This window comes from Xenopus laevis, chromosome 1L (assembly GCF_017654675.1).
Source record: "Xenopus laevis strain J_2021 chromosome 1L, Xenopus_laevis_v10.1, whole genome shotgun sequence".
Lineage (NCBI taxonomy): Eukaryota > Metazoa > Chordata > Amphibia > Anura > Pipidae > Xenopus > Xenopus laevis.
Genome location: NC_054371.1, coordinates 191,490,716 through 191,634,894, shown reverse-complemented (window position 1 = coordinate 191,634,894; position 144,179 = coordinate 191,490,716). Strand labels below are relative to the sequence as shown.

The window sequence follows — 144,179 nt, the reverse complement described above, 5'->3', positions numbered from 1 at the left end:
ATTAGTAAAAGTTAATGTTTTTGATGACAGCAGTTAAGGTTTACTTTCTATGTAGTGAAATTTGACATTTATAATATATCCATTTGTTGCAGGAAAGTGTAGTTTATACTTTAAAGCATGAAAAAGAACTTATGGAGGCCTATTTATCAAAGATTATAGTTGTTTTAGAGGTTTTTGAAACTTCCACTAAACTCACAAACTTTATTACTCCGATGTCATGACATTTATTTAAAGTTGAGAATAAAAAAAGTACAAACGGAAAATTACACTGAATGTTGCGCTTTTCTGGCAATTCCTAGCAAAAAAATCCAAAACCTTCTAGAAGTCTGAATTGATTTAAAACAGTCCAATAGGATCAGTGCTGCTCCCAAAGACTTCTAAAGAACCTTGACTTTTACCTGGAGAAGTTTTGTATTATTGGTTTTTGTGTTTTTTTTACACTTACTAAATCTTTTTTTTTTTTAAATAAGAGACCAACTAATTTTTCGAGAGTTGTGGAAAAAAACTAAATTCGATTTATCAGTTTTTTATTTTTTAACTTTCTTTAACTCAATCGTGAAAAACATATAAGATTCAACTTTATCAATCAATTTTTTTCTCGGCTATCATATTTACAAAGGTGCTGTCATCGTTGAAATACATTCGGTCACAATGGAAATACCATTGTTCCTTTCCTTATTACATATTTGGGTTATATTTAAAATAGCTTACATGTTGAAAATACAGTTAACTTAGAAGACCGCCAGGTTTTAGTTGCCAAATTTTTAAGACTTTTTTTTTATTAATAAACTTTAATCTGAAACAATTCAAACATTCAACAGTATTTTTTTAATACATTTGCCCCTTAATGAAGTTTTCTCCTTTATTATAATTAGCTATAAACTGCTCTGTTTTGCTTCATGGAAAAATTTGGGAGACTGCTTAAAAATTTGCAAAATTTTGCTGAAATGTTGGCAAATGCATTCGAGTCAATGAGCATTTTTTTTGCCACTTTTTTGTCACACCAAATGCATTAGAGCCAATGGGTCTTTTTTTCTAGCAATTTGTTTGTTCGTGAAAATACACAATTTTTTCAGACAAAACAAAAAATATGGCAAAATTGTAGCCCAGATTTGTGAAAATGTTTATTACTCAGGCTAAAACATTGGCTCATCCCTACAGTATATGTGAGCTGTAAGATGAGGTATACACTGGGCGCTCTTGCAAACTATAAAATATTTCTTCCACTGTCTGGTAGAGGTACATTCACTCAAATGAAAAACTGTTCACACAAATGATTCATTTTTCGCATCACAATTTTTTTTATTGACAAATGGTTTAGTCTAATGTATAACTTTGGGCAGTATTTTGCTTCTAAACATATTTACCTATCACACTGTTTGCAAAACATTCTTTATTCCAGGGCATGGAAAACCAAATGGTTCAAGGGAGGTTATTTATTAAAGTCCGAATTTATCTCAATATTTTCCACTACAAACTCGATCAAATCCGTTCGGGTTTTTTAGGCTTATTTATTATTACATTTTCGTGAAAATTTGCTTTGCCGAAAAAAATCAGATTTTCAAGATTTTTTTCGGGTTTTTCATCCGATTTCACATTTTTTTCGGATTTTTCACCTGAAGATTTTTGCCCAAAAACTATTGCACGAAACCCACATAACAAAATTATTGGGACTTTTCCCATTGACTTATATGCAACCTCAACAGGTTGGGGTTTAATAAATTCCGAAAAATGTGTGATTTTTTAAATGTCAGATTTTATAAAAAAAAATCAAACATTTTTCGTGATTTCTGCATTTGGAGTTTAGTAAATAACCCCCCAAATGTATAAAAGAGCTCTTTTATTAGAATTATACTTGACACTCTTCACAGAATCACATTTGATGCTTTATGACTGCATGTTACATTCTTGATTTCACTGCCTTGTTTGGAACTTTTCGGCACCAATGGCACCTGTTTTGGTAACTTTTCTGCTTGAGTTCTTGTGATCTTCTTCTGGTTCATTACACATTTTAGGGCTTCCTGACATTCCCAATACTTTGCTTGTTTCTACAGGATATTAATGTCCAAGTATAAAGTTTCTCTCTTGCAGGTTCTTAGACCAAACAAAGTTACATTTGTTAAGTAGTGTCACAGTGTAGCACGTATCAGATGAACAAGCGATTGTGACTTCAGCTAAAAGATATGCAAACCAGTGATTAAACAACAGAAAGTGCCCTTTAACTATATTCACACAGATGGCCGGAGTGAAAAGGATTCTTGTATTGGATAAAGACAATACAAAAACACCCTGTGTTTTAACTATTTTACCATATTAGCATAGCATTTGATACTCTGAGCCATTGTGGGATGCCTCTATCTCCTTAATTAATCTGTGCTTCCAAGAAAGCCAGCTTTACTTGTTTTCACTGAGATGCTGTTTCAAAAGAGAGATAATAGATCTTCCTTCTCCTCTTGCTTGTGTGTAATTGGCTTCATGCAACAGCAATCAAAGATAATCTTTATGCAATTGATTACAGGTTTTGTGTCTCCTCAATGACATGTTGTTACGCAGTGATATGGTTACAAGATAGAAACAGAGTTAGGCCTTCTATCAGCAATAAAATGTTCATTTGTTGCATGATTAATTAAAAATGGCACATTAGAACATAGAGCATTCACATCTGCTTTTATAAACTTCTATACATATTTATTTAGCAAGCAACTAAGCATGTGTCCTGTAACTGGAAAAAGGTGTGTGTATATATAAAAATATATATATATATGTATAAAATATAGATATAGATGTGTGTTTTTAGTGAACTTTCTTCAAATGCAATAAAGAGCTCTTTGTTAGTTGTCCAAACAGAGTCAAGTCATACTCTCCTGGATCTGTTGAAATGCATCTAATGAGCAGCTCCAGACTTACATCTGCTGAATTACAGGATAATTTCATTGCGCAAAGGGCCAGCGAAATGTCCTCGTTTTATACCAAACAAATATTTGAGAACCTTAATTGACGCTGAATCGCTTGCATAAAAATAAGAGGCAGAAAAATTACACACATCCATTTTTGCAGGGGGCCAAGGGGGAAATTCGCAAAATCTTATTAATCTAAAACTGGACTAAGATTGGTGTTACTAATGCCAGAATATACTGGTTTCTCAAAGGGGTATATTTTGAAAGAATTATCATTTTTGTTTACATAGTAGCACTTCGTGTTTTTATTTCAATGAAATATAAGTGATTCACTATATCACAGTCTGTTTCAGAAGTAGTCAACTGGAGATGTGATTTATTGCTCTCAAACAAGTCCATGTTTAGGAAACAAATATAGGATTATGGGGGGGGGGATGTGTGGCATCTGCATGTCCAGAGATAAAGGGGGTTATTTATCAAGCTCCGAATATCCGAACCTCGAATAAATGGTAGTTTTCGGAGCAAAAAAAAATGTATTTATTACAGTCCGATGGTCTAAAAACTCTGAATCCGAAACCCTGGCATCTAAAAGTTCTCGAGGTCCTGTATAAGTCAATGGGGAAGGTCCCAATGTCTGCGCTGATGTCCGTACCGATATCTGAGGATTTTGGGGTTTCGGCACAAAAAACTACGAAAAAAATCTTATTTTTTTCCGAACAATCTGGAGTTTTCGGGGAAAGCTCTGAAGTTTTTGTAGTTTTGCCCGACCCTATTTTTATCTGGCTCTTTTCTTCATAAATAAGGTCCATTCTGGGAATTCGGAGTTGCTCGGAGTTGGATATTAGAAATACTGAGATAAATTCAGACCTTGATAAATAACCCCCAAAGTGTACTGGTGTACTGGGGTGAGTAAATTCAAGAGGGATTCAAGTTTTATTTATGAAGGGAGAAGACAATGGATGCTGAAGATGTGTGTGTAAACAAAAGAATGTGTGTGTAACGTTTGTTCCTGAGGAAACAAACAAAACTGCAATAGTGTTACAGGGTCACTTTAAAATAAATAAGAATATAATTAAATGAAACAACAACATATACAGATGCCGCCACTTTGGTTTGTGTGTTTGACACAGAATAACTAAACACAGATATCCCATTTATCTAATTTAACACAGAAAACGGTGTCACAACATCCAATCTAATTAAAGCATTCACCATTGTGAACAATGGTGCTTTGGTATGCTAATAAAAAGGTTAAATGCATTAAATGAGTTAAGATGACTTTAGATAACACAGTTTCTTCAATTATCCCTGAGTCATGACGCATTTAACAAATCCAAGTGGCTTCATCTGTAGTTTTCACCACAAGCCATAAGCACGCTATTTTAGGCAAATGTGCTAAAATAATGATAGCGGTACTGATCCAGTTCCTTAGAAGTTCCCCAGTCCCATGAACACTAAATAGTACCTCTACATGGTTTTGTCTTTCTATCTCTGTCGGAGTAAGGCAGTCAGGCTGAATGATAATGATGTAATTAACAGAAATTAAGTCAGCAAATACAAAGGCTCACTCACAGGAGTGTGTCCATGCCTGGAACAGTTATGCCAAGGGGAGGCCAATTTATCAACATTCTCATTTTAGTGATTCACAGAAGCTTTTGAAACTTCAAATAAACAAATTTTCTCTAAAACCATGAATGGCATGTAATTTATTAAAAGATCTGAATATAGCAAGTAGAACAGGAAAAAATGCCGAATGGTATTCTAAAAACGATAAAAACTCTCTGAGTTTTTCAGACAATTACTACAGAAAAAAAATCAGAGAACCTCAAAAAGTCCAATAGAATCAGCACCGCTCCCATTTACTTATATGGGACCTCGACTGCTTTTACTTGGCAAAGATTCATATTAGAGTTTTTTCTTATTTTTTAAACTTTATAAATCTAAGTTTTGAGTTATAGAGAAAAAAATAATTTTTAGAGAAAGGGTTGAATTTCAAGTTTATGGGAGTTTCTATAAACTCCCATAAACTCGAAATTCGGGGGGAAAAAACAGCGAAATTTATTTTAAAAAAAAAAATCGAATTTTTCGATTTGCACACTCATAAAAATTGTTATAGAAGCTTTTTATTCTCAGTATCACTTTAATAGAAGCACAGAAGGCTTGCATCTTTTATTCAAAACTGTTATTGTATATAAAAATGAATTCCATGATCTACAATCAATCTACTACCAGCTTTTAGTTTTTATTAGCAATGGGTTTTGTATGAGAAGATGAAAGCATAGACAGCAGCAAATACTGACAGAATTATACAGTATATAATAACCTACATTTCTTACGTATGCTAATTAAAGTATAACCAGAGCTACTCTCCAGTCACCCCTACCACTGGAATTACACATATAATGATAAATGAATTGTATCATGATCATCTGGAATGAAAAAGATCACAGGACATATAAATAATGACATCAATAAACACATATGTGCAAGGCTTTAATAATGACTTATTGATTTGACTGATCTAATTTCCGCTCATCCTGTCACTGAGACCTGCATGGAAATGGAACTCCCCACATTTTACATGGACTAAGATGTATTCCTTTACATTATAATATAAAATGTGTTTTTTTATGTTACACACTAATTTACCTTCAAATAACAAATCTGAAGTGCACTCGACCATTTGCAGTTAGTCTTCATTTTGATGTGAAATATTTATGTTGGGCTTGGAAGTTAGATTGCTATTTGGTTTCTAGGCCTTAATTACAGTAGCAACCAGACGACAATTTGGAAGTCAGTATGGAAGAAGAATAAGCAAGAATATAACTAACACTAAACACAGTCAATCAGTTGTTTGGTTGGTGGGGTCAGTGCCCCAGACAAACAGATATGAGTAGCACTTTCAGTATGGAAAAAAAGCAGAATGGGAGTATCAACGTAGAGAAAAATGAAAAACAACTGAAAAAGTTGTTTAGACCTAGTATATCTATACCATAATAATTGATCATCTACAGGAGAACTTTTAAGGACAATTATACAACAGTATCGCAAGATGGAGGGTCAAAACTGCCCCTCAACCTGACAGCAACTGTATTCCAATTCTAGTTTTCTTTTTTCAACTTGCTCCGATTAGATCACGTTTACTCTGGATTTCCAAGTTTGTTCACCTTGATCAAGTCAGTACCAGCTCATTCATTTTATATCTAGTGGTCAGTTCCCATTTCCCCTCCATGTCATTATTTTTCTTGTGCCATTGTTTGTCCTGTTTGACCCCCCCCCCTTCATTGACACATTCTATTTTCTCAATCTTATCTTGGTCTTCTTTTTTGTCTTGGTCGTCAATGCCTGTGCATTGTTCCTTTTTATCACCCTTTAAATTGCCCTCACATGCTTTCTGTTTGAATTCCCAGGGGTCTGCAAGTTTCCACAAACCCAGTTTAAAAAAAAAAAAATGTAAATGTCACCAAAATATTTATGGCTTGCCCTTTTCTCTCCACTATGAGTGACTGTCTCTTTCAATACAGTATTATAGTATTTGATTCAATCTGTTTTCTTCTTCTTCTTCTACTTCTTCTTCTTCTTCTTCTTCTATTCTAATGGTGCACTACATGCCTACTTTATTATAAGCAGTATTTTATGTTTTTCAGTATATAGTTTATATATCTGCAACTATCATTTGACCGATAGATTGATAATCTTACTCATTAGGCTGTCTTAAATCAGATCATAATCTATATCGATATAAATCAAAATAAATACCTTAATTTGAGGGCCAATGAAAACATGTGGCAGATAAAACCTGGAGAGGTCAATAGGAGGTGTATATTCAATATTTCAGCTATTTCATTCTTTTGATTTTATTTTTAAGTCAAATGTGTAAAAGTGAATGGATCAATGAGATTTTCGACTTAACGTAATTGAGTTTTCCAGTTCAAGCCTTTTGTAAGTATACTTGTGCATGTCAAAAATTCATAAATCTGCCCCCCCCCCTAAAAAATGTCCAAGAATTTAACTTACTATTATCTAATCCTTTAAAATGGGTGGTTGTGTGTTTGCTACTTTGTTCAATATTAGTAAATTTAAGCTCTAGATATTCACAAATGGCATGACACTTCTGTTCTTGATGAAGTAGGTAAGTCAAGTTCAGACAATTCATCAGAACCAGGTATGAGATCTATTATACTGAAACATATTATGCAGAAATCTCTGAAATATTGAAATGTAATTTCCTCTTCATAATCCCTGATGGCAAATTAAATCAACTTGGTCAAGCCGGCAGAGATTTTTAAGATCTTAATTAAATGTGTTACCTAAATCACTACACGTTGCAGTTTCTTTTCTCCCTTTAAATCATGTCGCCGGGAAAAGTTGAAAGTCTTTTCTGCTTGGGGTTCTGCAACACAGGTAAGAATCTAATGCTCTTAATGACTGGGCATCTGCATTTTTCTCCAAGCAGCAGTTATTTTAGGAATATTTTCAAATCTCAAAAAGAATTTAGGGGTTGCCTGCAAGGGAAACTGCATTAGGGCTATCACAGAACAAATAAGGTTGGTAATAGAAAAAGTGGAAAAACATTCAAATTATTCTGCAGTTTGGGAATAATTCTACAAATATTTTTCAGAGGCTGATTTATAAATAAAACATACCTCTTTTTATAATGTGTAAGAACAGTTCTTGGAAACATTGATTTTAATTATATGTGTTATTGCATTTGATCATATTTCTCCTACTTTATTTACTACTGTTATAATAAGAAGACGGTTCACTAATGCTTACCAAGGGAACACACCCTTTTTGAGCTTAATAAATAAATTAACTCTGTAGAGAAATAAAAAGCAGTCATGAAGGAGAAATGATATCTGACATGGGATTTTCTCTTAGTCCTTTTATACTTATAACAAAAAAAACTTGTTTTTTTTAACACAGTATAAACAAATCTTTAAAAAACCACAAGTAACCCCGTGGCTATTTCATCTACAGTATCAGTCTGATTTCCTATGGGTCTACAGGGAGCAGGTGGAAATGTACTCAATATTATTGAGTTAAGCATTTTGAGATTCCAAAGCTCAGCTACAATTCTTTAATAAAAGCATTGTTTTATAGAGAAACCAGGTAAATGATCCTGCTAACTAGTTCTGCCTGAAAACATTTCGCATTAGGGATCAGCAAAAGTCATCATAGCATCTAATTTCATCAAGCAAAAGTGATGTTCATTTGAACAAGAAAAGAGCAATACAACTAAACACATTGGAGCAGATTTACAAAACTTTTGGGTTTGGGAAACAATTGTAGAAACTGTGAGTTCCTGAACTAACTCATATTTTCTGCCATTGATTGTTTAGCTTGCTACCAAATAGGTTTAGAAAAATGTTGTCAATCAACTGCAGAAAACACGAGTGAGTTGAGGAACTCACAGTTTCTATAAATGTTTGTCCAAACATAAATCTGCCCCATTGTGTTCATGTTGTTATGCTCACTTGTGTGTTTGTTTAAAGATACTAACATGCGAAGATGTACATGAGAAGTAAATAGAGGTATGGGACCTGTTATCCAGAATACTCAAGACCTGGGGTTTTATGGAAAATGGAAAATGGTTCTTTCCCCTTACGTCAGGGGTCCTTTTTTGCCTGTGAGTCAAATTCAAATGTAAATTCAAATGTAAAATATAAAAAAGTTGGAGAGCAACATAAACATGCAAAAAGTTCTTGGGGATGTCAAATATGGGTTCTGATTGGCTATGAGGATCTATGATGACCTGAACCCTACATTGTGCTCTATTTGGCAGTACCTAGAATTTTTATGCAACCAAAACTTGCCTCCAAGCCATTTCATTACTACAGAGAAAAAGAAAATCATTTTAAAATGTTTTAATTATTTGTTTATAATGGAATCTATGGGTGACAGCCATTCCATAATTTGGAGCTTTCGGGATAATGGTTTTCCGGATAATGGATTCCATACCAGTACCTAAGTGTTTGTGAAATTATAAACAGAAATCAATCTCGCAGTATCCACAACCACAACTCCCTAGCGCTCTTTTTAAATTCTATCATGCTGTACTTACACCACAGGTGTGTATATTGGCAATTATAGATGATGTAATAACTACTGGCCATGCCAGAACTAGATATAGAACCCTCTTATATTATGCCAGGAAAATCATTTCAATGATGTGGATGGGCCCTAAACCCCCTACAGTGCAAACCTGGATTACACTAGTGAATCAAAATCTGCCAATCATTAAGCTCACCTTGCTGGCTAGAGGCTTTTGATAAAATATGGAGTCCGTGGTGGGAGGCAGGGCTGGGAGGTTGTGGTTCTCTTACATAACTTATGATTTGTGGAAAAGGTGATATACATACCCAAGAGAACCGAAGTCTATGACAATGTAACCCTAATTTTTGGGTCTCAATGAGTAATTACTTCTGATTTAGAGACAATAAAGTATCAGCCAAAGTACTGGGATGTAAAGTCAATACGATGTTGAATGCTTAAATACTTGTCATGGAAATTGTTCCTAATACCATTTAATCGATGTGGCATGTTTTGTTTTGTTTTAGGTTTGTTTTATTTTGTGAAAATAATAAAAAGTTTCCTCTATAAAAAAAAAAAATTCTGTCATGCTGGACTTTATTAAGAAGTGGGAGTACAGGGACTTATAGAGACACAGATAACTGACTTAAGCTTAGACAGACACAAACCCTCCCCAAGTTGTTCTACCCTACAAGTTTCAGGCCGGTTCCTCCAAGGGAATAAATGTCGGCATCTACGTTTGCCGCGACAGGAGGCAGTAACTGGTTTTGTAACACAAACCTCACTGGCTATCGTGCACCTGTGTAACCTATGGCCTCACAAATGTTGCTAAACATAAACACAGACAAAAGGGGTGTGAGCAACAGAGAAGTCAGGGGTGGATTTATTGCATCTGACACAATATGGAGAATTTCTGCCTGGTTTGAAAAACAGACAAAAGATTTTGACCCCGACAGCCCATTGAAAAACTGGACAGTTGGCAAACCTAAGAACCAATGATTTAGGTGCAAAAGATCCAAAGTAACATTGAAAAGGAAAGTGTTGTAAAGAAATGTAAATATAATGTACTGTCTTGCACTGGTAAAACTGGTGTGTTTGCTTTATAACCACTATTATAGTTAAACAGTAGAATATAAATAAGCTGCTGTGTAGCCTTGGGGTCTGTCATTCAAGTTGAAATAGGGCTAAATGGCACAGGGTAAATAGTGGATAACTCTGTAGGATACAATAGCAGCAGTTCTTACTCAGGAATCTCAACCCAATGTATGCTATTGAGCTTATCTGCTACCTACTATGTTTTATCTGCCATTTTCTTCTGTATCCAGATCAAGGGGGTTATTTATCAAGGTCCAAATTTATCTTAGTATTTCTAATATCACACTTCAAACAACTCCAAATTCCCGAATCGACCTTATTTATGAAGAAAAAAGCCAGAAAAAATAGGGTCGGGCAAACTTCGGAGCTTTCCCCGAATACTCAGAATTGTTCTGAGTTTTCCGCATAAACTAAGGGGCAGATTTACTAAGCTTGAGTGAATAATTCGAATGCAAAAATATTCAAATTTCAAAGTATTTTTTTGGGTACTTCGACCATCGAATTGGTCAAATTCGATTGATTTCGATAGAATTGAATGATTTGAACGATTCGAAGTAAAAATCGTTCGACTATTCGACCATTCGATAATCAAAGTACTGTCTCTTAAAAAAAACTTCGACTTCATACTTCACCACTTTAAACCTACCAAAGTGCAATGTTAGCCTATGGGGACCTTCCAGAGCACTTTTCTAAGTTTTTTTTGATTGAATAAAAATCATTCGATCGATCGCTTTCGATTTCATTGTTCGAGCAATTTTTATTAGATCGTTCAATCAAAGCTTTTGCGCTAAAATCCTTCGAATTCGATCTTCTAATTCAAAGGATTTTAATTTGAGGGTCAAAATTCGACCCTTGATAAATCTGCCCCTAAGAGTTTTCGGAGTTTTTTACACCAAAACCCCGAAATCATCAGATATCAGTACAGACATCAGAGCAGACACTGGAACCTTCCCCATTGGCTTATACAGGACCTCGAGAGCTTTTAGATGCTGGGTTTCGAATTCTGAGTTTTTAGACCATCGGTCTTTCATAAATCTCGAAAAATTCTTATTTTTTTGCTCTGAAAACTACGAATTATTCGAGGTTTGGATATTCAGAGCTTGATAAATAACCCCCTAAATGTTTACCCCCATGGCTACACAGCAACATATTTATATAAACTATAGTAGTCTTTCTGAACTTTAATTACTTTAATCAAAATTAGGGGGATGCTTAACATACCCCCCCCCCAAATTGGCCTTTCCTCGTCCTTTAAACCTACTGACACAATAAGCAGGTTTAAAGTTTAACTCCACCCCATTAGTACAAAATGCAGAATTAAATACAGGCAGTCCCCGGGTTATCTGCAAGGTAGGGTCTGTAGGTTTGTTCTTAAGTTGAATTTGTATGTAAGTCGAAACATATACATTTACTTATTAAATGCATCTTAGACTTAGGGGCACATTTACTTAGCTCGAGTGAAGGAATAGAATAAAAAATATTTTGAATTTCGAATGTTTTTTTTGCCTACTCCGACCATCGAATTGGCTACTTCGACCCTCGACTACGACTTTGAATCGAACGGTTCGAACTAAAAATTGTTCGACTAATCGACCGTTCGATAGTCGAAGTACTGTCTCTTTAAAAAAAACTTCGACCCCCTACCCCACCACCTAAAACCTACCGAACCTCAATGTTAGCCTGTGGGGAAGGTCCCCATAGGCTTTCTAGCAAATTTGTGATTGAAGGAAAATCGTTCGATCGATGGATTAAAATCCTTTGCATCGTTCGATCGAAGGAATATCGCTAAATCCTTTGACTTCAATATTCGATTGATACTCTATAAATTAAATCTCATTTGCAATTTCTATGCCTATTCTACCCTACGTCTTTTTCGTGTAAGCAATGCTAATCCTACTGCTTATTTGAGGTATCTGAAATACATTTGACCATTACCTGTATTTAGTTAAACCCACTAATGACCAGAAAAACAGTAATAATCTATAGCAGATGTAGCCCCTGACGCCCACAAGCCTACAAAAATAAATGAGGCAATTTTTAGAAGTGTTTATACCCGTGTATCAGTTTCAAAAATATTTACAATGACAATGTTTAATTCACGGCTGGTAATATCTAGTGATCAAAGCCTGGTACTTCAAGCTCTTATTATCATTATGATTTTGTCATCAAATAAACTCTGCCCGGTAGGTGGTTAGTGTAATACATCACATCACTGATTTTGTATAACACATAGGAGTAAATTGTTCCAGACAAACAGATAATAATTTTCAGCTAAGGTTTAACATGTTTACCTAAAAAGATAATTGTTAGCAGATTAAATTGAAGGAGTTGCCTGTTTATCTTCCATGTGATTTCACTGAAAGCATAGGGGATAAATACTGTACATATTTTAAAATCCGCTCAATTTTAGTTTCCAGTTAGGTGCATCATTTTCCAACTTACTCAATGGCACATCTTGCAAAGACTCTATTGCAGTTTATAGTTCGTTATTAGGAAGATAAGGGGCCTACTTGACTGCTCGTTTTTCTGAACTGAAATGTTCACTAAAATAAACAGTATACATTTATACTAGTACAGATATGGGATCCGTTCTCCGCAAACCCATTATCCAGAAAGCTCGAAATTACAGAAAGGCCGTCTCCCATAGACTCCATTTTATCAAAATAATCAAATTTTTAAAAATGATTTCCTTTTTCTCTGTAATAATAAAACAGCATATTGTACTTGATCTAAACTAAGATATAATCAATCCTTATTGGAAGAAAAGCCAGCTTATTGGGTTGATTTAATGTTCGCATGATTTTCTAGTAGACGTAAGATATGAAGATCCAAATTATGGAAAGATCTGTTATAAACTAAATTAATTTACATATTTCTATTATTGGCCCATTGACTTATGACCACTTCATGCCACTGTTAGGGGCGGATCTTTCTCTTTGGCCTACATCTGTTGAACCAGGTGGATACTACCACTGAGTCTGGGTTCAATAAGGCCCCAGTAAAGCTGTGCTGCCCTAGAGGGACCTGTACCTCTAGTGAAAGTTGGGAAGCAGGCACCCTGCAAATGTGGCTTAGCCAGTCATATCTCCAGTTAACTCATGTCATAGCATTTTTAAGGAAAGTGAGACAGAGAGGTTAAAGAGAACGGGCAGCCTTTGCTCCAACAAGGATTGTTGTAGTGAGTAGCTCTCCCCTAGGCTGCAGGTCTGCTTAAAGTGAAGTGACCACAATTTGAGAGATTCTGGCATAGTCTTCTCCCTGATCCATTTCACTGTATGGGATCCAGTCCACGATGGGGCATTCCAACCTGGGGATGTACCTTAAAGGGGTTGTTCACCTTCAAACAACTAGTTGTTATCAGATAGATCACCAGAAATAACGACTTTTTCCAATGACTTTCTATTTTCTATGTGTCACGGTTTTTCTAATATTGAAGTATAAAGTGTCATTTCTCTCCTTCTGAAGCAGCTCTGGGAGGGGGGGTCGCCGATCCTGTAAACTGTTCTAAATGGATACATTTAGTTGATACATTTCTTATCTTTGTCCCTGCTGAGCAGAATCTCTGGGTTTCATTACAGGCAGCTGTTAGAATTGATACAATTGTTGCTAATACTCCAGAGATGCTGCTGAGAAATGTATCAACTAAATGTTGCAAAATTGTAACAGTTCAGAATCTGCACCTGGATTACTGAGCTGTCAGACTCAAACACCAGAGACAGGAACATTCAACTTTAAACTTAGATTTTGGAAAAAACGTATAAAATAAATAATGGAAAGTAATTGGAAAAAGTCATTATTTCTAGGGAACAATCTAAAAACAACTAAATTGAAAAAAGTGTTTGGAAGGTGAACAACCCCTTTAAACTTCCCTAGCTGCTTCCACATGGTATCACAGTGTGCAGCATTAGCTTTTACTAACTTGTGCTACTTTTCTTCTGCGGATTTGAGAGTATTTAACCTATGGATCATGCCGTTTTTTAATAAACTTGTTCTGTTTGTTTGCTGCAAGAACCTCCTGGCGTCCTTATTACTTTATTTTAATACAGAAACCTATGTTAGTTGTAGGGCAACTACACCTCTCCTTCATAGCTTCCAAATAGCAAAGGCCCAGCATGTTGTGTTAAAATCAAGTGTAACCCATGCTCTTCTGCTTATGGGAGATTTTATTTTTTTCAAAATGAATCAGTTAATAGTGCTGCTCCAGCAGAATTCTGCACTGAAATCCATTTCTCAAAAGAGCCAACAGAATTTTTTATATTCAATTTTGAAATCTAACATGGGGCTAGACATATTGTCAATTTCCCAGCTGCCCCAAGTCATGTGACTTGTGCTCTGATAAACTTCAATCACTCTTTACTACTGTACTGCAAGTTGGAGTGATATCACCCCCTCCCTTTCCCCCCAGCAGCCTAACAACAGAGCAATGGTAAGGTAACCAGATAACAGCTCCCTAACACAAGATAACAGCTGCCTGGTAGATCAAAGAACAACACTCAATAGTAAAAACCCATGTCCCACTGAGACACATTCAGTTACATTGAGAAGGAAAAACAGCAGCCTGCCAGAAAGCGTTTCTCTCCTAAAGTGCAGGCACAAGTCACATGACCAGGGGCAGCTGGGAAATTGACAAAATGTCTAGCCCCATGTCAGATTTCAAAATTGAATATAAAAAAATCTGTTTGCTCTTTTGAAAAATGGATTTCAGTGCATAAGTCTGCTGGAGTAGCACTATTAACTGGTGTGTTTTGAAAAAAAACATGTTTTCCGATGAAAACATAGCCTATTTTATCTAAAAATATCCCAAATAGAGTTACAATGATATCTTTTTATATTAATATTGTAATTTCTAGAAAACAATGATATGATCACTTAAAGTTATATTATTTATTAGTTGTTTTTGTAGCATTATCTTCCATTTTATAGCACTTATTTTTTGTCATTCTGCCCAAAATGTTTTAGTCATTCTCATTTACAATTCTCATTAATGTATGGAATCCGTTATATTTATGATCATGTTTGTATAGCAAAAACACCTGCTTAAAGTGTATAGCGCATTCAAGAAAAAGCATTTACAAGTTGCCATGATTGCCAGCCTTAAGAAACGAAAGGCCCTTATTGAAAAAAAAAATTGCATAATAATAATAATAATGGAGTAAAACATTGCCGATAAGTACAGGTATCAATGACAAATGATCTCTGAAGACAAGGAAACTAAAGCACTTTATTTGAACTGATGTGCAAATCATATTAACTGTCATTTATATAATTACTGTCATAATTCTAATGGCACAGTATAATATTTCTTTAGATCTTTCGTGTGCAAATAAAGAAATGCAGCTCATTCAATGCATCAAAGATTAAGTCTGTTATAAAACGCCACAGGATTTGAAAGTTATGGAGCAGATGGCAAAACATCAAATGTGAGGCACTTGCTTGCCAGCAGACATGAAGCTTCCATAATGAGCAAAAGCAGCAGCAATCATAATAGCGTTTTCTTCCATCTGCAGGAATGAGCCTAGCTTCTCGCTCTCATAATTCATTCCCGTGCCTTTATATTACATATTTATGCTGCTTTCTATGGAATGGAATAACAGCTTGCCTCTCCGGCTCCAGCAATAGCATGCAGTTTGATCAACTAAAGATGTGTCTTGACTTGGCTATTCTTAACATAAGCAAAGCGGGAGATATAACATTTCCATTTTAACGAGGACACACATATAAATGGAGTTATTTTATAGCTTCATCTTGTTATAACAAGCTTACTTTAAAATATATTTTTGATGTATCCCGAGGACTGATTGAAAGCGCTTCTCTGGTGAAAAGCATAGCATATCCTCCAGAAGAGATAAAAGGAAATTGCCTTGGTAGTTTTAATAAGAAATTGTTGGGTTAATGTTTAGGATGATATTTTTTAATGAGACAACAAATTATACATTAAAGGAGAAAGTCACCTTTGCATTAACCTTTACTGTGATGTAGAAAACGGTAATTTGCAATTAGTTGTGAATATATATAAGAATTACAATAAAATTGAGCCATTGTGGTTGATGTGGTTTTGCCCAACAACCATACAGCATTTTCAGCTATAGGTTGGAAATAGAATAGAAAAGAAATCCACGCAAAGTAAATCCACGCAAAGTAAATAATTTAATTTAATATAAATGTGGACATTGACTTTTACTTAAAGCAAAAACGAAGGTGATGTGAAAACACCCAGGCAAAAGCTATCTACATGCAATAGAGAGGGTCAAATCAAGACTGTGATACTAGAGAGAGAGAAATAGTTAGGAAGAAGACATTGAAGAATTTCAATGACACCATAAAGCTGTTGATATTATTGCAATTCTGCATATGTCTTGACACTAGAAACCACAAGAGTGTATCTCTGCTGGGTTCTGTTTTTCTATGGACTGTTTTGCAAACCACATTCAGCAGACTGAGCCCCCAAGCTCCCAAACCTCCTTTTGGCAAGGGGACCCCTTAAGCTATTGGCATGTCTAGAGTGGCATTTAAAAGCTTAGGCTAGATGAGTGAATTGGGGACCCCTACAAGTAGCCTTCTGATACTCTGGACCACATTTAATTATTTCACAAAACATAGCTGCTAAAGAGAAACCTGAAATCCATTTCTCAAAAGAGCAAACAGATTTTTCTTATTTTTTATATTCAATTTTGAAATCTGACATGGGGCTAGACATTTTGTCAATTTCCCAGCTGCCCCTGGTCATGTGACTTGTGTCTGCACTTTAGGAGAGAAATGCTTTCTGGCTGGCTGCTGTTTTTCCTTCTCAATGTAACTGAATGTGTCTCAGTGGGACATGGGTTTTTACTATTGAGTGCTGTTCTTAGATCTACCAGGCAGCTGTTATCTTGTGTTAGGGAGCTGTTATCTGGTTACCTTACCATTGTTCTTTTGTTTGGCTGCTAGGGAAGGAAATGGAGGAGGTGATATCACTCCAACTTGCAGTACAGCAGTAAAGAGTGATTGAAGTTTATAAGAGCACAAGTCACATGACTTGGGGCAGCTGGGAAATTGAAAATATGTCTAGCCCCATGTCAGATTTCAAAATTGAATATAAAAAAATCTGTTTGCTCTTTAGAGCAATGGATTTCAGTGCAGAATTCTGCTGGAGCAGCACTTTTAACTGATTCATTTTGAAAAACATTTTATTTCCCATGACAGTGTCCCTTTAAAGGAAAAAAGCCCCCATTTCCCCCTTGAATATAATTTGACCTCTTTTTCTAACATTTGGAGTCCCATAAGCATATCTATATAGAAAACAAAATCACTTAAATTATTTGCCACTATATTTGCTCTATTACAGAAACAGGATCAGTTATTTATGCATACTTAATAATAAATATTAAGCCTTAAATACACCCATTCCTTCCAGATTGCAAGTCTTGCTATTGATGACTTTAAGCTGCGGTTTAATGCTGCCTACCAATTAACTTCTAATGGATCTCTAACAATTCAAAGGCATGAATACATATAATTTAGCTCATGTTAATGTGATTGTTCTTTGGAGAGTTATCATATCCAATGAATGTAATTAACCAGGCAGTTCTCAATTAATATTTACACAAATCCATCGTACCATGCATGACCACGCTAGCAATTAAAAACGTATTTAAAGAATGTAGAGAGCTTATTAAAGATAAATATGAGAAAATGAATTTGCACTGAAGTAACATTAAAGCAATACAATGTACCATTGTGTTTAAGAAACATGTCAGCAACACAATAAAATATTCCTACTGGTTAATTTAAAATTAGTCAAATTCGAATTCTTGCTGAACCAACTGGGCTTAGGCAGTCCCTGATGCACCACATAACTGGTGAACAATGAATACCTCTTTAAGAAAACAAAAGTAATGCTAAAGTACTGGTATATATATATTTGAATTTTTACAAATGTCTGTTACATTTACAGCATATATACTCTATATACATTTTTTTGTTTAAGAAAACCCATTTGCTCGGCTTCTAATGTATCAATCTAGCTGCTAAAATGGAAGAAGTATTAAAAAACATTTATATCTGTTGTTCTCAATAAATTAGGCTTTATTTGCTTACATTTTCATTACAAATACTACTTTTCATGGCAATAACAGCAACGTTTACATTTTAGAAATTAAGAACATGGGTATTGCTGAAACACTTAAAGTGGACCTGTCACCCAGACTCAAAAATCTTTATAATAAGTCATTTTCAAATTAAACATGAAATCCAATTTATATTTTTTATTAAAGCATTCATAGCTGTTGTAAGCTCATTTAAAAATCTCAGCTGTCAATCAAATATTGTCTGCCCCTCCTCTATGCCTTAGGCATAGAGGCAGGACAGACAATTATTTTCACTTTCCATTCAGCACTTCCTAGATGTCACTGCTTTCCACACATTCCCCCATTCTCTTTACCATTTAATTGTGTAGCCAGGACATGAGGATGGACACCAGCTTCCCCATTCTGGTGCACAAACAAGATTCTGAGATTATACAAGGCTTGTCTTAATAACAGTGTCCACAAAATGGCTCCTGCCTGCTTGCTATAATTATGAATTCCCAGACTGAAGGAAACAAGATTCAAATAACTGATATTGTGTAATTAAAGTTAATTTTGCTTGACTAATATGATGAAATAGGATTTTTAACAATTTTTTGACGGGTCCCCTTTAAATGACATCACATGCTTTTTAGTTTTCTCTTAGTCACCTCTACTGTTTTTATGCATTTGCATTTTAAAGGTTTAATGGCCTGAGCTTGCAATAGAATGCTTGAGAGAAAGCGGCATTGGGGCTTTATTCTCAGTTTCAGTGGAATGCAGTTATGTCGGCTTCCAAAGAGAATTTAAAGCACCGCTATAGAACTCCCTGAAAGACAGGATGCTGAGGATTTTATTGAAAACAAATTGTTTGCATAATCCCTTTCTTTTAACAATCGGAAAATGCTGACAATGTCATGTTCCCATCGTTTGCAGTAGCAGAGAGGGTAATAATTTATTTGAGGAACTTTGAACGAGCATTTTTATAAATCCAGTTACAAAACATTTGTTTAGACATGAAAGATGCCTTGTGGTTAAATCTCAGATGTAGGCAAAGGCTCAAATAAAAACAATGTGAATAATGTGAGCCGTTAGCTAGTGAAACGGAGGCGGGGTCACTACAAATAATATTATATTAGTCAATATCTCCAATACATTGAAAACAAAAGTGTTAATGCTTCTTACTTCAAACTACCAAAGGCCTGCATTTGTGTGTGTGATAAATAGAAAATACTGGGAGCTATAGAATTCTGTAAACATGACATATATATATATGGACAAACAACCCCTGTTTTGTTTAAAGGGTAAGGCATTTTTCAGTAGCAGTATGCACAAAATGTCTCTGTCTTAAATATATTGATAATGGGTTGAGTGCAGAGGAATCTTGTATTTGTCTATGTGAATTTTGTGGTCACACCCTCATTGCACCCCCGCCTAATGATTTTAAAAACTAGTGGTGAGCACAACTTTCCCTTGTTTGTTATAGTTCTACAGGAGCAGTGACCAGCTCCATGTTGTAGCTCCCACCCTTCCCAGCTATAGTCAGGTGATCCCACTGGTGTCTAATAAAAGGGCAGCCAAGTTTGGGAGTTTTACTTTGAAAGCAGCAAGTAAGTTGCAGGTAAAACATTTTCGTCCCTTTTATAAAATGTATAATTAAACCATAGAATTCCTAATGAATCAGATGAAAATTGAGCATAGGACTGGCCAGATATGGGATGACTTTGACGTAGTTGGCCATCTTAAATATATTGCAATATATGGACAAACAATCCCTGTTTTGTTTAAAGGGTAAGGGATTTTTTAGTAGCAGTATGCACAAAATGTCTCTGTCTTAAATATATTGATAATGGGTTGAGTGCAGAGGAATCTTGTATTTGTCTATATATATATATATATATATATATATATATATATATATATATATATATATATATATATATATATATATATATATATATATATATATATATATGTATATATATATATAGACAAAACCATCTTTTTAAAGAGCCAATAAATCCATAAAGTAAAAACACTGTTTACATTTGACAGTTTTGTTAGCCTAGTGATCCTTAACCAGTGGGTAAGGACTCAAAATGAGGTATGCATGCTGGTTAAAGTGAGTGTTAGTGACTCCATGTCCTGCTACAGCAGACAATAGTAAAAAAATTAATACAGCTGATTTTAAAATAATCTCTGAAGCTGGCCATACACGGGCCGAATTAAGCTGCTGACAGACTGAGTCGGCAGCTTATTGGCCCATGTGTGGGGCCCACTGACGGGCTTCCCCGATCGATATCTGGCTGAAGGTCAACCAGATGTTGATCAGGCAAGGGTAAAAATCCCATCAGATTGCGGACTGCATCTATTCGTTGATGCGGTTCCGCGATCCGACCGCTCTTATGCCATACATTATGGTCCGATCGTTGGGCCCTAGGGCCCACGATCGGATCAGCCCGATATTGCCCACCTCAAGGCAAGAGATCGCCCACTCAAGCCCACTCATGCTTGTCTGTTAGCCCCATAGAGAGCAAGACTGTCCACATCTATGTATGCTCTTGTTGTCGCAGGTGCACATGAGTTTGTTTGCGATCATGTCAGGTGCAGGGAGGTGACACGACCATCTAGGTTGCCTAGGGCAACCGACCGGTATGGCCCTGTCTACCCCACACCCCTACAGGTCAATGGCAGCTACCAGTGGTACATAGTAGCTTATTTAGAAAAACTATGTAGGAGTTTCTGAAGCATTGCATTAATGGCAAAACAAGAGATCAGGGCAGGTGGCAGAGAACTGAAGGTCCATGGCCAAAGGTCAGAGCAGTCAACAACAAGACTAAGAGAAAGGCCAGGGGTCTGAACCAGTTAACTGATGAAAATGGAAAAACAGAATAGGAACTTTACTACTAAAATAAGTCAACCCCAAGATTCCATAATTTTAACTAGATTAATTTGAGGAAAGTATAGACAACGCTGGTTATAAAAGGAGAAATATAAATGTACAATAATTAAACAATGTAAATCCCACAGATTTTTGCAGACCCTTTGAGGTAGATTTGAACATTAACTGGCAATTATAGTCACAGCCCTCTCTCTCCAATTCAAAACATATTTCTGGGCTTGCTTAAATATTCCCAACTACTCCTAATTCAACTATAATTAGGTGCTTAATGGATCCTGTCATCGGAAAACATGTTTTTTTCAAAACGCATCAGTTAGTAGTGCTACTCCAGCAGAATTCTGCACTGAAATCCATTTCTCAAAAGAGCAAACAGATTTTTTTATATTCAATTTTGAAATCTGACATGGGGCTAGACATTTTGTCAATTTCCCAGCTGCCCCTGGTCATGTGACTTGTGCCTGCACTTCAGGAGAGAGATGCTTTCTGGCAGGCTGCTATTTTTCCTTCTCAATGTAACTGAATGTGTCTCAGTGGGACATGGGTTTTTACTATTGAGTGTTGTTCTTAGATCTACCAGGCGGCTGTTATCTTGTGTTAGGGAGCTGTTATCTGGTTACCTTCCCATTGTTCTTTTGTTTGGCTGCTGGGGGGAAAAAGGGAGGGGGGGTGATATCACTCCAACTTGCAGTACAGCAGTAAAGAGTGATTGAAGTTTATCAGAGCACAAGTCACATGACTTGGGGCAGCTGGGAAATTGACAATATGTCTAGCCCCATGTCAGATTTCAAAATTGAATATAAAAAAATCTGTTTGCTCTTTTGAGAAATGGATTTCAGTGCAGAATTCTGCTGGAGCAGCACTATTAACTGATTCATTTTGAAAAAAAATTTCCCCATGACAGTATCCCTTTAACTTCATCAACATAAGGAATAACTAGTGCCCGAATTTTAAATTGCTAAAGTGCTATATTGTGTTAGCCAATTTATTAAATATAATTCACGTTTGTCACTTCTAGATTAGTGGAATCAAGTTGACATGCTCATTCATCAAATCTTAATGATAAAGTGCCAGCACTGTTAAATTAATTTTACTATAAAAGTAGTGCCAATAACCAAAAAAAGATTAAGAAATAGAGCTTCCATTCCTTAAACTGATGCTTGCAAAATCATTTATATTTTAAAATAATATATAGTTGGAAAACTGGAATTGATAGGAAGAGATGTTCCCACTTTTTGCTATATAGCTCCTGGGAACACCACAAAGAGGGAGAAAGCAGAAACCAGGGGCCATGGTTACAATTTTTACCTTGCTAATGTTTATATAAAGAGACTATATAACATACAGTGCATGGCTGCAAACCCCAAGGACCATAGAGAGAAAACAGATTCAGTGAAAAAAATCAAGGGAAATATGTAAAATAAATGAAAAGTAATGATAAGGCTTACCTGAAACAGATACCTCATTGTTTGCACTTGTCATATAAAAAAGCTTAGAGTTTTGTCTCCATAATTGCCCTGGGGTCAGAACTAGATCAAGAGTTCTAGTATCAGGACAATGAAGCAACATACTCACAAACAGAAGCTCGGGCCTCAGGGGCTAGATCAAAGGAAAAGGTTTCAAAAAGATCCAGAACAGGAAGGAGAAGAGGAAGCCTTAAATAGCTTCTCAAATGAGGAATTACCTGCAACTGCAAGAAAAGGCAGGGAGAGAGAAATAAAACCACATGCTTGAGCCCACAAAGCCTCCTGTGGCTCAGACAGTAGGGGCACAAGCCTGTCATCATAAGGTTCTTGGTTCTAGATATAGCATGTTTTCATATGATTGATCATGCATTCTGCAAAACCTGCCTAAGAACGATTTAGCATTAATTCCAAAGTGCCATTCCCTTCTCCTATAGTGATAGCATGGAAGAAATCTCACAATGATGACCCATTTAATTATGTAGGGAGGAACCACCAACATTCACTGACCTATGCGTCCCAATATTGTTAATGTGTGGATGGTCTTAATTTCCACGATAAAAATCTGTCATTTAACCATTATCTGTTGTGTCTGTGATAGTAGAGCCACCTAGTGACACTCCCCCAGATCCCACTCAGTTGGGGGCTCCATGATAAATCATACCAGGTACCCATGGGTCCGTTTACTAAAGTTCGGTAAATCTGACTTTAAGGGGCAAATTTACTTAAGGTCGAATATCGAGGGTTAATTAACCCTCGATATTCGACTGTCGAAGTTAAATCCTTCGACTTCGGATATCAAAGTCGAAGGATTTAGCGATATTCTTTATCGTTCGATTCGAAGGATTTTAATCCATCGATCAAACGATTTTTCTTCGACCTAAAAAAAGCTAGCTAAGCCTATGGGGTCCTTCCTCATAAGCTAACATTGACTTCGGTAACAACATTACCAGAGTAACACCAATCAAACATGTATACATCATATAAACCCTTCTGCCAATAGAATCATATGAACAAGAAATCATACCAGTCAATCTCTTTGCTTCATAGAAATGCACAGTTTAATGTAGCCAATCACAATGAAACCAAAAAAGCGTAGATGCTGACGAATCCTTGGACTGTGATGCCCGCTGCCAATAATACGCCTCTGAGGTGAAATTGCTGCAGCAGATAGAGAAGCAGAAGCCAAAACATCCTGTCAGCAATAGCTACAAAGAATGATGGGTAAAAAAAAAAGTATTATGGGATATTTCCTTCCCCTTGAGAATTTTCTGGCGAAAAAATACTTTTACCGCAGGTTAGTAAACTGGCGAAAACATATGGCGACAAATTTGTCTATATTTTGCGCAAATATTTTTATTGCGCTTTTCTAAACGGACCCTCCAGTCGAGGGTCGGACTGGGGGGCCCTGGGCTCACCGGGACCTCTGTCCAGGGCCCCCATCTGGCCCCCCTACTGTGAGGTGCCGATCGGGCCACGCATGAATGCGCACACAGCGCGCATGCGCGGCGCTGAAAAGAAAGCTTTTTTTTTTTTAGAATTCCTATATCAGAAGAGGGGTCTGGCCCGGCGGGGGCCCATGAGGGTCGGGGCCCACCGGGTTTTTTCCCGGTTTCCCGCCGGGCCAGTCCGACACTGCCCCAGTCTCTTAACAAAGCACAGGGGAGATGCTGGGGGCAGGGTCGGGCCACGCCGCACAGGCGCCCAAGGCAAGCCGGCGGACGCGTCGCCGGCTTAGCCCAAGTGCGCATGCGCAAGGTGGCGCTCGCGTGCGCATGCGCAAGAAAAGCGGTAGTTTTTACTTCTTTTGCGCTTCTGTGCATACGCAAATGTGCGCATGTGCAAATTGCCGACAAATACATTCGGGCGCATGCGCATGAGCGCAAGAAGAAGTAAAGACCACACAGAGTCGGGCACCGGACTGGGGGTAGGCGACAGAGGAGGTGCGTGCCTGGCGCCATCCCAGCTTTGCGCCCTAGGCACGTGCCTACTCTGCCTACCCCTAGTTCCGGCCCTGGCTGGGAGTTCTCCTGTATAGTAGAAATATAAAGCCAGGAGATATAAAAGGTCAGGTCCGTCATTGCATTACACTTCTGTCACATATTGCACAATGCATCAGCCAGGGCTTTTGAGCTTTACAAAAGGAATGCATTGAGGGCAATGCTGGGATTGGATCAGGAAAACATTTAAGTGACCAAATGTGTAGGATCCCCCTGTTAGAGCCCAGATTAAGGATTAGCTACAAAAGGTGCAGGGGTAACAGGTATTACAAATGTATTCATTTTTGCTTTATTATCCACTATTTAAGTTAATATGGGGGTTATTTATCAAATGTTGAGTGTTAGAGTTTTTTATACCTCGAATGAACTACAATCCATGTAGATAAACCAATTCCATAGCCCTACCTAACGCTAGAAACTCAGGTATTAATCACTATATTTATCAAGGTAGCCTGCTTCAAAATTAAACATGGAAAATCAGACACGGAAAAGGAGTGATATGAATAGTACTGAAGATTATTAATTTGTGATAGATAATTTGTTAAAAGTCATTGGGTAAACCAATGTATCTGTAATCCCCTTTCCCCCGAGGACCTACTTTCCTGGTGGGGTAATGATTGCGCATACACTGAGGGGCATATTTATCAAGGGTCGAATTTCGAATTGAAAAAACATTGAAATTTCAATTGAAAAAACTTTGAAATTCTATTTCAAAAAGACCAACCAAAAATACGTTTTTTTTGGTCGAATAGGTCAGTTTTCGATCTAATGGGTCCGTATTCGGCCGAATTCAAAATATATGAATCTAAATAAGAGCGCATTCGATCAAATTCGATTCAACGTTTTTCTAAAAAAAAACTTTGATTTTTTTAAAGTCCACCAATTGACTCCAAATTGTTTCTAGGAGGTCCCCCATAGGCTAAAACAGCAATTCGGCAGGTTTTAGATGGCGAATGGTCGAAGTCGAATTTTTAAAGAGACAATACATGATTAATTTAGATATTCGAATTTTCTAATTTTTTTTTCAAATTCGATTCAAATTTGGACTATTCCCTAGTCGAAGTACATAAAAAAAATAGCTAGAAATTTGAATTTTTTTCATTTGAAAATTCACCTCGACCTTTGATAGAGCTGCCCCTGAATGACACAATACCCCTGTGCTTGTATTATATCACAGGGGAATCCATCCCAACAATTTCACTTAGTGGGCTATTTATCAAAGGTCGAGTTCTCTATTTCCCTAAAAATTTCGAGAGTAGTTTCAGTAAAAAGTAAAAAAAACAAAAAAATTTCGAGATTTATTATGCCCTGAAGCTGCAAAAAGCTTAAATCTGAAAAAAATTCCAGCTGAAACCTGTCGAGGTCATGTAGAAGTCACTGGCAGAGGTCCCTTGAACCATTTGAAGATGTTTTTAGCCTTCATGATTTTGGGTTTTTTTTGGTGGTTTGCGCTCAAAAACTTTTTTTTTTTGCCGATAACTCGATCAATTTAAATATTCAAGTTTTCCCCATGTCATGTACATTAGTATTAACTATACATACTCTTTCATAATTTTACAGCTACCAGCTGTTTATTTCATATTATGGGGGCTATTTATTATGGTTTGAGTTGTGTTAAGAAGTCAATGAGCGTCAAAATAATTTTTTAATGCCCGTGACAATTTTTTTACGCGCGCCTATTTCGGCCAACTGCATTAAAGTCAGCAGCAGCCCGAATAATTTTGACGCGCAACTATTCTGAATTTATTTGCTGGCAGCAAAACGCAGAAATTCGCCGCAAATTTGCGCCTGCCGAATTTATTCTGTAATCATGATCTACACGATTGTATTTTGGTTTATTTACAACTCTATAAAATGAATGGAGAGTTCTATTTCGGGTACTTCGAGGCAAGTAGGACTATTATTTATGGATTAAGAGCATGTCTGCTTTGATGATTAGGCTGTTTGTTTGTTTTTTCTAAGACCTGAAGATATTTCTTTCTGTATATTTTAAAACTGTGTTAGATGTATTAGTGATATGGAGTTTGCTTTGTGATTGTTTCTACAAAGTTCAACTGGAATCCCCAATATAACAATTCTGCATTTTCCTGTGAGGATCCCACTAACTACAAAGATTTTTGGCTGAGTTTTCTCCCAGCATGTTCAGTATCAAGGAGTGAAAAGAAAGAATAATGATTTTCAAGTCACCATAGAAAGATTTTATGTTTTGGAATGCAGACCGTCGAGATAGGCCAGCCTTAGCCGTACACCTGTATTTGTGTCATTTATCACTGACAGATTGCTCAGACTATACAGGATCAACACATTCTTACCTTGTTTTTTTCTTTCTTTAAGTCACTTTGTATTGCATGCCCTTTTTGACACTCAAAGGAAATTCTTCATTTTATTCAAGTGTCTGTCATGTTTTCAACACCTCCGCAGCTCAATGGTTCGTCTGTATAGAGTTCATAGCTGGATTTTTTGGCAGCATCAAATGTTCTAAAATTCCAAAGCTGGATCAGACTATAGTATTTTGAATAAAAATGTGTTTATTCAAGTGGATCAAAAAAGTAACAAAGGGCTTACTAATATAAAAAGAATAAAATAAATGTTCTGGACGCTTCTTTTCTAATGATGACATGCTATAATTTATATGTTTAGACTTTCTGTTCCTGCTTCTTTTATCTTCATACATTTGTTTGACAACACATTTAGAAATATTGATCAACCTTGCACTATTGTTTTTGCTTTAGGGGAAAGTAGCTACAACTCAAATCTCCATTGGTCCCCTTCTTATTCTTTTCTTTTGAGCAACAGCTGGAGGCAGCGGTCTTCTCCTGGTACTTACCTTTATAGACAGGGAGAGCAGACTGCTGGTACTTTGATTGAGATTATAAACACATATCATGCGCCATTGTTTTTATAGCAAACAACAAAAATGAGCATGTTAAACCACAACTCAGGTCAGGGTCGTTCTGGGGGGCCCGGGGCCCAACGGGACCTCCAAACTTCCCTGGTGCGTGCCCCGCCACTTAGCATGTGCGCTTGTGCGCAGGGGTACACTTGCACTTCATTTTCCGTGCGGTCATGGCAAGAAGCCTTCTGAAGATCAGGGATCTGGGTCGGCGGCGCCCACAAGGCACGGGAACCCACCAGGTTTTTTACCGGTGTCCTGCCGGCCCAGTCCAACCCTGAATTTGATCAAACTCGGTGAATGTTCTTTAAAAGGCCAGGACATGGAAATACCTGAAAAACATTTTGAAACACTTTCATCATTTCTAAAAGAAGTTACAATGTATTTATTTGAAAATAGAGTACTTGTACATTATTTTGGAGAAGTTCATGATTATGAATTCTGTATCATTCCATTAAACACAATAGACCAGGTAAAAGATGGTTAAACACAGGCAAGCTGATAAAACATGCTGCAATAGAAATAGGACATCTACTTCTAAGCAGTGGCATAACTATAGAGGAAGCAAAACCTGCGGTTGTGATAGGGTGTGTAGATAGGGGGGCCCAGGCCACAGGGTCTACTTCATCTATGGCTGTAAGAAATCCCCCCTATCCAGTTGCCTGGCACCTGCAAAGATTTTTTGCAGGGGGTCAGCACACCATTGTTACATCACTGCTTCTAAGAAAGGAATTTTAAATGTACAGGATAGAAAAATAGTATTTTGGGTATTCAAGATAATAATGGTCATTTTGATCATACTGGTAGTGAGCAAATTCTTTAAGGAGGCATGGATTTGCAGCAAAATTCCTTGTTTCGCAATTCACTGAAAAAAACGCTGTAACAAAATATTTTAATTGCTATTGCTAGACAGCCAATCTTATACTGTCTAGCAAATAAAACTCACATTTACTTATAGACAGTACTACATTTCACCAGTCAAGTAGCCTATGGCCACACATCTGATTTTTGCTTTAAAGGAACAGTAACACCAAAATATGAAAGTGTTTTAAAGTAATGAAAACATAATGTGCTATTGTTCTGTACTGGTGCAACTGGTATGTTTGCTTCAAAAACTCTAATATAGTTTATATAAACAAGCTGCTATGTAGTCATGGGGGCAGCCATTCAAAGCTGAAAAATGAGAAAAGGCACAGGTTTCACAGTAGATAACGGATAAGCTCTCTAGTATGCAATGGGATTCTTCAGAACTTATCTGTTATCTACTGTGTATCTTGTCCTTGAATGGCTGCCCCCACAGTTCACGTATCTTCTGGTCCATAAATTGTAATTGTTTAGCACAATCTGGTTTTTTTTCATTGATACAGTCATATATTATTTCAAATAAGATTTTTTTTCAAATGAGATTTTGAGATTTTTTTTCAAATAAAAGATTCCTGAACTATTTGCAGTAAATTGTCTACAGCAAACCAAGAGCTGATGTTCTAATTGTTTGTTTTGTATGCCCTTCATGATCCTCCTCAAAAATTTTCCTGTAATTGTCTTTTTCTAAATACATTGATAAATCGCTGCTGTAATGGAAGCTCCTGGCATTACTTTTCTACCAGGAGTTAGTCAGTGATAACATCTGCAACCCAATAGGCTATATATTGTAATATAGTATATAGTAAATAAACACAAATTCTGTGCAACACATTTTTTGACACTTACCCACATGCTTAGCACATATGCAAAACAGACGGTAAACTGACTGTGTAAATCAGACACAATTTCATATCAAATGATCAAATCAATGAGGCCAGTGTCAATATTACTAATTTATTTTTTAATTGAAAAATGTTGTAATTTGGGGGAACTATTTCTACTACAAAATTACCCTGAATCTAGTATTATTCCCATAGGACTCAGGTGTTTGATAGCTGCTTAACCTTACTGATTAGGTTTTTAATTAGGTAGAGAGATAGAGGAAATGAGAAGGATTCCATTAAGGATAGCCTTAAGAAACAAATAGATAATCGATTATGTAAAGGGAAAGTTGAACTGATCTGAGATGAGATTAACCTTACTGTGAGAAAAAAAGGATATTTGTAAATAAGGTATATTATTTTGCAAAGGTAAATTAAGCAAGTAGCAGAAATGAAATAAAAATGATAACACAATAGAGAAATAAAAAAAGTAATCAGTAATCTACCCCCAACCTTAATATTTTGGATGTGCCATTGGGGCTCCTGCATCATAAAAAACAAAAACCTGCTTTGGGGTATCTTTGTTTCTGTGAATTCCATAAAGTAGAACAAGCAGCAACCTAATTTCCATTGCTCTTCGGCACTGTGTAAGTGTAATCCCTACATACTGGGAACTGGATCTGGATAAAGCACTACTAAAATACTGAGATGGCCAGAATTCCTATCAGTATGTAGGAACTGATGTGAATGATGAATCTGCCCTTACATCTGAACCACTAATGTAACACAGTACAAAATAGCACAGTGTTATTAATCCTGTATTTAAAAAATGCATAAAATTATAAGTATTATTATGTGTTAACAGTATTGTAGTTTGTTTAATGTTTTATTTAGGGATGCACCGAATCCAGGATTCTGCCTTTTTCAGCAGGATTCGGATTTGGCCAAATCCTTCTGCCCGGCCAACCCAAATCTGAATCCTAATTTGCAAATGCAAATTAGGGCCTGGGAGGGAAATTGCATGACTTTTTGTCACAAAACAATGAAGTAAAAAATGTTTTCCCCTTCCCACCCCTAATTTGCATATGCAAATTAGGATTCGGTTCGGTATTCGGCCGAATCTTTTGCGAAAATCCAAATCCAAAATAGTGGATTTGGTGCATACCTAGTTTTATTATATATAATAAAAGGGATTTGGATAAATAGTTATAGAAACTATTCTTAGCTACTGAATTCTAAACTGGATAGTAGCTGAACAAAAAGCTCAATAATTTAAAAAAATCACAAAAAATAAAATAAAAAATAAAAATCAATTGCAAATTGTCTCTGAATATCACTCACTATATCAGGGGTGCCCAAAAGGTAGATCAGAAGACCTTTAGCTGGTGATCAGTAGATCTCAAGACACTTTAGGTTACATAGAATTAGTTGTTTGTTAAATATATAGTGAATAAAGTACCCCCTCTTGTAAAATATAAGGATATTATAAGTTACCGAGGAGTTTCCTGACCATATTTTTATACAGGTCATGGAACTCCGAGGTAACTTCTAATATCCTCATATTTTGCAACTGGGGGTACTTTATTTATTATAATACACAAATTTCAGTGAGTCATGTGACAGAAATTACATCACAACTCACCGTTTATAACTGATGACATCAGAACTCACCGTTTATAAGGATATAATTTACAGGATATTCATGGCTTTTGTGTATTATAACAATATACATTCTCTCAAATCAATATAATATTTAAGTAATATTTCCCATGGAACAGAATGCTAACAATGCTTTCATGGATGTAGATCATAATGGGACAAAAGTAGACCTCGCATTAGTAAGGTATGGGCACTCCTGCTCTAAATCATACTGAAATTAATTTAAAGTTGGACTAACCCTTTACCCTGGATAATTAATTTATTTCAGCGAATGCTAAAATGATTAAAAGAACTAAGGGGCACATTTACTAAGGGTCGAATATCGAGGGTTAATTAACCCTCGATATTCGACCAGGAACTAAAATCGTTCGACTTCGAATATCGAAGTCGAACGATTTAGCGCTAATACTTCGATCGAACGATCGAACGATTCGAAGGATTTTAATTCATCGATCGAACGAATATCCTTCGATCCAAAAAACATAGGCAAGCCTATGGGGACCTTCCCCATAGGCTAACATTGAGTTCGGTAGCTTTTAGCTGCCGAACTAGGGGGTCGAAGTTTATATTAAAGAGACAGTACTTCGATTATCGAACGATCGAATAGTCGAACGATTTTTAGTTCGAATCGTTCGATTCGAAGTCGAAGTCGTAGTCGAAGGTCGAACTAGCCCATTCGATGGTCGAAGTAGCCAAAAAAACACTTCGAAATTCGAAGTTTTTTTTATTCGAACCCTTCACTCGAGCTTTGTAAATGTGCCCCCAAGTATCTTTAAACATTTTGTTTATATTTGACCTTGGTATTTTACTGTTTCTGACAAGAAGTCCTACTGAATTGTGATACTTGAATTTATACTATGCCAATTTAGCACAGGTTTGAAGATTATTACTAGAATCTCAATTCTCTTCCTCTTTGTTTCTTGTCTTACTCGTTTTATATTCTCTTTTCACAGGTCAGAATAATAAAAGTTTAATAGACCAGAGGTCTACATACATTTTGAGTTCTTCCTTTATTGCCCATTAATTGTTTCGGCCTCACTTACAGTTACAGGTTAAAGATATATTGAAATATGATCACGATAATAGTCATTCTCCAATATTTTCACAAGCCAATATTAGCCTAGACAGAAAATTAGCATTCACTCTCAAAGTTTGAGAAACATTGCTCCATATATTTATAGGCAGGAAATTATTTGAGTGGTCTTCATTGAGTAATTATTTTGTTCCATTTTGTGCAGTAACATGCAGCACTGATAGAAAGCAACTGGTTCCACTTCAGTCTTAAAACATATATAGAAATTAGGCAACAAACTGTTTAGAAATAAATAAAAAGTAATACTGACTATAGACTGCCATTTGACAATGGCAGCAATACAACTATAAATATGTTAAGGGCAAAGGCTACATCCAGACTGATCTCCTGCCCAGATCCGCAAGAGCCTTAATGCCACGACCTCCCTTTGTCGGGCGGCCACAGCTAAAATTCTGCACACACTAGTCGTTGTGCACTGGAGCAGCAGGGGGGCCAAAGGGGGGCCCTAGGGCAGGAGCCCCAAAGGGCCCCGGGCCCCCAGTCTGACTTTTTATTGAAGTTTTATTGAAATTTAATAGTATTGTTCCATCCAGCTTCACACAAAAAGTTTGTCATATATAATTGCATTTTTTCTCAGTAGGACTGCACATATCCGTAATGTAAATGCTATAGCATTTAGGTATTGTCCTAAATTTGTTATCCAGATAAATAGAATAGTAGTGTCAAGCAATATCAATATTCCTTTTCACTTCTGTTATGTGAGTGGATTCAGTGCTGTAGTCTGGTATGTAAGGGGCATGCATCAGCTGAGTTGGAACTTATTTATGGGGAGAGGGGGGGGAAGATTCCAGGCTTAAATTTTGTTATTGTGAAGATAAGTTTGTGTAAGTAGAGAGTTAGAACTTAGAGTGTTGTGTCAATAGTTAATTTGAGTTTATCATTGCATATTGTCAAGATCTCAGTGCAAAATTTCTGTATATCTGCACATTCCCAGAGAACATGTAGTAGCGTGCCCCGTCCATTTCCACAGCGGCAGCATTTGTCTGATACTCCCTGATAGTTTTTACTCAATGTGGTAGGCGTGTTATACCATCTTGTTAAGATTTTGTAGTTATTTTTAAGGCTGCGACAGCTCCTTGGCTCAGTAAGGGACTTAAGGACAATGTCTTCTTGTTCCTCTTCTGAGAATGTTCGATTCAAGGCTTCACTCCATTTTATAAGATGTGGTTGAGGAGGCAGCTGTGTATCTGGGTATGTTAGGAGTATCTGGAATATAGATGACATATTGAGTCTGGGGGGCTTTAAATGTCGGCATAGATGTTAAAATTCTGTAAATGTGGGAACGTCTGCAGTCGGTGGAAGCTTGGTGCGAATGAAACTCGCCATTTGTTGGTATTGAAAGGGCTTTACAGATGGCAATTGCAAATTCTCCTTCATGTGTTCCCATTGAGGGAGAGTTCCTTTAGGGCATAGCTGAAAAAATTGTGTAACTAAACCTTTTATCATCTGTCCTAACAAGGGGGACAGGATGACCCCCTTCTACAGATGCTTTTCTTGTACCCTAACTGTGCTTTATTACTGAGCTAATACTCTCAAAGTATGTTTTCAATCCTTAAACATCCTCATCTTCTTTGGGGGACTTGCAGCATTACCCACAACCATCCAACAGACAAAAACAAAGGAAGCAAACCCAGGACCCCCCCCCTTGCAAATTTAGCCGAATACTATACTATCTATACTATACTATATGTGTACTTCTACAGGAATTTTGCTGTCACAGTAAACACATTTTCAAATCATTAATGTGTCCATACTAAATGCTTTGCTTATTACCGAGATACCTCATACCAGGGCTGAGTGGTTGATTTTTCTCCTTTAAGAAAACATGTAGAAAACATAAACAGCTGCTACCTGAAAGCATCTGGGCAAAGAAGATAATTGCTAAGGCCAAAGAAAAAATTAAACTAAAGACAATAAAGACTATAGATTTCTTAATAATACATTTAGGTGGCGATTTATTATTGATCAACCAAATTTTACCATGCAGTAATGATGGTTACAGATTCATACAAGATTAAACTTTATTTAGAATTTCTTTTTAGCTACCATTGCTGCTAAAATGGAAAAACCATTAATTTATATTTTTAAAGGTTTACTTTAGATATGCTAGATAATTTTAGAGAGCCCTGGTTGCAAATGAGACTAAATATGATTAGGCAGATATTGTTGCCTAGTGAGATTTTCTTCCATTTTGTGCTTTGCCTTTTTCTGTTTGTCCAAGTGATTAAATCAGTAACATTTAAATTCATTCTGTTTGTTTCATCCCCTTTGGAATTAACTGCTGCCAAAACCTGGATCAAATTCCCTTTTCTTTGCAGGTATTTTGTTTGCTGCCAAAGTAATGAAGGATGTGCTGCTCTGATTTTACAAGCTGTGATATCCTCTGCTGAGCTGATATTTTAGCTGATGGATATGGCCGATCTGTGCAAGCAATTTAACAATAAATGTATGATTTTTGCATGTGGTTTTTAACATGAATCACTTCACTGAAACTGTATATAAGGTTATTCTGTAGTTAAAATATGTGTTTATTGTCAATGTACCAGTCTTTCAGGGTGTAACTGTAAATTAATTTTCTTATTGCCCTTAGATCCCAGGTTACTCATATGACTAGGTCTGTAAGTCTTACATTTGTCTACCTTATAGCTAGGGCCTGGCTGCATATATTGTTTTAACCAGTACAGAGATGTGGTTTGAGCTACTGGCACAAGTAAACACCAACTAAACAATAATGCAGATTGTGCCATTTTATCTGACAGATGTGACAGCTGAGCTGTGATTGCTTTTAGAAAATCCCAGCGTGTTCTTCCTCAAGAGTCATCAAAAGAAATGAAGCATGGGGTATGAACAGGAGATATATTAGATGGGAGAATGACTAGCCACTGGCAGGGCGTCTGTGCAAAGCTTTGAAACATGTGGACTGCAGCCCCAGGAGATGATTCTGTTAACCAACTGGTCTTTAGGCAAAGGGATTATTCAAAGTACATCTTTGTAACTGGATAGTTTATTCTTACGGCCCCCATATCACAGTGCTTACAAATGTTTCGCCTTATGTTTATCTCTAAACAGTATGAGATGCTTGTGCAGTCGTCTCATATATCTGTTTCAGATATGTCTTATGGGTCTTTTATGGCTGCTTAATTTATAAATGAGTTGTCATTTTAGTGGCATATATATTCACTGCTCATGTTTTGCATGTTTTCCACATGGTAATGACTTTTCAAGGATTTATAGAGAACAAAAGCTGTGCTTGCTGAAAGGCTCATCATTTCCATGGTATACACATACCCTTGAGTATCCTGAAACGAGCACTTAAACCCCTCTTAAAGAGAGTCCCCATCTACTAACCCACATTCGCCCCCCTCCCGCTTCCTCTCACATAGTCCACTAGAAAAGTGTCACTGAATGTCACACAGACCACTCCATGCAGAGTAGCTCAAGACCAACATCTTCGGTATTTTCGGATACATTTGCTAAAGGACTGCCGACACTAAGTTTTATCGCGCAGTTGGAGCTGTTTGGTATACACATCTACTGTGCTGTGCTGGAACACTCCGTAAATAACCTTAGGGAAGAAAAGGATCCAAAGATACCAAAGATGGAGCCCATGAGCTCCGCTGTGCTCTTCTGCATGGAGAGGTTTGTGCGACAGTCCGTGACATTTTTCTAAATAGTGGACTATGTGGGGAGGAAGCGGGAGGGGGGCGAATGTGGGTTAGTAGATGGGGACTCTCTCTAGGAGGGGGGTTTAGTTCTCCTTTAACCGCATAATGACCCGTTTCTTGGAGCCATAAACAATAACATCATCAAGGTGTAATGCTCTCTTGTAAATGTATGTTAATACAATCTGCAGTGTGGTTGTGTTGTCTATATTATGTTTCTATTAATACATACAGATGTTCAAAATATTGAGGATTTTGGTGACCAAATTATCAGGGGTGTAAATAGAGTTCTGGGGAGCCCCGTGCAAAGGAACATCTGGGACTGGTTATTTGGCACAGGGTCTTCATTTACCTTATTTATGCAATTAAAGCACAATGGGAACTCTATCATTTAAACAAAATCATGTGCTTCACTTACATAAGGGCAGCAGTGCAAATAAGAAGAAATACAAGAAAAACAGGAGGCAGAAACACTGCAGATCTAGCTACTAGTTAATACCCAAGAGCTGACCCAAGGGCTGTTCATTATTGCCATTTGCCGTTAGGAAGAAATTTTTCCCCCTCTGAAATTGAAAATTGGAGAGGCTTCAGAATGTTTTGGGTTTTTTGCCTTCCTGCGGATCAGCTAACAGTTAGGCAGGTTTTATATAAAAGGTTGAATCAATAGATGGGTGTCTTTTTTCAACCTAAGAAACAATGTTATTATTTTACAGGTATGGAATACATAATCCGGGAAGCCTAATATCAAGAAAGATCTGAATTTCAGGAAGGCTATCTCCCATAGAATCCATTTTAATGAAATAATTAAAATGTATAAAAAAATATTTCCTTTTCCTCTGTAATAATCAAACAGTATATTATGCTTGGTCCTAAGTTAGATATAATTAATCCTTATTGAAGGCAAAACCAGCCTTTTGGGTTTATTAAATATTTAATTTTTTTAGTAGATAAGATATGGAGATCCAAATTACAAAACAGTCCAGAGAACCCAGGTCTCAATCATTCTGGATAACAGCTCCTATACCTGTATTAAATTACTATGTACTGTATGTTCTAGCATGTTTCATGCTTTGAGAAGACAGGGGGAGTTTTGCTCCACTTACAGTATATCTGGTTGTTGTGAAGGGATACTAGAAAAAAAATCTCTTTCAAAATATGAAATTTGACCAGAGGTCACACAGATAAGCTTAGTGATTATACTTGTGACTCAAGGCTAATTTATCAAAAATTTTTAAAGGAGTAGTTCAACTTTACATTAAATTTTAGTAAGACAATGATATTTTGAGAAAGTCTTTATTTTGTATCTTTTTTCACAATTATTTATCTTTTTGTTCAATGCTTTCCAGTTTGGAATTCGACAGCTATTTTAGCATCCAATTTACCCTAGCAAACATGCGGCAATTTGAATGAGAGACTGGAAGATGAATAGGAAAGAGCATGAACAAACAGATAAGTAATAAAATGTAACAATAACAGTAAAATAGTTTTTCGGCCAGTGAATCCCATTTACAAGTTGGTGTAAGGGCCCGAAGGCACAGTTGGAGTGCGGACCAAGGAGGAGGCAGGTAGTTTTGGTATCAGAAGGGAAAGGCAAGAGAGTTGTCAAAAGTCCAGGCAATAGTTCAATCCAAGCAGAGAAGGGTCAATCCGAATAACAGGCAAGGTTGGTACACAGGAATCAATCAGTAATAACACACCCAGGAATACACAAAGTTAAACCTATACTTGGGCAATGTCTGCAATGTCCAGAAGGCTTTATATAGGCCAGGATTGGCGCCAAAGTTTGAGCGCAATGGCGTCATGACGCTGACGCTGGTGTCCTGACACTGGCATGTAGATGCGGGCGCATGTTCTGACGCCGGCTACCATTCCGTCGCCGGCGACCAATCGGCAGGTGGGAAGACGCTGGCGTCATAGCGCTGCGACCAGCAAGATCCACATGGAGAGGCAGGGAGTCGCCATTTTGGTTGCCGTCGCCATCTTGGATGCCATCGCCATCTTGGATGTGATTAATGACTTCCATTTCCATTACAGTTGGAAAGAAGTAGAAGGGGAAGGCAAATAATTAAAAAAATTAAAAAATGAAGACTAAAAAAAAAGTTGCTATTGCATATTGAAAGTTAACCTGAAGGTAAAGCACCAGATTATTTTGGACCTTTATGAACCAGATTACCATGACTACTAATATTGCTTGTGAACTCTTTTTTTTTTCATTGTTGATTTTGCTTTACGCTCCCAAATGTAATTCTACATGTTATGAGCTAATGGTTCAAAATGTGATAAAAAAGCTGAGGGTTTCAATATCAGTATAGGATTTCCTTCACCATTCACTGGTTACAACATAAATACATCAAGATGTAAGAAAATTATTTCAGTAACCCAGATGTTTTCGGATGTGAGGTTGTGTTATAAATTAGCCATTGACCTTTGTTTACAATCTTGATTAGCTATTCTGTAAAGATATAACAATCCTTCATGGGCCACTCAGACACAGCAAGTCAATAAGCTATTAGTGCTATCATCTCATTTATGTCAAAACAATCGGCTGCATGTTGCAGTTTGTCCTATTGTCAAAAACAAGTGGATAATGTTTTAGCTGGTATCCCAATACATTTTTAAATCAAATAAGAAACTATATAAGGCACTTATAACACATAGGCTGTACATGAGATACAATTGTGCAAAATCTGATATTTGATGTAGAACATGAGTGCAGACCCTCAAGAATTAAAGAGTGCCAAAATTCCCCCAAGGGGCTGAGGAGAAGTTCAGAGCTTCTGTGATTTCTGAATGATGTCATACAGCTAGAGGCATGTGTGTCGGGGCAGCAATCAATGCCATTATGTTTCTTTCTTTTTTCTTTTTAAGAAGACTGATGACCTTGAACATGACATGAAAAGAAAGTAGAATTCACATTTGTTCGAAAAAAAAGATGCCACAACTGACATGGAGCTTTTGCAGTGTAATTGAATGGCCTGCTATAGAGCAAAAACAAAATATGAGTATCAAATAAAGAACATCATAAGGAGTTGTACTATAACTATAAAAATAGTATGACTTATGTACATCTAAATTAAAGGAAAATTATCGCAAAAATTTTAATTTAATATAAGCTTAATCACACTGAAATAAAAAAAAACTTTCTAAATATAATCAATGAAAAATTCTGTGCCGTTTCTGAAATAATCAAGTTTACCTTCACCATCCCTCTCTCAGCATCTGTTTCTATTCATTCTCTCTTCATGCTGGAGTTGAGTGTCAGATTCTCATTGACAGTATCCAATATATCTTTTAGGGTGGACTCCCTTTCCTAGAAGATGTATTAGAACTCCCTCAAATAATGGATTTCAGTATAATCAAAATCTAACAAAATAACTGACTTTGGCATAAATTCGGCATGTAGAGAGACACGATTTCTGGTGATTTTAAAGAGTGAGCACTGATACATCTTCTATTTGTTTTTGACGCCAGCGCCCGTTTTTGATGCAGGCGCCCTTTTTTGACGCCAGCGCCCGTTTTTGACGCTGGCGGCGAATCGCGCAAATTCACCGCGAATTAGCGCCTGGCGAATAAATTCGCCCATCACTAATCTTCTAGGCAAAAGGGGCCCCCCTAATAGATGTATTGGATCTAACTGCCTTTCAAAATCAGACTCCCAGACAAATGCTGAGAGAGGGGAGTGAAGAATAACTTGATGAATTTCAGATCATTTTTATTTGATTAAATTTAGAAAATGTCTCATTTCAGTATGATTTAGCTTATATTATATTTTCACGTTTGCAATAGTTCCCCCTTTATCGTATGAATTCTGAAATCTGATTTGTAAACTTTTCCCCTTTGCTAAAAGCAAAACTGATGCATTTGAGACTATGAACTGTAGCACTCTATTATAGTAATTGGGCTCTCAGTGCTATTTCTAAAAACTGCTTTGTGCATTATAGAAAATGTTCTTCTAAACACTTGCCTGTCATTGTTATAGTTATGATATAAATTGATGAGGCAAGTGTGTTTTATGGAATCAATTACCAGCAAAGAACACTTACAACTCAGTAGGAAATGTTGATTTTTTTAATGTATCTACTTTTTGCTTTCTTTTCAGCATATTTATTTTATATTATTATTATTTTTTTAATCTTTGTATTTAACGTCCAAAATGATTTAGCTAGTGTCATGGTAAAATATACACCTGGGATAACAAAGGCAGTTATTGCCTGGATATGACTGGGTTCATGGATAGTATTTTTTCTTTTTTTCATTTGCATGTTTCAAAGTTGATGTCAATGGCTATTGTTTTAAGTGTTTTGGCAGGTGTGAGTGTTGAAATGGTTTGAGCTACATCACAAATGGTTTGGGCCAAGTTTGTTGTTGGCACACAGCAGCAATAGTTTAACGCAGAGTGGAACTATTAAGACAGGATTACACATTTTAAAAGAAATGAGAAAAGAATACTTCATGAAGGAAAAATCCATTTGTAATCTTACTGGCAATAAATGTAAGCCATCTTGCACAAGGCTGGAAAGCTACTTACTGAAGTTTTGATGATCAAATGTGATAAGCATGTGTTAAGTGCTTCATTTTTTTTGGAGGTGAAATGAATATCTGGGCATCTACTGATTGTACATAGTCCTGCTTACTATACTATCTACCTATAGAAAATCTGAAGTATGCCATTTCCTTGATTAACTTTCTCTGGGAGGTCAAAAATATCTAGGTGTGTTTGAGACAAAGGAATATTTGTATGCTGTTTCTTGGTAGCTAAATGGCTATAAACCACTTGTTATGCTCCTCTACTGACCTGCTCCTCAAGTCCTCTAATATTACTTCCTCCATACTCACAGTCATGACTTTGCAACGACTGCACTCCTTTTCTGAAATTTTCCGTCCAACTTTATCCCACTCTTTCTGCCTTCAAAAGGTCACTTGAAACACATTTATCTAGACAAACATACTGTTATCTGATTTAGCATTACTTCAGTGTGCACTACATGCTGCTAAATGAATACTCAAAGCCCCAATCTCTGACCTTGATAACTCCCAATCATTTTAATCCCCCACAAATTGTGTATTATATCCCTTATACTTTTGCATTGCAAGCTCTTTTATGCAGGTCCTTCTTTACCTCTTGTGTTAATTATTGGTTGTTTTGTATATAAAGCTGCATGGGTTCCACCACTTTCTACAAATGTTTTTTATGTATTGAAAAACCTCTCTCATGTGAGAAGTGAAAACTTATAAAGACCTACAGCAGACTTCCTGTGCCCAGGAGCCCTGCAAATCTGTTAGGAGGATGCCATTCTACTTACATGGGCACTGCTATGTATGGCTGCCATCTGGATTACAATCTTGTACTTTAAGCAACCAGCAGGTTTATAAATATAAAACACATTTTTAAAACTTGCATCACTGCTAAAAATCTAGGCTTTTTACTGGTTAAATATTTATGTATTTTTCCTTTCCAATTACAACTTCTTTATCTCCTGTATCAGTCAGTGTTTGTATGTAATCTGTATTTTTGATGTACAGTATAAAAACCCTATTATAATACAGTTTTGTGGAATTTGTTTGGGCTTAATACATTTGTCATAATAATATCGTTACCCGTTTATTGCGGGCAGTCCCCTATGGTTTTTGGACAGCTGTGTGCAATTTGAAAATAATTTATTCCTGGCAGTTTAGTAACTGTCCAGGTGGTGCCACAGCTTTGAAAGGGTAAACCAACATGTGCTTGGATCGCACCTATTGAAGGAGGTGGATGGTACTCAGAACCTGTGCAGAAGTTGGCCCAGTTGTTAAAGACAGTGTGAGAATAGCTCTGCAAAAGCTCACTCTAACAGTGAGAATTAGGATCAGGGTTGGTACTAATTAGCCTGATGCTCTGGCAAGGAAAGTAGAAGGATTACAAATGCCACCTGGCAAAGTAGGGACTCAAGTTTTCAGACTTAGTGATAGAGGTATTTCCATGAAGGTTCCACTTGGAGGGTCTGTAATGAGGGTTAGATACTTTTGAGTTAGACAAATCCACAGGCTGTCACTGATCCTTCATTTGTGCTAATACTGCTTTGTTCATTATTAATTGCTGAATAATAAATATTACCCTCTGCCTGGGACACACAGCACACTGCACTCATTTAACTTTAGGCTTACAATAGTAAATACTATATACCCTAATAAAACCTAGAAACATGAAAAAGTAGCAATAAAAACACAACAGGGGTTTACTATACAATAATATTTAATTCTATATCAACAAGGATGTTAGTTCTTGCTTAATATTGCACACAGACTGATCTTTTAGATACCTGTACAAGCTTTTGCATATTCATTTTTTAATGGAACAAATGAGCATGAGTTATAGTTTTGTTCAATTTGTTAACTGGTCCCCAGGGACTGTTTGATGGTGGCCTTGCAAACAGCTGTAAGTGCTACACGCATAACCTTTTTTTAAACTTGTGTTTAAAAGAAATAGTGCTGAGAATGTGGCTCTAATTAAATGGCAGATAAAAGGTGATGAGATATGAAGAACTGGTGCTCAGGGATACTGGCTATTTTCTACCTGTTATAGAAATACTGCCTATTTACTCCTATAACTTAAAATTCAATGTTTTGGGTAATCAGTAAAGAATAGTTCATTAAGAAAATGGATAACTATACATATAGTAAGTACTATATTATTTTTAGAATTTGTCAGTCATTATAGATGGGCTGCAAAAGGGTGGTATTACAACATTTACAATATAAGTATGACGTCAAAGTGAGACTTCTCAATTTGAGGAATATTATATATATTATAAAGTTAATTGAGCACATAATTGTTTCTGTATTACAGCTGTTCTGTAGCTCGTAACTACTCCTATTTGCTCCTCCCACCTGATGCTCCTCCTCTCTTCTGTAGCTGAGAGTCCTTCCTTCAGCGCAGTTGTGCTTTAGCCCGGCATTGTTGTGCTCCCCTCCAGCCAGGGGAAACAAGTTTTCTGCAATAGGTACCCTTTAAAATATCACTACAGGTTAAGGCAAATGATCTATTTTTGTCTGTGTATGTTTGTAAAGATTTGTCTCCTCTCTACTTCAGTACCAAGAGTAATATGTGCCTAATGAGAAATTCTTTTCGAGTCGCATCTTTCATTACTATTAAATACTATTAAATGATATATTAACTTCTGCAAATACTGTTGAAAATAAATAATTATTATTTGCTCAAAGTATCCAGCTTTTTAAATTAGCCAGAGTATTGATGCAATTTCTGAATCTTTATTTCTGAATCTTTTTTACTTTATGATTCTTTTTAATTAATACCAGTAACACTTTATTTTAGAGAAAAATCTTTGTTTGTATTACCGGTTATTAATTTAATAAATTCAATAAAATGTATGTAAATTCAACATAAAGAAGCATGGGAGTTCTTTGTGATCTCATTCAAACCTTGTTATTTGTACATTTGTTAGTAATTATTAGGCTGTGTAATCATGTGTAGCGTCTGAGGATATTCTAGACAGTCATCAGCTTTGTTCTGGTTTCCGTATAGGGAAATCCCTGGAGAAGGGTTGCAGCTGTAGAGAGAGCAGACCAGAATCCATCGCCTAGTCATCTCCTACTTACAAGGTCAGCCTGCACACCTGCTACATACCCTGGGCACTTAATTGGAACCAGTTTATCTTTTACCAATAATTGTGATAGAGGAATGGAAGGGAGGTCATTGTCCATTGCTTTGCTGTTAAATAAATTGATTATGCCTCAAGGAATATGAAAGAACAGAAAACACAGCTGTATCTTTAAATCTGGGTCATTTTTCCCCATTAAAGAGAGCAAAACTATAAAATAATAGTATTATAAAGAAATATCTGTTTTTGTTCTTGTTACAATCTCATTATCTTTGGTTTCATAAGTATTTGTACACTTAGGAGGTTATTTACTAAGCTCCGAAAACCCGAAATTCCCCGAAATCCAAAAAATTAGTGATTTTTATTTTTATAAAATCTGACTTTTAAAAAAATCACGAATTTTTCGGAATTTATTAAACCTCGAGGGCTAAAAAGCATAAACGTCAATGGGAACAGTCCCATTGATTTTTGGTTGTGTCATGGGTTTTGGGCAATTTCCCCAAGTTTTCAGAGCTTTCTGGTGAAAACTCTGAAAAATTTGGAGATTTCGGGAAAAAATAGTGAAAATCTGAGCTTTTCCCGCAAAGCAAATTTTCGGGAAAATGTAATAATAAATAAGGGGGTTATTTATCAAGGTCCGATTTTATCTCAATATCGGCTGCTACAAACTCCCATCTAACCCGCTCGGGTTTTTAACATTTATTATTAAATTTTCCCGAAAATTTGCTTTGCGGGAAAAGCTCAGATTTTCACGTTTTTTTCGTGTAGTTTCCCCGAAATCTCCGAATTTTTCAGAGTTTTGACCCGAAAGCTCCGAAAACATTGTAAAATCGCCCGAAACCCCCAACACAACCAAAAATCAATGGGACTGTTCCCATTGAGTTTTATGCAACCTCGACAGGTTTGAGATGCCGTGTTTTTATATTCTGGCTTTTTAGCCCTCAGGGTTTAATAAATTCTGAAAAATTCGTAATTTTTTTTAAAGTCCGATTTAAAAAAAAAAAAAAATCACGAATTTGTCGGATTTTAGGTATTCAGAGCTTAGTAAATAACCCCCTAAGCGTTAAAAACCTGAGCAGGTTAGATCGGAGTTTGTAGCAGCTGATATTGAGATAAATTCAGACCTTGATAAATAACCCCCTAGGTGTATGTGACAGGAGATCCCTTGTAGAGTTATTGTTGCAATTTTAGGAGGTGCATCTTACTTTAGATTGTTTGTTTGTTTTGGCCTGTGCCTGTGGCGCTGGCTTCTATTATAGGCATTACGGTTTGGACTTGAGGGGATACAAGTGAAAGCCGGCAAAAGGACCGTGAATCCAATTGAACTTTGGGACATTATATTTTCTTGGACCTTACTTTAGATTAAGTCATTTAGACCTGTCATATGATTATACATCCCAAGAAGATTTGCATTAGTTTTGGGAAATAGTTGAGTCGTCTTGTTGGCTTGAATGATACAAAATGGTTGAGCAATGATCCCAATTGCCACTTCTTTGTTGCAGTTTTCTGTTACTTGAAATATCCAGTTTTCATTGCATTGTATATTTGGTTTTCTCATTCTTTTGTTGAATTTTTTATTTCCACAACTAAACAGCAATTTTGATGTCATAAATGTGAAGTTATTACATTACACAGATGAAAAAAAAAGTATACACATATACTTTTATCCAGAAAGCTCTGAATTATGGGAAGACAATTTTCCATAGACTCCATTTTAATTAAATAATTCAGATACTGTTGGATTTATTTAATGTTTAATTTAATGTTAAGTAGAAAAGGGGCCTTATTTTTTTTGATAATTTTATTTTAAAAAGTCCAAACAAACTAGAATTTATGATTTTACCTTATTTATTATTAAAAAAAGCACAATTTAATCGGACTGGGGTAAAAGCTAAGTTAAATAAGCTGTTACGGTACGGTGAAATATGGAACACAAATCACAATGAACATTAGAGGGTAATTTACTAAAATCAAATTTATATTATTATTTTAATAATTTGACCTTATTTATTTTAAAAGCTTGAATTAATCGGTTCGGGGGGAAACCCATATATTTAGATTTTCAGGCTAATTCCAGCACAGACCACATAAACTTCAAAATAGGATAAGGACCTCTCCCATTGACTTATATACAACCTCGGCAGGTCTTAGATGCCAGATTTTCAGATTCAGACTTTTTACATCCTTGGGGTATAATAAATATCAATAAATTTGAGGGTTTTTTTTACACTAAAAATTTGGTCTTTATAGCAAAAAAAAACCCTAAAGTTTTTCGAGTTTTTGACATTTGGACTTTAATAAATAACCCCCTTAATGTATGGACATCCAAATTACAGAAAAAACTTCAGGTCCTGAGTATTCTTTATAATAATTCATGTCATGTACCTGTATTAAAAATGTTTTTTTATTTTTTTCCTAAGCACTAGCTTAGCTGGTCTCTCATACCTGAAGCTTCTTATTCAGATTTATGCTGCAACCTTAAGGACAATGTCACACAGGAAGATTTTGAACATGGCTCAACAAGTCATAGGGCTAGCATGTAGGCCTGGGTTCCATTCATGTTGGGGCTGTAGAACGTGGAGTCATTTTCTGGGGTATTTTAGTTTGCATCCCAAAAAGTTCATGCTGGCTCCCACTGACCTACATAGGACACAAGTGCAGGTGTTTCTTGGCCTGAAGAATCTCTAATGTGAGTTTTCACGCAGACAATCTCACATATCAGCCTTAAGGTTAGGAAGACAGTGTAAATTTGTAAGACAAGCAGAGGACAAGTGAGCACAGGACAAAGTGAGCAATGAGAATTTTAGAAGGGGAAACAATCACGTTATTGATAGTGATGGGCGAATTTGCGGCGAATATGCGCGATTCGCCGCCAGGGAATAAATACGCAAAAATTCGCTGGCGTCAAAAAAAATTTTTTTCCTAAAAAACGGACGCCGGCGTCAAAAACAGGCGCGGGCATCAATAAATCGGACACCGGCGCCGTTTCGCAAATTTTTCGCCGTTTCACGAATTTCTCGCGAAATTCGCAAATTTTTCAGCCAAGCGAAACGGCGCAAATTCGCCCATCACTAGTTATTGATAAAGTTATTATTTGTTTGGGCATCTTTAAAAACTCAAGGTGTATATAAATCACTCCACCAATCCAACAAGTGTGCAAATTAAAATTGAGAATTTCCTTCGAGGACTTTTGACTTTTGAATGCGCCAAGGATATTGTGTTTACATGCTTGCACCATACTCACGTGTATACATGATCCAGCTGCAATAAGCACAAAGATGCAGGAACTGTTATGTAGAAACTGCATGTAAAAACTCTAATGAAACATACGTCTTCTGTTAGGTCGTTTTGTGAAAATCTGTAGAATTTCTGCTTGCTTCAATTAGGCCAGTATTCTTCAGCACATCATCTACCAAACACAGGAACAAAGCTGTGTTATTCAGTGGGAAATGTAAGATTTCTAAATCCCTAATTGTTCAGTGGAATATCCTGTGCAGAGCAGAGAGTGTATAGTATAGTAGTCAGTAGTCATTCATTAACATATGCATTAATATACTGTAGTAAGAAAGTTGGCTAATGGTATATAAGTATGAAAACAATTATTATACAGATAAACAGAGAATGGTGTGAAGATCACTGGGCACTGTATATGCTCATACGGTATTTATGCCTGAAAAGGAAAAAGAATCGGTGACTGTTACCTGTTACTGCCATTACACATCTGGAAAATTCATCAGCTCCTCAAATCCTTCACGTACCTATTGCAGATACCAAATTCCACAACATCTGGAACTGCAATATGAAGTGTCTGCCAGACATTTTACTAAACAATTCAATAAATAAACAGGAGAAATATCATTGATTTCCCATTGAATAAAGACATTAAGAACACTCTGAGATGTTCACATGTAATGTAAATTAAGTATATCAGCCACCTAAAAGGATTTTTTATAAATATTTTTTAAATATATTTTTTTATATTTTGCAAGGTGGAGGCAATAAATATATATATATATATATATATATATATATATATATATATATATATATATATATACCAATGCTTCACAGACCAGCACTCCCTTTACAAAATTTGCCGTGCACCCCTGCCTTTATCAAGATTGATTTTGGAGTGCGGATACTCATTTGGAAGATATATATATATATACTGTATATGGATTTAAGCTTTGCATTTTGTGATTATTTAGAAAGTCAACCCTACTTTGATGTTTGTAGGGATCTCACGTGGGCATCTGGAGCTGTTATGTCTGCCTAATAAATTTCTTTTCCATATGAGTTTAAAGACATGCTCACTAATGTTTTTACAGATGTTCCTTTTAATGGATTACTTTTGTTAGAGGGGGGGGGTCTACTCGATCTTTGTTAACTGGCAGTTTTTTCTGCCTGTATTGTGTTTTCCTAAACAGTTTGCCTTCTGTTATTTCAGGCTAGGAAGGAAGTTACAGGAGCATTCTATGATGTAACACCCCATTATAACAAATATGACAACATAAGTATTGATTAATAAGTATTAATTAGGGTTGAGTATTGAGCAATGCCAATAAATGAATGCACTAGAACAATTCTGTCCAATGTTTAGCTGGTAGTAGGCCAATTATGGTGTTTGTAGAAAGAAGTATATTGATCCTTTGAGCAGACTACAGGGCCCCATCCAGTCCACCGAGCTACACAGCTCTGTATTGCATAGAAGGCTGTTTTCATTTTATTATTGCTAACAATGGATTCTATTAAACTGCTCTGAATTTTATAAACATATTACAAGAAATCTAGGTCCTCAAAATGCTTTTGTTAGCAAGAACCATGTTTATAAACCCCTAAAAACTGGCACAATATTCTTGTTTTATTCAGAGAACAGAAAGGGATAAATAAATGTACCACAATTCAAGTTTCATTGGCCAAAATTCGCAAATTCAATTTATTGTTTTCAAATCTCAAATTTTAAAAGATTTATTAAGAACTCAAATGTAAAAATGTGACAACTAAAAGCTGGCAAATTCATGTAGACGTCAATGGGAGTTATCCTATGCAAAACATAAGCAATTAAAAAAATATATATATATTTTTGGTGGGTTGACCCATGGAAAAAGATACACATTCACTACATTTGAGTTTTTTTCATGTTTTTATTTGAACAAGTTTTTATATTAAAAAAATATTCATAAATAAGCACACATTTGAGTTTTTGAGTTCATTCTAATTTTTTTTTAAAAAACTCTAAAATTCACAAATTTGAATTTTTGATTAGTGATGAGCGAATTTAATCACTGGCCATGGATTTGCTGCTAAATTCTGCATTTCGCCATCTGCAAATTTTTTTGCAAAACTATGGCAAAATTTCACACAAAAAAGTCGCCATAAGAAAAAACAGCCAATGACTTTAATACATTTAGACAAAAAAGTTGCAGAGACAAAAAAAGTCATCATAAGAAAAACGGCCATTGACTTTAATGCATGTGGACAAAAAAGTCGCAGAGACAAAAAACGTTAGCACAAGAAAAAACAACTCCCATTGACTTTAATGCATTTGGACAAAAAAGTCGACATAAGGAAAAACACCCATTGACTTTTAACGCATTTAGGAAAAAAAAATGCCATAAGAAAAAACGCCTTTTTACTTTAATGCATTTGGACAATAAAGTCGCCATAAGAAAAAACACCCATTGACTTTAATGCATTTCGACAATAAAGTCGCAGAGACAAAAAAAGTTGGCACAAGAAACAACTCCCATTGAGTTTAATGCATTTGGACAAAAAAGACAACATAAGGAAAAACACCCATTGACTTTAACGCATTTGGGGAAAAAAATTGCCATAAGAAAAAACGCCTTTTTATTTTAATGCATTTAGACATTAAAATCGCCATAAGAAAAAACACCCATTGACTTTAATGCATTTCGACAAAAAAGTCGCAGAGAAAAAAAAAAGTTAGCACAAGAAAAAAGTTAGCACAAGAAAAAACAACTCCCATTGATTTTAAATCATTTGAAGAAAGAAAAATTATCACAATAAAAAATTGTCATGCATAGTATATGGTACTGTATATAGTGAGGTTCCTAACCACTCCAAATATCTGGAATATAATTTCAGCCAACTATACCCACATACCCCACTTCCATATTGCAAGAACTATTTCTGGCCATTGTGAGCCCAAAGCTGAATACCCAGGGTCAATGCCCTGCCAATCATTACCTAAAGTCAGTCCTGAAAATGTCCTATGCATTTTAACTGAACTAGAAGGGATCAGTTCACAGTCAGAACCACTGGACACTTTGTATACTACGTAAGATGCAGATAAAAGTATATTACACCCATTTAATTCAGTGTTGGCAATGCTTGATGGAAACGTTTCTGAAGCCCTGTCCTACCATATAGACTGGGATAGACAGAAGCAGAGAATAGTGTTTAGTGCTACTTTAAGGAAAGTGATTATTTATTTCAGGTCATCCATCTGTAGTATATAGCTTTCTATGGGTAATAAAATGCAATAAATTATGTCCTGGCAAATGTAGGCATAATTTGTTTGATTTATTAAACATTACAGTGCATATAATAGGGGTGGGGGGGAGCATTTTAAAGGAACAGATTGATCATTTTCAGACGACCTCTATGAATGCAACTACATGTACACTCTTTCTAAAGCACAAATATGTAATGGCTATGTGAAGAAGGCATTAACATAATATTCTCATTCATATATTCTGCAGGATTGCATGAAAATCTGTGGTCAAAGTTTTGACCAAAGATCTAGGCATTATTTTAAACAATTATCAAGCAGTTGGACTTTAAAAGCTATTAAACTGCATATGACTGCATGATAGTTCAGGACAACATATATTTTTAAATATTCAGGTATGCAAAAGAAAATATTTTATTTAGATGTATTCGTAATTAAGCCTACATACAGTTAAAATTAAGTGTACTGAACTTACTTACAGTATTTGGGAATGAATTGGATGTATAGCTTCCATTTCAACATGAAATGTATTTAGCCTGGTCGTTGAGTTCTGAGCCATTTAAATTCTGTGTCCCTCCAGCCATGCATTTTCTTATATTGAAACCATTCTCTGATAATAATTTACATTGAAGTTAAAGAAAGGAAAGTTGTACATATAATTCAGTATAGTACAGTGAAGAAGATATTGTAAAAAGGGAACTGTCACTGTTATAAAAGTTTGCTATGCCCGATAAACCTCTTTCACAATTTCATTTTGCCTGGGCCAGTGTAGTATGTGCATGGGGGAGGGGGGTCTGGAAAAAACTCATATTGAAGTATGGACCACAAACTCACTACCAGAAATTTTGGAAGGTTATCACCACTGATTCCAGCATACCCCTCAGTAACCCTCATAAACCTCAGTACCAATGGAACCCCAACAATAATGGGTAAATATATATCAATTCAATATTGCAGTTTTCCACAATATTTAAAAAAAAACTTGCAAATGCTTAAATATACAGCACTTCAAATGACGAGGTTGCCCCTTGTGATACATTTGCAATTTCTAGCTTCCTTCATTGCTGCAGATTTCTTTCTTTCTTTTGAAATTCTTTTTATTGAGATTTTCAATAAAATACAAGTATATGACAATATGATAAACATACAGTGTTTCAATAAGGAGCAAAAGAAGTATTCATGAGCATTACAGTAAACATTTGACATGAAAGACAACAAAATAAATAAACAAACAAAGAAAAAGGGGAAATACAAATAACATAAAATAATGAAATATCAGAATAATAATAATAAAGTAAAATAAAATTAATTTAGATAATTTAGAAAAATAGACCTGGTATTCTCTCCTACCAATTAAAGTCTGACAATGCCAAAAAATATATGAAGAACCATTTTTGTGAATGAAGGCATTAAATATCTCTTTTAGCATTTTATTAGCATAGATCTTGTCCCATAAGACCAAGGATAAATGACCTCTTATCAGCCTCTAAAGATGAGATATAAAGAGACCATCTATTCCTTATTCTATTTCTCTGGAGAAGATCATCCATTCTAAATCTAATTACCTCTTGAATACATAAGTTAAATAGATAAGACAGCACGTCCTTCAAAGAAGGGGGGTTCTCTTTTATCCAGTACAAGAATATAGATTTCCGAGTAGCTGCCATAACTAACCAACAAAAAGATAATATTTCATCTGAGACATTAATAGAAGAGCCATTGCAAGATACCTGAAAAAAGTCCTTCACATCTACTAGAGCATATTGAGGATTTAAAGAGACATCTAAATTAGTCAATTTTTTAATAAAACCTTTTATTTTTTCCCATAGGTTTCTAATAATCTGACAATCCCAGATATAATGAAAGAAGTCAACATTCTTCTCTGTACATTTTGGACAAAAAGAAATCTTCTGAGAGCTATCACAGTTTTGGAACAATAAGCCATAACCTAAATGAATGAGCCGGAAATGTTGGTCTCTCCAGGACTCAGAACATATATTCTTTCTAAAATTTTGGAAAGAATGTAGAAGTTCCCTGGAAGAAACATCAGTTCCCAAAAATGAAGACCATTTTTTGCTCGAATTCTCTAGTGGATCTAAATCCTTGGAGACTGACTTTAAAAGATGTAATGAGATCCATGAAATATTATTTAGTTTAATATCATCGGCTGCAGATTTCTATTGTGAGCAGCATACTAAACATATGTGAGGCAATATAAAAAAGTTTGAGGGTGGCCCACATTGAGTACCAGTAGCAAACCAATCAAATGTTTGTTTTTAAACAGTTAACCAGCAAATGCTACCGGCCGACTAGTTGCTATGGGTTAGTAGACACATAACCAACTTATAATGCTGGGCCAAGCTGAAAAAGGTGCCTAGTGCCCTCCCACTGTTGTGCCCTAGGCCTGTGCCTCTTCTTCATACCCCTAGTTCCAACCCTGCAATCTTTTATTTGTTTTATTTATTACATAAACCCCATAAAATCCTAAAGAGAAAGAACCCTTTCAGTTTGTCATTGATATCTATTATATAAAATTATATATATATATATATATATATATATATATATATATATATATATATATATATATACACAGTGTATATATATAGATAAATTAAGGTAAACATTATGCATTTAGAAATGAATGCTGTTCTTGAAATTATGTAACTAGATAAATTACACTAAGTTTCTTGTATGGAAAAAGAATGTGCCTATCATAGGAAGGAAATCAAGTCCTTAAATAAATGATACAGGCAAACGCTTACAGAGCAGAATTGTTCTGCAAATAAATGAGTTAATCTTCACAAATACAAGAAATCAAATGTTTCTAAGGAATATGAAAGGAAACAATACGGCAAAGTACTAAATTCTGCTTTGGCCACACTTTTGTCCTCCTAATTTATATGATAACAAAATGTCCACAGTGAAACCAGAGGAGAAAAGAAAAAACAGAACAATAGCAAGAAAAATGGAAAGGGACATACATAGGTGGCAGAAAATTAAAAAGCTGAAAACATTCTATAAGTATAAGAAGAGTAAATTCAGTTTAACCAGGTTTCAGAAACTGATTTTATTTTGGGGCCTTTGCTGTAGCAGTTCAAAGGCATTTATTTTATTAACTGGGCCTTTACTTTAAAGTGGACCTATCACCCAGACATAAAAAGCTGTATAATAAATGTCCTTTTCAAACTATAAAATGAAACCCAAATATTTTTTTTTATTTAAGCATTCAAAGCTGTTGTAAACTCATTTAAAAATCTCAGCTGTCAATCAAATATTGTCAGCCCCTCCTCAAGCAATTACATTCCCTTTCCATTCAGCACTTACTAATTGTCACTGCCCTCCCCACATTCCCAGTTCTCTTTACCATTTAATTGTGTAGCCAGTGCATGGGGATGGACATCAGGTCCCCCATTCTGGTGCAGAAACAAGATTCTGAGATGATGCAAGGCTTGTCTTAATAACAGTGTCCACAAAATGGTTTCTGCCTGCTTGCTGTAATTATGAATTCCCAGACTGAAGGAAACAAGATTCAAATAATATTTACAGTATAATTAAAGTTCATTTTATTGACTAACATGATAAAATAGGATTTGTAATTATTGTTTTGGATGACGGGTCCACTTTGTTGCTGGATGAGCTTAATATTATATGACATTCATTTAGATGTTCCAATTCAGCTGCTGTTATATAGATGACAATTATTTTCTTACACACGTTTGGCATTTTCAAAATATAATGAAAATGCTAACGCTTTGTTCTCATAACAAAATCTTGCCCCATTTGCACCATTTTAGATTGAGGTAGAGAAAAGGCAGACCCTTATAAGAAGCCACATATGGAGTTCCAAACAGTGCCATCCATAATTCAATACAGACATTGAAACAAAAAAAAGTACAATTTATTCAAGTGTTCACTGTAGAACTACATTAACTTAAATTGTCAGAAATCAATGTTCCCTGAACTAGAGCAGCATTAAAATATAAATGTTCAAACCAACAAAACGGTTTTTACATGGAATGCGTTTATCTCCAGCAAATAACATAAAGGGTTACGTACACATATAGTCACAGTGTGAAAAGTGCAATAGTGCAACAATGTCCCCTTAAATTCTAGCATTATAGCAGTCATATGTGGAATTGCGCTTAGCGTAGTTGCATTTGACATATTTAAAATGCACACAGATGTAGTTGTGTGTTTTTACAAATCAGATGCAATTGTATTCAAATTTGCAGAGTTGAGATTGAAGAGCTCACATTCTCTATATTTTAATATTCTGATTTACTGGAAAAGGTTAACTTTTAATTTTGAAATATATATGCGTACTGCATCGTGCAAAAACACGAAGAAGGACCTTTCCTTTGAGAATTTTATTTATTTAGCTGAAACTGTAAAAATACATTAGACCATCGCTAGATGGTAAACAACCTGTGATGTTTGACAGAATGTTAGCAGAAAGACAGAAACCAGGAAGAAAATAACATTTCTAGGTAGGAAGCCAGAGCTCTGCAAGTTCAGAAGAGGCCCCAAGTCTAACCCGCAGAGAAGCAAAACATCTAGCTTAATACTAGAGGTTTGTAGCTTGGAGAAGATAAACACAAATATATGAAGATACATGGTGAGAAAAAATGTATAGGTAGTAACATCTTGATTATAATAAAGCAATAGGTTTGGCATTATTTTTATTTTTTTTTTTAAATATTTTATTTGATTTTCATATTAAACAAATAAAATCAGTATGACAGCAAATGTTATGCAGATGAAGAAAATATGTTAACAAGAACTAACTAAATTTTTTTTTTTAAAGGTTTTAGGGTTGGCATTATTACAAAAATAGAGAAATTAAAAAGAAGGCACTTTTACGTATGGTTATATCTTTAATTTGAGAAAAACAAACTTGCAGGAACCCTGCACCTAGGATAACTTAAAGGGATTCTGTCTGTTTTTGACTAAATGCATCCATTAATAGAACTTTTCCTGCAGAACACTGCATTGAAATCCATTCTTCAAAAGAACAAAAACTTTTTTATATATTAAATTTTGAAATTTGACATGAGGCTAGATATGTTCTTGGTTTCCCAGATGCCCTCAGCCTTGTGACTTGTGATCTGATAAACTACAGTCACAAAACAGAGTAGAAACAAAAGCACACTCCACTCAATGCTTCTGCACAAAAATTCCAAATCCTCTTTATTAAGAACAATGCTAAGGTAACAGTATAACAGCTCCCTGAAAGCTGCATTGCTAAAAATGCTCGCATGAACCACCACGTGGCATTTTTGAGAATAACACTCTATAGTAAACTCCCAAGTCCAGGTCACCCAAGTCATGACTCCTCTGGTTACATTGAAAAGGAAAAACAACAGCTTATCCGAAAGAAGTTCCATTGTGAAGTACTGACTCTTTCTGAAAGCTCAGGATCAGGCACAATGACCTGAAATGGCTGTCTACACACCAATATTACAACAACAACAACAAAAATACATACGTTAGAATTAATTAATTGCAATGACCACAGTGTAATTTAGTAATAAAAATTATGCCATAAAAAGCATGACAGAATCCCTTTAATTCTACTAATAATAACATCATTATTACACCATTCACTATAACACAAATACATTCAGAGCAGTAAATGCAGCACTTATCTAATCTGATCCTGATGCCATCTGAATCAAAGAATTATGCCATCATGCGAGCTTGTGTTCTAAACAATGCTGGTTGAGGATTGCACATGTACGCCAAGACAGGAGCACTAATGGATCTTCCAGCAGACCCAGTAATAGGTCTTACACCTTTTTATAAATTGTGAATGTTTTTCTTTTCTGTGTCTGGGTATGAACAGGTATTTTGTCTCTGAAGAAGTTCAGACTTCCCATACTTCTTTTTGCTCCATGCTTAGGTTAGACACCAGATTTTAACAACTCCCACAACTCTTTTTCTAATGCATTTATGTCTGTAAAACTACTCCAGACAGACAACCCTCAATCATATCTGCAGTAACTGTACGGGACAGATTTACATAGGGTCGAATATCGAGGGTTAATTAACCCTCGATATTCGACCATCGAAGTTAAATCCTTCGACTTCGAATATTGAAGGATTTAGCGCAAATAGTTCGATCGAACGATTTTAATCCATCTATCGAACGATTTTTCTTTGACCCATAAAAGCTACCAAAGCCTATGGGGACCTAACTTCGGTAGCTTTTAGGTGGCGAGCTAGGGGGTCGAAGTTTTTTCTTAAAGAGTCAGTACTTCGATTATCGAATGGTCGAATAGTCGAACGATTTTTATTTTGAATCGTTCGAATCGAAGGTCGAAGTTGAAGGTCGAAGTAGCCCATTCGATGGTCAAAGTAGCCAAAAAAAACATTCGAAATTCAAAGTTTTTTTCCTCTATTCCATCACTCGAGCTAAGTAAAGTGTTAGAGCTGCCATATTTTTTTAGTAACAAACTCACATGTTCAAAATTAGATTAATGTGAAACACAATAAAGTTGGAATGCTTTACACACTATTTACAATATAATTAGCAGAAATAAATCGAAGACAATCATTGTTTATAAATAGCCTATAGTTTACTTTGAATCCTGGCTTGTTAGTTCTTCCCAGAGGGCTGATTTGAGAAAAAATGGTTTCAAATATTTATGTGTACTGCCTGTAATTACAAGAAGAGGTGCTGATTAGAATTTGTAGCCATATCTATTCATTAACATGAAATTCTTAGTCTTATTATAATTGTTTTTCTCTGCTGCTTTTTTTTCCTTTATTAAATATTTATTTGTTTGCAATTTATTTGGAATGACTTAATGGTCCAAGAGAATAAAACAAATGTGTTTGTGCTTAAATTGTCTCTTGTTACCAAGAGACTGTCTGCCGTAATGAAAATATAATGTTAAAGGTTTAACATTTAACAGAAGTTGGCAGACTATTTAATTAAGATTACCGGGCATCCTCTTTTCAACAGGACCCATTGTTCTCTGAAAGGGTCTTGTATGTATTTTAAATGTATAAAATATTTCTGCAGCTTAAACTAAGTATGCTAAGCTCACACCCTTCACCTAGAGCTGTAGCAACCTTGCAACGTTTCCACTTTTGAGTACAGTTCTAATCTAGGGAAGGAAAATGTGGTGTCTTAAAGGACCAGTAACAAGTTTTATTTAGAGTTTTTATCTGTACATATAAATCTTTCATGTCCTGTTTTTTTTTTTATTCTAGCTCTGTAGAGAGCCATGGATGGCATTTGACCCCCCCCGTTTATAGTGTTATGTATGAACTAAAATAATTGGGGCTCAAGTATAAAACACTGGGCAAATTCGCACCTGGGCAGTAACTCATATCAACCAATCAGCGATTAGCTTTTTTTTCACTCTGCTGCAGGTTCAACACTGAAAGCCATCATCTGGTTGGTTGCCATGGGTTACTGTACAGGAGCAAATTTGCCCAGTGTTTATAAATGTTCTACACAATATGCTATGCAAACATGTATTACCTGTTATAAACAGGAAGATCATTAGGTTCTGCTGTCTTTCCTTTGTTTCACTTTGGTCCTTTGGTCAGTTTTCAACATGTGCCATTCCATTGTCTTTTTGTATTCTGCCCCATCCCTCCAGCTCTCCTCCATACATGCTCCTTCCACCCTATTTTCCTTCAATGGACAGTTCCTCTTTCCTGAACACTAAACGGATACCAGGAAATTCACTTCTTAAAGGGGTAGTTCACATTCCAAATATTCTTTTTAGTTTAGTTGTTTTCTGATTGTACACCAATCTGAAAAGTCACACAGAGAAAAACAATTCGCACAAATAATAATAAAAACATTTACATTTCATAATGTCATATTCTTCCATAGACTGTTATTAGATTGTGAAATTTAATTGTGCATTGTGCACTTTGCTTGAAGAATTGCTTGAAGGTGATGGAATCTTTTGGAGCAAACGTAACAACTTTTTCAGTTAGAAGTTTTATTACACCCCCTGTGCACTGGCGCAAACTATAAAATTCTCAATCTTTCTTCCACTGTTGGAAGTGGTTGCCAAACAGTTTCCAGGTTCACAAAAGCTAAATTAAATTTGCGCAAAGGCATATCTTTTCTCATTGTCAATAGTTTTTCCATTACTAACTTTTATTACATTCCCCCCGAAAGTGTGTTATGAAATATTTTTTCAAAGCTAAGATATTACATTTTTAGACATAAAAATAAGTGGGGTTCATTTACTAAAGTGGCAAATGCAAACAATATGTGCAATTAACTTAGTTTATTTTACCCTCAATGCAACATTTACGCCAGAATTCAAATCTAATTGGATTTATAGCACCTCACCATAACATTTTGCAACAATATGAAGGTGAAACATGCATCTATTGGTATATGGCATGCAAATTGCAGCCACGTCCTTATGGGCATCATATGGCAAGCAGTTATTACTTTCCAAAAAAAATTTGCCTTAATGGGTTGGTAAGCTTAAACACCATGGGCATAACTACAGAGCAAGCAGACCCTGCAGCTGCAGGGGGACCAAGGAGGTATAGGGGCCACACGAGGCCATAATTCGCATAGAATTTCAATAAATGTTGGTAAAACAGGTCAACCTCTAGACATTTTTGGTGTCTGAAAAATAATTTGCTGTGGGACACAGTAATATAAAGTTACACCACTGTTAAACACTTTATGGCCATATGGTATAACTACAACATAACATTCTCCATTTCATTAAAGTTATAATGACATGCTCCTATCAATGATAGGAATGAATCAGTATCGCTGGATAAGAAGGACTCTGTATCATTTTCACAAACACAAATTTGCACCCATTTTTTAACATGTCGCTTGTTCACAATAAGTCATTTCTATAAATGTTCATGTTAATCCAAATTAGAAAAAAAAAGTTTTTCTGGGCATCCCTCTGCCATGCCCATGACTTGCAGTCCCTCACCCGATGTTTCCAGGTTATAATCAGGGCCTTCTTCCTCTCATTGAATGTATCAGAATATTTGATCAATTAAGACACTCTCAGAATAACTTGGCATGTCTAAGATATGCAAAAAATTGCACAAGTTATAAATATTATTGGTCTAATCTCTGGCATGTGTCACACACACACCATGTCACACCAGAGCTCTCCTAAGATGCCCTTATATTTAATATGACACATTTATCCAGCGTTTGCTTTTGCCAGACTTCCTACCTGGTTTCTTATCTGTTACAAGGCCTCTCATTATTAAATAGGTCACTGATACACTGAGAGTGTGTAAAAACAAGAGCAGCTGCAGACAAATTATTATCTGCACTAGCATTCACACTGTGTATCTCTTCTAACCCCCTTTGCTCTGAGATCTAATTAATGATCTTGAATTATTAAGGGCCTAAGTTCCATGACCTTGTTGAGATGTAGGGATGTGGGGCAGCCTTCCAACAATGCCTTACTGTAACACCATATAACAGCTTGACTGAGCTACTGACATACATGAGTAGAGGTAACACTGATGTGTCTGAACTGACAGATTCTTGTGGCATTTACTGAGCCTGAAAAATGTTTGTGCTTGCGCTGTTTTCCCAGGAGTTTCAATGAAAGCGCTTTGTATGAAGGGACTTCACAGTACAAGCGAGGCAGTCATAATGTCATTCATTATTTTTTGACAGACTGCAGACTCTGACTAAAAAAATATTTCACTGCTCCAGCACCTGGTATAGAAACGTCTCTAATATAGTATGACATTTTTAAAGGACACTTAGAAGATTAGGACCTGTCTGTTTATAGAAAGAACTGCAACATACAATGATGACATATTTGTATATTTATTTGTATATTTATTATTGGATACTCCATGTTTATAAGGGTTAAAGATATTTATTCAGTGTGGTATAACACAGAAAAACAGATGTAAACAAAATAAGAAATATAGAAAAAGCAGCTGACCCACAGCTTTAATCTATCGCAAGAAAGGGAATGGCAAGTGTATATCAAGGAAATATCAAGTGTATGCTATGTCCCAGTGGGGAGAGAGGATTCAGAGGCAGAAGCCAGACACCTAAAGCTCTAAGATCTAAGGGGTTATGTGATAAAAGGCACTACTTTTGCCCATGAGCAGTAACCCATAGCAACATTTAGCATTTACAGGTAACCTGTTTTAAATAAATCTTATTGGTTGCTAAGGGTTACTGCAACTGGGCAAGTGCCAGTTGCTATTTTACTTGACTAGAACTGTTTAGTACTGAGTGTCAAGAGCTTCTCCTCTTCAATGCCTGAGTATAGGAATTGTTTGCTGCATTCCTGGGTGTGTTTTAATTCTTCTGCTATGGATTCCTGACCTAGCCTGAACTTTGACCACGCTACTTTCTGCCTGCCTTTGAACTCCAGTCTGGATATTGATTCTGATTTCCCCTGATCCCTATCTGTACTGCGAACTTGGACTTTGATCCCTTGAGCTTCCTCCTTGGACCTAACTACTCCCGCTGGGAGCTGATAGGCCCCCTGACATTATACTCGGGCCATGGACCCCCTGAGGAAGCGGCGCCTGATGTCGCAAGATCGCTTCGGGGATGAGCATCCCAAATGGAAGATTATGAAGCCCAGCAGTTCTGCATTGGGCAAGTACTTGATACTCTTGTATCCCGCATGCCTCCTGTGTCTCTGGTTGCCAGTAGTCCTCTCGCAGCTGGTAATTCTCCTACAGCGGCTTCATTGGTTGGTGAACCAAGTATTCCTCCACCACCCCGCTTCAATGGGGATCCTCAAGCCTGCAGAGGTTTTGTGACGCAATGCTTGATCCGGTTCGAGTTTCAACCCTCTCAGTTCTCCAGTGAACGAGCCAAGGTGGGGTACGTAATGTCTCGCTTGAAGGGCAACACCACTGGGAGAAAGACTGTCCGCTGACCTTCCTCCAAGGCCTTCCTCCAAGCCTTCCGCACTGTATTTGACGCTCCTGGTCAGGTTGCAAATGCCTCTTCCTGACTTCTACAGATCGGGCAAGGCAACTGCAGCGTCAGTGAGTATGCCAGTGTACACTGTGGTATTCTATCAGGGCTTGTCTACCTATCTCAAAGACGACTTGGTCTCCAGAGATCGGCCTGAATTGTTGGAAGATCTAATTGCTCTCGCTGTCAAGGTGGATACACGACTCAGGGAACATCAATCTGACAGGGAGCGCGGTAAAAAGCTTCAGCTACCTTTGCCCCCCCTCCACTTCCAAAGACCCTGTTGCCTTCGTCCTTCCAGCAGCCATTTGTTATTCCCCCAGAGGAACCCATGCAGGTCGGAAGAGCTTGTCTCTCCGAGCAGGAAAGACTTCGGAGGCGTTTGGCTGGTCTTTGTCTGTATTGTGGCAGACAAAACCCATTTTGCCAATTCCTGCCCTGTGAAGCCAAATGGCTCTCTTCTTCAAGGTAAACCTGGGATGACACATGTGGGGGGCATTACTCCTAAAACCCTAAAACCTAAAAAGAGAACTCTCACAGGTTTCTCTTGCCATTACAGATTAGTCTGGCCACTAAGACAATTGTCGGCTCTGCCTTCCTTGATTCTGGGGCTGCCGGGAATTTCATGGATGCTCTTTTTGCCAAATATATGGATGTTCCTCTGTATCTATTGTCTACCCCCCTACAGTTTACAGCAATTGATGACAGACCTCTAACGTCTGAGATAATCTCCATGACTACGGGGGAATTGCCTGTGCAGGTTGGGACTTTGCATAAGGAAAAATTATCGTTCCTAATTATTTCCTTCCCTTCTGTCATCTTGGGATTACCCTGGCTTTGCCTACACAATCCCTCCATTGATTGGTCTTTCGGGCAGATCTCTAGTTGGAGTTCATTTTGTCAAGAACATTGTCTACCCGCTACTCCCCTCCACCGGGTGACTATCTCTTCGATAGATTTGCAAGCCCTGCCGTCTTTCTACAAGGAATTCTCAGATGTCTTCTGTAAAAAGTCTGCAGAATTCCTCCCTCCTCATCGTCACTACGACCCCCCCGTCGATCTTCTTCCTGGAACCATGGCCCCTCGAGGTCACACCTATCCTCTCTCTCCAGCGGAAACTTCCACCATGAAAGACTATATTGAAGAAAATCTCCAGCGGGGATTTATTTGTCACTCTACCTCTCCGGCAGGGGCTGGCTTCTTCTTTGTGGAGAAGAAGGACGGTGGTCTGCGCCCCTGAATTGATGTACTTAATAAAATTACGGTTAAAAAACAAAATCCCCTGCCTCTGATCACTGAACTATTTTACCAACTGAAAGTGGCTAAGCTGTTCACTAAGTTGGATCTACACGGTGCTTACAACCTCATCCTCATTCGCGAAGGGGGCGAATGGAAGATGGCATACAACACTCAGGATGGGCACTACGAATACCTTGTGATGCCCTTCGGCCAATACCCCGGCTGTCTTCCAGGAGTTCGTGAACAACATCTTCTGGGACCTCTTGGGGAGATCTGTGGTCGTGTACCTTGATTACATCTTAATCTTCTCCAAGGACTTGGAAAGTCATTGCTCCCAGGTGAAGGAGGTACTCTCTCGTCTGAGGAAGAAGTCTCTCTTTGCCAAGATAGAGAAATGTGTCTTTGAGTTGTCCAAGATCCCTTTTCTCGGCTATATTATCTCCCCAGAAGGTTTTGGAATGGACCCTGCCAAAGTCTCCAGGAGTGGCCCCTTACTTTGAGCACCAAGGCTATGCGGACTACTACCGACAGTTCATCAAGGGGTTCTCCTCCAGCATTGCCCCCATCCTTGCTCTTATCCAAAAAGGGGGTTAACCTAACTCCTGGCCTTCTTCAGCTATAGAAGCATTCCAGTCCCTGTAGGATGCTTTCACCTCCGTCCTCTGACATCCCGATCCCGTGTTACCCTTTTTCATTGAGGTGGACACTTCCGAGGTTGGAGCCGGTGCTATCCTTTCCCAAAGACATTCTGCTGATGGGAAGTTACATCCATGTGCATACTTCTCCAAAATATTCTCTCCGGTGGAGCAGAATTATGACGTTGGGAATCGTGAACTCTTGGCAGTAAAGCTAGCTCTTGAAGAGTGGCGTCATCTGCTAGAAGGGTCTTCGATTCTGGTTACTATTTACACTGACCATAAAAATCTCTGAATTCAAACTCTTAAGAGACTGAATCCCTGACAGGCAAGATGGCCCCTCTTCTTTTCCCGATTCAACTTCGTCTTGACCTATCATCCTAGTTCCAAGAATCGGAAAGCAGATGCACTTCAGTGGACCGTCTCCCTGTAGGGCCTATTATTCCTCCCACCAAGATTATTGCTTCCCTTTTTCCTCAGTTTGCCAAGCAAATCCTTTCTGGTCAGTCTTTCGATCCTGCTGATACACCTATTGGGATGGCGTTTGTACCCTCTGAGCTTCGTCTGCCCATCTTACAACAGACTCATTGTTCTGAGCAGGCTGGATAACCCGGTCCAGAAAAGACTCTTACGACGCCTAGTCTGGTGGCTGACTATTCGCAAAGATGTCAAGGACTTGGTCGCTGCTTGCATGATTTGTGCCACTTCCAAGACTAGCCATACTCGACCCAGCAGTCTTTTACAATGTCTACCCATTCCCTCTCATCCATGGACTCACTTAGCAATGAACTATATTGTAGAGCTTCCACCCTCAACAGGGAACACTGTCATTTGGTTAGTTATAGATCGCTTCAGCAAAATGGTACACTTCATTCCTCTGCGGAAACTTCCCTCAGCTTTAGAACTATCCCAGCTCTTCATTCAATTTATTTTTCAGTTACATGGCTTCCCAGCTGAGATAGTCTCTGACAGGGGATCCCAATTCACAGCTAAGTTTTGGCGTTCCTTATGTAAAGACTTGGGTATAACTCTTCAGTACTCTTCTGCCTACCATCCCCAAACCAATGGGGCAGTGGAGTGGGTGAATCAAGCATTAGAAACCACCGTGTGCTCCATATCCTATTTGCTGACTTGATGAATCAAGCATTAGAGCAATTCCTGAGGAATCACATTTCCCTTTGTCAAGATGATTGGTCTGATCTCCTCCCGTGGGCGGAATTCGCTCATAATAATGCATGCCACACTTCCACTGGAAGGTCCCCGTTTATGACAGTGTACGGACAGCATCCTCAAGCCTTGCCACAAGACTTTGTCTTGTCTGACGTCCCTGCCGCAGCCCATATGTCTGCTATTTGGGCCGAGATTAAAGTGAATTTGGAGAAAAGTGCTCTGGTGCATAAGATTTTAGCTGATCGCAGACGGAGATACTCCCCTCCATACAATGTCGGAGACAAGGTATGGTTATCCACTAGGAACATTCATTTAAAGATTCCTTCTCCTAAATTGGGCCCAAGGTTTGTCGGTCCTTTCCCCATTTCGGAGATAGTTACCGCGAACTTGGACTTTGACCCCTTGAGCTTCCACTCCCGCTGGGAGCCGATAGGACCCCTGACATGTACTTATTTCTTACTTGTTTTTTGATGTGGGTGGGTCCTTAAGATAACATATATTTAAACTACAGTATAGGGGGTTGTAGGGCATAGCAATTGCTGGAGGACAAACAAAATGAGGGCTTCTATAATCATTTTTATATGATTAGCAGAGTAGCCCACGTTGGATAGTACTTGAGATTGTCAATGAATTACCTCTCCACACTAATCTCCCATGACTTCTATCTAATGGGAAGAACTTGCAAACACACTCCTGCATAAGTTAGGGTTCCTCTAGAATCCAATGCATTTTAACTGATGGCATTTACCCCCTGGACCCTAGCTATCATCCCTCATGGAGTAGTGGAGGGTCATCTAATCAAGATTATGTTATAAATAAAAGACTGTTGCAATGTAAACCTCAACTAACCCCATCCCCTTTCTAAGAGCCCTATTTCCTCTTGCCGTGTAGACTACCCCAAAAGAGCAAATATACCAATGATGTTGGGTTAGAGTCAGCCACAGATTACAAACACTACAAAACAGTTTTTGCTGCTGAATAATAAATCCACCTAAACATTGGGCCAAATTAAATTCAGTGAGAAAAGGGTTTATCGTGTGAAAACTCATGGATGAGATTCAATTCGAGTTGCAATTCAATTCAGAAAAACTTATCAGTCGGGTAGTGGGAAAATATGCGGGTTGCGCTTTGGGTTGCGGGCTGTGGGTTTGGGTCAGGTCCGGGTCTTAGAAATTGGTTCCACCCAGGACTCTAAACTGTGCCCCCCCCCATTACATTTCTGTTACTATGCAGAGGCTACTATGCAGGAGATTGTGGGGGTGCAGAGTCTAAAAGAACAAGTACACGGTCATTATAGCTAAAGGAAAATAATGCAAAGAGTACAAAGACTGATGTAAGGTAGTTATTGATAGGTAATAGGTGGGTAATAGGTGGGCTGTGTAATTAGTAGTGCTGTTTTTTATGAGTAAGTATATACTAAAAGTAAATGATACTTAAAAAACTGAGGCATATGCTAGGACATAATCCCATACCCTGATTAATGTGTGCTCAAACCAGTGTATCATCTGCTGAGTGCTGATAGGTCCAAAATATAAATTTATAACATTGGTTGATGCAGCACATTGCTGTCAGAATTCATTTTCCTCATCTCAGGTCAAGTTATTGTCTGCAACCATGGTTACATGTATAACATTTATTTCTATCACTAGATTTTTAGCTATGTTTCCAAAAGTGTCAAGGTCACTAAGCTAATCGTAGCTTATGCATCTGCTAACAGATCAATTGTACTTTTATCCCATACTTGTATCTGGTTAGATATTTTCTCAGGAGGTTACTTTTACATCTTAAAGTAATCATCTAAGATGAATTTCCTACACCAGCTGAATCCAGGGCTCATTCAAGGCCTCAGTCAATGAACTGTTGAGGGGTGCAACTATTGCAATTCTACATCTGTGTGGGGTATTGATTATGCTTAGGTATTGAGATAATTAAATCACATTTAAAAAAGTTTAAAATGACCAAAAGGCAAGACTTTTATTATTTTAATATCTGAGGCAGCATCTGAGATCAAACAGATTTTTCAAGAAATGTAAATGTCGGTTGCAATTACAGTCCCAGAAGTAGTAACTTGCGGAGAATGCATCCTGAATGCATAAACCAACCAAGACAAGCTATCATCAAGAAGCTATGAAAATGAACATCAGATATCACTGACATGGACAGGCAGACAGTTAACTGGATAGTTGTTTAAAGCCATAACCCCAAAAATAATCACAAAATGAAATCTATGCCACCACGGCTTTGATCCTTCGCCATAGAGTGAAGTTGCAGTTCTGGTCTGACTTATCCAACTGCACAGCTGCATGCAAATTCTCTTTTAAGGAACCAGACAAAGATTACATGTAAAGCAACATTCAAATGCTAAATGGGTGCAATTTTTTAAAGAATATTTTCCTTCTTAATTTAAACAAAGAAAGAGATCTCATTATTTTTTAATTTTCGTATTTATTTATCTTTATTTCTTATGCTCTTTAAAATAATTTAATCATAACAAAATCTGATATTACAAACATAAATATGAACATAATTGCATCCATGAACATGAATTATTAAGATTTTAAAAAAAAAGATTCTGTGAAGGTTATCTACGCCATAATTGGGTCATTTATTAAATGAGCACAGCATGACTCATTTGCAAGCATGTGGTTACCTTTCCAGTCAGTTTAATTGCTCAGTTAAATGCTTTTTTTATAGTACCAAACAATGGGGTGCATGTGTCTGCATTATGAAAATCCTTTTGCTGAGCTAAAAAGGGTAAAAATCACTACAGTGTGGGGTTTGCTAAATAGGTACTGCCATCAAATTGTCCAAGATCTTTAAAGTCCGGCTTGATGCAAACTTGCAATCTTTTTGGATGAGACTTTAATAATGGGGTAAATATACTGTCCTATAGTATACTATATACTGTCTTGTGTGTTTTTTGGGCACCCCGATTGCTTAAAACCCATATGATGATGGAGGCACAGCACAATTACATACCAGGTTTCCAGCTTTCGTATCATAGGAGAGTCCCAGGTTGGACTGACTGCCAGCTTGTAGTCATCTTATTTATGCTCTAGTTTAATCCTGCCCTAAAAGACAGTACTAGGAAAGGTTACCTCTGTGCACTATTTTTTGTATTTTTGATTGTTCATATTCATTGTCATTTTACTCACAGAACCATGAGGCAAACCAATGTATTAATTACATAAAAACATAAATAGTGCCAGACTTCATAGAGCTGCAGGCTAATACAGACACAGTATATTGAAATACAGAGATGGAACTACTTACTTTAATTGAATGTATTTGATTTAACTGCATTAGATAGAATTGGTTGTGATTCTTTTTCTCTGGATATCATCGAAATTAGCTTGAACTCTCCATTTCATAAAAGGCTTCCAATATTTCAACTTTCATTTTTTATGCTGACACTCGAAGCTTGTTGTGATGACATGCTGTTGACAGAAGGCTTAAAGATGTGGATAAAGCAGAAAGGTTTTAATATACAGCCAGTTAGATGCCAATTAACTGTGGTTATTGGACTGAAGGGCTAGTTTGAAGGCATGGGATTTGAATAGCAAGTGAGTTTCCTGGATCTGTGGGGATTAATGTTACTTGCTGTCATGCATATGTAAATTGAGTACCCATATGTTTCTGTAATTGTTCAAGAGGAAGACTGGCACATTATTTTTACAGATGTTATTAGACTTTATGCACTGAGTTTTCTAACAAAGGAATAATGGCAGAATGCAGTTTCATTTTTTGCAAAATACGTGTCAATGAAAAAAGGCAACTTTTTCAGCTGCGCACTGCAGAGTAAGACTTTATTGCTTTCTATAACTGCTCCATCTACAGCAGCGCTATAAGTCAGGTGCCACTGGAATGAAAGCTGAAGGATACGTCTTGCTATAAAACAATAGTTTTAGCTACACTTATGATCAAAGCAAGTCTCAATATAATTGTGACACCAAAGATCAATCATAGAGCAAAGACCTCCATATTGAATTTAAACTCAGTCCCAGACTGGAAATGGCATAACCATGTCTGCACTCAAATCAGACACACTTGGAAGGTAGCAGTGAACAAAGGACAGATCACCGAAATCCTGTTTTATAGGAGGCTCTTTGCTAAAGTAGCAAGAAATGAGGCTTCTAAAAAAACGTAAAGCCTTTAAGAGCAATAGCCTTAGTCAATGTAATTGACAGACACTACTTCCCATTTTCAAAGCAAAGCAGGAGTAGCCAGTGCATGAGCACGTGTGTGTATACATATATAAATACCGATCAGCGTCATTTTACTGAGGGATGAAAAAATAATGTCGCATCTTTAAAGGTTCCTGGCAATCAGCAATTGGCTGATTGACACTTCATTCACGTCAAAATTTTGTCTGGTTTTCTTAATTTGGAATTCCGTATAGGCAGCTGTCACCCAGAAAGCCCTTCCGAACACTGGAAAGGTGACAACCTTTTTTTAAACTTTCAGAACTTATAACTGTGTTTTACATGACACCTTTCCGATTAAAGTGTTCCCTCTTGTAAAATATAAGGATATTATAAGTTACCGAGGAGTTTCATGACCATATAAAAGATGAGGCTGAAGGCAGAGTGTTTTTATACAGGTCATGGAACTCCAAGGTGACTTCTAATATCCTCATATTTTGCACCAGGGGGTACTTTATTCATACAATGTTTTTGTTATCAGCACCTGCTAACAAATCATCAATGTCAATTAAAGGTCCAGTATTTACTTTATTACTTTAATACAATACTCTTATATTTAGTTATGAGATATGACATCACTATGGTCTGATTATAACCGATGACATCATGAAGGATATTCATGGCTCTTGTGTATTATATATTTATGTGTGTGATGTTAAAGGGATACTGTCAAGGGAAACATGTTTTTTTTCAAAATGCATTAGTTAATAACACTTCTCCCACAGACATCTGCACTTTGATCCTTTTTTTAAATGGATTTTTTTATATTTAATTTTGAAATCTGACATGGGGCTAGACTATTGTCAGTTTCCCATTTGTCCCCAGTCATGTGAGTTGTGCTCTTAGAACTCCAGTCACTCTTTACTGCTGCACTGCAAGTTGGAGTGATATCACCCCCTCCCTTCCTTCCGCCAGCATACCATCAGCAGAACAATGGGAAGGTAACCAGATAGCAGCTCCCTGGTAGATATAAGTACAGCACTCAATAGTAAAATCCATGTCCCACTGCAACTCCTTCAGTTACATTGAGTAGGAGAAATAGCCTGTCAGAAAGCAGTTCCATATTGCAGCACTGGCTCTTTCTGAAAGCACATGACCAGGCAAAATGTTCTGAGATGGCTGCCTCCATACCAATATTACAACTAAAAAATTACATTCGTTGGTTCAGGAATTGCATTTTGCATGGTATAGTGAATTATTTGCGGTGCAAACAGTGTAATTTAGAAATAAAAACAACACCATAAAAGTCATGACAGAATCCCTTTAAGTGGGGCTTTTGTTCTGCATCTCTTTATTTAAACATCAACACTAAATCATTGATGTACAGATGCACAGAAGATCCACTAAGACACAATCATCTACCAGTGTTGCTAGAGCTGCTTTTTGTTTTATTTTTCATTCCCGTGAGTTCTCACCAGAAACCTGGAAGGAGCATGGTATATGTACTGAGTGTTGTTTGAAATAATGTATGTTTTAACAACTAGAACACATTAGATAGACTTCTCCTGGGTCTCCAGCTCTGCTGTGGCTTTGAACTTTCTCCTATTATTATTTTATGCGCCATCCTTGTTAGATAGAGTGATGGACAGAACTGTAGAAGCCTTTGAGGCTGACCGTAAGTTTTCGTTGTGCTGCTGTTTTGATAAGAGCATACCCAGTAAAAGTGGGTAATTTAACCCCTGACTGTTCATTTCTGTATATATCTTGATAGAAATCAAGGTGGAGGGGGAAAAAACAGATTATTAATATACGTAGGATTGTACAACTTATGGCAGTTAAATTGTTGATAAAGTGCATCTCCCAGCTCCTCATAAAGCCTTCTGAAGTTGTAATTAATCTCAAGGCCTGCACATTAACCAACACTGATATAAAATGTCACAGCAGAATGCGGGTTGTTTATCTGAAAACAACAAGAAACATTTTGTAAAGCAGTATAGTTTTGGAAACAAATGTTTTTCATGACTGCTTTAAAAGTTATTACACTTTTTGTTCTAGCACAGGGGGAATCTTTTTCCTAGTGCTCACATACACTGGATATTTTTAATGCCTTACTAGCAAACAACAGAAGTTTCTTTTTTTTTCACAGCAGGGCTTGTAGGGTAATGGCACATCCATGAAACCCAGCAGCCAGAAGTACTCTTTAGTTGATCCTGTGCAGTAATCAAGCAATAGTTTAGAGTTTCATCTAGTTTACAACCGACTAACGCCAGTCCTCTCTGACAATAAATTGCTGGACCCTCTACAATCTGGTTTTAGTCAACAACACTCCCCTGAGACTGCCCTAACCCGGTTAACAAATGAAGTTTTAACAGCAAAAGCCAACAACCACTTTTCACTACTAATACTTCTTGATCTCTTGGCTGCATTTGACTCTGTGGATCATCCTCTCCTCCTTCAATCCCTTCATTCAACTTTGGCACACAGCCCTATCCTGGTTCTCCTCTTACCTCACTAAACATTCCTTCAGTGTCTCATCTTCTCCCCTACGTCTTTCTGTTGGGGTTCCTTAGGGCTCTATCCTGGGCCCCTTATTATTTTCTCTCTATACTTCCTCCCTCTGTAAACAAATCAACTTGTATGGTTTCCAATACCACCTCTATGCTGACGATACTCAGATCTATCTCTACTCTCCTGATCTCAATTTAGAGCTCTTAACTCGGGTCTCCTCCATCCTGTCCGCTATCTCTACTTGGATGTCACAACACTACCTTAAATTAAACCTCTCTAAAACAGAAATGGTTTTCTTCCCCCAAATAACACCTGTAACATCCCAGAAGTATCTCTCATATAGTTAACTATTAAACTATCACCCTGTCTCCCCAGGCCTTGGGGTTATCCTAGATTCTACCCTAGCCTTCACTCCTTATATCCAGTCACTTATTAAATCATGTCAATTTCACCTAAAGAACATATCCAAAATATGATAATTTATCACCCAAGATGCCGCCAAAATTTTTACTTCACTTTCTCATCATATCATGTCTAGACTACTCAACAATAACTTTCTCATACACAACAATTACCTTTCAGCAAGGCCACCTTTCCACGTCCTGTCCAAATGTATGCGCAACTTCAATTTGTATAAGAGGAAAGGATACAGCCAAAGGCAGAATAACTGTGTCACGGCCGGCACCCGATACCAGAACAAATGCCAAGCACCCTGGTCTCGGCTCGGCTTCACCAGTAGTGTGACCACCGTTGGGCTTCGGGAGGAGCCCTCAGCTTACTTGGGTGCCACCTGGACTTAACGAGGGGTGCAAGGCGAGATGTTCTGGCTGGCAAAGGGGCACGGCTGTTAGCAGAGTCTTTAGGCCGAAGGTCATGGTACAAAAGGACAAGGCAAGCGGATGGTCAGACAGGCTGGATCGAGGCAGGCGGATAACAGAATCGTCAGGAAGGCAAAGGGTCAAAACCAGGGGATCAATCAGATGGGTTGAGGCAGAATCGGAGTCAATAACAGGCAGAGGTCAAACCGGAACGTCAAACAGGAGGATTTAGCAGAGTCAAGATCGATTTCAGGCAAGAGTCAGGTTCCAGAGATCAGAATAGTCAAACAGGCAGGCAAGGGTCAAAACAGATAATCAGGAACAGATTCACACAGAATAGCAACAGCTAAAGCACCAGGAACAAATCCTATCACGGGCAATCTAAAATTACAAACTGTCCCTTTAAATACATTCAAAACTCGCGCCATTGCGCGCTGACGTCACACGTCAGCGCGCCTGCGCCTTTAAGACGCGGACGGAAGCGGCGCGCGCGCCCTAGGCGCAGAAGATCCCTGCGGGCGTCCCCGCTTGGAGTGCGACGAGCGTCCCCGTCGCACTCCACAACCCCTACCGGGGTAAGTTATTACATTACCCCCTCTCTAGGGGGGGCCACTGGACCCCCAGGCTTACCAGGAAATTTGGTGTGAAATTGTTTCCTGAGGCGATCAGCCTTGATGTCTTCAACTGAGACCCAAGAGTTCTCCTCAGGACCAAAGCCCTTCCACCTAGTAAGGTATTGTAGCTTACCTCGCACAAGGCGGGAGTCGAGGAACTCCTGGATCTCATATTCAGGCTGACCTTCAACCAACACTGGGGGAGGAACAGACAAGTGCCGAACATTAGTGGCAGGCTTTAAGAGAGAAACATGGAAGGAGTTAAAAATTTTAAAATTAACGGGTAATTGAAGACGTACAGAGGATGGATTGATTATAGCAATGATGGGGTATGGACCAATGAACCTGGGACCCAATTTGGGAGAGGGGACCTTCAGCTTGATGTTTTTTGTAGACAACCATACCAAGTCCCCCACCTTGTACTTGGGTGCTTCCCTACGGAATTTATCAGCAGCTTTTTTCTGAGCTAGGGAAGCTGCGGACAAAGAGTTGTGTACCCGAGACCAAATTTCAGAAAATTTAACGACAGAGGAATTGGCAGAAGGTACAGGGGAATTAGAGCCAGAAAAAGAAAATGCTTTGGGATGTAACCCGTAGACAATAAAGAAGGGAGACTCTCCTGAGGAGGAATGGGTAGCATTATTGTATGCAAATTCTGCCCAGGGTAACAGTTCGGACCATGTAGACTGATTATCAGACACATAGCATCTAAGGTATTGTTCAAGGGACTGGTTTACCCTTTCAGTTTTACCATTCGTTTGGGGGTGATATGCAGTGGAAAAGGATAACTCAATCCCTACTAAAGAACAGAAAGCACGCCAAAACTTCGAAACGAACTGGACCCCCCTGTCAGAAACAATATTCTCAGGAAAACCATGTAACTTAAAAATGTGAGTAATGAATAGATCAGCCAAGGTTTTAGCAGAAGGGAGGTGTGGAAGGGGAATAAAATGGCCCATCTTACTGAACCTATCCACCTCCACCCAAATCACAGTCTTCCCTTGGGAAGGGGGCAAATCTACAATGAAGTCCATCGAAAGATGGGACCAAGGTTTCTCAGGAATTGGCAATGGATTTAACAGACCTTGAGATAACTGACGAGAGGATTTAGGTCTTTGACAGACTGGACAGGAGTTGACAAAAAATTTTGTGTCCCGTTTGAAAGAAGGCCACCAAACATGACGGGACAGTAGAGAAACAGTCTTAGTAACTCCTGAGTGCCCCGTCATTTTAGAATCATGAACCTCCTTCAAAACTTGCTCCCTAAGCTCCTCAGTAACAAACCATCTCCCAGGGGGAGTATCGGTAGGAGCAGATGTTTGTAAGGGAAGTAATAGGGAGGAAAGATCGGATTCTAAAGTGGCTAAAATTAATTCTTTGGGGATGATGGGAGTACACTCACTAGAGTCGGAGGGGAAAGATTCAAAACTCCTAGAGAGTGCATCCGCCTTGGTATTTTTGGAACCAGGCCTGAAAGTTAAAACAAAATTAAACCTTGAGAAGAATAAGGCCCATCTGGCTTGCCTAGAATTTAGGCGATTAGCGGATTCAATATAAAGTAAATTCTTATGATCAGTATAGACCGTCACCACATGTTTTGCACCCTCTAGGAGATGACGCCATTCCTCAAAGGCCAATTTGACAGCCAACAATTCCCTGTTCCCTATGTCGTAATTTACCTCTGCAGGTAAAAACTTCATAGAGGAGAAAAAGGCACAGGGATGCAATTTGTTGGAAATCGGATGCCTTTGGGAAAGGACTGCCCCCGCTCCCACCTCAGAAGCATCAACCTCTACAATGAAAGGAAGAGCGGGATCAGGGTGTTGAAGAATAGGGGCAGAACAGAACTCTCTTTTGAGGGTTTCAAAGGCGTGTAAGGCTTCAGGAGGCCAAATACTGGGATCAGCGCCCTTCTTGGTTAAACTTGTGATGGGGGCTACAATAAGAGAAAAATTCTTAATAAATTGACGATAGTAATTGGCAAAACCAAGAAATCTTTGAACAGCACGTAACGAAAGGGGTTGGGCCCAATCCAGGACAGCTCTCACCTTGCCTGGATCCATTTCTAGACCCTTGTTGGAAATAATAAACCCCAAAAACTGAACAGAAGAAACCTCAAAGGTACATTTCTCTAGTTTTGCATAAAGATTATTCTCCCTTAGCCTACGTAAGACTTCGCAAACATGATTACGGTGTTCGTTTAGATTGGAAGAAAAAATAAGAATATCGTCAAGGTAGACCACTACGAATACCCCCAGCAGATCTCGAAAGATGTCATTGACAAATTCTTGAAAAACTGCGGGGGCGTTACAGAGCCCAAAGGGCATTACTAAGTATTCGTAGTGGCCATCCCTGGTGTTAAATGCTGTTTTCCACACATCCCCCTCTCTAATACGAATGAGATTGTAAGCACCTCTAAGATCAAGCTTGATATAGACTTGGGCACCTTTAACCTGGTCAAATAGCTCAGAAATTAGAGGAAGGGGGTAGCGGTTCTTAATGGTGATTTTATTTAAACCCCTGTAATCTATACAAGGGCGAAGACCACCGTCTTTCTAACCCACAAAGAAAAACCCAGCACCGGCAGGAGAATTAGAGGGTCGGATGAAACTTCTCTCAAGGTTTTCTTCAATATAGTCCCTCATTGCTTGGGCTTCAGGTAAAGAAAGAGGATACGTACGACCACGAGGAGGAGTGGAACCTGGAACTAGGTCAATGGGACAATCATACTGTCTATGTGGGGGTAAGGTTTCAGCAGCCCTTTTGGAAAAAACATCGGCATATGCCGAATAGGCTGCAGGTAAACCCTCAATTGAGGTAGTTGCTATTGTTGGAGGAATACATATGCCCCCACAATCTGAACCCCACTGAGAAATCTCCCCCGTAACCCAATCAATATGAGGATTATGAGCCTGGAGCCAGGGTAACCCCAAGATAAGAGGAGAAGAGGCACCTTCAATAAGAAAAAGGGCTATCTCCTCACTGTGAGAATCGTTAATACACAATGATAAGAAGGCAGTTTTTTTGTTAATTACACCTGACCCTAGGGGTCTTTTATCCACCGCTAAAATTCTCATGGGGGTACACAGAGAGACCAGAGGAATACCATGTTTGGCTGCGAAAGCAGTACCCAAAAAATTACCCTCCGCCCCAGAGTCCACAAAAAAATTAACAGAACCCGTAGGCCAAGACAATTTAAGTGGTAATAAAACCTTGGAGGCAGATTGGGGAGAGGAAACGCCTGCACCCAAATGGAGCTCCCCTTCTCCATTTAGGCTTGGGCGTTTCCCGGCCTCTTAGTACACTGATTAAGGAAATGACCCTTTTCCCCACAGTAAATACATAAACCTAGGGAACGCCTGCGTGCCTTTTCCTCAGGAGATAAGTGGGATAGGCCTAACTGCATAGGCTCATCCTGAGGTAAAGACACAGATGGGTTAGATACCTTAACATTAGTGACACCAGAATAAGAAGAAGAAGTCCCCCTTTTCACCCCTTCTCTCTCTCTGTCTCCTATCTATCTGGATGGCGATAGGGGGAAATTTACCAGACTGTCTTTGACAGGATCTGACAGCCCTATACGGAACTGACTACGTAGAGCCATATCGTTCCACCCGGTCTCTACTGCATCCCGTTTCCCCTGGCGCAACTTACGAATCGCGGTATCGGCCGAAGAGGCGCGATCCGGGTCATCGTAGAGTATGGCCATGGTCTCAAAGAAAGTATCTAAGGAGAAACGGGCTGGATCAGAGGCAGGCAGTCTAAGAGCCCAAATTTGGGGATCACCCTGTAATAGAGTCATAACGAACCTTACTTTCTCCTCACCTGTTGGAAAGGAGTGAGGGAAGAAACTCAGGTATAATTTACATGCCTCTTTAAAGACAAAAAATTTTGCTCTATCTCCACTGAACTTATCAGGGAATGCAATTTTGGGTTCCTGGGGTCTAGCAGAATCACCCCAAACAGCAGAAGAACCCTCAGGGGAAGAGACAACTGGTCTGATTGGCTGCTGCGAAGTTTCAAGCTTGCGGGTCAGATTGTGAAACCCCTGAAGCAAATAGTTTTGCTTCTGCTCATGGTCCTCCATGCGCTGTAGCAGGGCAGTAAGGAGCACTTCAGTGGTAGTTGGAGGAGGTGAAACGGAAGCAGCAGCAGAAGCACCGTCTAGACTTTCGTCCTCCAGTGCCCGTGATAATGTCACGGCCGGCACCCGATACCAGAACAAATGCCAAGCACCCTGGTCTCGGCTCGGCTTCACCAGTAGTGTGACCACCGTTGGGCTTCGGGAGGAGCCCTCAGCTTACTTGGGTGCCACCTGGACTTAACGAGGGGTGCAAGGCGAGATGTTCTGGCTGGCAAAGGGGCACGGCTGTTAGCAGAGTCTTTAGGCCGAAGGTCACGGTACAAAAGGACAAGGCAAGCGGATGGTCAGACAGGCTGGATCGAGGCAGGCGGATAACAGAATCGTCAGGAAGGCAAAGGGTCAAAACCAGGGGATCAATCAGATGGGTTGAGGCAGAATCTGAGTCAATAACAGGCAGAGGTCAAACCGGAACGTCAAACAGGAGGATTTAGCAGAGTCAAGATCGATTTCAGGCAAGAGTCAGGTTCCAGAGATCAGAATAGTCAAACAGGCAGGCAAGGGTCAAAACAGATAATCAGGAACAGATTCCCACAGAATAGCAACAGCTAAAGCACCAGGAACAAATCCTATCACGGGCAATCTAAAATTACAAACTGTCCCTTTAAATACATTCAAAACTCGCACCATTGCGCGCTGACGTCACACGTCAGCGCGCCTGCGCCTTTAAGACGCGGACGGAAGCGGCGCGCGCCCTAGGCGCAGAAGATCCCTGCGGGCGTCCCCGCTTGGAGTGCGACGAGCGTCCCCGTCGCACTCCACAACCCCTACCGGGGTAAGTTATTACAAACTGCAACGGTTGTTATACCCAAAACATGTTAGGTCTAGACTACTGTAACTCTCTATTAATTGGCCTTCTCTGCCAGAGACTTTTCCAGTCCATAATAATAATAATAGGCCACAGGCCAAATGGACAGTCCACACCATATGATGTTGCTGTTCATTTGGGCTGACAACCTGAGTGATCAAAACAGCAGGAAGTGAAGAGGTAGAGATGTAAGTGGAAGAACCTGATTAGACTGCACAGAGCCATGACGGCAACTGTGGGAAGAACCGGAATACCAATGGCCTGATAGCCCAGCATCAATACCCAACCACTTATATAAGAATGGAAGCAAAGCCACCAATAATCTAGTAAAAAAAGCCTTCCCTTAACTCGAAAGGTAAAGGCTGTTAATCAGCAAAGTGCCTTGGTTTTGGAATGATATGCTGGGTTGGCAGGAGTCCATATATTTCTAGCCATATAGTGTATACTCCCAAAATCAGAGCCCACAAGACAAAGCAGGGTCAAATGTCTTTTATCTGAATGGTTGATAAACATTTACATAACTGCTACTTGGCTTAGCAATGATAGTTCACAAAAATAAGGAAGGATAGTTAAGGCAATGTAAATAAATGAATTATCCTTATAATTACAATACAATACAATATTGTGCAATATAATACAATATAATAAGTACATACTATATGTATATTATTTAAAGTGTATGTAAAACAACTGCTATTATTATAAAAGTGAACAGTTATGTTATGACAATATCCCTTTCAGTGTCATTGCCTCCATTTGTTCACTTGTCAGCTTATGTAATACATGCTAGCCTTGGGATCAGGGTAACTGACCCTATATTTACAGTAACTAAAAAAGGAGGAACAGAATTACATGCAGGTTTATGGGATCAAAAAAGTGCTTTCATTTTCCATATTTAGTGGCAGAAGCCTGAAGTTGCAAAGTGGGTCCACTCTACTAAATTCGTACCTCATTTCATTTTGTGGATTTTCTGCCCTGCTACTTATATTTAACTATGGCAATTCCAGCTGGTGAAAATAACTGATATGTTATAACTGGTTCTGTTTTGCTATAATATTATAGTTTTTTGGTATAGAAAACCAAAGTGTTCACCAATGGTGCTTGCTGTACTTTTATTTAGTGATTATGGAATAAAATGTGCAGTTTTGGTTGGATATTAATCAGATTTTTCAAAAATGTAATATTTAATAAGTAAACACACCTTTCTCTGGCAAAATTTGGAAATATATTCATTTTCATTTAAAGGAAAACTATACCCCCCAAACAACGTAGGTCTCTATAAAAATAAAATGGAAAAAACAGCTCATATATAAAACCCTGCTTCATGTACAGTAAATAAACCATTTTCATAATACTTTTACTTTTTACTTTTTTATTACTGTGTAATCCTAAATGAAAAATTGCCATTTTAATAAAATAAGGGCTGACCCCTGGGATCCTAGGATTCATGGTGCACACAAACAAACCAAAAACAACATGTTACTGTAGGTCACATGAGCCAATTAACAGACAGAGTTCTATTGCTTAAATATTCATTTTGGGGGTATAGTTTTCCTTTAAATATATCCTGATTTTATTATGAGCCAACACAGAAAGTCAATGAACACAGAATCTACAAAACAGTAATACACATAATTTTCAGGCAGTTCAAAGAGCCTGCATGAACCAGTCTTTACCTTTCAAACACTGAGGGGCAGATTCACTAAGGGTCAAATTTCGAAGTAAAAAATACTTCGAAATTCGACCCTCGAATTGAAATCCTTCGACTTCGAATATCGAAGTCGAAGGATTTAGCGCTAAACGTTCGTTCGATCGATCGAAGGATTTTTAGTTCGATCGAACGATTAAATCCTTCGAATCGAACGATTCGAAGGATTTTAATCCAACGATCGAAGGAAAATCCTTCGATCAAAAAAAGTTTAGCAAGCCTATGGGGACCTTCCCCATAGGCTAACATTGACTTCGGTAGGTTTTATCTGCCGAAGTAGGGGGTCGAAGTTTTTTTTAAAGGGAAAGTACTTAGACTATCGAATGGTCGAATAGTCGAACGATTTTTCGTTCGAATCGTTCGAATCGAAGGTCGTAGTCGAAGGTCGAAGTAGCCCATTCGATGGTCGAAGTACCCAAAAAATACTTCGAAATTCGAAGTATTTTTCATTCGAATCCTTCACTCGAGCTTAGTGAATCGGCCCCTGAGTCTTTGCCTGTAGTGAATTCATCGAAGCAGAGGGAATACAAAGTAGAAAATAACATTTTCATTAAAGCTGTTTTATAAAATAAAATGTGTATACACTTTTTTTTCTGTATTGGGATTTGGAGACGGTTTTCAAAAGTGTCTCCACTACAGAAATGTTGAAAGGATAGAGAAGGGAAAAGATGTTAAAGTTTATGATAACTTTTAGCAATCTTACAAAGAGAACTTTAGAAACCCCAGAGGTTTTTCTGATATTCTCACTTCAAAAGTTGTTAGAACTCTTTACATTTAAAAGGATAATATTACCTTCCTTACACATAAATATTATGTTATCTCTATTTCTCAGTTGTGGTTGGGGTGGAGAATATTCATTGACACATGTTAGGGCCATAGTCCACACTTTGGGGGCTGATTTAGCAAAATTATGACTTTTCTTTTCTCAAACTTTTTAATATGTTATTGTGCAATTTACTAATAAACCAACACCCAACCCCTGTCAACATGTACCTCTTCTCTCTGCTCATTGAATCAGGGCAGGGGGAGGACGTAAGTCATGGAGTGTGCTAATCGAATGCGGACATAGGGAACAGGTCCCACGATGGGGAACGGAGCTCATGAGGGCAGGGCCCACTTGGTTTTTAGCCTGTATCCCGCTGGTCCAGTCTGACCCTGCTGATCTAGTGCTGCCCTAGGCACCAGAGCCCTTTGCACCCACTGGCGCATGAGCATGAAGTTGACACATGCTTGTGACATCACTTTCACCGTCAAACGCACCTGATAATCCATATCACCCCGCTCTGCCACCGGATTTCATGGAAATATATATCCAGTGGCGGGGAAGAGGGTTTGTTTTTTGTTTTTTTGCAAAAATGAATTTACCATATAGACATCTGAGTGCTGCCCCCTTAAGCTGCCTAAGTGCCTGTATGGTCTGTAACTCCCTGCTGTCAATTTAAGATTTAAGAATTTTTCCTGTTTAGTGCAAGAAATAAAGACTGGACACATTTCTGAAGTAATAACAATAGGCAAAAATTTGCTCTGCCACAACCCTTTTCATTTAAACAATGCTGCAAAAGTGGTAATACTGTCCTTGTAAAATTATTTCATAGTAAAATTTATGGAAAAAGTAGTCCATATCCCTTGGTTGGTAGCAGAGATGTTTTACATGGTTGAACATCATCATTAGTGAAAAAGAGTTTGATGCTGTTTTCTTTATAAGGCTATGCAGGTATGGGATTTATTGTCTGGAAACCCGTTATCCAGAAAGCTCTAAATTATGGGAATCAATCTCCCATAGACTCCATTTGTGTAATAATAATATCTTTGTAATAAACAGTACCCTGTACTTGACCCCAACTAAAATTTTATGAATCCTTATTGGAGGCAAAACAATCCTGTATATATAATGTATCCATATAAAATCTGCCGATTTTGCAGATTTATGGAACGTGTGTAAACCTGAAAAACATCATCAAGCTTAGTCTATGTTGAAAAGAATCATCAGGAGTATGTTTAAATTCCCTATCCACATATAATTGCTTATTTATTCCTGTGTTACATCACATACCTTAAATAAATTGCACTGGTGTAGGCTCAAGTGTTGGTCATCAATGATTGAAGGGAAAAAGTAATTGATTGGTGCAAAGGCAGCATATTACTCCTGGGTCATAACATTTCATAGAGCTTCTGACATCAGGGATTTCATAGAAGTCATGAAATGGAAAGGCCAAAGCTCCCACCATGGAAAAAAATCCTCCTCATTACAAAATGTTGACTGGGCAAGTCCCTGGATCAACACATTTATAATGTTTGTGTGTTATATACAACAAATCTCATCTGCCACTAAGACACCCTAATCAGCAATAAGTCTACTTCACACTACATCGGCAATGCATGTTTTATTGATTCTGCTGCAGTTTAATCTACAGAGAAAATATACAATATATTTTAGGATTTATTTTCATCCTTATGTTCATACTCTCTCTTCCTCTAGATGCTTTCCCTCTTTAATTTGTATCTGATTACATCAACATTGTATGTAAATGTGGGAAGTGGCAGATCCTACTATTCTTCATTAACCTTTATATGCAGTGCATGATGTTATGGTCTGTGCAACATATGCAGGCCCACCCTTATGCTTTTGTTGAACTGGTATACATAGCATCCATATTGTGGGTCACAAAACAGCAAAATTACTTATATACTTTAAGCTAGATAATACCTTCCTAGGAAGAAGTTTAGTGAAAAAAAAGAAAAACACAGCACAGAGATTCTTGCTGAAATCACCTAGTAGCAAAATAATAGCTAAAATAACAACCAAAAGTTGTTGAGAAACAAACCTATCACATAATCCGCCTGCTACTAGCGCAGGAAAATACACATTTCACGTCCAGTTGTGCATGCAGTGCCAGAGAGTTGCCTGCTGCTCTGATGAATAGATGGTACTCATCCAGAAAAAAATGGAAAATACCTGTGGTTTTCCAGCTGATTCTGACCTCCAACCCAAAGCATTTAGGTGTGTGTTAAATTGCAAAGCTCCCCAGAGGTCTTGAATTGGAAATTCCTGGTTGAAAGCAGCATACAGTTGTTCAGTGCAATGTTATTGTTTTATTATACAATGCAGCTATTGCTCTTTTATAGTCTGGATATGAGACACGCCAGCAGATCAAATATTCTGATAACATGAAAGTAATTATTAACATGATTATCAACGTCACATTTTTAAATATTAAGAAGAAATATATAATTTGTATTTTAAACTCTGTATATCCTGCCTTGTTTTACTCAGTCATACATTCTTTTTTGGACTCATATAGTCTTTATTGACTCCCAAAGCCTTATGTAATGATTCCCTCTACAACAGGTATAGATGGATATATATAATAGAGCATTGTGGAGGGACTAATGGCAAAAAGGAAGATACCCGCATAGAGAAACCATACAAGTATGTTTAATATATGCACTTCAATATACTAGACCAATTTAAAGGTCAACTAATAACCAGAGTTAAAGGGGACCTGCCACCATAAGAAATTGTTCCAAATCCTATTTAGCCAAGCAAAATAAACTTCACTTATGCTAAATTATTTCAATCTTGTTTCTTTTAGTCTTGGAAATCACAATCACTGCAAGCAGACGGTTTGCATATGGTGGACACTGTTATTAAGGCAAGCATTGCATCATGCCACAATCTTGTTTATGAGGGTCCTGATGCCCATGCCCATACATAGGCTACACAATCAGATGTTGAAGACAAAGAGGAGATGTAAGGAATGCAGTGACATCTAGGTATGTGCAGAAAAGAAAGTGAAAGTAACTGCCTGCCCTAAGGCATAGAGGAGGAGCAGTCAATATATGATTGATAGCTGAGAGTTTTAAACAAGTTTATAACCAGCATGGCTGCTTTTATAAAATTGGTTTCATGTTTAATTTCAAAAGGACTTTATTATACAGCTTATAATGTCTGGTTGACAGGTCCCTTTAATTGAATGTATTTAAGTGATATACTTGTGCATGACAATGTGCTGCTTTCTCTGTATAAAAAAAATGGCACATCCACAATGTTTTTGCACTTTATGTCCTGCCCTGCACTTTAAATTTCCATAGGTCTTTGAGCTGGAAAAAGGAGCGAAGAGATTTGTGTTCCCTCCATGAATACAGTGCTGCCTGCTTCCAGCAGAGCTGCATTCATCCGGGTGGCCAGGGGAAGGAACATAGGTGTCCTCCTAATTGTGCATCATTCAGATTTTCAATTTGGTGCTAGGTGCAGATCATAAGATCTAGTGTTGCTGGCTAAGAGAATTTAAACAGCAATAGTGCCTTTTGGCCTTAATAGAAACCCATACAGATTAAAGCTATTAAGCAAAAAAAAAACACTGGTGTTGGAGTGTTTCCTTAACAAGATCCTTTCCCAGACACAGAGAAAATTAAGAGTTAAATGAGTGTACCAGCCAGCTTCCAGATGTAATAAAAAGTATATACCCTGCACATGGCAACCACCAGACCAGATATAGGAATGCAACCCAACGATGCTAAAGGCAGTGCACAAATGGTGCAAAAAAAATGTGTCTGTTTACATAGCCTACACTGTTCTAACAGCCCTATAACAATTGCTATGAATAAAAGTGTACTAAATATTACAGGATCACAGCAGGGTATGTTATTTGGATATCCCATCAGTAGCACAGCTGGATCCATAAGGATATAAAAGGACAAGGTGTCTGGAATTTTTATGTTTAAATCTTCTTTTTTCTAGCAACAAAACTCAGGTTCCACTGTATTTTTGGTAGATATAAGCAAAGTGCAAACAATAATGAGACAATAATATCAATACAACAAAAGATTTATAGATCTGCCATTACTAATTGCCTGTGCTTAGATGAGCATTTGCAAGTGGTTGCCATTGAAGTGAAAGGTGGCCAGTTCGGGTGATAAAACACCCAGAAATAGGAGAGTCATATGTAATATAGTATATGGCCTGGAATATGAGTTTTGAACGTAAGCTCCTCTATTTCAGAAAAGGAACATAGAAAGAGTAAAGTCTTGTTTATAGCCCCATTATTAGTAGTAATGATCCCGGCAATTGGCATTCGAAGGCGGCACAGTAAGATTTCACAATGTACAGAAGTGGTAAAAAAGGTATCAGATGGAATGGAATATGGAGTGAAGGAATACAGAAGGTGTCATGTCGATGGGATCCATTATCTGGAAATCTGTTACCCAGAGAGCTCTGTATTATCGAAAGGTGGTCTCCCATAGACTCCATTTTATCCTAATAATTCAAATGTTTTAATATGATTTGCTTTTTCTCTGTAATAATAAACAGTGCTTTGTACTTGTTCCAAACTCAGATATAATTATTCTTTATTGGAAGCAAAACCAGCCTGTAGGGTTTATTCAATGTTTACATGATTCTCTGGTAGACTTAAAGGAACAGTAACATCAAAAAATGAAATAATAATAATAATAATAATAAAACATAATGCAGTGTTACCCTGCACTCGTTAAACTGCTGTGTTTGCTTCAGAAATTATATTGTTTATATAAATATGCTGCTGTGTAGCCATGGGGCAGCTATTCAAAGGAGAAAAGACACAGGTTATACAGCAGATAGTAGATAAGCTCTGTAGAAGATAATGTTATCTGTTATTCACTATTTATCCTGTGCCATATAGCCTTTTTTTCAGTTTCCGCCATTCCTACACAGCAGCTTGTTTATATGAACTATAGTAGTGTTTCTGAAGCAAACACATCAGTTTTACCAGTGCAGGGCAACATTACATAATATCTTCATTACTTTAAAACACTTTAATTTTTTGGTGTTACTGTCGCTTTAAGGTATGAAGATATAAATTATGGAAAGATCCGTTATCTGGAAAACCCCAGGTCCCGAGCATTCTGGATATCAGGTCCCATACCTGTATATTGTAAACTCAACCATAAATTAAACTGAATTATTGGGTATTAGCCTGAGAGTATATGCACAAATTGAGATAATAAGGGGCTCATTTATTATAGGGAGATGAGGATCAAAGTGTAAAAAAGTTCCATGTGTTTTGCCATTCCTACGCACATGCCAGTAGGCATCCTTGGAAACTTGGAAGCCAAATCAATGCCTGCCTACCAGCAAAAGTGTGTGCATTACAGCTACCATGGCCAAGGACAGGTGTTTTAATCCCACTGCTCTCCCCAAAATAATACTGATGATCTAAAACACACAGGGGTTTATTTACTAATACTTGGCATTAATGCATAGCAATCAATTGGCAATTAGCTTTAATCAGTCTTCTACTGTAAGAATAAAGAAATGTGTTATTGATTGCATTGAGTTACTGTATTGGGGCAAATGTGTTAGTCCTACTGTGTGCCAAGAACCTTAGGGCCAATTAGTTAAGAAAATGGAAAAAACAAATTACTATTAGGGGCAGATTTATGAAGGGTCGAATTTCAAATTTGAAAAACTTCAAAATTCGAATTCAAAAAGACCAAATGAAATGAAATCAAAGGGATTTTTTGGCTGAATGGGTCTGTTTTCGATTAAATACCGTAGGTCAGTTTTTGATCTAATTCAAGTACACCAATTGACTTCAAATGGGTTCTAGGAGGTCCCCCATAGGCTAAAACAGAAATTCGGCAGGTTTTAGATGGTGAATGGTCGTAGTCAAATTTTTAAAGAGACAGTACATGATAAATTTCTAAATTCGAATTTTCTAATTTTTTTCAAATTCAAATCGAATTTGGAATGTTCCCTTGTCGAAGTACATAACAATTTTTTTAATAAATAAAAAGTGCCAGCATGTTCCACAGGGCTGAAATAATTAAAGTTTGCCATGTTAGTCTATCCTTTATATAAAAGGATTCGAGTGCCATCCATAAGCCGCCAGCCTGCCCTTGTCTCATGCTGTTAAGTGTGTCAGTATTGGCAGAGACGAGTACCATCATTTTCCTCTTGCTATAGCTAGGGAATAAAGAACACACACACTCACACAAAGAAAGAAAGAGAGGGTGGAAAGCAATTGCAATGCAGGCAGATCATAGCCTCACTCGAAAGCAGCATCTCCCTGACCTGTCACTGGGCTTCAACACATTACATTGAACAGCCGGGCTAAAGGCGTGCTTGCTTGTTCTTTCTTCCTCCTGGTAAGTGACTTGAATATTTCTTTAAAAAAATAGATACATATTTTTCCAGATGGAAAACATCATGAGAGCAGGGGAGGAGGGGGTGCTTAAATGTGTTTATCCGCCTCTTATCCATACACCTGTCATTGCAAAATGAAAAATAAACAAGACATCACAGATATGCCATTCATACAATGTAAGTTTTGCACTTTTTTTCTTAAACATTTCAGAACATATTTTTACAGCTTGGTGCCCAAGCAAGCTGCATGGTGAGCAAACACTAAAGTACAAATCCTGCATAGACACAGCATGGAACATTAGTGTTTTATTGCACCCCAAAGCTTACTCCCAGCCCCGGCAACAGCTCAAGGTTCCGGATTCCTCACCATCTCCCTTAGCACCAACTTGCTTTTCACTTTCCGGACCTGCAGACAGTTTGTAGCATTTGAAGGCTTCCTAAAAAGTTGCTTATTTGTGTAATGAAGTCCATCAAATGCTTGCAGAACATATAACACAAAGCTTAATCTAGCACCACATCTAATCTAATAAAGTTAATTAAAAGCTCACAGGCTGTATTAAGATAACCTTCTTTTATCACTTAACCTTTCAGTAAGTGTAAAATAACTGTCTGAATTAATTCTGAATTTGGAAGTGATTTTGTCTGATGATTCTTTTTTCCATTGCAATATATGAAGGTGTGTTTTCAATTTTAGGTTACAGTTCAGTAAAGGTATTGATGCTCAGTATAGACTCTCCAGAGCTACAAAATACATTTAACTGACAAAAAGGTGTTGTGCATGAAACGGATGGGAGATATGTGCATCATTTACTGGGGCAGAAAGGCTATGTACCAGGTGCTAATGGACTTTGGATTACTTCCCATCGAGAAGCGATATTTAGTTGCTCAGAAGCCCTTTGAGGTCTGGTGAATGATTGAGCATACCTCTCGGTCTTAGTTGAACCAAAGGGTCTGGGGAGATGACCTATAGCCTGATAGAGAACTTGTAATAGCTCTTTACTGAGCCTAGTGTCTAGTGATCGGTGCATGTATTATTCCATCAAGGCTTTGACTTTGCCTCATGTTTTCCAGGTCACAGAAAGCCATGAATTACTGACTGCCGACACCACAATCCTTAAGTATGATGTAAGTATTTGATGTTTTTATTGAATTTACTTTACCAATTGTTTTCATCTTTGTTTATGTCCATGTTAAATGGCATTATGAATTATGGCTGTTATAGGTTTGGAAAATGTACTATATCACTGCTTAAATACAGTTACCACACAGGGAAGATTCATTGTCTGAATGATGCTGAAGATTCAGTGCCACAACTTGAGGTCAGAGGGCCTAAGCATTACAGGAAGGCTCCTGGTCTAGGGAAAAATTTGATGTAATACAAGACATCCCTAATATACATACTAAACACATTTAACAAATGTTTAATATCATAACCTGACCTATATGATTTTATCAACATTTTTCCCCTCTCATGTTGTGTCCCCAAAATTATGCCCTCTCTGCCCCACCTTTAAACCGGCCCAGGCTCTGTTTTGCGTTTGCAGAATGTGACCTTCCTACTAATAGAAGAACTGGTAGGACTTCACCCAAGCCTTCCGGAACAGGAAAACTCATTCCCTTTCAAATCCATTAATGTGTCTTGCATGTGTTTGAACGCTGCCCAGCTATATATCCATTTCATTCCGCTCCTGACAGTCCCTAGGCAAGGATATGAAAACGTGATGTTGCCACATGATCATTGTCTTAAAATAGTGCCAGAAAAATAATGTAAAGATGTGTTACTTCAGAGAAAGAAAACAGCAGATTGTTTTTCCTTGCAGAGCCAGCGGCGAGCAGGGATGACATTAACAGGCACCGGTTAGCTCAGTACAAATCCTACCATGTACCTGATAATATTTTCTACAGTAGACTCAATTCATTTAATTAAACTATTGCTAGGGATAATTTGCAGCCGTGCTGCCACATTGCTGGCATATGCAAAATGTGAACTGAAAAGTTATTTGCAATATGTTTATAAATACATCATCATCATCATCATAATACAATTTCAGAGTCACAGCCCCAGAATGCTTGTCACTTGCTGGTCTAGTTTAGATTATGATTATTGATTAAAGCACCATGTCCAATAACTCAAGAGTGACCTCTGCTGGAAAAATAAAATACATGTTCCCAGGCAAACAACGATTGCTCTTTTTATTTTAAATTAACAGAATTTATTCTTGCTGGTATTAAATGGGGAAGGGGTTATCTACCTTATCCTTTTTTGATTATTGTACACACACACACAGTTCAGTTTAAGTGTATAACTATATAAAGATCCCTTTTTGCTTAAATGTAATTTTGGACCAGAAGTAACTGAAAGCATGGAGGTTTGACCATCTCACAAAGAGATCAAATTCTTTTGTTGTTTGCATGGGGAGTTGATGTTGTGTTGGACGTAACAGTCACAACTTTATGCCTAAATACATACACAAAAACACACTGGGATCTACGAAACACAAACAGCTAATTTATTCAAAACATATTTTAATAAGATTGTGTCGTATGATTGGCTTTCTGTAAACCCACTAGTGATGAACAAGGGCAGTGGCTAATTCGGATGATTTAGTGATAAGTTGGGAATACTGCCAGCGATTTCAAATACTGCCAATGGAGAGGCATTTTTGGGAGATTTGTCGCCTGCAGCCGCGCATAAAAAAAATCACGGGCGACAAATCTTCCCGTGTGTCGCTGCCCTATATGAGTCCTAAATTCTCTGAAAATTTGCCATGCTACTAAACCTGAGTGTAAATGTGCATAAAAAGTAAAAAGGCCAGGGCTGTTGGAACTGGAGGGCTTTGAATTTATGATTGTGGTTAAAAGCGTGCACAACTTATCTACACATTAAAGCTGCATGACAATTCTCTCTTTGGATAAAACCCTTGGAAGTGGCAGCACTGCATTGGGCTGTATGTAACTAGCACATATAATGGCAAATATGTGCAAGGCTTTGTTTAAATGGCACCCCCAGCAAATGAGCAAAGAGTTTCCCAGCAGTCTGGTGTGAGGTTGGGGGAAGGGCAATGTTCAGGCAGTCTCAAGTGACCATAGCCCATTCATGTCCATGTACATGCCACTTCACACTTCCTGATAACAAAGTCCTCTAATCTGTTCTCACCATCGCTACTTATCTCTTGGACACTGTTTTGTAGTGTGCATCACCCTATTTGGCAGAGTGACTGTGGTATTACTTGTGAATCAAAAAGTAAGATTTAGTAAAAAATAAAATAATGGCAACAGTTTGCCATTTATTCCAGACTTCTTCCCCCACCCCCACTCCCTAACATACAAATTGCCCCTGCATTCCATTCCCTTTCAGCTAGAGCTTTGAACAAATTAGGTCAGGGATCTTCAACCTTCAGCTCTCCAGCTGTTGTTGTGCTACGGAAGTCCCAGTATTGGTGGCAGGGATAATGGGAGTTGTAGTACATCTACAACTGGAGACCTGCAGGTTGGATATTGCCATGGCGCTGGTTGATTTGACTTTGTGTCTGGCAAATCATCAAGTATGCACTGTCTGTATGCACAATGTTATGTAATTAAATGTTATACATAAGAAAAAACATACAAGACATTGTTTTAATACAGATATTTCTATAGGGTTCCATTATGGTGATTTATGAACATAGGAGCAGCCAATCAGGCTTTTGCTTTTATTTTCCAACTTGTACCAGACTGTTTAAAACTAATTGCTAATTGGTTGCTATTAGAACCTGTGCAATTTAGCCCTTATGTTCATAAATCAGCACTTTAACAATTATTACTTCTCCACAAACAACACATATGGATAATATTTCAGATAAAGTGTTATACAATAGATTGCTTGAACGGCATTCTCTTTTGAAATCAGTGATGCCAGTTATTAGCATTCTGTGACTTGGCACAGTGATGTTTTTCTGCTGGTTGAGAAAACAGCAATCCGCTTCTACCCACCCTGTGTTCCAGCAACATTAGCCTAATAATGAACAGTTTTGTGTTTTCAGTCTTAAATTCACCCAGTGTGAAAACTGACAGGCAGATGCCATGCCTGTCAGTGATGCTGAAACATGTGGCGTATGGCAGAGGATTGGCAATTTCTTCACTGGTGTATTTATTCCATCTGAGAATACAGAGAGAATCTGCAAAACACTTTTGCTGGAAAAAAACATTTGCTGATTGTCTGCAAACTGCAGCAAACGTACTAAAGGTACTTTAGGAAGCAAATCCTGCAATTGCCAGGGACCCCAGGAGTGTAGAGGGCCCAGTAATGCACTAAATAATGAGCATTCTCCATATATTTTGGTAAAGTAGACCAATTTACCAATGTTTTGGGCCATAAATTAAATTTGCTGTAGGGCCCAGTAACATCTAGTTATGCTACTAATATGCATTATTATTATTATATTACATTCATTTAAAAAGCTCCAAAATATTCTCTCGGACTGTATACTGTATATAGACACATAACAATTACCATACAGACAAACCGATACAGCCAGGGATGCTTATGGGTTTGCCGCCAGAAAGGGGTAGGTTTGCTGGTGTAGAGCACGCAGTTGTACTCTCTACACTTAAAGAGACCAAATTCTGATTTAATAACAGAGATGTATCTCTTAAAGTTACTTGGGATGGTTTTTGCCACACCTCTTAAAGAGTTGCATGGCGCAAGATTCTTTACGGTACTTGCATGATGACAAGGTAATGAGGGCCCTGCTCTCAAGGGTATCTTGGGCCTGTTTCAACAGAAATACAAAGCGATAAACACAATTTGAATATTATTTTGGCAAATGGCCCCATAACTGACTAACTAAGACTGTCTTCATGGCCTATCTAGGGTTACCATCTAATCAGTATGTTACTCGCTTGGCCGGTAAAAACTTTCCTTGATGCCAATGTTATTAATAAACATAAAAACCATAAAAATATATGAAGGTACATATTTTTTCTAGAAAATGTGCCAACCCTAGGCCTATCTGATGCAGTTTGATTGATATAGAGCTGATAACATTTTAAAAATTAGTGGTGAGCACAACTTTCCCTTTTTTGCTATATGATATGGAGCTGATATCCAAGTCCCTGTAAATCCTGTCTCTCTGGGCAGTCACCAATAGTCATACGATACACTAAAAAGTACCAAGTTGCTGTAAATCGGTTGCGTTCCACAACAACTGGCATGTTCTGCTGTGGTGAGGTTAGGGTCAAATGGGTGTCTAGGTTCCTACTATGGCATGTAGCTAGCTTTGAAAGGAATCTAGATTTATCAGTGTCAGCTTTGGGCACTGGGGGATAGCAGGAGCGTGAAGTCCCTCCAGCTTCATGGCACATGTTTCATGGCAGTTGGTGGTACCACTTTGGTACAATCAAACACTTCTATCTTCAGTGTTTAATGCTGCCTTTAGAGAAGAGGGTCTAGGTTACTGCATACTTTATAAATATGACTTGGTAACACTGGATAAGACTTAGGCACTGGGTAACACTTAGGCACTCAGTAACATTTAGACACTCCATAACACTTTGGAAAGGGGAACACTAAGACACTGTTTGTCACTAGTTTGATCCGGTTCAAAAGTTTCCTGTAGCATTTGATATGAAGTGTCTCCTGGCTGCAGACCTCTGGCCACTGGCAAGGCATATTGAGAGTTCATTTATGAAATATGTGTTATCAGGCCTAGCTCCAGAAAATTCCAACAAGTTGCAGAGAAAAAATCCTATGACCACAACTGCTTAGAAATGACATTGTTTGGCACAGACTGAAGCCTTGACAAATGTGCAAAAACAGCACAGAACTAAAATAACTCGATTTCCATTTTTCATTTTGCTAAATACTGGGGCGGTGGTAGAAAACAAAACAGTTTAGCTAATTTGGTGAAAGAATGCTAGCCTGCTACTGCAACAAGTGATACAACGTTCCAAGTACAACTGTTGCACTATTCTCTCTCTCTTCTTATTTACTTTATTCAGCCTGCAGGTGATAAATGAAAAATGCCTCAAACGCACGCACATTTTTTTTTTTAGAAAAATATGTTTTGATTTGGTAAGTAAACATGCACTTGGCACATGAATATTGGTCTGTACTTAAGAGGAAAAGGAATCTTTGTAGGTGGTAGGTGTCAACACATTCCTAAAGCAGTAGTGAAAGAACACTATTATATGATTTTTGGCCAAAAAAAAAATGAGTGGAGCTCAGTACTGCTGGCTTTCCCTTTCCTTGCTCTTTGGGTGCTGGTTAGCATGGAGAAACATTACTTTAAGGTAGCTGCTGCATGCCAGAAATTTGTCAGAGTTAAAGTAGAGGGAAGACCACCCATAAGTGCTGGCATTTGCACTGTACGGATTGGATGCCTTTGCCCTGGATGGCTTCCCGCATGATTTGCTTATTTTGCAGCCTATCACAGTCTGTGCTATGCACTGGTGCCCAAATGCCTGGCTCATGTGCTACAGACATGCCCTCATGGCGTGGGCACACACACTGAAATGAACTTCAGGAACAGCATCATGTGCCAAATATGATGAAATATTGTGACAGCATTATACTTTATAGTCTGTACAATAAATAACTGTTGAATGTTTAGCTATCATTCCTGGAATAGGTTCATACCAGTTCTGCAGTTCTGTGCACTTGTAAAAACAACGGGCGAGGGAGTGCTGATTACTCATATTATGGGCAGATTTATTGGGCAGCTTTTTGTTGTCACATGAACTGAACATTTTATAGCAAAGGTGTACAGGCTATGGCCCTAAGGCTAATGCAGAACTACAACTATCAGCATGCTTTACACTTATCAAGGGCAGAACAATCCACAGTGAGGCCAATGCATTGACAAGATCCCACAAAAGTTGCCTTTACTGTGCCCTTCAACAACTTGTCCCATCACTGGCACTTTGATGGGATTCTGGGCACTGTAGTTCATCAGCTGAAGGGTTTCAAGCTGGATGTCCATAAATTAATTTTCTAAGACCCAGTGAAAATAAATCACAGGGTGGGAGACACAGTAGGAAGCTCCACTGGGGAGGTGCATGGCAAACAACTTCTCTTAAACACTGTGTAACACGGCACGGCGCTGTATAAATAAAGTATTTAAATGGTGCTTAGTCATTGGTTATAATTGGAGCTTAATTATGTCATTTCTGTCACATGACTCACTGAAACTAAACGTGTGTATTATAATAAATGTACTACCCCCTGTTGCAAAATATGAGGATATTAGAAGACATGTCGGAATTCCATGACCTTTAGAAAATGGTTATATGGTCATGGAACTCCTCGTTAACTTATAATATCCTTATATTTTACAATAGGGGGTACTTTATTCACTATGTATTAAATAATCTAGTCCCTTTACACATGGTGTATTGACTAAGTGCCCAAATGGAAACTTTTCTAGTCAGGAAAGGGATGCATATACAACTTCATGGGATACATCAATGTGTCTGGGTGGGAAAAGGTCACAGATGGCATCTATGTGGGTACATAGAGTGGCCTATGGAAAGCAGTGAGGACCAGAAGCTAGCATTCCTTCACTGGAAGAGCCCCTGCCTGCAGTATTTCACAGTGAAAGTCTGAGCTAACAGTTGCTTATTGCAGACATATTGATACTCCGTAGGAAAGTCTTTGTTGCAGTAACTACTGTCTATCTCGACTGTAAGGGAAAAATGCTTCATATTCACCCACTATCCTTCCTTTTTGTTATAGCTGAAATATTTGCTTTAGAGTCTGAGGATATAGCTGAAGATAAGTGCTCCCCAAGGCAATATCCACAGTGAGTTGTTCGTTAAACAGCTACACTTTACTGTATATGTACTTTAGAAGATTTATTTAGGACTAATGCAGGGATGATGAGCCTGGTTTTGTTAAACTTCAATTGCCCTCGGCATCTTGCTAATAGAAGGAAACCATGTATGAAACATCTAATGCAGCCTAAACCAATGAACAGAAAGTGAAGTGAGTAGATTCATTTATCTGAAACAATACAAGGTCATACATGACATCAAACGGTCGGCAATGATGTCATTTGTTACAATGAATAATAAGGTTCCAAGCACATTTATTTAAATTCACTCAATATTCAGAATAACCCAGAGGAATGCTCAGTACATTGCTTTGGTCAGAGCGTACTATATGTTGGTTTTATCTGTGTTTTAGTTCTTTGGTGTATGTACTGCTTTGCTGCAAGTCCAAGGCACTGGCTTTAATGTTAATGTTATCCAATGTATAATAAAACCAATAAAACTAATCATTCTATAGATGACAAAAGGCCTTCTTGAATTCTGATTGGACTGAACAATTATTTACCTTCTGGGTTTCCTAAATGCCCAATTGTCACAGGGTATTGATACTGCAATCTGGTTGGGCTCTTGGGGCACCATGCCTATTGCTGCTCACTAAAAATCTTCATTAAATCCCAAACAAGCATACAGCACAGCAAAGTGTGCTTAGCTTAGGAGAACATGCAATGATTTATTGACTTATACAGCGTGTTTCTGTGTAGAGAGTCTGGATAGGGAAAAGGTTCAGTTTAAAAGCGCAGACTAATGCTGGGGCATCAGGATTTTAGGATAGAGAGCATAGACTGAGGACTGCCTGATTTTTATTTTTGCAAGAGGGTCTGAAAAGGGGCCCAGGAATGTTAGTAGGGGAGGAGATGTGCCTTTGGCAGTCTCTGCCCCGCCCTCTCCTCCTCTCTTGGCCTATCACACTGCCTGCCTGGTTAAGGTTACATTCCGTTTTGGAACGCTGGACAGCAGCACATCCCATGATTGTATTTGGAGGGGGCCTCCAGGATCGACTTCTTGGGATTGTGTAGTAGTGGATGGAGAATGAAGGACAAAGAAACCTTCACCTGACTTCCATAGGAGGGCGGTGACTAGCTCAACACTTTGGCTGCTAACCTCCCCCCCCCCCCGGCCTCCCACCAGTGATGTCCAAACTACAGGGCTCCAGGTTTGCAAGAACTACACCACCCGGCGTTCCCAGAGAGCCTGAGGTGGTATGAAGATGCTGGATGTTGTGGTTCAAGAGTAGTTGGGAGGCTGAGGGATGGGCATTTGCATCTTACAGGCTTTGCAGCTAAGCTTTATAAATCTAATAGCTAGAGGCAAGCCATCCCTTCTACATGAATAAATCTTGACATCTGACCCTTTATATTCTTTAATCAATATTTCGCATTGATTTATTTTGTTACAAATCCATGTAGGTAAGATGACTGCTGCGCAGAACGGCACAATACATCGCTGTCTCTAAAATGGAAATGCATTTATGATGATTGCACCCATTGCCCTGTATTGCATTAAAGTGCCAACAAACACCTAAAATATATAAAGCTGCTTTATATACAGTAGGAATCCTTGCAATGGGGTATTTTGCCCCACCTTTTTAGACCTCATCCACTGCTCTCCTCCATAGAAGCCCATCGATTCTCAACCTAATGGTCAAACGCAGGTCTCTGCTGCAACCTTTTAGTGTTTATGAACAAAACATGTTTCTAGCGTATCTCTTTTTCAAGTGTCCTTATATAGATGTGATGGGAATTGCAGTTTAACTAGAGAACTGTACTTGTATTAGAAACAACATGTCCCCTACACTGGGTAGTATGCCCCAAAGATCTAACTGGTAACAAAGATGCTAAATTAAAATGTCCATATCTGTATGTTACATGGTGGTACATGTGGGGAAGCTGCAGGGCACTAACTGAACTACAACTCCCCACCCCTCATATGCATTGAGCACTTTGCCAAAACAAATGGTCTATAGGGAGCACATATATTGTATAGGGAGGGATGGAGGGCAACAGGCATTGGAGCAAGTCTTGAAGAGAAACAGGGGGTGAAACTGTAGGACATGGATGGTTACCCAATCTTTTGTTACCCGTGATCCACATTCAGAAGTAAAAAGAGTTGGGGAGCTGTGCGACTGTATCATACCTCCCAACTGTCCTGTTTTTTTGACAGCTCAACCCGGAGTCCCTCGTTTGTACTGGAAAGTCCTGTTTTTCTCTGCAGAACAGCCAGAAAAAGAAACAATGTTTCTAACTTAATTGGCTTTTGGCAGAGAGCCCAGAACAGCCACAGCTGCTGATAAGATACTTTTGTAACAATTTTGAGATAAGGAAATAAGTAATTGCAACAATATAAGATAACAGGTCTCTTGGGAGAAGTTAGACTCACAGCTTAAAGGGCAATTCACCTTCATTAGCAAAACTGTAGTAACTGAAAAAAAAAACAGAAATATGTTCACATTTTCATAACCTGCCAGATTTTGTAAAATGAACATGGTGATTAAGGGGTGTGGCCAAAAATAGGCGTGGTCTAAAAATGTCACCCCACAGCACGCAGCAACATTTTGTCTTTCTTCTTATTTCCAAAATGTTGGGAGGTTTGCTGTATTCAGCCTCTCTTTGGGGCAACACAATAACAGAGCCTGGGCCTGTCACATGACTCAGAGCCCGCTGGGCGCAGTCTGAAGAGGCGCTGTTGATGCTGCTGCTGCTCCAGGATGCTCTGACCTATATACTCTGAACTCAGCAATAAGTCGCAGCGCCGGCTCAGACTCGCGCTCAGTGCAGTGAGAGGCACAGTCCAACCCCATTCGCCCAGTCTTCCCTAGAAACCCGCCCTCTAAGAAAGGTGATGATTGAAAGGACACTTCTGTCCAATGGCAGCGAGGGGAGTGGGCGGGGTCAGGCGTAGCTGCTGCTAGTGAGAGTGCTGAGCACAGATTGTTCCCGGGAGGGGGAAAGGGACAGGGCGCCGCCCAGTGAGCCTCAGCCACAAGCCTCCTGTCCTCTTCCTGCATAGTCCGTGCAGCTGCCGGCGCTACAGCGGGACATCGTGCTCCTTGTAACCGTGTTCCCTTCTTTCTCTCCCCCGCTCCCTTTGTCTCTCATTATGTGTCCCATCTGACGTCACTCGCACCGTCCCATTCTCCCTGTACGTTCCCTGCTTCCATGTCCTGCTAAAACTTGGACGCAATCGTTAAGGAAGAAGAGGAAAAGAGCCGCCCGCCTTGCTACGAGCAACTGTCACCTCGGCACTGGGAGCCCGGCACTGCCACCTGAATGGATGGGCATGGGGAAAAGAGCCGGACTCTCTTACCCCGGGGCTGAGCGGCTGCCCCCGCCTCTCGCAGCCCCTCACCTCCTCCTACTGCTGCTGCTTCTGGCTATTTGGGGGGACACAGGTAAGCGCTCTCTTACTGCCCTTCGGTCTGTCTAATAATTCACATTTACAGTGTCGGGGGTTGCAGTTCAGCAACAACTGGGGAGACATAGTAGGTTAAACCAATTGAATCAATACCCAGCACTGGACTCCTATAAACTAATAATAACCATGGAGCCCCCTATGTGCGGCTGAACTACAACTCCCATTTGTCTGGGCTGCTTCTGCCGGAGACTCTAATGCTCTTGTGTTCAGTGTGAAGTCTTATTGCTGTGCTAACAGTTTATGGATAGATCAAGGTGTGGCTGCTGCAGAACCTCTTGCCCGACACAGCTGTTGCCCTTTCCCTAGTAACTCACTTCTTGTATTAAAGTACAAAATGAGCAGTTACCGTGTCTGTCCTTGTTGCCTGTCCCACCTTCTGTGAGTTCTGATAAAGTACATGCCAAAGAAATGTAGTTCTGACTGTGGATGAATAGTTTTATCTTGTTGCTCCTTAAGAAGGTGTTTCTTCTTCACTGACGTGTATTATGTCAAGTCCTCTATCACGATCAGGAAGTATATTTTTATTTTTATATATATATACATATATACATATACACTTACATATATCCTGGGTAGTAAGCAGCGCACACCGGAATTTAAAAATTATTAATTTTTTTCAAAATATAAAAAATTCTTCAAAATTTTTTCAAAAGTATAAAATCATTAGGATCGACATTTCGGTCCAGGTCTGGGACCGTTATCAAGATGAGAGATATATATATATATATATATATATATATATATATATATATCTCTATAACTGCACCTGCACACGCTGGATATCTCCCTTGCCAGAAACGTAAATATGTCAGACTTACACCCACCACAGTTTCCTTATTTAGGGCAAATATTCCATTTATTGAGATGCAGATAGGGGCAGTGCAATATACAGGTTCACATTGTCAGTGTCGGGAGGGCAGAGCCTCTGTCACTTGTTCTGTAACACCCTTCTGTCCAGGGATATCTGGCAAGGTGCAGACAGTTCCGTCCTTTTATTTGTCCCAAAAATGGCCCTAAGGCTTTGTCATGTCACTGCCACCCCTGTAATTAATTGGGATCATTTGAGAAACAATCTGGCATTTTAGCTTGCACTCTAACAAATTGTTAGGGCCACATGAGTACCAGTGGAATGCTCCCCCCCCCAACTATTGCTTATAATGGATTACACTGGGAATTGCTGTAAATCATCACTGGCTGGGATTATTGGTGGAAGGTATGGGTGGGTGACACTTGTGGGTTGTGGCTGCAGTTGCCTATTTTTCTTTGATTTTTGTCCAAAAGAAAAGTCACGGAAGCTCCACATTTACATTCTATGGAAAAATAGAATTTGATGCTTGCATTAAGATTCGGAAGTTTCACTTATCAGTCCAGTAGGCATCATGCTATGTGTGCAGGTTGTGGTGCATGGGGACATTATAACAGTGAAGGCAGGATTGAAGCAGGCATTCTGAAGCAAATTTTTCATTCTGAAGCAAATTTTCCTCATGCGAGAAATTGTAATTGTAAATACAGCTACAGGTATGGGATCCGTTATCCAGAAATCCATTATCCAGAATGGCCATCTCCCACAGACTCCATTATAATCCAGTTTTTCAAAATTATTTCTTTTTTCTTTGTTACAATAAAACAGTACCTTGTACTTGATCCAACAAAGTTATAATTATTCCTTACTGAAAGCAAAACCAGTTTATTGGGTTTATTTAATAATTGCATGATCTTCTAGTAGACTTAAGGTATGAAGATCAAAATTACGGAAAAATCCGTTATCCGGAAAACCCCAGATCCCAAGCATTCTGGATAACCGGTCCCATACCTACACTACGGGAAGTAGCGTCTGTCCCTTTCTGTTCTTTGTCCCAGTGGTTTTAAGAGACAGAACCAACAGTATGGAAACAGCTTTTAAATGGATTGTTTATATGATTGTGATATTCTGAGACAATTGGTTTTTATTTTTATTATTTGTTGTTTTTGAGTTATTTTGCTTTTTATTCAGTAGCTCTCCAGTTTGCAATTTCAGTAATCTAGTTTCTAGGGTCCAAATGACTCTAGCAACCATGCACTGATTTGAATAAGAGGCTGGAATATAAATAGGAGAGGGCCTGAATGGAAAGTTGAGTATTAAAACGTACCAATAAAATAAATGTGTAGCCTTACAAAGCATTCGTTTTTAGATGGGGTCAGTGAAAGTCATTTTGGGGTTTACACCCCCCTTAAAGATATAGCCCACTTGTGTATGCTTTGTTACCTCTCTTTAATAAATTCTCTGCAGCTTATTTATGAATCCAGTCCTAGTATAGTAATCCATAGCAACCAGTCAAAGATTTGCTTTAGTTGATAGTAATAGGTAATTGTTGATTGGTTACCAAGGGTTACTGCACCAGACAAAGGATGCTCTCATTGGTAAATGAGCAACTGTTATTTTTTGTATCATTTAGGAGAAATGTGAGAACTAAATATATATAAAGCAATATATATCTATATATAAAGCAATAATACTATTATTTTGGTGTTGCTAAGAGTAGATCATTATGGAAAAGAGTCATGTCTGTTTCTATTTGCTTGATTTACTGCAGCGTTTCCTCTCCATCTGGAAAGTGGCTGTACACCTATAATTTGCCTGTGTGATGTGTGTGTGTGTGTCAGGCATTATTGTTGCTGAACTGACACACACTGGCACAGCCTGGGAGATATATTATTAGGGATTTGTGCTTTGGATTTCCCTAAAGTGGAAATGTAATTTAGGTATCAGTAGGCTTAATCCTGTAATCTCTCTTTTATTTCGTGCCCTTTGATTTATTTTTGTATTTGCTGAAAGAAAATCAATGAGTATTTATTATGGCCTTGAATTCTGTACAATTGGGAAGCAAAACAGATACTTGTAGTGGAACATAAAGTGAGTGTGACCTCCCTGGTAGAGTCCAAGTCTTGGAATATGGTCATGTAGAATTCTGTAAGAATTCAGTGTGTTTGTAAAACGGTAGAATTGTAAGCTCTTTGTCATTTCTCAGAATTTTTGCAGTTACATTTTAAACACTCCCCTTTCACTCCCCTTACACATGGAAGGTAACATGCATACACCGTGCTCCTTTTCTTTGCTTAAAGATGTGCAACAGTCCAGGTACAGTTGAACTACACCATAGCAGTTAAAAATTGTAGTTCAGCAGCAGCTGGATTGCCATAGTTTTAATTTCTCTGCTTTGCAGGTGGTGGCCAAGCTACTCACTGCTACGATACAAGGTGTACTAACTGCTTTTAAAAATAATTCTTTAACCGGAATTCGTTTTCTATTTTTGTCACCGGAATGAAAAGAGTTAACCCCGTGCTGTTCTGTATATGGTATGTGGGGATCCAGATGTCTTTTCTTTGCCTTCATTCCTTTCCTGGCGTTTGCAGAAAGTTGATGGAGATCAGATTTCCAGCTCCTACAAGGAGAAAAGAGCCTTGTGCTGCTTTAGCTGTGGATTGGATTCAGGAGAAATTAACTCTTGGGGGGAAATTGTGTTCTCAAGAGCAGTTTTTCTCATAGTGACACAGCACACAGCTCCCCATGGCAGTTCTGTATTATAGGATTCTATTGGGGCCAAGTCTCATCAACTTTCTTGTCTGTATTCATTTCTTTATTTATATTGTTTCCCATCATGCCTCCTGTTTTCTATAGGAAATGACTCGCACTAACGTCACACGTTTTTTCTTCTTCTTCTGTTTAATAAACTGTGAACAGGTTCCTTCCAGACTCAGACATGTCCCTGGAACAGAAAAACATCCACATGCAGTTCCGGATGTATGTGAATGGCTTCTTAAGGCACCATTGTATTACAGACTAATTGTCTGTGTGAATGCAGCCTTAAACATGTATTTGTGGTTGCATCTTTTATTAAGCTGAGCCGTTACACTTACAGAAACTATTTAGCTTTAAGTATGGCGAATACTAAATTCATCCTTCTGCGTACCATTCAGGTCAGTCTGTGTAAGGCCACTTTAAGTCGGCTACCAATGTGGTCTAGAGAGGTCTAACCGCAATTGGCTCGCTTATGTTCTGCCCCAGGGCAATTTCCATTAGACCACTGCTCCCTTATCTTCTTCCAGCCATCCCTTGCCTTTCCCTGGTGTAGCACATGCAAAGAATACACCCCAGGCCCAAGCATTCTGGATAAAAGGTCCCATACCTGTTACTATACTTCACATACATCTAGAAAGAGATCCCTAGGAGAATTAAAAATGTAATGGTGCTTTGGTGGGAAGTAGCACAAGTCATGAGTCTATTTTAGAAATATAGTGTTCCAGACAGTTCTGATTTCCATCAGTCTATAAAATAAATTGATATACAGGTATGAGATCTAGTTTCCGGAAACCCATTATCCAAAAAGTTCTAAAATACAGGACTGACATCTTCTATAAAGCACTATGTAAGCAAACCATTCTTATTTTTAATAATTTAATTTTACTTTGTAATAGTAAAACAATAATACATTGTAGTGATGGTAACGAAGCTCCATAAGGTTATGTTTTTTTTGTAGCCTTAAAGGAGTTGTTTACCTTCAAGTTAACTTTTAGTATGATGTAGAGCAGGGATCCCCAACCTTTTTTTACCCATGAGCCACATTCAAATATAAAAAGAGTTGGGGAGCAACACACGCATGAAAATACCCCTTGGGGTGCCAAATAAGGGCTGCAATTGGTTATTTGGTAGCCCATATGTGGACTGGCAGCCTAAAGGCTCTACTTGGAACTATACTTAGTTTTTAAGCAATTAAAACTTGCTTCCAAGCCTGTAATTTTTCATTAAGCTTTTTATTCAGCAGCTCTCCAGTTTTAAATTTCAGCAATCTGGTTGCTAGGGTCCAAATTGCATTGCAAAAATGCATTTATTTGAATAGGAGTCTTGGCTATGAACAGGGGAGGGCTTTAATAGAAAGTTGAGTAATAAAAAGTAGCAATAACAATAAATATGTAGCCTTGCAGAACATTTGTTTTGAGGTGACCCCCATCTGAAAGCTGGAAGGAGTCAGAAGAAGAAGGTAAATAATTGAAAAAATAAATAGAAAATAAATAATGAATACCAATGGGAAAATTGCTTAGAATTGGCCATTCTATTAGTAAACGTTATCTTAAAGACCCCTATGTGGTATAGTGATCCAGATTATAGAAAGATTCTACCTGGAAAACCCTAGGCCCATGGCATTCCAATTAATAAGTGCCATATCTTTCATGTCCCAAATAACAAGCCTTATTAAGTATGCCACTCAACTCAAAGTTAAGTGGTATATTAGATTTTTACTTTTTGCCAGTAAAAAGATTTTCTCTCATACCTTATTCATTTATAAGGAATAAAGTGGTTCTATAATGTGAGTTCTTACAGGACTGCCTTCCTTAAGGTGGCCATACACGGGCCGATAAAAGCTGCCGACAGACCGAGTCGGCAGCTTATTGGCCTGTGTATGGGGGCCCCCGACGGGCTTCCCCGATCGAGATCTGGCCGAAAGTCGGCCAGATCTCGATCGGATGGGGTTAAAAATCCCGTCGGATCGCGGCCGCATCTGTTCGTTGATGCGGTCCCGCGATCCGACCGCCCGTTTGCGAACGTGAAGGATCCAATCGTTGGGCCCTAGGGCCCACGATCGGATCAGCCTGATATTGCCCACCTCAAGGTGGGCATATCGGAGGGAGATCCGCTCGTTTGGCGACATCGCCAAACGAGCGGATCTATCCGTGTATGGCCACCTTTACTCTCATCTGGCAGTAGAACATTCTAGTTCTTTCCATTGCACATTTTTGACTTGTCGTTTGACTAAAATAAACTGACGTGATTGAAACACAAGCAGAATTTGACATCTAGTTAACTGCAAATGTAGTCCAGGTCTTTACTGCTGCTACATGGGCAAGTTGGCATGAAGTCATAGCAAGGCATCACTGTGTTGCTGTAATTCGGCTAAGCCCATGATCATATTGCTGTGACTATATCTTTGTCGCAGGTCCTGTAAGCTGGGTGCACAAACCATCGTAACATTTAGATCATTCTGCCTCACCTGTAGATTTCCCAATAGAATCCATGAATGCTTTAGGGTGCATGATGCAATGTTTTTTTTATTGGCAAGCTCTGTGCCAGGTGCAGGTTGGAGAATAAATCTCCTGTCGAATCAGTCAGATTGACCCATGAGTGTTATGTCATAGTAACCCTTCCCCTGTTAGTCTCCAACTAGTTAGTACTGGCATGACCATATTTGCCTTTATTGTGGCAGATGTACATTCTGACATGCTTTTATTTTCAAAGCCCTGCAGTGTTTCTTGGTGCCATAATATGGTGCAATACACAAAAGACGTACATGAAATAGTCCCAGGAGCCCTGCGGAAACTGATGAAACAGCATGTAACCGAAACACTCAGCCTGTTTAAAGGCATAGTTACTCAAAAGTACTAATCATAAGAGCTTGATTTAGGGGAACCCTTATGGGCCCTACCCCTGTTTTTATAAGGTAGCTTTTATTTAAAGTGACATTACTCACCAGTTATAAGTCTGGAAACTAGCTGGCGAGAAGGGGAATAACCAGTAGTTACTGGCCCCCCACCTCAGCTCGCAATACTTGGGAAATAATAATACAAGGGTATTAAACATTTACGTAAAGCTGGCCATAGATGTTGAGATTTTTAAAAGATCAGATCCTCATCGTGAGACCACGATTTTCTCGGAACGAATTTACCATCATCTAAAAAGACCAATTTGCCAGGAAAACAAAGGGGAACTGCCTGCTTGGCCCTGCAAACATAGATGGATTGCACTGGGAACGACAAAGATTTTTTGACCTGGCCGATCAATTAATTGGCCGAAAAATCGTAAAATGTACGATCGCTCGAATCCCACTAACCGCATGATAATTTCGAAGGATTGGTCAGACTTCCCTAAAATCGGTCGTTCGGCAAGAAGAATTGTCGCGTCTATGGGGAGCTTAATGCAGGTATGGGATCTGTCATCCAGAAAGCTCCGAATTATGGGAAGATAATCTCCCATTTACGCCATTATAATCAAATAACTCAACATTTTTAAAAATTATTTCCTTTTACTCCGTAATAATAAAACAGTACATTGAACTAGATTCCAACTAAGATATGCTGCATTCTTATTGGAGGAAAAACAAACCCATAACGTTTTATTAATGTTTAAATTATTTCTAAGTAATCTTAGGCTGGTGGCAAATGGTAACATTTGGGGGAGATTAGTCAGCCAGCAACAAATCTCCTCTTCTTCCAGCAACTCATCTCCCCGAAATGCCTTCTTACAAGCAAGAATGTGATTCCCCAGCGGGTAGCATACATATTGCTTAGTTTTTCCGAAGTCGCCGAAGTTTCCTCGTGAGGCAAGTTCAGGCGACGTCAGAAAATGAATCGATAAGTATACCATCCCACAGGCGATTTGAATTCTTGTCAGGGAAGGCATTTGGGGAGATTAGTCGCCCAAAGAAGAGGAGGTTTTCGCTGGGCGACTAATCTCCCCCAAATATTACCATGTGCCACCAGCCGTAAGGTATGGAGATCCAAATTACAGAAAGATCCCTTATCTGGAAAACCCCAGGTCCCGAGCATTCTAGATAACCGGTCCCATAGCTGTAATAGATCTAGCAATACAGCGCTGCTCAATATGTTGGCGCTCTTAAAATGCATGTTAATAATAAATTATAATAATACTGATACAGCTCTCGGGGGGGGGGGCAGGAGTTTCCTTGTTTGGAAAACAAAGAAAAGCGAATACAGGTATAGAACCTGTTATCTGAAATGCTCGGGACCTGGTGTTTTCCAGAAAAGGGATCTTTCCGTAATTTGGATCTTCATACCTTATACCATATGTCTACTAGAACACTGTGGAAACATTGAATAAACACAAATGACTGGTTTTGCTTTAAATAATAATTCATTATATCTTAGTTTGGATCAAGTATAAGTTACTGTTTTATAATTCCAGAGAAAAAGTAAATCATTTTAAAAAATGTGGATAATTTGGATAAAATGGAGTCTATGGGAGACGGCCTTTCTGTAATTCAGAGCTTTCTGGATAACGGGTTTCCGGATAACTGTTTCCATTCCTGTACTACTGGGATAAAGTGTATGGCAGCACTAGAAACACACACAATTATATATTTGTTTTAATCCTTTAATTATATTGCTCTGATGCTTGTAATTTTTGGTAGTTGACCATTTTGCTAGCAATGCATGTAAATCATCTTGCATTAATTAAATGACATACTGAGATACATATCAAAATCTGATATAAGGCTAAATATATTACATTTATACGTTCAGGGTTTGCAGGAATGTGGTTCTGTGCTATGTGGAAATAAATGGAAAGTGTTCGTTTTACTTTCTTGAGATGTTTCTGCTGCTGGAGAGGCTTAATTGCTTGCCACCCTGGCTGTGCATTGGAGTAAGGGCTCATTGTTAGAGGTCTGAACTCATAATTCTGATTTTTTTTCCTAACACGCAGAGTCCACATATGTGATTTGACCTTTGCATCAAATCCTAGTATTTGTGGCTTGTGACTAATTTGAACAGTTTGTATTGGGTTGGGAGACTGAGAGGTGCTTTTGTTCGAGATCACTGCCTTGAATAATTCCTGCAGCGATTAGCTGGAAAAAAAAGGAGGTTGAATCGGGGTAATCTAAATCTGATCAACAAAGCCTGAATATCTATTATATGGCTACACATGGATTCAATGCAACAAGCATGTAGCTGATATACTATATATGTATATTTATCACTCAGCAAAAGTAAATGTGGGGCAGGATTAGGTTTTATAACTATCACTTTCGTGTGCGAGTGTCAACATTTATACAGAGTTTCTCTCTTGGGGGAAATTTTCACGTTTCACTGGTTTCTTATGCGCTTGTTAAAGGCGAATCTACATCCTGTGGCCTGTGCACAGATGGGCATTTTTTGTCCCCCCCCCCCCCCGTGTAAGCTACTCTTCAGTGTTTTGTTCACATAATGACTGCCATGTTTTTTAAATTGTTTTACATTTACTTTATATTGCAGATTTAAAAGTAACTGCATCAGATCTTTAGATGTTTGCTTTCAAGCAGGCAAGCCATAAGTATCTGTTGGTTGCTTAGGGTTACTAGACCTGGTGCAAACTTTGTGACTTTTATTACATTAAAATCTGCTCTGCTTCAAAGTGAATCAAAGGTGATGATTAGCTTGGGGTGCGTTTGCAGCCCTGAATCACAAGATGTTAGCACGGCTTCCATACCATGTTTCCTGATATTGGGCCCCAGAAAGCTGCAGAGCAATACAATCAAAAATGACCAGCAAAAACTGCTGTTGGTGCAACATTTTTTAATCAATTTATATTTGGAAAATCCATTTATCCTAGAATTAGACTTACAGCTTTCATGATTGTGTAGATAGGCAAGTCCCATGCCAAAAGGAAAATTTGCCATTTTTTAAAGAGAGCCCATCTTCAATAATTTTGGATGCTCACAAATCCAGTTTTGCACTTATTCTGGTACTTCTCTTTGCTACAGCAGTATTCATAGGTATGGATAAAGGTTTTACTGGCTGAATAAAAACGTATAGTTTGAAAAATACTTTAGTCATATAAGAATTGTGTGTGATTTTTAAATTATTCAATTCTGAGTATAAATAAGATCAAAATTATATGAGCCTGCTCCCCTATACAAATGCCTCTGCACATCCACAAATAAAAAAGCACAACAAGGCATTCTAGAACACATGTGCCTGGTTGATAGCTTGGTTTAGTTCTCCTTTAACAGCTGTTAAATAATATGCCCTATGTTGTTGTATATACACATTATTATCCCCCCAAGGACTCTGATGCTTCTGTCCAACCCTAAAACTGGGCCTGATGGGTGCTTTTGAAAGAGCCAAAGGTTATAGATAATGATCCCTCAGTGTTACCGAAGTGCCTTGCAGTTGACTATAATGTATTTATTTATAGAACCGTGGTTTTAATGTAATGTATAGTGTTTCTAGTAATGCCTGAGAGCAAAGAAATGCTACACAGCCTGTAAGAGAGGAATCCACTTTTCCAGTAATGATCACAACCTGAAGAAAATAATATAATTACTGGGCAGGCCGCACCATTCTAAAAGCACTTTGTGTGAAATAATGAATGGTATTTATATCCGGCCTATTCTTATTGGCACTCAGAGATAGAGGTAGGCACTAGGGTGGCAGGCACAGCCTGGGGTGGAATACACATCACTTCCATTATCTGATTCCAATGCTGTGTGTGTGTGGCCAAATTATATTCCACAGTGTTTAAGAATCTCAGGAAGCAGTACTGCTGACTTAGACAGAGGCACACTAGACAATTTCATAGTGGCGATCAAAATACTGTCCCTTAAAATGCGTCTTTCAATCACTTAATATTTAAATTGATAAGACTTTATCCCAATCCATAAACCAAACATAGAGATAGTGTTTCACCTCCAGTCAAATTAAAACTGACCACAAGGAGTTGCATTCCCTCCAAGTGAGCAACTACAAAGCCTATGATTATTGTAGTTCGGCCAGTCAAATATATGGCCTGTTAACACAGTCCAATTACTTGGCCCGTTGACTGGCAATCTTATCTAAGTCAGTGTTGTCCAAGGTTTTACATGACTTGAATATACGAACAGTGTCTGGGGAACTAACTCTGAAGATCATAACTATGGTTTGGAAGACTGTTCTTGCCCGCTGTCCTTCAGATGGTCAGCAGTGTTCTGGTAATCACTCTGAATTATACCATGTAGGAGTTATGGGACATATAGATATCAACAACAATGGATTATCTTTATAATTCTGAACTTGAAAGACAAGTTTCAAGAAAGACATTTTGATTTAGAAAAGGAAATAACAGGGGCAAAGGACAGTTTAACATCAAAGAGAAAAGGAAATGGTTTCCGGAATCCTACAGGGAAATTGGATTTCTCCCAGCATCAATCATTACTTGAATTGAATGAACCAATTATAATGTAATAAACTCTGTTACTAAAATGTATCTAAGCTCTTAAGAATCAGTAGGTGCTCTGCAGTTGTATGTTCTCCATATGTTAGAGTGGATTTCTTATGGGTGCTCTGGTTTCCTCCCACAGTCCAAAACCATACTGGTATAGGAAACTGACATCTGATGTTAGGTCATGTACTTGCTAAGGATCCTGGAATTGCAACTCCATTTGCCCATGTATTTATCCAGCCCCCATTGGATTTCTGTTACCATTGCTACTTGCTGCAGTAACTACAATGGTCCCTCTTTTAAAATGTAAGCTGTTTGTGAGTAAATTGCTGCCCCTTAATAAAAGCAGCTAATTCAAGTGTGGCTTTATACCCTGAGTTTAAGAGTACTACCAGTAAATATTCTTCATAGTATTCTTCATAGCTGTGTGGGAACCCGTTAAATCACAGACTCCCAGTTAAAAGGGTTTTCTGCATTTTTATAGACCCCCAGGTCATGAGTGTTCTGCAGATTTATCCAAATGCCTGAGAGAGGCTTTGTTTTTCAGCAGAGCAGTGCATGCGGTTCCAGATCCGACGGAGCACAGACTGCTTGCGAATACACTTCATGGCCTTTCTTGGCAAGATCCCCAACTGTTTTTACTTCTCATCCATTTGGCATTCTGACAAGTGTTATTTCTTCAGGCTTCCTCTCTAACCCAAAGAGTGCATTATCATTTTAAATTCAAGACTATTGGATATTTTTGGGTGCATGCCACACATGATGATACAGTACAGCTTCCATCATCCAGACTTGTTCTTGACTGTCTGGGAATTATGAGAATTTGAGATCAGCAACTTAACTGCAGGTCAGCTATCTTTTTCAATGGGTCTTGCAAAATACTTCAATTAGGCTACACCAGACGTTGAGAAATCTTAGTGCCAAAGTTATCAGAATGTTTGTGATGATGGTTACAGGTTTTGAAACTGGTTGTGTTTTTACTAAACTCATTCTTTTTTGTTATTGTTCTTTTGTATGACTGTAGCAGAACACATTTATTTAGTTGCTTTAGTTTATCAAGGTGGCACACTTATACACATACAGATTTTGTTGTGCAAAGCTGGTAAGGGGGCCCTGCACTTAATCAAATCCAGTGCTTTAGAAGTGGCTTTCCATTATTAGTGGTCTGTATGCTACACTTGAAATATCTGCATCCCGCCCTAGCCATATACATAGCTATGAATTGTTACTGACTTCGTTTCATAAGATTTTCTGTATGTGTATAATGGTTGGACAATCCGGATGCACCATAGATATCTTTTCGTTGATTGGACAGAATAAATGTAAAATGTAATCTGCTGAATTACGATGTTGGGCAGTACCTCGGCAGATAGGGAAGTGAAAAGGAATTCCGATCTCCTCTAAACCTTCTGCTGTCAGAATCAGTTGGGCTGTTGAACAAATGGATCAATAGATAGGTGGCCATATTGTGTTTGGCCCCTTCATTCAATATCTGTCCGTTTGGCCTGTAAGCGATGGGTGGATACTGTAGAGGACTGTTCTATGTATGAACACCTTAAGCTACACTGCCCCTTCCATTTTATTTTGTGGTTATTATTTCCCATAGATCAAAGCAGATTATATGGATTTCCCTAGTTATTACAACTTTTTTTGTGTAGATTTTACCATTCAGATGTCACTACTTTGCTCTTAATGTGTTGTAATACTCTCACAATAAACTAGCTTGGGGAACTAGACACTCATGGCAACGAGCATGGGAATGGGAAAGAGACAGCCTGGATAAAGAGAATAGTGAACCCACTCAGCCTAACTCCACTCCAACTTGGAAGGAATTTTAAATGTATAGACATGCCCTTTTGACTAAATAAAACGTAATTCTTGAATGATCTGTTTGCCTTTTCAGAGCCATCGTATTTCTCCAGAAAGTTGTGCTAGTGTGGGGCTACGTGTCTTTTTGGGAAACCTTCTATTGCTGTTGATAGGTTTGAAATGTGGGTTGCTCCAGGCTTTTCTGAGCAGCATTCCTCTGTCTTCCTGCACTGTGGAACTAGACTCCTATTCTACATAGTCTGAAATCTGAGCTGTATTTTTTTGTATATACAAGGTTTGGAATATTAACTTACCACCTGTGTTTTCTTGGCAGTTCTTCCCAAGCTGTAAAGTAACATCAGGGTGGCCAAAGTAATGGCTACAAAACCTACGTGCAGCAGATGTATTTTTGTGGGGTGTAGAGAGTGATTAGTCAGGGATTTGTGCTGTTGTGTCTGCTATAGAGAACTGTGACCCCCCCCCCTCTTATTCGCAGCTGTATTTTTTTTTTTTCTGAAAACAAATTTGCTTATAATTGAGGGCTGCCATACTGTTTATCTTAGTAATTCTCAAGTTATGCAGCAAACCAGATGGTGAAGCAAATTGTAAACGGGATAGGTGCAGAATTATTTGTAACCCCGCCCAATACAAAGTTATTTAATATTAACATTTGCTCTCCAGTTTGTTGTTTCAGTAGTAGCATAACCCCCTCTTACCTGCAAATTGTTATGATTAATGCTGTGTACATAAAAGTTGCATTTAGGGTTAACTTTCCCTTTGAACAAATAAAGGGCCATCATATTGCATTTTCTAATTTATTATGGCTGCTTCCATTATCTGCTAAGAGCGGTTGACTTGGCAGTTTACTGCACTTATCCCTTCCCTATCTCCATGTCAAAGGCTCTTAACACCAAGTGGGATTGTAAACTGTAATTTATAATTATTCACTTTCCAGGACAGACAGTAGCAAAAGCCCTGTTGTTGTATGCTCTTTATAAACATGAAAATCCCTGCCTAAAAAACCAAAGATATTGGGAGCCTCTGAGTTTTAATGCATATGCACATTTGTACAGTTTCCAGCGCCTGTCACCCGCCGTGTAGATGAACGCCACACACCAACTCTTCATCACCCATACAGACTCAATCATGTATCCACCCCACAAGGGAAACAAAGGCCAGTAGGACATGTATGAGTGCAGTTATGCTTGGTATCTTTTTGGTGTGTGACAGTGCATGACAAAGTCTCCTCCTCTGTTCTTAGGAGTTGGTGTTATGACATCAAAGAGTGAAGCTAAAAGGATAAATAGAATGCAGGCTTTTGTTAGTGTAGGGTGTGCAGAATATCCGTTTCTTCTAACATCCATCGAAGCGTCCCCACCTGATGAAATAATTGTGTCTTGGGGAACCAACCCCTCATGTAAAAGTAAAGGCATGCTCTTGGTAATTAGGATTAAAAATCATTTTATTTTCCAGTACATGTTGGCTAAAACATAATAGCCTATGTTTTACTGCACTATGTATCTGTATATTTGTGTTCATGCATATAAGTGGGTGCTGCCTTACTGAAGTCACATCCCATTTATAGACTCCAGTAAAACAAGTCATTGCTTTTCATAATCAACAACTTTAGGCACATTTTTTTTTACACCTTTGGAAAAGTTTTTTTCAGACAGTAATCAGTGTTTTTAAAGGAACATGGATACATATCTGTATTGCATAACTACTTATGGAATGTGTTTCTGCTTGGATTTGCTATCTCCACAGAAGAGTTTAAAGGAAAACTATACCCCCGAACAATGTAGGTCTCTATAAAATAAGATTGCATAAAACGGCTCATGTGTAAAACCCTGCTTCATGTAAATAAACCATTTTCATATTAATAGACTTGTATGTGCCATTGGGGAATCCTAAATAGAAGATTGTCATTTTAAAAAATAAGGGCCGCCCCTGGGATCGTAGGATTCATGGTGCACACAAACATACCAAACATGTTAGGTCACATGAGCCAATGAACAGACATAGTTCTGTTGCTTAAATATTCATTTTGGGGGTATAGTTTTCCTTTAAAGGAGATCTGTACATCCTAAGTGAAAACGTGTATCCTAATAAGTGACCTAACAAAGGCACTTAGTCAATTGGCATACATATATCCGTATATAGTGCTCTTTACTTTGAGCCACCATTTTGTGATGTTTTGTGTCACTGTTCACCTGACAGGAAATAGCGCAGAGAGAAGTGTGGGAGTCACAGACACAGCTCTGTCTATTCATTGGCCGATGTAACCTAACATGTATGTGTTCCCTTGGTTTGTGTGTGAGCACAGTGCTATCTATAAAACTAAATACAGACCTAAAATGCCAGTGTTTCAGTATGGGATGATTGAATGGTGAAAACTATTAGAAAAAATATATTGATCATAAAAAAAATCTTTACATAAAACAGCTGATATATAAATCACTGTTTTGTATAATCTATTTCTATAGAGGCTTATGATACATAGGGTTTTAGTTCCCCATTATTTCCCCATTAAGGTATACTGCAAATAGTTGAAGTACTTTATTCAGTTTTTCCTAACAGTAAACTGGCTGCTATTTTCCACTTGAGAGGCACACCATTCTGGTCAAAATATGCCCCTCCAACAGGACTTAACCTTTCACCTCAGCAAGAAATGTGTCACGTACTGGAGACAGCTTCTCCCTCAATCAGCAGGGTTCCCAGATGTGCTTGTTGTATGCAATTCTAGGTGCAAGTTGATTTACAGTTTGCTTAATGTATTGCTTTGTAAGCTAATCACTGGCTAGTAATGTATCATGCCACTGAAAATGTTTATCCATTTCCAGAATGTTTACAATTTCTTTTTTTTTCCACAGCATATTGCCAACAGCAAACTCAGTGTCGCATCCAAAAGTGCACAACAGACTTTGTTTCTCTTACTTCACATCTGAATACTGGCAGTGATGGTTTTGATTCGGAATTTTGTAAGGCCTTGAGGGCATATGCAGCCTGCACGCAGAGAACTTCTAAAGCATGTCGTGGAAACTTAGTTTACCATTCTGCTGTGTTAGGTATTAGTGACCTCATGAGTCAAAGAAATTGCTCAAAGGATGGCCCCACATCATCAACAAACCCTGAATTTACTATCGACGCTTGTAACTACCACAGCAGGGCGACTGAAAGGATACTACGATCAGGGGATCATACTCAGCCCAATTATCTATTCTGTGGCTTGTTCGGAGATCCACATCTGAGAACTTTCCAAGATCATTTTCAGACATGCAAAGTGGAAGGTGCTTGGCCATTAATAGACAACAACTATTTGTCTGTGCAAGTGACCAATGTGCCAGTGGTTCCTGGGTCTAGTGCTACTGCAACTAACAAGGTAATGGTGCCTTAAGTGTTTAAGGCCTGAGATGATGTATATCCTCAAGTGTTAAAGGCAATTAACTCCATGTTTATATTTTATGTCCCAACTTCAAAATAACTGGCACTAATTCTTGTCAGTATACAAATGATATCTTGGTGCTTTTGTAATAGATTCACAACCATCTAAGTAGAAAGTGCAAGAGATATTACTTCATCTGCACAATAACTGCCAAATTAATATTCAATGAAATCTGTTAAAGAACTCACTGCACTACAATAATGTCTAGTCAGACTTATTATCACCACTATAATAGTCATCAAAAGATCTGTGCTTTTTGCACTGTGGCATTAAAGTGGGTACTGCGTAAGTGACAAAGGAGTCTTCGTACCTAGCCACTAGTCAATGTGTGTAAAATGTTGAATGTGTAGTTATCTTCAGTTAACCATTTATTTTTCAGTTTTAGACAAGCTGTTACTGGCTCACCGTGATATCAGGCCGATCTAGCTGTTTTGCCCGAAGGCCAAACATTTAGATCACAACGATGGCAAAATGGAGGCTCTGGGTGAGAACCACATCAACGAGCCAACACAGTCCTTGGCCGACAGGATTTTTAAAACTGTCTGATTTATATCTAGACGATTTTCAGCCAGATATTGATTGGGCAGGCCCATCTTATCATTTTTATCACCTCCTTTAGAACTACATTTTTTTAAAATTTACTGTGCAGTACTCCTCTAACAAGAAGTCATAAGGTAGTGTCAGCTTATGACCCTGGGATAAGTAAAGACACCACTGGAAGTGTTGCCATCTGAATTGTGGTATAAATAGACCACAGGCAGCTCCAAAGACCTTCTCACATTTTGTACATAAATGTATCATAAATCTATGCTGGAATATGAAGGATTACTGGTGCCGGCCATCGTGGTTCCAGATGAGAAAACCTTTGCCTATGTGTTCACTCAGCTTGATCAGTCAGGCAGGTGGTTTTATTGGCCACAGGTTTCCATTCATATATATACAAAATCTGTATTTTATAGCAAGGGCATTGTGACCAATGTGGTCACAGCCAGCCCAAACACATGCAAAGTACAGTTTATTTTCTATTTACTTTTAAGTCAGCTATTGGACATTCTTTGGTATGTGATATTGTTTTTCAGTCACCATGAGATTTCGCTTTCCAGGTCCAGGTTGTACAATGTGTAAAACTGCATGTCTGCAAATTATTTCCAGTTTTTCATGAGATTTTTAGGAGAGGAGGAGGAGGAGGGGCAGCAGCAGGGAACAGCTAGTGAATGACTGCTCCCCTGTGACTGAAACATGGAGGGGGGAGAGTTGCAGCCTAGAACAGCCAGTTTAATGAATAAGCCACTCTGTATTGGTGTGAGTGTCAATATGCCTATATGTTTGTATATGTTGCTTACTGCCTTTGTGAGGGTGTGAGTGAATGCACTGGGGGAGGTGTGTTTAGAAGGGTAACCATGTGTGTGGTGGGGGCTGTTTACTCATTTGTTGGCTGAATATTCAGCCTTAGGGCAGAGACACATGTAAAGATTCGGGGAGATTTAGTCGCCGGGCGACAAATCGCCTCTTCTTCGGGCGACTAATCTCCCCTTCCCTTTAGCTAGAATCTAAATTGCCGACGGTATGGCACTCGTATCGATTCGTTTTCCGAAGTTGCCTCACGAGGAAACTTCAGAAAACAAAGTGCTCCGAGTGCCATCCCGCCGACGATTTAGATTCTAGCCGGTGGGAAGGCTTTTCGGGGAGATTAGTCGCCCGAAGAAGACTAAATCTCTCCTAATCTTTGCATATATCTTCCCTTATAGGCATGAAATAGCATCCAAAATGTCCAATAATAACTAAGAAAAGGGGGTGACCTTTTTTTGTAGGTTTTGCTGCAGTAAATGTGAGAGTGAGGCAGAAAGGAGAGAGAAATTTAGTCATCAAAGAAAGAAGTTCATACTTAGATTGATGCTGGGAATTGCCCCACCACTGACTTTGATAAGAATCACTTTAAAGAAATGCTTCAGCTCTATATTTTGGAAAGAAATTGGTATCCCCTGCTCAGCACCCTGCGCTGTAGCCTGTGCACGGCACTCTGCGCTCTAACCTGTGCCCAGCACCCTGCACTCTAACCTGTGCCCAGCACTCTGACTTGTGCCCAGCACCCTGCTCTCTAACCTGTGCCCAGAACACTCACTCTAACCTGTGCCCAGCACCCTGCGTTCTAACCTGTGCCCAGCACCCTGCGTTCTAACTTGTGCCCAGCACTCTCACTCTAACCTGTGCCCAGCAGCCAGTCAGTACTTTATTAAGTGGTACCGGTGCTGACATGATCATACCTGACAGGCTGCAAGAGCATAACTAGCGAAAAATCTGAACCTTTAAACCCTGGAATACGTTATGCAGCAACTCTGAAATGTGTTGCACGTCTCTCTGGTAGTAAAGGGTTTGGGTTTGGTGCCAGCTAATAACATGCATTTTTATTAAAGTCTCTTTGTAGGCTATGAATGCTGCATTCATGCTTAGTGGGCATCCAGCCCTTGCAAGGTGTGTGTCATGTGTAAACTGTGGGGCATCTGTCTGCCATGGCTTCCTTATGCATTGCACTGAACAAAGAGAAACATTGTTACAATGAGTTCTTTATGGCATATTTCAGGTTGTGGATATGGCTTATGGCTGAACATGAGGTACAATACGTTATTCTAAAGGCCCTTGGTATGTGTGCATTTATAGTATTTAAGCATTCCCATCCGTGTTATATTATACAGGTATGGGACTTGTTATCCAGAATGCTCGAGACCTGGGGTTTTCCGGACAACGGATCTTTCCATAATTTGGATCTTCATACCTTAAGTCTACTAGAAAATCATTTAAACATTACAAAAAAAATAATACTGGTTTTGCTTACAGTAAGGATTAATTATATTGTATTAAAAAAATCTATTATTACAGAGAAAAAGGAAATCATTTTTAAAAATTTGGATAAAATGGAGTCTGTGGGAGATGGCCTTTCCTTAATTTGGAGCTTTCTGGATAACCGGTTTCCAGATAATGGATCCCATACCTGTATTGCAAGTACAAATATGGTGATTTTTAGAAACTGGCACTTTGGATTTTGGGGCTTGTCCCAGAGAATTAAATACAAACGTAGTTAACAAAAGTCTTACCAACTGGGAAAGATGGCAGTAAGATCCTAAAAGCATGATGATGCAGATGATACTTGCAAAGTTTGTAAGCTGCAAATAATTAATTTACCCTAAGCAATAGCCACATATACACCAGTGTGTAATGCCACTCGACCACATTGTAAGGCTGCTGCCCTGGCATGGCAGAGAATACCTTGTGTTTTACAGATAAGGGGTAGTTTCGTAATTTGGATCTCCATACCTTAAGTCTGCTAAAACTCAGGTAAACATTAAATAAACCAAGTAGGATTGTTTTCACACGAATAAGGATGATCAAGTATGAGGTAGTGTTTTGTTATTACAGAGAACATTCTTAAATTTTGAATTATTTGATTAAAATTGAGAGTGTGGGAGATGACCTTGCTATAATTCGGAGCTTTCTGGACAACGGGTTTGCGCATAACGGATCATATACTAGTATATTGGTTTGTTCCGATAGAGCAGGGGTGCCCTAAAGGTAGAGCGGGATCTACCAGTAGACTTTAGTTGGTGATCAGTGGATCTCAAGACACTGTCAACAAACAGCTATAGAGGGAGCAGTCCTGATTGCCTCACATATAGTTATTTTCGGTTGAAAAAAGGCAAAAGTCCAACAAGTTAATTGTTTGCACAGACTGCCGTGAAAGAGGGACTTTATCTGGCCACTTTGTCATGGATTTACGAAGCCGTTGCGTTTGAATTCTCATAGACATTCAAATCAGTTATTTTCTAAATATATCATTGCTAGCATACAGAAATAAAAATGGCAATATATACACTTTCACCGTTGAAAAGTTAGTTCCAGTGTAAAGGACATTTATGTATTTGACAGCTGAAAAGCTATCAACAGTTTTGTTTTAGTTACAATCAGTCGTATTGTGGCGTGGAAAATGCCAGAAACATGCAGTGGGACCTTAAATCTTGTGCTGGGAAGACTGATTGCAGGGCTCCAAATGCGTATAACAAAGTATGAACAGATGTCCTGCTTAATTCATCTAATTGCAGAAAATGGGCTTTTCTAATCATCTGGGGATGCCATGGATCATAGACTCACTGCAGCTGGCATCCCAACCCCTCCTGTTAATGTGTAGGCAATTGCAGATAGAAGACATTCCTTGAAATTTGTTGATCATTTATCCAATATGATAATAATGGCCAGATGGAGAAGTCATTTCCTCTTAGTTAATGACTTGCTGGACCGGCATGTCTCAAGCTTCCCTCACAGGCACCAATAAATAACTTCTGGCCTTCTTCAAAGGCAAAGTATTCTATAGTAGGAGCAGCGTGACGCAGCAGCCATGTTCAACCCCCCACCTTTCTGCTTTCCTAGCCATTCAGAGTCACAGCAGTTGCCTGCTTACCGGCCGATTTGTGTTGGGCACCAAGCAAGGGATGACTGTTTCATGAAACATTTCTATTATTTTGCTTGTGTTTGGCATGCAAGGACTCATTAGCAGCTGCCCAAGGCTGATGGGGCACACTGTGGTTCCACAAATTACATCACAAATTACTTCTTATTACAGTCAAGAAATAGTTTGAAACCACTGGCACATGGAAATTGACATAATACTTGCCTAAAAAAAAGCACATTTGCCTTTTCAGGAAAACATTTCATGACAATTGCCTGTGCCCATTTTGCGGTTAAAGCCATAGAAACCGCCTATAGCCTGCAGTAGACATTTACCTTGCAGTAGAAGAATCTTTCTAAATACAATCAAATAAATATTCTGTATCGTTTCTGAAATAATCAAGTTTATCTTCACTATTCCTCTCTTAGCATCTGTTCTCTTCATTCGGCAGCTGGGTGTCAGATGAATGATCCAATATATCTTATAGGGGGGTTCCTTTTGCCTAGAACATGTATTAGAGCTCACTCTATTAAAATCCCCAGACATCATGTCTCTCTACATGCAGAATTTGTGCAAAAGCAGTTATTTTGTTAGATTTTATTTGTACTGGAATCAGTTATTTGAGTGAGCTCTAATACATCTGCTAGGAAAGGGAAAGATATTTTCGATCATTCATCTGACACCAAACAGCTGCATGAAGACAGAATGAAGAGTAACAGATGCTGAGAGAGGAATAGTGAACATAAACTTGATTATTTCAGAAACACTACAGAATTTCTAATTGATTGTATTTAGAAAGTTTCTTATTTCAAAATGAAGAAGCTTATATTAAATTTTCATTTTCGTGAATGTTCCCCTTTAATAGCAAGTGAGTCTTTTTGTCACCAATGCTTAATCTCCTTTGGGACAGGCAACAAAATGCCTAGAAATACCCATCCATAGCATACAACAGGAATTGCTGTATCTAAAATCACACTGCGGAAGGGAGTATTTTCACAATAAAGCATTTCTCCTGGCATTGTCATGGTGATTCGAGTGTTCTGCAGTGCATAGGTATTTTCGGTTGTGTTTTTTTTGCCTGCCCGAAAGGCAATTTTTCTTGGGCGACAAACTATCACTACCCATAAAGCTGTAGGGCAGAGACATGGTCAGATTCGGGGAAATTAGTCGCCCGGCGACAAATCTCCTCTTCTTCGGGGCGAATAATCTCCCCAAATTTCCTTCCCGCCGGCTAGAATGAAAATCTCCAGCGGGATGACAAACCGAGCACTTCGTTTTCCGAAGTCACACGAAGTTTCCTCGTGAGGCAACTTCGGAAAACGAAGCGCTCCGAGTGCCAACCCGCCGTCGATTTTCATTGTAGCCGGGCGACTAATCTCCCCGAATCTGACCGTGTGTCTCTGCCCTTAACAGGCATCAGTTTGATAAGTATAGATCAGCATTTTTGAGTAAGGGGTTGTTATTATTTTAAGTATATACAGATATGGGACCTGTTATCCAGAATCCTTGGGACCTGGGGTTTTCCGGATAACGGATCTTTCTGTACTTTGGATCTTCATACCTTAAGTCTATTAGAAATTTATGTAAACATTAAATAAACCTAATAGTCTGGTTTTGTTTCCAATAAGGATTCATTATATCTTAGTTTGGATCAAGTACAAGCTACTGTTTTATTATTACAGAGAAAAAGGAAAAATTTGGATTATATAGTGAATAAAGTACCCCCTCTTGTAAAATATAAGGATATTATAAGTTACCGAGGAGTTTCATGACCATATAAAATCACGAGGCCGAAGGCCGAGTGTTTTTATACAGGTCATGGAACTCCTCGGTAACTTCTAATATCCTCATATTTTACAACTGGGGGTACTTTATTTATTGTAATACACATTTCAGTGAGTCATGTGACAGAAATGACATCAGAACTCACCGTTTATAACTGATGACATCAGAACTCACTGTTTATAAGGATATAATTTACAGGATATTCATGGCTTTTGTGTATTATATGATTATATATTAGAAGTTGGGAAAAATGTATTTGGGTAAAAGGTTGAACTAAATGGGCATGACTGGATTTTACCTCAAATTCTATTCATCTTCAAAAAGTGCTTAAAAGGAAAGTCATCTTAAAGTTCTGTGACCTTCCTTAAGGCTATGGAGGTTTCTGTGCTTCCGTTAAAGCTGTAGGCCGCAAAAGTATCATGTAGCACTTCCTCTCCCCATTTCATTTAGGTGCATCTGCCCACAGAAACAGACAAGCAATATGTTTCCTGATGTTTATTGCCACTTGCCATTTGTAGACAAAAGCCTCGCCATTCAATATTTATTAGTCTGCAGAGCAAAAGCATTAAGCATGCGAAAACTGCTGCATTTTTTATGATCTTTGCCTTTCCTTTTACATCGATGTAGGAGAGGGGGTAGATGGGTATTGGGCTGTGTTAAGAGCAAGAACCCTCGTGTAGATTTATTTTACCTGAATGATACAGCAAGATTGAAAGGAGCTCAGAGTAAAAATCATCAGAATTGTGCTTCATTGGTCAGCGCTTAAAAAATATTTTAAAGGGTAAATATATCCTATATGTGTAAATCTGGTATACTTTCTCTTCATCTTTATATATTCAGCAAAATAGACACAGGGCCTTATTTATTACAGGTCTGAACGCAAGTGCTCATTTAAATAGCCATTGCTGCTCTCTGTACCTTGCACTGGATGCAAAAATTGAGTTCTGCCATGTAGTAATTATTTGTATTAATTACTAATCAGTCTTATATTGTGACGTTTCTATTCTATGTGTACTGTATATTGTGAGTGGGTCCTTAAGCTCAGTTATGGTGGCCATACACGGGCAGATAAAGCTGCCGATATGGGTCGTTTGGTCCGATTTGACAGCTTATCTGCCCGTGTATGGGGGCTTCCAACGGGTCTTCCCGATCGATATCTGGCCACGATATCGATCGGGAAGGTTGGATTTTTAACCGACCGACCCGTCGGAGCCCCTTGGCGCATCGTAATTTGATCATTCGAATACAGCCAAACGTTCGAATTACCCCCGATATAGCCATGCCGTTAGTGGCATATCGGGGAAAGATCCACTCGTTTGGCGATGTCTATGGTCTTTGAGTCTATGGCCACCTTAAGTGACAGCAGCACAGAGTATGTGCAGTGAATCGGCAGAAAAGAAAATGGGGAGCTACTGGGGCATCTTTGGAGACACAGATCTTTACTGCAAAAGGACTGTGGTTGCCTTGGGCTGATACAGAAGCACAAAACATCATGTACAACATTTCTACCCCCTTTAAATTAACATGTTATAGAATGCCCAATTTTAAGCAACTTTTCAATTGACCTTCAATGGATTTTTTTTATAGTTCTTTTGACATTTTTCAGCTTTCAAATGGGGGTCACTGATCCCCATCTAAAAGCAAATGCTGTGTAAGGCTACAAACGTATCATGTTCCCCTGTGTTATAAAAATTCTAATCTGGTATAGGCAAGTTGTGGTTCTGCAGTAGCGGTAGGGTGTTTAAAAGAGGATATTAAGAATCAGGAGCAGGTCATCATAGGTGAGAGTGCATGTCAGAATATTATTACAGGTATCCAAAATTTGGATCTTCATTCTACTAGAAAATCATGTAAACATTAAATAAACCCAATAGACTGGTTTTGCTTCTAGTAAGGATTAATTATATCTTAGTTGGGATCATCAAGTACAAGCTACTGTTTTATTATTACAGAGAAAAAGGAAATCATTTTTTAAACTTTGGATTATTTGAATAAAATGGAGTCTATGGGAGACGACCTTTCTGTATTTCGGAGCTTTTTGGTTAATGGGTTCCAGATAATGGATCCCATACCTGTACTGTTACCCTTTATTTGTTCTGCTGTGATTTGCAGTGTTCACCATGAAACCAGTGGAGTAGAAACACTTTATGTTTAGGAAACATGCCTTTGGGGGACCCATAAAATATTCAGATGGGTGGCTGCAGTCATTTCTAGCTTGCCTGTATGTTTTTTGGGAGCATGGATGAAATAAGCAGCAGGTTTCGTGTGTATGTTTCAAATCAATGTTCTCTTTTACGATCAATTCATATTTCATACGCCGAAATCCCATTAACCGACTTGTATTTATGAGCCGCAGTTGTCAGGCCAATTGCTCAGCTTTAAAAGAGAAGTTGATTCCCTAATTTGCCTGCTAATGGCATGATTGCAGGTTGACTAAGGTGCTTATTAAATGTACAGACCTGTCATTTAACCTCAGATTATAGCTGCTTCTTTGTTAACTTTGACAGGTTCTGAGAAATCTTGCGCTAGTTTTATCCACTGTACTTGAGGTTTGTAACTGAGCTGCATTTCTGTACAAATCAAGTCTCTGACCAACTGAATTGGCTTTTCCTTATAGGAGAATGTAACATAGGGAGATTTCAGTTATTTTCCATTTACTTATAAACATCTCCTGCTCTTCAGTGACGCATAAAGGGTCGATCCCATATATAACAAGCAATGGCATCACGGCTAAAATCCTAACAAATCTTCCACTTTATTAGTATACATTCAGATATACATTTCATTATACAGGTATGGGACCTGTTATCTGTAAACCCGTTTTCCACAAAGCTTCAAATTACAAGAAGGCCGTCTTTCTTAGGCTTCATTTCAACGGGGGAACTATCAAGAAAATTTTAATTTAATATAAGCTTCAGCATGCTGAAATAATCATAGACCGTGAGATCCAATATATCTTATAGGGGAGCTCCTTTTGCCTAAAAGATGTATTAGAGCTCACTCTATTGAAATCATCAGAAATCACGTCTCTCTACATGCAGGATTTGTGCAAAAGGTAGTTGATTTGTTCGATTTTGTTTTTACTGGAATCAGTTATTTGAGTGAGCTCTAATACATCTGCTAGGAAAGGAATCCTCCCCTATAAGATATATTGGATCTAACTATCAAGACTATCTGACTGCTACATAAAGACAGAATGAAGAGAAACAGATGCTGAGAGAGGAATAGTGAACATAAACTTGATGATTTCAGAAACGATGCAGAATTTTTAAGTGATTGTATTTACAAAGTTTCTTATTTCAATGAGGAAGCATGTGTTAAATTGTCATTTTTGTGATAGTTCCTCTTTAATCAAATAATTAAAACATTTTCACTGTAATAATAAAACAGGATGTTGTACTTGATACCAACCAAGATATACATAATCTTATTGAAGACAAAAAAATCCTATTGGGTTTAATTAATGTTTAAATTATTTTAAGAGGGTATAGAGATTCAAATTACAGAACGACCCCTTATCAGGAAAACCCCAGCTCCTGAACATTCTTGATAAAAGGTCCCATACACTGTACTATACATTTTTATAGCCCCAACTCTACCTCATTCCGTCTGGCACCACAAATATCACCCCATCCAACGCTCACCGGAACTGCAACAATGCAACCATAATGATTTGCCTTTTTCTTTCTCTTCCAGATAACTATAATATTTAAAGCATTTCAAGACTGTACAGACCAGAAAGTGTACCAGGCTGTGACGGACGACCTGCCTGCAGCGTTTGTGGATGGCTCCACAAGTGGTGGGGACAGTGAGTCCAAGACCTTAAGGATTATCGAGCGAGTCGGTGGAAAGCATGTTGAAATGCATGCCAGATACATTGGCACCACCGTGATCGTGCGCCAACTTGGAAATTATTTAACCCTAGCGGTTCGCATGCCCGAAGAGTTGGCAATGGCATATGAGGAAAGCCAAGACTTACAACTGTGTGTGAATGGTTGTCCAACAAGTGAACGCATTGATGAGGGAGGGCACCTGCGCTTACCCATAACTGCTAGCAACACACGCGACCACACCACCGCTCAAGCCTCCTCGGTGTACACACTGGAAAGCGCCATTGAGAAATGTCTGGAAAAGATACAGGTCAAGCACATCTATTTTCACTCGTGTGTTTTTGACTTGCTCACAACTGGGGATGCAAACTTTACGGCAGCGGCTTTCAGTGCTTGGGAGGATGTGGAGACATTACACCCCAGGAAGGAACGCTGGCAAATCTTCCCAAACAAGAGCAGTTGCGGCACCACACACGCTTTGCCTGCCCTTGTGTTTTGGCTTGCAGGCTTGCTGTTGCTTTTTTTGTAGGAGTTTTCACGTGTATAAACAAAAATGTAAAATATATATTGTTATAATATATTGAGCAAAAGATAGGATCTTATATGTATATACCGTGTATATGAAGGGAGGTTGGTCTTGGGATACCCATGAAACTGTATATATTGTTTGTTTCTATTTACCTTGGATGTAGTATTACTTTTTTTTTTTTTTTTTTTTTTTTTACTTTTTCAGTTTCTGAGATGTTATATGTTCCTTTATTGGGACTTGTTAGAAAGCACTTTATTTTTTATAAAATATTTATGTGTATACCGTTTAAAAAAAAAAAAAAAAAAAAAAGTGTAGGAAGGAATCTGCTAAATAAGGTGTAGGCACGCCCTATGTACCCGATATCATTGCAGTTCTGCCACATCTAGAGCACCGTTGGGATCCTTTACCTCACTTAAGCATATGTACTGTATACTTAGTTCTACATCTTGAGATGGAAACTCCAAAGCAGCATTCATAGGGCTCTGCATAGGTGTCCCAAAGGCACAATGGGATTCTCCATAGTTTTCAAGGTAGGGTGTTTTCAAGGTAGGGTGTAATTTATTTCATAAATAAGGAAGGAGTGGGGCTTCTAGTTACATTGGGGTAACACAATGTAATACTATTGGTTAGACACTTAAAGGAACAGTAACACCAAAAAATGTAAGTGTTTTAACGTAATGAAAATATCATGTAGTGTTGCCCTGCACTGGTAAAACTAATCTGTTTGCTTCAGAAATACTATATAGTTCATATAAACAAGCTGCTGTGGAGCAATGGCGGAAATTGAAAAACGGCTATATGGCACAGGTTACCTAATGGATAACAGATAACACCATTAGACAGACGGAGCTTATCTGCTATCTGCTGTGTAACTTGAGCTTTTACTCCTTTGAAAGGCTGCCCCCATTGCTACACAGCAGCTTATTTATATAAACAATAGTAGTGTTTCCGAAGCAAACAGCAGTTTTACCAGTGCAGGGCAACACTGCATTATATTTTCATTACTTTAAAACACTTTTTATTTTTTGATGTTACTGTTCCTTTAATAGAAATCTTCATCCCCCTTCAGTCTCCCACTAGATATTGCCTGCCCAAAGTTATTGGGATAAAAACATTTTTGAAGGGTTGACCTGATGACCATTTTTAGCCTAACTTAATACGTTACAGAGAAAAAATCCTATCCAAATGTGGATATATAATAGGATGCAGTAGGTATTTGGCCCGATCCTATCGCCCTACTGGCCTCATCCATATCTGGATAAATGCCACAAGAACAAACATTGTTCTACAGGGACATTTCAAGTGGACAAAAACCATAGATATTTCTTAAAATAAATGGCAAAAGTACGCTCAGTAAAAGCCCTTTTCATTGCACCCATGTTAAAAAGGGGTTATAGTGACACTTTAAAGACGGAACAGGACTCCTTGTGCCATAGCCTTAAGAACAAAAGGCACTCTACTCTACACATCGTTCTTTGTTATCTGCTATATTAACATGTGCCCTATAGCCCAATATCTAAAATCGTAAGAAACAAGGAGAATCTACTAAAATCGCTGCCTCCATGCTAAACATCTCTAAATATCCTCATATTAGGGATGCACCGAATCTAGGATTCAGTTTGGTATTTGGCCAGGATTTCAGTAGAATTCAAGTTTTTGTGCCTGGCCAAACAGAATCATTAAAATCATTTGACTTTTCATCACAAAAAAGGTTACTAGAGCTGCTGCAAACCTTTTATTATAAGTGTATAACAGTTCTGCATAAGCATCAAAGTCCATCCAAGCATTTCCTTATTTTGGAGCTTTCTGGATAATAAGATTCCATATAATGAATGTCAATAATTTCCTTCCTTTTTATTGGAACAGGGTCAGTGTAAGGAAAGGCTCCTCCCAAGACTAGAGAATGGCGGGGCAGTAAATGCATAAACTGGCTGGATAGTCAATACAGCATTTTGGAGTTTCTGCTTTTTTTCATGCTCCCAGCATATATATATCTATATATATATATATTTTGCATTGACCCCAATTTTTCTCTGCATAAACATATGCAAAATTACCGATGGCCCTTTGTGTTTGTTAATATTTTGTATTGTGCAAGTTTCAGAAATAGTTCTTTTTCCTAATTAATGGCATTAGTGTTGCCATGACCATAATCCAATGAGGTAGAATTTTTCTACAGCATCCATAAAGCATTTTCATGTTGTGTCTCTTTTCCTTTCACTACTTTGACTGAAGGGAGAAACCTTCCCAGCTGCAGCTGTAACTGCTCCTGTTAAACCAGACTCTAGTTTAAAATAATTCAGTATATCACATACCTGTAGTGTTGTGTTGCGTGCAGAATTGCTCCTTTGTTAATTAGCGTAATTAGTCTTTGCCATAGGACGAAACATTACCATTCATTAAAATGTCAGTGGTGGACAATCTGAGCCTCAATGTAGTTAAACTACAACTTAAACACAATAGCCTTTGGCTGTAAGTGGGATTCTGGCAATTGTGGTTCGACAACATTAGGAAAGGGCTTTGGTTGCCTTTTAGATGACCTGCTTAAACCATAGTCGGGTTGTGGATTTAGGAAGCTGGAAGAGGACACCACCATTGTCAGTCCCTGAGGTTGGGCTGTAGATTGAAACAAGTAAGTAAATGAGATGCTTCCAATTGGAATCCCCATACTTTCTAATTAGAGAAAAGCAATGAAAGGAAAGAGCCAGCCAGTAAAATCCCAAACGTTCCCACAAGGGAGCCACAGGCAAGCCGTTCCGTTCCAGTACTTCAGCGCCGCTTAGAATTGTTTTCTCCCTTTCTTGGCCCTGATGTGGGATTTGAGAGAATTTTATTTTCACATGTTCCTGAAGGCTGCGGAGGCTAAAAGAGCTTTAGATAATGCCAAACATATGGATGCTTAGAAGCCGGTGGAAACTCTCAAGGGAGAGTTAAAAGTCGGAGGGAATTTGCTTAAAATGGCCGCCTCTTTATCATGCTTGGAGAAACCCACAATGTGTCTTTGCAGAAACGTTTAGATGTGGTTGCTAGATATGCCAATACGTGTTTGTATCAAAGTGTGAGACTGTGCAGTGTGTAAATAGTTTAACTTATTATAATACAAGAATAAAGTTGATTACCCTAAAGGAAAATGTCTGAAATGCTCTGTAACGCTGCCCTCCGCTGTCTAGAAGACTAATTGTTATAAATTGTAACAAACACTCCTGCCTTGAACAATACCCACATGTGTGTCACTTGTATTCCCCAACTTCTACTTTTCTATCAAGAAAACCAAAAAAAAAACAAACAACCAATCAGCAATTTGATTTCAACAAAAGCAACGATCTCATTGGTTGCTATGACCAACATCACCGGAAATGTTTCTCTTCACTTTTTACACAGCATGATGAATAGACCCCATATGTGAAGGAAAGAAAATATCTTCTAGGCAACTTTCCAATAGATACAGTCATTGAAAAAAAAAAAAGTCAGCAATTTTATGGTTAATTGTGAATTGTTCTTGAAAGCAGTAATCGGACTGTTTATATTCTAGGCACTGCTGGTTCTAATTCATGATACAATATTGCCAGAGCTAGAGAACTGACTTCTGCTACACTATTTCTAGAGTCACGTTGATGCTTATTACTAAGTTGCTTAGAATTCAATTGTTTTCATTATGCCAAAAACAAAACAGGTTTTGAAGTAAGATCCTTTTAAAAGAAAGATTCCCATAGGCACATGCACTGTCCAAGCTTCCAAAGAGAAGTATAAATGTATTTTACACAGACATCTCCGACCCCTTAGGCTCACAGTGTAATGCTACGCCTCTCATCTAGTAGAGTTAAGTCTAATGCAACTGAACTGAGTGGTGAAATGTTTTCAAGAAAAGTCAGAAAGTCCAGTTGCATCAATATCAGAACTGTATTGTAAGTACCCTTTTCCTTAGGTATAGGGTACGGGGGGGGGGGAGAAAACTTTGCATGAACACAGGGAAACACAGAATTCGTGTCTACTGGAAGCATCAATCCAGGCCAAGTGGAGCTACTACAGCCTCTACTCCAAGTACAAAGCAGCGTTTGTGTTTCCTTCTCATCATTTGTCATTCAGGATCATTGGTTGTCCTGGTCAGCTGACACGTAGGTTACCAGGGATGAGTACTAATAGTGCAGAGGATAGTGGGGCTCATCAATACATAAAAATGTTGATATTTAAGAAGTAGCTCACCTTTACATTTACAATTGGTATGTTATCGAATGTCCTATTCTTAGCAAATCTACATTTTTTACAGGTTTGACTATTTCCCTTCGCTTCTGCCTCTTTTCCAGCTTTCAAGTAAGGGTCACTGACCCCATCAGCAAAAAAACATTGTTCTGTGACTTACAATTGTATTGTTAATTGTCTTTCTGTTCAGGCCCTTTCCTATTTAGTTTCTATTCTCTCACTGAGAGTTAATGCCCTAGGAGCTCAGCTGAATAGGGGAGGGCGGGTTGAGCTTCCGCCATTTTGTATCCTCATGTCTAAATCTAGTCCTGCTGGTACTGTGAGACCGAAGCATCTGTCTAGCATCTGTGTAGCACTACAAGGGCTGCTGTTAGACATTAGCTGACAAAATGGGGATTCGGCAGCAACATAGAAGCCTGCAGTTGGTCCATCTGAGCCAGAATCAAACCATAAGCTGGTTAACAAAGGTCAGCTTTTCTACCATGTTAATAGCAACCAAAGCAAGAGAAAAAAAGCTACTGAGTGGGTGTTGCTCTGTTTTCTCTATATCCTTGTCAGTGGGGCTATAAACCAGATATGTAGTAAAAAAAGAATAACAGTTAGAAACTAAGAAATTCCATGATTTTAAGGATCTGAATTTGGTTCGGCCAGGCTCTTGAATTTGTCCAAATCCTGCTGAAAAAGACAGAATCCTGGCTGAATGTCAAACCGCGTCCTCCATTTACGAATCCCTACTGTTCATTGATGACTTTATTCAGGACTGAACCCTGGTATAAAATGTATTGTCAATTAGCCATTTATTGTGTGCATATGTGCTTGGATTTAAAAGGGAAAGTTGGCAACTGCAAAGTCTGGCCTTAGTCCTGTATAGAAAAGGGTTCAGAGAGCAGTAGATAAGGGAATCTCAATAATGCACCACACGTTTACATTTACTATGCAGGCAGCACAGTAAGTGGCTATGACTGTGGGATAGAAGGGAGAGATGGTGCCTATAGTAACAGTGGGATAATAGTCTCTGGGAAGGGAGTGTGGCTGTGGGATAGCAGGTATAGTAGGGAGAGATGATGCCTATAGTAACAGTCAGACAATAGTCTCTGGGAAGGGACTGTGGCTGTAATATAGTAGGGAGAGATGGTGCCTATAGTAGCAGTGGGACAATAGTCTCTGGGAAGGGAGTGTGGCTGTGGGATAGCAGGTATAGTAGGGAGAGATGGTGTCTATAGTAGCAGTGGGATAATAGTCTCTGGGAAGGGACTGTGGCTGTGGGATAGCAGGTATAGGAGGGAGAGATGGTGCCTATAGTAACAGTGGGGATAATAGTCTCTGGGAAGGGACTGTGGCTGTGATATAGTAGGGAGAGATCAGTGTCGGACTGGCCCGGCGGGACACCGGGAAAATACCCGGTGGGCCCCGACCCTAGTGGGCCCCCGCCGGGCCAGACCCCCCTCTCCCAAACAGTTTTTCGGAAAAAACTATTTCGGCGCCATTTGCGCACCCGCGCCTTTTGCGCATGCGCGCTTAGTGATTTTTGCGCATGCGCGATGCGCCGCCTGACGGAGTATGCTGATCGGCGCTTCAGCTCAAAGTAGGTAGCGGGGGCCAGAGGGGGGCCCTGGACAGCGGTCCCGGTGGGCCCCGGGCCCCCCAGTCCGACCCTGGGAGAGATGGTGCCTATAGTAGCAGTGGGATAATAGTCTCTGGGACGGGAGTGTGGCTGTGGGATAGCAGGTATAGTAGGGAGAGATGATGCCTATAGTAGCAGTGGGATAATAGTCTCTGGGAAGGGACTGTGGCTGTGGGATAGCAGGTATAGGAGGGAGAGATGGTGCCTATAGGAACAGTGGGGATAATAGTCTCTGGGAAGGGACTGTGGCTGTGGGATAGCAGGTATAGTAGGGAGAGATGATTTCTATAGTAGCAGTGGGATAATAGTCTCTGGGACGGGAGTGTGATTTAAAAGGGAAAGTTGGCAACTGCAAAGTCTGGCCTTAGTCCTGTATAGAAAAGGGTTCAGAGAGCAGTAGATAAGGGAATCTCAATAATGCACCACACGTTTACATTTACTATGCAGGCAGCACAGTAAGTGGCTATGACTGTGGGATAGAAGGGAGAGATGGTGCCTATAGTAACAGTGGGATAATAGTCTCTGGGAAGGGAGTGTGGCTGTGGGATAGCAGGTATAGTAGGGAGAGATGATGCCTATAGTAACAGTCAGACAATAGTCTCTGGGAAGGGACTGTGGCTGTAATATAGTAGGGAGAGATGGTGCCTATAGTAGCAGTGGGACAATAGTCTCTGGGAAGGGAGTGTGGCTGTGGGATAGCAGGTATAGTAGGGAGAGATGGTGTCTATAGTAGCAGTGGGATAATAGTCTCTGGGAAGGGACTGTGGCTGTGGGATAGCAGGTATAGGAGGGAGAGATGGTGCCTATAGTAACAGTGGGGATAATAGTCTCTGGGAAGGGACTGTGGCTGTGATATAGTAGGGAGAGATCAGTGTCGGACTGGCCCGGCGGGACACCGGGAAAATACCCGGTGGGCCCCGACCCTAGTGGGCCCCCGCCGGGCCAGACCCCCCTCTCCCAAACAGTTTTTCGGAAAAAACTATTTCGGCGCCATTTGCGCACCCGCGCCTTTTGCGCATGCGCGCTTAGTGATTTTTGCGCATGCGCGATGCGCCGCCTGACGGAGTATGCTGATCGGCGCTTCAGCTCAAAGTAGGTAGCGGGGCCAGAGGGGGGCCCTGGACAGCGGTCCCGGTGGCCCCGGGCCCCCCAGTCCGACCCTGGGAGAGATGGTGCCTATAGTAGCAGTGGATAATAGTCTCTGGGACGGAGTGTGGCTGTGGGATAGCAGGTATAGTAGGAGAGATGATGCCTATAGTAGCAGTGGGATAATAGTCTCTGGGAAGGGACTGTGGCTGTGGGATAGCAGGTATAGGAGGGAGAGATGGATAGCAGGTAATATGCCTAAAGGGAGAGATGGTGCCTAAAACAGTGGGATAAATAGTCCTCTGGGACGGGAGTGTTGGCTGTGGATAGCAAAGGTATAGTAGGGAGAGATGATGCCTATAGTAACAGTGGGATAATAGTCTCTGGGAAGAGACTGTGGGATAGCAGGTATAGTAGGGAGAGATGGTGCCTATAGTAGCAGTGGGATAATAGTCTCTGGGAGGGGACTGTGGCTGTGGGATAGCAGGTATAGTAGGGAGAGTTGCCCAAGCCGCAGCCCTTCCTTTGTTGTTAAATGACAACACCCAAAGCTGATTTACAAAAGCCTATACATACATTAGATTTTTCTACTCTAGAAGTTCCTCTGCGAATTCTCTTTAGCCGTGAGCCCCACAGCCACTTTTTATGAAGGATTGTTGCCTTAGAAAGCTTTCAGGCAAACAAAAGGTTAAAGCCCTTGTCTGCATCACCGCTTTGGTGAGTGGATATTTAAAAAAAATGACAGCAGACAGGTTTTCCGAAGGGCATAGATGAATTGATTGCAGATGTGTTTTCAAAGGTGGGGGGGGGAACATACTGGAATAGGACTCAGCTGCAGGATTAGTAAAGGTTGTAACCCTCAGCTTCCCATGACTCAGGCTAATGCATTTTTTCCTCTTTGTTTGGAATTTGTTAAAGGAATCATAAGAAAAGTGATCACTTCGAACTGTTCTGCCACGTCTCATTGCTAGACATGTAGATAGCCGGTGTATTTCCTATTTCCTATATCAAAGACCAGTGTATTGCTGAGAATTGTCCCATGAGCATCCTACATAAAGCCAACCTCTGCACGTGTCCCTAACACACGTGATATAACAAAAAACTGCATCTGAATGGTTTCTGTGAGTTGCTAGGCTGTGTGAAATTTGAGACTTTTATAAAATTACTGACAAATTACTAGGAATTAGTGATGAGCTAATGTTTTTGCCAGCCATAGATTCATGATAAAAAAATTCAGCTTTTTGCTAATTTTTTCAGGAAAATGCAGCAAAAACTCGACGCAACTAAAATGTTGCAGAGACAAAAAAGGCGCCATAAGAAAAAACACCCGTTGTCTTTAATTCATTTAGACAAAAACGTTGCCACAAGAAAAACTCCCACTGACTATAACGCATTTGGATCGAGAAAAATTGCTGAAAAATTAGCTGCAACAAAAATGTCACTGAGACAAAAAAGTCGCCATAAGAAAAAACGTCCATTGACTTTAATGCATTTAGACAAAAAAAGTTGCCAAAAGAGAAAAGTCCCATTGACTTTAATTCATTTGGAGCTAGAAAAATTGCGGAAAAATTAGCCGCCATAAAAAAGTTGCAGTGACAAAAAAGTCGTAAGCCATAAGAAAAAACGCCTATTGACCTTAATTGCTGTGTGCATAAAAAAAGTCGCTCATAAAAAAATATTTTTTGGTGCCCATTGACTTCAATGCGTTTCACAGACTTTTTGCCATTTCGCTGATTTTTTCGCAGTTTCGCCAATTTTTAGCCAAAGCGAAATAGGACATATTTGCTCTACACTACTAGGACTTAGGTAATACAAGTAGTCTGGACAAACAATCCCTGTTTTTTTTAAAGGGTAAGGCATTTTTCAGTAGCAGTATGCACAAAATGTCGCTGTCTTAAACATATTGATAATGGAGTGCAGGGGACTCTTGTATTTGACTATATGTGTTTTGTGGTCACACCCTCATTGCACCCCCGCCTAATGGTTTTAAAAAATAGTGGTGAGCACAACTTTCCCTTGTTTGTTATATATATATATATATATATATATATCGGTATATATATTCCTCAAAAGGAGCACTTAAGGAGGTCTTAAGAGTAATCAAAAAAGTTAAAATGTGGGCACAAAACTATATATATATATATATATATATATATATATATATATATATATATATATATATATATATATATATATATATATATATATATATATATAAAAAGAAGTCCAAAAGCCGGCACAGCACGTCAAACGGTCATATATATATATATATTATAGTACTTGGTGCATAGATTGTAAGTATTTTAGTGTATTTAAGGGCACCAATCATAACTAAAATCATTTACTAAGTAAATGCACAATGTGAAAGTTCAAGAAATCCAATTTTTAAAACAGAATTGTTTGTATAATGTAAATCATCAACTCACTATACCTTCTGCAAGATCTCCCCTATCTTCACTGCAGTTCTAGCTGAGGCAGCCATCTTGAATTTCACTGGCTCCTCCTACCTAGATCTTCCCAACTAACTGTAGCTCTGAAATCTCGCACATGCTCAGTTGAAATTCCTAGTTGCTCATGAACCCTTCTAAGCTATTTTCAAATCAGTCAAACCTGTGTGTTAGCTGCTGTTCAGTAGTGCTGACACCTTTTGGAAGTTAGTGTGTGCCCTTAATTTGTATAATGACATCACCAGCAGGGGACAAGATAGGGAAATCTCCTGATACTTCTAGTGGAGGAGTTTACTAAAACAAGGCATTCTGGGTAGAATACTCAAGGCAGTGCTACAATCTGAGCATGCTCCTGAAATTTGCATATTATAGTCTCTGTTATAGTCTCAGTATGTTCTCCCTCAGTGAAAGACCCCATTTGACAAAGTAACATTTTTTAAAACCTGCATTTTTTTTCAAAAAACAATATATATATTTAGTGTGTTTAAACGTACTTAGGTTGTTAGATTGTTAAAATGAGTTTGATTTTGGCTGTGATAGGTGCCCTTTAATAGTGTATTATTGTACTATATGTAGTGCCTACAACATGCTCTCATAGTTCTGTGCACCAGGGATGAAATGAAATTGATTTATGTCACATGTAACGCTATACTTTGCTGTCAGATATGGAAGCTAACACCATGACAGCCCTGACAAGTGGAGTATTGCTGTGCTCCAATCATATTTCATTAAGTAATGTCTACATATACCATCAGTGAATGGCAAAGGTTCAGACATGGATGTCAAGCAGCGAAAGGAAGCTAAAATATAAACTTCTCCTGTAGAATATTTTTAGCTTTTGCGGTACAGCAATGGTATCTGTTATCTGAGATCATCATCATTTATTTATATAGCACCAAGTTACACAGCACTGTACACATGTTGTTTACTGGATGAAGGGTCTTTTCTTTAATTTGTAGCTCATGGTCTAAGGCTGCTAAAATGTTTAAGCATTGTAATAGACCAATAGATTGTTTTGCAACTAACATGGATTGATGCTATTTATTTCAGAAAAAAAGAAATTAGTAAAACATAAAGTATTATTTTGTGAAATAGAACTCTATAGAAAATGGCATTCCATTTTCTAGACGCAGGTCGGCGGTTCTCCACGTTTGCGGGTCTTCTCAATAGAGAGTTTTAATCATTTGCAACCTGCATACTTACCCTTTGAGACCCACTACCGGACCCACAAGTACCTTATCCACAACCCGAACCGCTGACCATCAAGAAACAGGAAGTGCTGCCATTGTAAACCGGAAGTGACATCATTAAAAGTAGGCGTGATCAGAAAAAAACTAGTAAAACTCTCTATTGAGAAGACCTGCAACCCGCAAACGTGAAGAACCGCCGACCTGCATCTATACCCACTCCAGAAACTTCTACCTGCAACCCGCAGGTTTATGCGGGTAACCTGCGGGTACCCGACTCGCTGCAGTACTCTATCTTATCCCAAACTTTTTCCTGTTAGAGCTGCATTATGTCCTGTCAGGTGATTTCTGAGGAAACACACAGAACTTCACTTGACTTGGTGACTCAAGGTAAAAGATTTAATAGGGCAATATATATATATATATATATATATATATATATATATATATATATATATATATATATATATATATATATATATATATATATATATATATATATATATATATATATATATATATATATATATGCATTGGTTGCATATTCCTGCAGATCATCTTGTTCTCCTTTAAACCCTTCTGTGTACCTCTCATTATTATTGTTCCATGTTACACAAAAGAAAATTATCCACCATCTCCACTGCACCAACACTTATTCATACACACCAATGTGTAAATACACACTAACACACACACACACATACATATATGCAGAGACATCAACACAGTGAAGACACATTGGATTGTGTATGGCTATGAATGCAGAAGGCCAATTTGCTCAAAGACCCGCTCAGCTCCAGACAGTGTTGAACAAGCACGTATAACTCTATATTGCTAACTAAACCGGGCCTCTATTGTAAATATGTTGGCGCTATGTATATACATGTTAAAGGGGACCCGTCACCCAAAAAAAAAATAATCAAAATCGAATTACATTAGTCAAGCAAAATTAACTTTAATTACACTATATAAATTATTTGAATCTTGTTTCCTTCAGTCTGGGAATTCATAGTTATAGCAAGCAGGCAGGAGCCATTTTGTGGACACTGTTATTAAGACAAGCCTTGCATCATCTCAGAATCTTGTTTATGCACCAGAATGGGGGACCTGATGTCCATCCCCATGCTCTGGCTACACAATTAAATGGTAAAGAGAACAGGGGAATGTGGGGAGAGCAGTGACATGTAGGAAGTGCTGAATGGAAAGTGAAAGTAATTGTCTGCCCCGCCTTTATGCCTAAGGCATAGAGGAGGGGCAGACAATATTTGATTGACAGCTGAGATTTTTAAAAGAGCTTACTACAGCTATTGAATACTTTAATAAAATATAAAAATTGGATTTCATGTTTAATTTGAAAAGGACTTTTATTACACAGCTTTTTGTGTCTGGGTGACAGGTCCACTTTAATAATAATAAATAAGCCCTACTGCCTGTTACTATTGTGTGAATGTTATAATCTTCTTCTGACTTATTCCACTAGGAAGAAATTCTCTTATAACTTGCTCTCTCCACTGAGTGATTCTCTCTCCAAGTGATTGTGGTGTTTCTATTTCTGTAAGAACTAAGAAAGAGAAAATATTTCTGACAGGAAAAGTAGAGGAAAAGGCAGATGTTTTCACTAAGGACAGAATGGAATTCCAGCTTCTGCCATACAGAGTTTTTTTTCTGGATTAAAAAGAAAAAAACTTGCCCTTATTTCACAATGCACTTATATGGTGTTTATTCATCTCCATTAACCCTTTACATTGCAGTGTTAATAGATCTGATTCTTTTATCAATGTTCCTGCAACTTTCCTCGTTATACTCACCCTACATTCAGGGTAAAGGAGTCTGTTCTATTGGATAGAAAACGTCATACACCAGAGCATTGTCTGGAGGCTGCGAAGGGAACGGTTTGTTAGGATTGAGGAAGGAAATTGATCATTATACACGTTGTTATTCACTGAAGCAAGCAGGTGAAATCTATAGCCTGGGGTCCATTTAAGTCATTTTCTCATTGGTGTACGTCAATCACAATTAACCAATTTGCATTCCAGACCAGAAAAACACACAAACTGGAGATGTTACTGGCTCGGCTTGGAAACTGCTATGGAAACTAGGAAAATGCCTTGAGACAACAAACGTTCTACTCTAATAGTAAGAGTCTGGTGAGAAATCTAGATTTTGGTCATTTGTGTAGATGAGTTAACTAGATGTTTCAATATGTCATATTCAGATCTGTCAACGCTCCCTATTTTCACAGGAGTTACCCAATTTTGGGCTTCCTGTCTTCTATCACAATTAAAAAAAAATGAGAAGCATTGGATCACATTGTCATGCAACCCCTCCCTGACCTTGTCTCATTGTACAGTCATTCTGGGGCTTGAAAAGCCTCTCTTCTCTAACTGGCTATATAGGAAAGATAAATGCTTTCTAAAAACTAGCAATTTATTTGATTATATGCACAGTACATTTGCAAATGCAGTCCCTTGCTATAAATGGCTTTAGAGTTACCTACACAAATTGGTTCCTTTGCAGTGGGAGTGGTGTGAGGGATATGCATTTTGGGGTGAAATTATTGTTATAAATTGGGGTTACAGGTTGTTGATTTTGGGAATACAAAGTAAAATAGTAAGTTTGGTTGAAAAAAGACACATGTCAATCAAGTTCAACCTTTGGGGCCCACCGGGTACCTAACCTTTGGGGACCCCGTGTGCAAGCACAAAAACCTGGTGCGGTGTGCACATGCGCAATAAATGGAGCGCCCTGCACGCATGCGCGAACGTCCTTGCACAGTGCGCACCGCTAGTTGATCCAGAGGAAAGCAAAAAATCCCATATGAATTCCTTCCTGACTCCAAAATGGCAATTAGACCAGTCCCTGGATCAACTTGTACTATGAGCTTTCTTCCATAACCCGGTATTCCCTCACTTGCTAAAAAGCCATCCAACCCCTTCTTAAAGCTATCTAATGTATCAGCCTGTATAACTGATTCAGGGAGAGAATTCCACATCTTCACAGCTCTCACTGTAAAAAACCCCTTCCGAATATTTAGGTGGAACCTGCTTTCTTCCATCAATATTTTTTATTGCTTTTCAAACAAATGCAATATACCTCCTTTCTTCTAATCGGAATGGGTGACCTTGTGTCATCTGGAAAGACCTACTGTCTTTATTATTAAGGCAAGCCTAACATAATCTCAAAATCTTGTTTGTGCACCAGAATGGGGGAGTTGATGCCCATCCCCATGCACTGGCTACACAATTAAATGGTGAAGAGAGCAGAGGGAGGGGGGAATGTGGAGAGTACGTACAGGTCACAGTCCAGTAGAGGGTAAGATCTTGATGTCGCTGAGGGTCAGGCGCTTCTTGGGCCTCTGCAGGATGAACATGGTGATCGTTGTCTTTAGCAGAGGAGCAGTGCGGGGAGCGGGGCATCAGCAGCTCCCCATCCTCTTTTTCCTCTGCCCGTGTCTCGTCCTCTTCTCCCACCACATCGATGTCAGTCTTTTTGGGGAGCAGATGTAGGGCCCGCAGCAGCGCAACATCAGCATCATCAGCAGCAGAGCAGAGTGGGAGGCAGTGGGGAAGGTGAGGTGCACATCGGGAACCCCACTACAAACCCTGCTCCACCAGCCAACACTCGAGAGTGGAGCCTCAGCCTCCTTCACAGCTGTCACTAGAATAGCCAGAGAGGAGAAATCGAGCACTGCAGGATGGATGGTCGCCGTATCGCCTGTTTTGAAGAGGACAGGAAGTGAAGTTTCGGTAAGTTATTTCTAAATAAAGGCTTTGCAATTTACAAGTTTAATTTGTCAAGGTGTTTATTTTTCGTTGTATACTAACGAATTTTTTGTAAAAATGTTTTGATGTTACTGGTCCTTTAAATAACACAAAAACCACAAATAATAAAAAAAATCTAAAGTTTAATATATATAGTTGACTTTAAAGGAGAAACAACCCCTTTAACAAGGCTACTTTCTAATATTTGCATTTTTATACATTTAAAGAGAGATTATTATCAGATAGGGTGTTCAGTGTCAGGCATGTTTTTTCCCTGCAGGACCAGACTAAAGAGGTAGAAAGGTAAAAACCCCAAACAGTTAGTGCAAGATAATGGAAATCACCTCTAAACTTCCAATTTACAAAGAATGCGACATTTAGGGGTCCCAAAATGAATATAGTGCACAAAACAAATGTTCATACCCAGTATGGAATCCAGAAAGCACAATAAATTTCTTGTGTTTTACTCGTAGTAAAAGCCCGTAGCAACAGCAAACCACCCCTGCTACATTTAAGAGATGGAATTCTTTTTTTAAGACTGGAATCTTTTCCAATGTACTGAGATCAATTAATTTTGCTTTTCATGCCAGAATGAATCTGGAATCTCAGAAGCCTTTGGGCAGAAAAAAGACCCAAATTGAATGTTGCCTATTGAAAACTACATGTCTTTGAAAAGTACACATTCTGAAGAAATAGAAATGGCTAAATTTGTTTTTCTTTTCCAAAATACCAAAATCAAAATCTTTACTAATGCTATGGCATCTCATGCATTTTTTTGCCTAGAAAATGAACACATTTAAAATTAAAGGTTAGGTTAGGGTTTTGGTTTGGTGCAGAATTCTGACAATTCGTTTTGGAGACTTGTGTATTCTGGCAGATCCAAAAAAATATGGGTTTGGGTAATTTCTAATGTAGAAGATAGACAATAAGCAGTCTTAATTTGTAGCCTTTTCCTTCATGGGGTTTTTAGAAAGATTTCAACATTGACAGTTCTGCATGACATAAAGCAAACATGTGGCATCTTAAAAACCATAGTTTGCCCAGTAACGTAACTAGGCAGAGTCAGGCCCGGGTGCAGGCTGTGCTGCAGGTCCCCCACCCCCCTCCAGAAGCCATTTTATAGGCCACTACGAGGGCGTGTGGATCGTCAGTGGCCCCCAGGGGGGTGCGAGCTCTGCTCCCCTAGTAGCTCCGTCACTGAGCAGGTGGTGCAATTGTACCAGAGGCCACATCCCCTGGGGGCCTGCCAATGATTTGCGTGCCCAGGTAGCTGCCTAGACAATGGTTACTGGAGGGGGTGGGGTTACACCACCGAGTTTGCCCATATTTGTTGGTAAAATTGTTATGAATGGGAAGGGTAAACTTTAATTTCCTTAAGTAATGGAGCAGAGTGTTATTAGCAAAGACAAGAACAGAAGAGGAAAGAGGCTGAGTAGAATAAAATCAATATTCTGCTTCTCACAGGACATGAATAATTGCGTTATTGAGCATTCTCAGTTGTGCAGTATTTCCACATTACTAAATAAATTTACTTGCATTGGTCCTGTATATATCTTGGAAGCCTTATTTGGTGAGTTGTATCATTGTCCTTTGTAGGCAACATCTGTATGATCAATGCTACCTTTTAACAATGTTGGTTCATTATTTGATGGATCCATTTTTGGGATAGAAATGCACTGCAGAGGACTGCTAGATAGCTCCAAACACAGGCTAGTGTGGGTAGTTGCTGTTTTATTCAATTTAAAAAAAATATTGAGAACAAAAACAAGTTTTCCTTGTTTGTTTAGGCCCGAGTAGGCTGAAATATGGTCACTGGCAGTTTCCAGTCCCAATCTGGCTTCTCTTTGACCCAGAGGTTGTGCTTGTTGGCGTATTTTGGATCAATTATAGATCAGTTGGCAGAATTTTTATTGGTGTAGGACAAAACCATATGCAATGTGTAATATCAGAATTTATCAGGTTACATTTAAGGGGTTATTTATTAAAATCCGAATGTTAAAATCTCAAAAAATGTTAGTTACTATAAAACTTAAATTTTTAAAGGGAAACTTTTTTTTTCAAGATTTATTATAACCCAATGCAGCAAAAAGCCAGAATCCGAAAATCGGGAAAGGCACCTATCTCAATTTAAAGCTTTCATGGTCTGTGCTGGGTTTTGCCCGAAAATCCAACTTTTTCTGGGTTTTCGTCAAAAACTCAAAGAATTCGAGAAGAAAACACAAATAATTCAAGCAATTCAGGGAAAAAGCCTGAAAAATGTATGCGATTCAGGTTTTCACTCAATTATTTTATTAATAAATAAGCTCAAATCGGGCATGGGAGTTTGGTTGTATTTTTTTTAATAAAATATGAGATAAATTTGGATTTTAGTAAATAACCCCCTTAGACGCTTGAAACCCCTAGCTATAGCATTTCTCCTTTGAGACAATGCACTGCTGAGCAGTTTCCCAATACTATGGAATGGTGCAATTTCATTAGTCAGATGGGCAAGCCTAAGAATTTAGGACAAACTGCTACAGCATTTCTGTTGTATGGGTCCGGAACCTTGAAATCCTCTAGGTACAGGTTTGTTATCCATTATCCGGAAACCCATTAACTAGAAAGCTACAAATTATGGGAAGGCCATCTCCCATAGACTCCATACTAATCAGATAATTAATGTTTTAAAAAATGATCTCCTTTTTCTCTGGTAATTTAAAACAACAACTTGTATTTTGATCTCAGATAAGATATAATAATTCTTAATAGAGGCCAAACCATTGTATTGGGTTAAATTAATGTTAAGGTATGGAGATCCAAATTATGGAAAGACCCCTTATGCTAAAATCCTGCAGCAGGTCGCTTACCCACACAATATTCGGGAGCTGGTCACCAGTCTGGTGGTCCGTGAGTTGTGGGTCTCACCTATATTTCTTATCTTATATTGTCTTTATTATCTATATTTAACGTCTTTTAATTTTTTAAAAAACTGTCCCTGACCACTTCTGATGATGTCACTTCCGGTTTGCAGCAACAGCACTTCCTGTTTAATGATGGCCAGCGGATTGCAGATAAGGCATTTGCGGATCGAGTAGTAGATGTAATCAGGTAAATATGCAGGTTTGTGGGTCTGGGTCTCAAAAGTTAGTCCTGTGTAAGACTCCACCTTATGCAGAAAACCCCAGGTCCCAAGCATTCTGTATAATAGGTCTCATACCTGTATATGTTTTGCTCTTTACAACAATGGACTACTGTGTTCTCAGAGGCTATGGAATGGCACAACCTTATCAGTCAGATCATTAAACTTGTGACTGGGGTAAACTTATGGCAGACTAAAGCTCAAAATGTTTAAATGATTGCATGTCTCAATGCTTAACAACAAACACAGAAACCAGTAACGTAACTTGGTGGGGGCGGGCCCTGGTGCGAGCCGTGCAGACGGGCCCGCCCCCACCCTCGTGTGCGCTATTTTTCTGTGCCGCTGCAGCCGACTCCAGCCGGCTGCATCGCGCATAATCTTCCGGGGGGGGGCCCTGCGGGGGGTGCGGGCCCTGGCCCATTTGCACCCCCTGCTGCCCCGGTAGTTACGCCCCTGACCGAAACTATACATGTGATTGTGCTTAATTTATACAGCACTACAGAGATCTACTGAGAGAGATACTACAGAGATCACCATCGGACCCTACCTCAGCAAATCTTACAGTATCATCTCATGGTCAAAGCCATATAAAGCGTATTTGTAATAGGTTAACTCCACTCAATTTTTATAAAATGCAGTTTATGAGAATGTAATATCTTCAGGGTCCAGGGAACTTGTATCAGTACCTGCTATTTACAGTGATACAGGTACGGGATGACTTATCCGTAAACCTGTTAGTGAGACATCTCTCAAATCACAGGAAGACTTCTCCCGTACACTCGGTTTTAATCAAATCAAATTTTTTCTTTTGTTTTTTTTTCCTGTGAAAAGACAGTACCTTGTACTTGATCCCAGCTAAGATATGGTGAATCCTTATTGGATGCAAAACAATCCTATTGGGTGTATTTAATGTTTAAAGGAAAACTATACCCCCCGAACAATGTAGGTCTCTATAAAAAGATATTGAGTAAAACAGCTCATGTGTAAAACCCTGATTCATATAAATACAATTTTCATAACAATATACTTTTTTAGTAGTATGTGCCGTTGGTTAATCCTAAATAGAAAACTGCCATTTTAAAAAATAAGGGCCACCCCCTGGAATCGTACGATTCACTGTGCACACAAACAAACCTTGAATGTTAGGTCACATGAACCAATTAACAGACAAGAGTTTTCTGTCTTTTGCTTCCACACTTCCTGTTACAGTTAGAGCTGCAGTATTTCTGGTCAGGTGATCTCTGAGGCAGCACACAGACCATCACAAAATGGTGGTTCAAGGCAAGAGATGAAAAAGGACAATATTTACTTAAATATATATTCTGGTTTGGTAAGATTCTTTAATATGTCACTTTATTTAATAAAAACTCTCTCTTGCTTAAGTGTTCATTTTGGGGGTTTAGTTTTCCTTTAGTTTTTTTTTGTAGCGCATCAAAAATAATGTTGTCACCCGTAGACTTTAACGCATTGTTTTAGGAGATTGAAATTACGAAAAGATCCCTTATTTAGAAAACCCCCAGATCCTATACTTGCAATGACACATCCCAGGTTTGAACATAAATATGCATTACTTTAATAACTTTCTGGGTGCCATTCTAACATAGTAAATTAGGTTGAAAAAAAGACAAACGTCCATCAGTTTCGGCCTTTTAAGTTTGTATAAAACCTGCCTAACTGCCAGTTAATCCAGAGGAAGGCGAAAAACCCATATAAAGCCTCTCTAATTTGCCTCAGAGGTGGAAAAATTCCTTCCCGACTCCAAAATGGCAATCGGACCATAACCCTGTATTTCCTCACTTGCTAAAAAGCAACCCTTAAAGCTTCTTAAAGCTATCTAATGTATCAGCCTGTACAACTGATTCAGGGAGAGAATTCCACATCTTCACAGCTCTCACTGTAAAAAACCCCTTCCGAATATTTAGGCGGAACCTCTTTTCTACTAATTGGAATGGGTGACCTCGTGTCAGCTGGAAAGACCTACTGGTAAATAAAGCATTAGAGAGGTTATTACATGATCCCATTATATATTTATACATAGTCATCATATCACCCCTTAAGCGCCTCTTCTCCAGCGTGAACATCTCCAATTTGGCCAGTCTTTCCTCATAGCTAAGATTTTCCATACCTTTTACCAGCTTAGTTGCCCTTCTCTGTACCCTCTCTAATACAATAATGTCCTGTTTGAACTGATACATTACTTACAATACCCTCCCCTAAGTCATTAATGAAGAAGTTAAATAAAAGTGGACCCAATACCGAGCCCTGAGGGACCCCACTAAGAACCTTACACCAAGTAGAGAATGTACCATTAACAACCACCCTCTGTAACCGATCCTGTAGCCAGTTTCCTATCCATGTGCAAACGGCTTCATTAAGCCCAACAGACCTTAGTTTAGAAAGCAGTCGTTTGTGGGGCACAGTATCAAACACTTTGGCAAAATCCAAATAGATCACATCTACTGCCCCCCCACTATCCAGAATCTTACTTACCACATCATAAAATGCAATCAAATTCGTCTGACATGACCTCTCCTTCATAAAGCCATGCTGATTGCTGCTCATAATGCCATTCATTAGGACAAAATTTTGAATGTGATCCCTTAACAAGCCTTCAAATAATTTGCCCACCACCGATGTCAAACTTACTGGCCTATAATTGCCAGGCTGAAATCGTAATCCCTTTTTAAATATTGGAATAACATCATCTTTTCTCCAATCCATAGGCACCATACCAGATGACAGTGAATCTGAGAAAATCAGAAATAAGGGCTGGTCTAAAACTGAACTAAGCTCTCTTAGAACCAGGGGGTGTATGCCATCAGGCCCTGCAGCATTGTTTACATTAATTTTTATTAAAGCTTTACGGATCATATCCTGAGTCAGCCACTGACTAGATTGAGCTGAGCCATTAGTGCAGCTATGAAGTGAGCCTGGGAACTCACACTCCTCTATTGTATACACTGAAGAAAAGAACTGAATTAACACATTTGCCTTTTCTGTATCTGTTACAACCATACTGGTACCATTATTTAATGGAGCAACACTCTCAACCTGCATCTTTTTACTATTAATATATTTAAAAAACTTCTTGGGGTTAGTCTTAGCCTCCTCTTCATTTCCTTTCTTTGCCTTCCAGATTGCTGATTTACAACATTTATTATAGTGTTTATATTTGTTAAATGTCCCAACAGATTTCTAGTTTTTAAATACCTTTCGCTTCTTTCCTATTAACTTCTTTACTTCTATATTAAGCCACATAGGGTGATTCTTAGAACTTCTACATTTACTCATTAAGGGAATAAATTGAGAACAGTAATGATTTAAATGACAACCATTTCTGTTCTGTGTTTTTAGCAGAAAACATAATGCCCCAATCAAGTAATGCTGCTGAGTCCTCTGTCAAAAGAAACACTGCATTTCTTTCCTTCTATTGTGTACACATG

The 144,179-nt window shown here is 38.6% G+C and overlaps 1 protein-coding gene across 1 annotated transcript; it reads left to right on the top strand.

The window, feature by feature from the left end:
* The first annotated feature begins 85,159 nt into the window (after positions 1-85,159).
* Positions 85,160-123,662, top strand: rgmb.L (repulsive guidance molecule BMP co-receptor b L homeolog). Its single transcript, XM_018264508.2, has 5 exons — positions 85,160-85,320; positions 86,390-86,443; positions 96,313-96,512; positions 112,160-112,668; positions 122,651-123,662. Exons 2-5 carry the CDS (start codon positions 86,439-86,441, stop codon positions 123,311-123,313), a joined length of 1,377 nt encoding a protein of 458 aa, XP_018119997.2. The 5' UTR covers positions 85,160-85,320; positions 86,390-86,438; the 3' UTR covers positions 123,314-123,662.
* Positions 123,663-144,179: the final 20,517 nt, after the last annotated feature.

Coding starts and splice junctions, on each gene's coding strand:
- rgmb.L (XM_018264508.2), top strand. Junction 96,513..112,159: donor GGCTATTTGGGGGGACACAG/GTAAGCGCTCTC, acceptor TTTTTTCCACAG/CATATTGCCAACAGCAAACT. Junction 112,669..122,650: donor GTGCTACTGCAACTAACAAG/GTAATGGTGCCT, acceptor TTTCTCTTCCAG/ATAACTATAATATTTAAAGC.